Source organism: Manis pentadactyla, chromosome 16, assembly GCF_030020395.1.
Source record: "Manis pentadactyla isolate mManPen7 chromosome 16, mManPen7.hap1, whole genome shotgun sequence".
Taxonomy (NCBI): Eukaryota; Metazoa; Chordata; class Mammalia; order Pholidota; family Manidae; genus Manis; species Manis pentadactyla.
The window spans coordinates 72,179,744-72,301,639 of record NC_080034.1 but is presented as its reverse complement, the minus strand read 5'-3'; the positions used below and the strand labels follow the sequence as shown (position 1 = coordinate 72,301,639).

The window sequence follows — 121,896 nt, the reverse complement described above, 5'->3', positions numbered from 1 at the left end:
AAAGGGTTTATTACCCGGCTTGTTCTCCCAGTGGTAGATGGAGCACTAGCATCTGAGCACTGGGCCGAGCTCTCTGTATAGCACAATAATAGCTCACTGCCTAAAGGTGTGGAAGCGGTAGCCTAGCAACAGGCCAGTGACATCATCAGGTGGTTTAAGTTCAGGGAGGATCCTGGCCACAGGAACCCCAACTTCCCCACACTCCACCCCTCCAGGATTCTCGCCTTACAATCTGCACACTTTCAATCTTCCACAATGGTCCCTGTGTGAGAAAGCTGGAGCCCTGTAACCAGATTCCACAGTAGCAACAGAGGATAACAACAACTTAGAGATAATAAAAATTAAGATACAGCAAGATTTTGATACAGGTAACAAAAATTATAATAATCCTCAAGCCAGAGGAGGTTCCTAATAACAAAAATAATAATAATCCTCAAGCCAGAGGAAGTTCCCAATCCACAAAGACTTTAGGGGTGAGAAGACACATGTTTTAATGCCACCAACATAGGCAAATCTTGTCCATCAGGTAGGTTGCATGCAAGAGAGTGATCCTGTGATAGGACTGTAGCAGGAAGGGGGTCCCTTCCAGGTCTAGGATACCACACTTTTACTCCTTTCCCTGTGGGGGTTCCTGAAGAGTCTATATATAGTGCCACTGGAGCTGCATGCACTGGCCACAGTGCTAAAACAAAACTCCCTGGTAAGATGCTCCTACCTTCTGGCCATTCAGAATATACTACTGTGACCTTTGGCGACCACTCTGCTGTTATTCCAGGATACACAGGAGGCCAGCTTCCAGGCCTTGTCCCCAGGGTGCCAGGAGAGCCAGCCATCATTGGTTCATGTTTCAAAAGGTCCAAGGCCACATCCACTCAATGGAGTCTCCGGGGTTCAGTGCAGTTGGTGTTGGCAGCAAGATGTTATTCTGGTGGCTGAACCTCGGCTTCAGTGATTCTTTCTTGGTTTGTACTTGCAGTTGTATAGGGGAGGCAACCATACGTGTTAACATGTCTGTGGGGCTCAGGGCTCCCTTTCGGGGTCTCTCATTCACACGCCTTAGCACGGTCTGTAGGCGGACTGACCATCCCCACAGACTATTGGCATCTGACTTTAGTCCTGATTTTAACAAGCCATTGTGCCTCCCTATCATGCCTGCTGTGGTAGGATTGTATGGCACAGGAAACTTCTGCTTGATTCCCAGCTGTTGCACCCATTCTTGCAGTGTATGTACAGTAAAATGGGTGCCCTGATCACTCTCAATCGCCTGTGGTCAGCCATAAGCAGCAAAGAGATGCTCCAGGTCTCTTTTGGTCATCTGCTGGTCTGCACAACAGGTAGGAAAAGCAACCAGAAGTCCACTAGCTGTGTCCACACAAATCATCGCACACCGATATCCTTCTGACACAGGTAGAGGCCCAATATAGTCTATCTGCCACCTGACAAGGGGTATAGGCCCCTTAGCTATTGTCCATGTTGCTGTGGAACTCGTTGTAAGTCCCTTTTGGAGCACGCGACACACTCCTGCCGGGTTCTACTAATTTCTTCGAAGGTAAAAGGCAAGCCCCACCTCCGAGCTACAGCCCACATTGTCTTTCGCCCTGCATACAGTAAACGCTGATGTAGCCATTGGGCCACATCAGAGGCAAGCTTTCCTTCTAACCAACATATCTGGGCCAATTTCTCTGCCTCATCATTTCCTGGGGATGCCAGTGGCAAATGACCTGTCACATGGTATACTGTAATTATTTTAGTCTGACCACAGGCCCATAAGTCTTGCCACAATTCTTGCCCCCAAGGGGTTGGTGACCAACCAGCCAGTTGGTATGGTACCAGGTTGGTGGCCACAGGGTCAAGCCCCAATAGACAGCCCAGCTGTCCATGCAGACAACTCTAGGGGAGGGCTCCTGGCTGGTCACAAGCCACACAGCCCGCAACTCTGCCCACTGGCTGCTCTTCCCCTCCCCATCGTCCATCCATATCATCTCAGTCTTAGGATGGAAAGCTATGGCCCTCCAGTTTGGGCTGCCATGGCTGGAGCCATCTGTGTACCATGCATCTCAGGTATAGGGGCTCTTCCCTCCCGATAGGGACTGTCTGCTACTAATGGTTCAAAAGCAAGCTCTTCCTGCTTTTCACTAGTATATGTCACCAGCCCCAACAAGCACTGGAGTTCTTCACTCAAGGGGCTACTAGAAAGAGCACTATGCTGCTGTAGGTAAGCACCCCACTTGGCTATTGTGTGTGTTTGTGCCACACCACTCCTTGGCTTTTGGGTCCAGTCTCATGCCCACTCCAAGATGGAGTAGGTGGTTATTACCTTTGTCGGGGCCATTCCAGTGATGGGTTCTGCAGCCAGCAAGGGGTGATACACAGCAGCCAGATGTTTTTCTATCAAAGTGTATCATACCTCTGCCCCCTTCCAGAGTTGTGACCAGAATCAAAAGGGTTGGTGAGTTCATTCAAACTGCTGCCAGAGACTCCAGCCATAACCATCTTCAGTGACATGAACGTCCAGCTCACAGGGCCTTGTTGGGTCTATCACACTCTAGGCCTGCAGAGCCTTGACTGCCTGTTTTGCTGTAGTAAAGGCAGATGCACATGTCTCATCCCAGTCCCACCTGAAGCCCTTTCTTACCAACCGGTATAAGGGCTTGAGAATTTGTGCCAAGTGTGGGATAAATACCCTCCAGTAGCCTAGAAGATCCAGAAACTCCTGTAGCAATGCTGCAGTTGTGGGGGTAGGAAAGGCCTGGACTTTCTCTATAACTGCTTCTGGTATCACTGTGGTCTTACCCGACCAGACGACCCCCAAGAATTTGACAGACAAACCAGGTCCCTGAACCTTGGTGCTGTTCACAGCCCATCCTTTCTCCTGTAAATGTTGCAGCAGTCTAGGTGCTGCACCTTCTAGATCTGAAAGAGAATCAGATGTGAGCATGACATCATCAATATAATGGTGCAGCTGCACCGTTGGTGGTTTCTCCCATGCAGCCAAGTCCTGGGCTACAAGTCTATGGCAGATGATGGGGCTGTGTAGGTATCCCTGTGGGAGGTTGGTGAAAGTTCATTGCCGTCCTTCCCACATGAACGCAAACTGTTCCTGACTTTCCTGCTCAATGTCAATGGAAAAGAAGGCATTAGCAACATCAGCCACATAATGATACGTTTCTAGTTCATGGCTGAGAGTATCCATCAAGACTGCAATAGAGGGGACAGCAGCATGCATAGGGAGTGTGACTTTATTCAGTTCTCTGTAATCCACAGTCATACGCCGGGAGCCATCTGCTTTTTCACTGGTCACGCTGGGGAATTGAAGGGACTATGGGTGGGCTTTATAATACCCACTTCCTAATTTCCAGCTCCTGGAGAGTTTCTCCAATCCCTTTATGCCCTCCAGGCAGTTTGTATTGTTTGATATTAGTCACCTGCCAAGGCACAGGCAAACCTATGGGTGGGTACCTAGCATGTCCCCTCAGAACTGCCTTCACCACACGTACTCTCAGTCTGAACTCGCCTGCAGTGGTCTGCAACCATAGACTCTGCAGGATATCAATCCCCAAAATGTACTCAGGAATAGGAGATATATACACAGTATACTCTTTTGGGGGTAGACACCTTATTCCCAAAGGGATTTGTACTTTTTTCACTCTGATAGCCTTCCCCCCATATCCATCTATGATAGTGGGGGTCCCAGAGAACCACTCAGGGTTACCATGAATCAGTAAAAATTCAGCCCCAGTGTCCACCAGAGCCAGGACATGTTGTATGTTCACTGGGGACCAATGGATAGCTATTTCAACATGTGGCCTCTGGTCCCCTCCTGGTCCCTCAGGGCAGATACCTTGTCCTTCCCCTCAGTCAAACCGTGTTCCCCAGTCACCTTCCTGTGTGGGCTCAAGTGAGGTTGGCTCACTCTCCAGCAGGAAGTCTTGCAAACACACAGGCGGGACTCGTGGCTCTGTCTCTGACCTCTGCCTCTTTGGCCTTAATGGCTGGAACTGCTGCTCTGGTTTCAGCTGTTGCCATAGCTCCAGTGAGATCCTATTTGACTTCCCATCTAATTTCCTTCCATCTACTCCTGCCCGTATTAAATCAACCCACATCTGGGTCCTTGTAACCTTCATGGGCCCTGTAAATTCTTCTTGTGAGTAACAGATCGTATTTCTTTCTGATTCTTGTTGCTTCATCATCTCCTAAGTCTGCTACTGTATGTGTCACCTCGCTTATGGGCTGCCCTAAGTGAGGGGAAAGAATGGCCACTAGAGACCCAAAGAAGGATGTAGGAGCTGTTTGAACTACAGTATTTCTCATCCCAGTAGTGAAAATCTCTTTATCTGAGTTACAATTCTCTGGACTACAGATGGCATTTCTTATGCCTAGCCCTCGTAGCACCTGTTGGAGCTCAGCATATGTCTGCCATCTAACAGGAGAGGATGGCAGATCACCCGGATTGGGCCACACAGCACGAAGTGCAGCCATAAGCCAATTGAGGAGGGAGTGACTCCCTGGGGTCTGATGTGCATTTTGCAATCGCTGCCTCAAGGCGGGCTGCACTGTCAGGGAAGCCAGCTTTCCCATCTCCGATCCTGACAGAACAATCCCATCCACCTCTAAGTCGCACAGACGCAGGAGCCAAGCTGATATTGACTCCGAGGGCTTCTGCCTAAACCGGGAGCCCAAATCCACCAGCTCAGCCTGAGTACAGGGGCGGACCATAGAGTGCTCCACGACCTGGGGAGGGGGCTGCTCCTCTCCTTGGGGAACTTTCAGCTGCTGGGTCTTTATTTTCTTTAGAACCACTGGGTGTGCTTTCAATACAGGAGGGGCCAGTGCCTCTGGCACCACCCCTTCGTCCTTCCCCAGCTCCTCCATTCCTGGGGCTGATGGCACCTTTCTCTCCCCTCCCCCAAGTGCCTCCTCTGCTACAATCTTTACCTTTTCTGTGTCTCGCAGCAATGCTATCTCAGTCTTCAGAAAGTCTCTTACCTTCAGCTCAGTGCTATGCAGCTGATGTTCTCATGCCACCTCCACCTGTGCTTCCCTCAGGAGTTTGTCCTTTTCCTTGATGGCCTCTTCCTACTTCAGAGCACCTGGCAGCGCTGCCGTCTCATCTCCAATGGTACCTTGCTGCCGGCGCTCTCGGGCCACCTCCTCCCACATCAATGCCATTTCCCTCCTCAGGGCATCCACAGAAGTCTGCAGCTCACGTTCTCATGCCACCATTTCTTGGGTCTCCTCTGTAGACTTTGTTGAGAATGTGAGAAGCAGCCAACCCACAGTCCCTGCTGCCTCAGGGGCACTCTGTCTCTCAAAAGACCTATTTACTATACCAAGGGCCACCCCTACTGCCTCAGGTGTCACCTCGACTTGCCTCCAGTCCTGGGGTGGGGCCCAGTCCTCTAGGAGGCAGGCCACCTCAGACCACATACCCATTGGGGGCCGATCCACTGCCTCCCCATTCACAGGGGAAGCCCGCTGAAGCACCCCTCCCATAAGGGCAGCCTGTCTTTTTCCTTGGTCAACAATGAACCCTGCCGACTATGCCAGTTGTTTTGCTAATGGGTTTTCAGGCCTGTGCATGTACACTATGGATTCAATGTGACCAAAGAAATTGACAGCAGAACGTTCTTTGGGGTGAAAGGGCTTATTACCCGGCTTCCTCTCCTGGTGGTAGATGGAGCACTAGCGTCTCTACCTCCGCCCCGAGCACTGGGCCCATCTCTCTACATAGCGGGATAATAGCTCATTGCCTAAAGGTGTGGAAGCGGTAGCCTAGCGACAGGCCAGCTGCATCATCAGGTGGTTTAAGTTCAGTGAGGATCCTGGCCATAGGAACCCCAACCTCCCCACACTACTTGCGGGACTTAGTCCAGCACTTGGTATATAAGGAAAAACTGTAAATATTTGGCTTAAGCCAGAACTTTTAAAGGAGTAGAATCTCCTCAACTTCAAAATCGTGGTGACTGGACAACTGAGGAACTGTGGGCCGAACCGCAGACCCGTCTCTGAGAGCCCACATTTGCTCTCACCAAGGGGACCTCAGGGCTGCTTCCTTGAGGAGCGCCATGAAGATGGGCCCTGCAGTGGCACCAGGTCCCCTTGCCCGAGTCCTCCCCCAGCCGAGTCAGACACAGCTTCCAGAGCAGCCCTGCCATTTTCCAGGTGTTGCTCCTCTCCAGGCCCGTGCCTGCTGAGAACCAAGGGCCTGCCCCTCGGTCTCCTTCACCGGCACCTCCTCCACCCTTCAAGTGCAGGTGCTGTGCCCTGCACATTGCTGTGTGGACCCTTCTATCCCCTCTCTCTAATAGCCACCCTAAGCAACCCCCTGCCCTCCCACAGCCTCACTTACTAGCTATACGTGGAAACTCCGACATTTACATATGTAGCTAGACTTTCTTCCTAGCTCCAGACCAAGGTATCTGTTTATTCACTTGGATATTTACTATGCAACGCCAAACTCAGTGGGTCCAAAACAGAGTTCCCAATCTTTTCCCTGAACTCTCTTTTATTCCAGGCTTCCTTAACTCAGAACATAGCACCATAATTCACCACTTTGCTTCTCGGGGTTTTATCTTTGCCTTTTGTTATTGAATGAATTGTGTCAAAAAATTATTTTGACTCCCTAACTCCAAGTACCTCAGAATGTGACTATATGTGGAGATAGGTGTTTAAAGAGGTAATTAAGTTAAAAATGAGGCCATTTGGGGAACCCTCCTACACTGCTGATGGGAATGTAAATTAGCTCAAGCATTGTGGAAAGCAGTATGGAGGTTCCTCAAAAAACTCGAAATGGAAATACCATTTGACCCAGGAATTCTACTCCTAGGAATTTACCCTAAGAATGCAGCATCCCAGTTTAAGAAACACATATGCACCCCTATGTTTATCGCAGCACTATTTACAATAGCCAAGAAGGAAGCAACCTATGTATCCATCAGTAGATGAATGGATAAAGAAGAGGTGGTACATATACACAATGGAATATTATTCAGCCATAAGAAGGAACAAATCCTACCATTTGCAACAAAATGGATGGAGCTAGAGGGTATTACGCTCAGTGAAATAAGCCAGGCAGAGGAAGACAAGTATCAAATAATTTTACTCATCTGTGGAGTATAAGAACATATCAAAAACTGAAGGAACAAAACAGCAGCAGAATCACAGAACCCAAGAAGGGACTAACAGTTACCAAAGGGAAAGGGACTGGGGAGGATGGGTGGGAAGGGAGGGATAAGGGAGGGAAAGGGGCATTACAATTCACACACATAATTTAGGGGTTGGGGGGCACGGGGAAGGCAGTATAGCACAGAGAAGACAAGTAGTGATTCTATAGCATCTTACTGCGCTGATGGACCGTGAGTGTAATGGAGTATGTGGTGGGGACTTGAGAATAGGGGGAGTGTAGAAACCATAATGTTGCTCATGTAATTGTACATGAATAATACCAAAAAAAAAAAATGAGGCTATTCAGATGGAGCTTCACTCCACTCCAAGAGATGTCCTTATGAGAAGTTGGGGTCTATGGAGAAACACCAGGTATGTGCATGGCAGACAGAAGACCATGTGAAGGCGCAGCAAGGAGGCAGCCGTCCGCAAGCCTAGGAGAGAAACCTTGGGCCAGACCAACCCTGCCAGCCCGTGGATCTTGGTACTTAAGCTCCAGAACTCCATGAAAATAAGTTTCTGTTGACTAAGCCACCCAGTCTGCGGACTCTTGTTATAGCAGGAGTGCCTTCTCCCTCCCGCCAGTCACCAAGTCCTACCCACCCTACTTCCTAAACATTTCTGCAGTCCCTGCAGCCTAAGCTCTGCATACCCATTCAACGGCCCTCGTCCAGCACCCCATCAAATCTTTTGTGGATGCCTGTAGCATCCTCTGAGTAGTCCTTCTGCTATCGCTTTGCCCCCACGAATCCAGTCTCCAAAGAGAGGCCAGAGTGCTCACTTAAAAATGGAATCCTTTCCCCTGATCTAAAACCCTTCAATCTCTCAAAGAATAAAATCAGAACTTAATTTGGCAGGCAGGCCGAGCATGATCATGAGGGCCGTCAGTCGGGGACGGGCAGCCAATGGGCGCAGAAAGCGTAATCCGGGGGCGGAGTAGTAGCTGCAGGCTCCGCCTCCGTCTTTATTCAACCGTCAGTAGCATGTTGAGCGTTGCAGGGATACCATCGGGCGCCGCGTCCTCCGTGCTTCGAGCCGCCGTACCGTGTGCGCAGCGGGCCGACGGAGACCAGTGATGGGCCCGCGAAGTTCTGGGCCCGCTCTGTGCTTGGCTGCGCCTTCCTCCCGACGTCGGCCCCCAGCCTCGGATCGCCGCGTCGCACCCGCTGGGCTCCCGGCGCCGCACTCGCCCCTTCTCGGCTCTCCTGCGACGGGCGGAGGGCGGCGGTCGGCCTGGACTTGGAGCCGCTGCCCTGGCCGGACTTCAGAGAGCTCGGCGGAGAAGCGGCTCCCACTGCCGCGCATCTTCGTTGGAGGGTCCAGATCGTGCCCTACTAAGGGGTGAAGGCGACAGTGACAGCTCTGCGGGTTGGAAGGTACGTGGCCGCGGGGTGCAGCGGGAACCCGACGGGGCGCGGGGACCCCTGCCTCCGCGTGAAGGTGTCGGGGAGCCGGACGTGGGGGCGGCCGTGCACGTTGCTGGGCGGGCAGCTCGTGGCCCGCGGGGCTGGGAAGCGGCCGACGCGGGTGGTGGGCTCGCGGGGCCCGGCCGGGGGTCTGGAGTCCGCGCGCTCCGCCGGAGGGGCCGCCCGGAAGGGAGGGAGCGGAGCAGGTGCGCCCGGGGCAGACGTCCGAGCGGCCGGCGAAGTTCGCCGGGGCAGGGGAGAGAGGGGGCCCGCCGGAGCCGCTGCTCCTCCTTCCGGGCCCGGTTGGTGAGGGTGGGTGCTCTCCGCCCCGCGGCACGCGTCCGCCCGGCCCGGGGCCGCGCCGCCGACCTGCTCCCGCCGCCCGGGCCGGGGCCGCAGGTGGAGGGGACGGGCCGGGCCGCGCAGACGGGGAGGCCGGTGAGCGTTTTGCCGTGTGTGGATTTTCTCGGGGTCCTCGACGGCGCGGGCCGGACGGGCTGAGGTTCAAGTGTGACCCGAGGCGGGTGAGAGGCCGCCCATAAGCAGCGCTTTAGAATTAAAATTTTTCACGAGGCACCTCCCGTATGTTTTTTTTGAATGAAGTTTCTTTACTTTGGAACTGTCAGGGCATTTTCTTGTATTTAGAAATTCATATCTTTCTGTCTTTTCGGTTTGTAATCTGCAGCTGAGTAATTTATAACTCGCAACAGAGATTCTGAGACAGGGACCGTGGGTGTAGTCAGAGTAGCGTGAGGGCCTCTGGAAAAAGACCCCTACCGAAACTAGCAAATATTAAACAATTCAGCAAAGTCAGATTCACATTAATTCTCTAAAGTAAAATACCTAATTAGGAGTATAAGCATTCTTCAGTGAAGATGAGTTAAAACTAAAAAGCCAGGAGTAACCCGGACTGGAATGTATGTTTAAACATACCCCAGATAAGAAAATACCTCCACATAGGCCATGTCTTCATTGTGTCAATTAAATGAGGCTGTTGTGAAATTTACTTCAGCCTTCTAAAAGACCATTAACTTTACCCAGATGCTGCTTTTCCTCCCCCAGCCCCTAATCAATCAATGTATATTACCCCATCCACAGACATAGGAAAAGGCAGGAAGCATCCTGTCTTAAAAATAAGATCGCATTTTAACACCCTGGAAGTTAAGTAGCCCGTGACTTCATTGTGTCAATTAAATGAGGCTGTTGTGAAATTTATTTTAGCCCACTAAAAGGCCCAGTTTATCTTTGCCCAGATGCTGCTTTTCCTCCTCCAGCCCTTAATCAAGCGATATATAACCTGGGCAATTAATATGGCAAGTAAGCCCAACCACAGACAATATAGTAAAAGGCAGGAAGCATCTCATCTAAAAGATAAGATTGCATTTTAACACCCAGAAAGTTAAACCGATAAGATTCTTTTTTTTTTTTAAGGTATTATTGATGTACACTCCTATGAAGGTTTCACATAAAAAAGTGTGGTTACTACATTCACACATACTATCTAGTCCCCCCCACATCATACACCACTGCAGTCACTGTCCATCAGTGTAGTAAGATGCCACAGATTCACTATTTGCCAAGAAGTAATTAAATTGCTCTAACACCTACAGTTAATTTTGCTCCCATAGTACTATATTTATATAGATTTTTTGGCACTTACTATGTTCAATGTATTGTGTTATCTTCCCAAGGTGTTAAGTAGACTACTTTGTCCATTCATTTATATTGCCTTTGTAAAACTTAACATAATGTCACATAATTTAATTGAAAATAATATTGATTAAAACCAACCTCAGCAATTAGACTATTTTGGGAAGAGATCAATTTGAATTAGAAAAGATGCTTAATTATATAATTATGTATAGTGCTCTTTAAAACACCATAGAATAGTAGGTTTCTATAAAGAGATCTTTAGGGCTCACTTTGATCAGTAATCAACTTTACTTGTGATTAGTATAACAGTTATTCAGTTTGTTTTTTAGACTTTTAAGTAGTTCCTTTAAGGCAGAGTTTTCCAAAGTGCACTCTGAGGAATCCAATCAGTTGGTTCTGTTGAGATGCTTTGGCTACTGCTGGATGCCTTCCCTGCCCCAAAGCACAGCCCTTTATTTATATTTTACTATACTGGGCTCCTTCCTAAACAAGATTTTATTTAGGAAAGACTATTCTGATGAAATTGTTTAAAATAATCGCTAAGTATAAATACTTCAACTTTATCCATATACTTAAGGTTTTCCAAGATCTTACAAAAAGATATTCTCTCTCACTCCTTTATTACCACAAACTGCAGATCTGTAGTTTATAATGAATATGAGACTTGAAAAAGTTAAGCAAATGATATGTAATGGGCTTTGGGTATAGCAAGTAAGCTGTCTGTTCTCTGAATATTCTGTGTCTGAATTTTAATTTTTGAATTGTTAGACTATCAGAAATTACTGGAATTGGTATACAAATTATTAGGTAGGCTGAAGAATTTTCTATATTATGGCTTGTAAATTTTAATGTGTGTAAGATTCTGATTCAGGACATGTAGGCTGGGGCTTGAAATTCTGATTTTCTTAAAAAAAAAAAGAAAAGGCAGTTTCACCATTGCTGGACTGTGGGCCACATTTTGAGAGTAGCAAGGAGCTAGCTGACTTTCCAAAGCCTATCACCACGTTTTAGGACTGCAGTCTTGGCCCTAGATAGCAGGCTTTCTTTATTACAATAGACATTTGCTTAAATTGCCTGTTTCTCTACAGTCTGATTTATATTTTGCCATTTTAATAGAAATTTTTGGCTGTAGCTCCAGGAGTAAGGGGTCGGGGGTTCCCCTCCATAAACAAATTCCAGTGAAACCAAAGTCAAGGGAAAGGGCAGGTTGGGAGAAATCATTGTTGCTCACAGCTCCAGGTGTCCTCTCGGGCACTGCACACATGCGACCACTGCACACATGCGCTTAATTTTGTTTGGCTAAGGCTGTTTTAGTTGGTATTGGTATAAGTACTTTTTTTTTAAGCAATTGTTATTATCATAAATTAACAGCAATTATATGCCACAGCAGGTTAAGCTGTTAATTTTATCTGTAGCACATGTGAATTGAAAACCTAATTTGTGTAAACAACCAATGAGACAGTTATTTAGCTAAATAGCTTATACTCAAAAAGAAATAAATCAGTTTGAGGGTCATTAATTATTTTATTTAAAATACATAATATCAACCATTTTCATAGTCTTTTGGGCTTTTATAGAAAATTATAACTAAATAATAGATTTAAATAATAGTTTTTTAAGAAAACTCTCAGAATTATTTACTTTTGATAAATGGAAATTAGTAATTAACTTTGTAGACCAGGACAGCAGAGCAGTTTTGGGGGAAAAATTACAATTTTTATCTAAACACAGAATAATTTTCATACTGATAGTTATTATGTCAGCCCTACAGTATTTCACTTAATAATTGTCAGTAGTAGAAATTGCTGGAGGAATTACATTATTACAAAAGTGACTTTTAAAAATATTATATTCATATTCCTTATCAAGTAGGTACTAACATTGCTATAAAAGTTTTCATGTGGAATTTATGTCAGATGTTGCAATCCTGAATAGGAATAAACTTCCTTTGTTTCTTCTGGTAGCATCCATTTTTTTTTTGTCTCAAAGATACTTTAATAGTGCTGATAGAAGCAGAACAGTTGGAATTTACATTAAAAATAAATGTGATGAATAAAAAGCACTACACTACAACATTATAGCCTTGATTTTTCTTTACCAAATTCCAAAATCTAAAGGACAAAAATACTGACAAGGTCAAGAAAAAAATGAAAGAAAGAAAAAGAAAATGACACTGAGGTCTTGGTTTGATACATATGTATTCCATCCGTCTAGGTTGATGGTTGATTTCATTAGCAAATCTCATTGTTGTGCAGTGTCTGTTCTTCTGCAGCAAAATGAATATTGTATTCTCACAGGCTCTGTGTATCTATTTAATGTTGCATTAAATGAATACATACATATTTGTAGCTTTCTTTGGTTTATTCTTTACAGTTTGTCTTTTAAGAAAAAAAATTGAATTACATTGTTTCTCTTGTTAAATTGGTAAAAGCTTTTCAATTTATATTAGATGTTTCCTACTTTCTCTGAAGTAAACAATTTTAAGTGGTTACTGTAAAATCATTCTAATTATCCTATAACTTTCTAAATTAATAGAATATATTACTGATTTTAAGCTTATAATTAATACTGAGCTTCTTAAGCATATGCTTTCCAATATATTTTTAAATATAGGAGTGTTTTTTTAATTGCAAGAAAAATGTTAAACAAGTGTACGTATTATGCCAAATGTAAATGCCGCTACCTTTTGCAGTACTAAAGATTGTATGTTGAGATCACTAAGGTTTGAATTTTCATAAAATAGGAAATTCAGAAATAACATTTCAGTGGCTACACACCGGAAGAGTTCATTTAATAGTAGAAGAGGTTGCCTGACTCTGGGTTATGTATTGAGTTCAAGTATGGATCAGACTGTATTGAATACCACTGTCATTTAATCTAGTCATTTTGAGGTCTGACAATAGTTCACAAAATCTATTTGGTTTTTGGTAGTGTTCTTAAAAGTTGTCCTCACAACGACAATCTTGAAAGTAGAAAAGCCTAAGGTTTGATGTAATATGGGTTGATTGTATGCCATTTGAAAATTACCTTTGTGGTAAAAAATTGACCTCTGGCTTACTTGATAAAATCCTAATAAACATCTTAGTTATGTTTAACAACCATAAACTGTTATAAGTATGTAGTTGATTAATGTATCATATTAAGTTAATTTGTACTTAGAGCACTTGCATTTCATTATTCATAGTGGATGACGTAAAAACTAGGAATTCCAGTATCTAGTTAGGGAAATACTAAAATAATTAGAGAGTAATACAGAGCTAAATCAAGTAGGATGAGAAGGTTATGTGGGCCCAAATAGCCAGGCTTTTGAGAGAGGAGCATCCTGAAAGTGATAAGATTCAAACTGGTAATGAGGTAGGAAAGCAACGGGGTACAACATGACCATAAAGTGGGTGATAGGAGAGTATAAATTTGGCATCTTTGGGAGACAGAAGAAGAAACCCAACTGTAATGGAAGATACAATTTGCTACTGCCTATTTATTAAATATCAGATTGTAGCATTGCTAAATTTTAGTAGTATTAAGTCCAGATATATGATATATTGAGATGCTGCCATTGTGGATCTTATTTTTTCTTGTATGACAAAATGGGAGATTGGAAATTCTTTTGATACTAATTTTACTGCCTTTTCTCCCCCACCAGTAACATAAAAATAAAACCTGCCACAAAGTGTGTAAAGATTCATACTCTAAAATGAATCTAAATTGGTGTAAACTGAATGGGAAGATATCAATCTAGAAACTCTTAAATTAGATTTCTTTATCATTTCTTGGTTAGAAATACCAAATTGAGGAATAAAAATCATCACAGATTGGGCTCCCACTTGCTGAATTAAGCAGGATAATAGAAGGCCCCCTGGGAAAGTAAGACAGGGACTGTTTTAAGTTTTAAAAAGAGGTCTCCTTGAAGTGTTTGGACCTATGTATTAGTGTCGTCCTCATCTGACCTGGAGCCACAGTTGTCGCTTGCATGACCATTTTACTTACTCATCCATCAGAAGAACCTGAATTTAGAAAATGAAATAGGGCTTTGGAATGTGACAATGGACTATGTAACAAATATCCTGAGGATTGTTAGTATTTGTTTAAAGTCCCAGATGATTACCTTCTGGTGTAACTATTTACTAAAAGCAACACACTATAAAAAATGTTTCAAAGCCAATAAATGAATACATACAACCCCAGATTAAATTGTAGAAGGTTTACCAGCAAGATGATTCATTTTCTGGATAACTTTCCTTATGTTATGACCCTAGCTGTGTTGAGGAAATGTTAAAAGAAACTTTCATAGGAAATCTATTACTTAATTTATATAAAGATGCTGTTTAGAAAATTACAGTACTGTCCAGTGTTCCGTTACTGAAAAGTATAGAAGAAATTTCTCTTTACTTCTGAGCACTAGGGAAAGCTCTGGTGCTTGTTTGTAAATTACTTCGTATATGGAATGAAAATTTTGTAATTAGATCTTGTTTCCCAGTTCATGGGTTGCTGAGAAGCTAAGAGCTGAACCACCCACATTTTAGAGTTGTGCAAGGCCTTAGGTGTTTCTGTGGTCCAACTTTACCTTGTGTTTCATCTTTCTTGTATCCTTTTATTTTCCCTTTATTCATACTAATTTGTATTTTGAAAGCATTCTATTCTACTACTAATATTTCTGTAAGTTACATTAAATAATTTTGGAGTAAGATGGGATATAAATAACTATGTGAAGCTTATTTATTGCAAGGAGAAGTTGAGCAAATAAGAGGAGCCTTTCTTCTTCCTTGTGTTCCCTTCCTGGCATCCTCCCTCCTTTATCTTGCACGAATTTAAGTCATGGAGGACTGAACTCTTCTGTACTTTCCCAGACTTGCAAGGAGGCAGGGAAATCCTTTCTGAAGCTTTTTGCTCGTACAGAGTTATCAGGTATAGTTTGTTGGGCTAAGTGTGCCCTACACGAAAGTGCCTGACCAAGAGAACAAGTAGGGCTAAAATACATCCTGGAGAAGGAAAAGGTGACTTATTCTCATTTGTTGGCATAGAAAGGGTCTTTTTCTAACTCACAGGGTGATATTATTTGATTTTTGTTCCTGCCCTTTTGATTGAATTATAAACTAATACTAAAATTTGATGACTAATGATAAAAGTTACCTTGAATGAAGCAAAATTTCAAATTTATTTTCTTCACCCGTATGTTTCTATTCCATTACCCTCTAAACTTGACCCACTGTGTTGGACTAAGATAGTCATGATCTTTGAAATAGTTGAAATAATAATTTTCTAATTTAAAATTGTTTTGTTACATGCATTACATAATCAAAGCTACCTATTTAGTAAGAATTATATCGAATTTTCTATAAAGGAAATAAGGGTTGTGTTTGCATTCCAGGGAACAATAGGATGTTTGAAGTATTTGATTTGTTCAGCTGGAACTGTTAACCAAGGTAGTCACAGTTTTCTGAAAATTTGTTATTAATGTATCATCATAGTAAAGGTGGTGTGATTAGCAACTTGCATCAAGGTCATTCAAGACTGAATAAATACTCTTTTCAAATGACACACAGTTATGTGTTTGTAATGAAACCTGCTCTAAGATTCTGTACTCCCGCTACAGTCATATCTACTTGGGTGTTATTTTTGTTGTTACTGATTTTATTGTCATTTTGTTTTCTGTATCAGTACATTAGAATTTTATTTTGTGAACAGTAAATATAAACCTGATTAAGTATTTGATTTTTTAATGCTCACAGGTAAATATTTTAAGTTTTGTTTTTCTGAAGTACGAATTTAAAATGATGCCAGGAATAGCTTCTAGTAGTGTGACTTTTTGATTCGTGTAATTGAGATTTTTTTCTTAAAGATTGCCACAAAAAATCAAAGTATCTTATTTTTCAGGAGCTTATCTTAATAAAAAAATAGGCTTATTATGCTTTGATTTTTGGTCTCTGATTACAACTTAGAAACTTCTACTTTCATCAAGCAGTTGAAATTTACAGACTTTTTTTATATTTTGGAGGTTTTGAACAGTTGTTTTTAGTTGTTTATTTTTAAACCTTGCTTTGTCTTTACAATTTACTTGCCAGAAGTAATTAATTAATTTTTTATTTTATATTTTGTTACCATTAATCTACAATTACATGAAGAACATTGTATACTTGGCTTCCCCCTTCACCAAGTCCCCCCAACATACCCCATTAGTCACTGTCCATCAGCGTAGTAAGATGCTGTAGAATCACTACTTTGGCTTCACTGTGTTGCACAGCCCTCCCCATGCCCCCCCCCACATTATACATGCTAATCGTAATGCCCCCTTTTTCCCCTGCCCCTATCCCTCCCTTCCAACCAACCCATCCTCCCCAGTCCCTTTCTGTTTAGTAACTGTGAGTCCATTCTTGGGTTCTGTGATTCTGCTGCTGTTTTGTTCCTTCAGTTTTTCGTTGTTCTTATACTCCACATACGCATGAGGTCATTTGGTACTTGTCTTTCTCTGCCTGGCTTATTTCACTGAGCATAATACCCTCTAGCTCCATCCATGTTGTTGCAAATGGTGGTATTTGTTTTCTTCCTGTGGCTGAATAATATTCCATTGTGTATATGTTCCACATCTTTATCCATTCATCTACTGATGGACACTTAGGTTGCTTCCATGTCTTGGCTATTGTAAATGGTGCTGCGATCAACATAGCGGTGCATATGTCTCTTTCAAACTGGGCTCCTGCATTCTTAGGGTAAATTCCTAGGAGAGGAATTCCTGGGACAAATGGTATGTCTGTTTTTTGGATTTTTGGGGAACCTCCATACTGCTTTCCACAATGGTTGAACAGACTGACATTCCCACCAACAGTATAGGAGGGTTCCCTTTTCTCCACATCTTCACCAACATCTGTTGTTGTCTGTCTTTTGGATGGTGGCCATCCTCACCGGTGTGAGGTGATACCCCAGTGTGGCTTTAATGTGCAGTTCTCTGATGATTAGCAATGTGGAGCATCTTTTCATGTGCCTGTCTGCCACCTGAAATGGCTTCTTTGGAGAAGTGTCTGTTCAGATCCTCTGCCCATTTTGTAATTGGATTATTTGCTTTCTGTGTGTTGAGGTACGTGAGCTCTTAATACATATTTTGGATGGCAACCCCTTATCGGTTATGTTATCTATGAATATATTCTCCCATCCTGTAGGATGTCTTTTTGTTCTACTGATGGTGTTCAAACGGAATCTTATACCCCGTGCCATGTCATTCCAATTCTAATTTTTTTTTTCCCAGAACACCAATTGACTGAGAAAACTGTTATGAAGAGGAGAAGATGTGATACAGGAAAATTGAGCCTAAGCTGATAAGTGAGATGGTGTGGAGACTGGTAGATAGTATCTTTCCATGTGTTGCTTTCAAGGGTCATAGCGAAAAAAGGTTGCTAAGGAGATAAAGCCCTGGGTGTTTACATCACCTGGTATCGGTGGAGCCACCCAGCCACTAGCCATTAATGGGAAGGCTAGCATGCGGCACTGTTATCTTTCCTGCGGAGTTAGACGTGTGGCATCCCCCGTTTGCAGTTCTGTCAGACCCTGTGTGGGACTGTCCTGGCACTGGTGGTGGTGGACCTGAGAGCTCTGCCATTCCTGCTGGGCTGTTCCAGCATCCCTCTCAGAACAAGGCCTCAGTAGTGCTCCTGGTAGAGAGAGAGAGAGAGAGAGAGAGAGAGAGAAAGAGAGAGAGAGAAAGAGAGAGAGAGAATTGCACTCAAGAGACGGGCAGTTTTTTTCTGTAGCTCCATGAGCATGTTCCTGATGTTTATTTTGAGATCTGTTTCAGGAAGATTGATTTGAGTCCTGTTACCAGGTTCCTTTGACGGTTCATATTTGTAGGTGGCGCCCTCTAGCTCCCAGGAGATTTACTCTCTGGGGCTGCTCAGCCCTTTGGGGGGATGGCAAGGGTCACGGGAGCAGCGCTGGTGCCCTCCCCTGCCGGGAGGAAAGAGGTCTCTCCTGCTTCCCGGCCACAGTGCCTGTCTCCACTGCCAGGGCCAGTTTGCGGAGCACGCAGGGAGAAGCTGCCGTAGGTGGGGACGTCCTCTCGCTGGCCTGGTGCGATGGTGGGGGCCGCCGGGTAGCAAGCCAGTGCCGGCAGGGAGGCAGGCCGTGTATCAGTCACAGCACGGTAGGGGGGCCTCGGAGCTGCGAGGCCAGCCAGGGGGACGGAGCGACTGGAGCTCCTAAAAGTTCTCCCGCCTGCTGGGCAGAGTGCACCCGGGCAGTTTGGCGCACCTGTCCTTTCTCCTTAGTGGCAAGCTCTGGAAGCCTTGTCCCTTTAGCAGCTGTCTCGCTGTTAGGAAGTCTCTCAGACTGCCCGCCTTTCTTTTGTCCCATAGCGGCCGGATGTGGATCCCTGTGTTGTCCCACAGTGGCTGGAATCTCAAGTCTCTGGAAGTATTCTGCCTGTCTTGGCTTTCCAACCCCACCGATCCTCCAGAGCGCACCATGTATGGTAGGTTTGTGCTCCCAGAGCACATCTCCAGGGCTGGGTGTTCAGCAGTCCTAGGCCTCCACCCCCCTCCCCGGTTCCGTTTCTCTTCCTCCCTACTGTGAGCTCAGGTGTGGGAAGGGCTTTGGGTCCCTGTGGATCACGGCTTTGTACGTCACCCTTCTCCTGAGGTGACAGCCTGCCGCAGCAGCCTTCTTCCCTGCTGCTCTTCCAGGATTTGGGGTAGTTGTTCTATTTCCATATTGTACGTCTGTATGTGGTTCTGGGAGGAGGTTTCTTCCTCCCATCTCACGCCGCCTTCTTCAATCCCATCAATCCATCTTTTTTTTTTTTTTTTCAATTACACTTGTGTAGGGTTCCTTTCCCCACCCCTTCGACTTGTAGTTTGTCTGTGTCCTTGGATCTCAAGTGAGTCTCCTTAAGGGAGCACGTAGGTCATCCTGAGTTTTCATGCCTTCTTTTAATCCTGTTTCTTTTGATTGGAGCATTGAAAGTCTGTCCTTTCATTCTGATAATTGATAGCTGTGGCCTTATTGCACTTTTAAAATTTTTTATTTATTTTTTATTTTGTTATTATTAATCTACAATTAGATGAAGAAAATTATGTTTACTAGGCTCCCCCCTTCAAGTCCTCCTCAGAAACCCCATTACAGTCCCTGTCCATCAGCGTAGTAAGGTGCTGTAGAATCACTGCTTGTCGTCTCTGTGTTGCACAGCCCTCCCCATGCGCCCCCCCACATTATACATGCTAATCGTAGTACACCCTTTCTTTTCACCTGCCCTTATCCCTCCCTTCCCATCCACCCTCCCCAGTCCCAGTCCCTTTCCCTTTGGTAACTGTTGGTCCATTCTTGGATTCTGTGATTCTGCTGCTGTTTTGTTCCTTCAGTTTCTCTTTGTTCTTATACTCCACAGATGAGTGAAATCATTTGGTACTTGTCTTTCTCCACCTGGCTTATTTCACTGAGTATAATACCCTCTAGCTCCATCCATGTTGTTGCAAATGGTAGGATTTGTTTTTTCTTATGGCTGCTTATTGCACTTTTTAAACTGGATTTCTTTCTTCTTTTTTGTTTGTAGTTTCACTCTGTTCTTTCATCATTGCTCTCCTGGTCATGAGCAATAGCTTTGTTATAATTGATATGTATCTATATCTATCTATCATCTATCTGTCTAATCATATATCTGTCATCTTTCTATATCTTTCTATCTATCTATCTATCTATCTATCTATCTATCTATCTATCATCTATCTATCTATCTATCTATCTATCTATCCATCTATCTATCCATCTATCTACCTATCTTATCTATCTATCTATCTATCTGTCTATCTATCTATCATCTGTCATCATCTTTTTGTCTGCCCATCTATCCTTAAGTACAGAACAGTTAGCAACATAGCTTATATGTCACTTCCCTACATTGTGCTTCCAAAAATCTTGCAAGGTAACTAGGCTGTAGAGATAGCACTGGATTCACTGAGACACTTGCAGGTCGAGTCAGCCGCTTGTGCTTACAAAACCAGTAAATGGTGGTGCAGGGACTTCAGCCCATATCTCTGTCCTCTGTCCTCTTACCTCCTTATCACTTGCTGACTGTATTCTAGCCACATTCATTGACTAAGTGCTCCCTGAAGACCACAAGTATCCTTCCTCTGGGCCTGTTGTAGACAGAAACCTAAACTTGGTGCTTTGCTCACCACCGTGTTTGAGGGACATCGGTGTCACCGCTGATAGGAGGAGGGACAAATGAAAAGGAACACCAAGTTCTAGACAGGAGCAGTTGGGAGCAAAGAGTGTGTTGTTGAGTGACGTGTTTGAGTGTCCAAACTTCCCTCTTTATCTAGTTAAATACTTCTTTACATTTGTAAACATCATGAAATCTACTGATTTCAAAAGCCCAAACACATGTTATTACAGCAATTCAATTGTTGAGGTGAGAAAAAATGAGAAGGGCTTCACTCTACCACTTAATCTATGACTGCATACTATTAAAACCAAACAAAAAGAATCCACTGTGGCTGGAAGGGCTCTTTTGTACTCACTGTCTCTCTGGAGACTCAAACAGAATCCCCCTTTTTTTTTCAGTTTCACTTGTGTAGGGTACCTGTCCCCACCCCTTCAACTTGTAGTTTGTCTGTGTCCTTGGATCTCAAGTGAGTCTCCTGTAAGGGAGCACGTAGATGATCTTGAGTGAGCGATAGCTTTGTTTAGTATTATGATTTCCTGTCTACCTACCTACCTGTCTATTTATCTATCCATCTATCCATATCTATCTATCTACATATGTATGTATGTATGTATCTAATCTATCATCTATCTATATCTACCTACTATCGTCTATGTACCTAATTAATCTGTATGTATATCTATCTGATCTATCAATCATCTATGTATGTATCTATTTTCTCAGTTTTGTCAATGTTCTGTCACTAGGTGCACATTCATTCCTTAACCTTCCCCACTTAGAATGCAGTCTGTTTCCAGTGAGTCTCAGACTAAGACATATGGATACACATACACAGTAATGGCTTAGTGTGATGTCACATTTCTTCGTTGTATTGACCTGCTTCACTGAAAGTCAGCATTTCTCTTAGATTTTTTATAAAAGTTCACATATATGTAAATGGAAAATTCACTACCGATATGCTGTGCTTGAGTGGACAAACTACCTGACTTTTATTTCCAACTAATTTTTGTGTCTAAAAACCGTATCATTAGCCACTCAAACAAAGTAATGAATCGAGAAAATTCTTTTGCAGCAAATATTTATTTAAACGCTTAGTATGTCCTTGGCATTGAGGTAACTCTATCAATAGAAGAGTCAGCAAGTATCATATATACTAGTGCAAGTGATGTATGTAAATTATTTCCTTTGATTATCTCAACAACTCTGTGAAGTACATCGTGCACCAGATGAGTCTGAGGTTAGTGATTTTCCCCAAAGTTACCCGAAGCTGTTAAGTGAGAAATTTGGATTTGCACAGAGTGTTTGATTATAAATAGTCTACACTATTAACATCTTCAGCCTCTTGTATCTTCCTTCTTTGGAAATTGCAGCTTCAGAAGAGTGGCAGATGTTGTTATGCCAATGATTATATCAAATATACCAACAATTGATTTGGAAACAAGGGTACAAGTGAGCTGAACAGGTGTTTTAGTAATTGTATAGCAGGAAGAAGCAGTTATGTAGTGATGGTACTTAAGCTAGAAAATGAAGACTATGTAGGAGTTAAGCAGCAGAACAGGGAGTGGAAGAGTATTTCTAATAGAGGAAATCAAGTGGCTAAAGGATGTAGAGCAGGAAAGAGACTGGGACATTTGAGGAAAAGATAGAATGTGGCCAGTTCTTGCCTCAAACCTTGGAAGAGTGGGGAAAATAGGCCATAGAGTATGTCAGTTTAGATAGAGATGCTCATATGTGGGTTTCCATGTTGAAAATATTGGAAATTTTTAGCAATTACCTGTGTCATGAAACAGAAGGGTAGGTTTAGGAGTAAGACTCCCCAAATGGGAAGTTTTGTAAAAAAAAAAACAATAAGTAAATAGATACCTTGGTTACTTTGTAAGGCTCTGCTGTACCACAGTACTACACACTGGATTGTTTACACCACAGACATGTATCCTTTCACAGTTAGGGGTCTAGAAGTCTGAGAGTGGAGTGTCACCAGCTGGGTTCCTGCTGAGGGCTGTGGCCTGGGGTCTGCTCCATGCCTCTCTCCTAGGTTCTGGTGGGTTTTGGCAGTATTTGGCTTATAGAAGTGTTCCGCCAAACTCTGTCTTGTCAGTCACATGCCATTAGGCCTACGTGTATATCTGTGTTCAAACTTCTTTTTTTTTCTTGTTATTAATCTACAATTACATGAAGAACATTATGTTTACTAAGCCCCCCTGTTCACCAAGTCCCCCCCCCACACCCCATTACAGTCACTGTCCATCAGTGTAGTAAGATGCTGTAAAATCACTACTCGTCTTCTCTGTGTTGCACAGCCCTCCCCATGCTACACCCTACGTGCTAATTATACATGATAATTGTAATACCCGCTTTCATTTTCCCTGCCCTTATCCCTCCCTTTGCACCCATACTCCCTAGTCCCTTTCCCTTTGGTAACTGTTAGTCTATTCTTGGGTTCTGTGATTCTGCTGCTGTGACGTTCCTTCAGTTTTTCTTTGTTCTTATGCTACACATATGAGTGAAACCATTTGATACTTGTCTTTCTCCGCCTGGCTTATTTCACTGAGCATAATACCGTTTAGCTCCATCCATGTTTTTGGGAATGGTAGGATCTGTTTTTTTCTTATGGCTGAGTAATATTCCACTGTGTATATGTACCACATCTTCTTTATCCATTCATCTACTGATGGACATTTAGGTTGCTTTCATATCTTGGCTATTGTAAATAGTGCAGCGATAAACATAGGGGTGCATCTGTCTTTTTCAGACTGGAGTGCTGCATTCTTAGGGTAAATTCCCAGAAGTGGAATTCCTGGGTCAAATGGTATTTCTATTTTGAGAATTCTGAGCAACCTCCATGCTGCTCTCCACAATGGTTGAACTAATTTACATTCCCACCAGCAGTGTAGGAGGGCTCCCCTTTCTTCACAATGGAGAACGTTGCCAACATTTGTTGTTGTCTTTTCAATGATGGCGATCCTTACTGGTGTGAGGTGATGTCTCTTTGTGCTTTTAATTTGCATTTCTCTGATGAGAAGCGATGTGGAGCATCTTTTCATGTGCCTGTTGGCCATCTGGATTTCTTCTTTAGAGAACTGTCTATTCAGCTCCACTGCCCATTTTTTAATTGGATTATTTGCTTTCTGTGTGTTGAGGTGAATGAGATCTTTATATATTTTGGATGTCAACATGGTATGTCATTATGAATATATTCTCTCATACTGTAAGGTACCTTTTTGTTCTACTGATGGTGTCCTTTTCTGTACAGAAGCTTTTCAGCTTGATATAGTCCCACTTATTCATTTTTGCTTTTGTTTCTATTACCCGGGGAGATATGTTCATGAAGAAGTTGCTCATGTTTATGTCTAAGAGATTTCTGCCTGTGTTTTTTCCTAGGAGTTTTATGGTTTCATGACTTACATTCAGGTCTTTGATCCATTTCGAATTTCCTTTTGTGTATGGGGTTAGACAGTGATCCAGTTTCATTCTCTTACTTGTAGCTGTCCAGTTTTGCCAGCACCATCTGTTGGAGAGACTGTCATTTCCCTGTTGTTATGCCCATGGCTCCTTTATCGTATGTTAATTGATCATATATGTTTGGGTTAATGTCTGGAGTCTGTATTCTGTCCCACTGGTCTGTGGCTCTGTTCTTGTGCCAGTACCAAATTCTCTTGATTAGTGTGGCTTTGTAGTAGAGTTTGAAGTTGGGGAGAGAGATCCCCCCCACTTCATTCTTCCTTCTCAGGATTGCTCTGGCTATTTGCGGTCTTTGGTGTTTCCATATGAATTTTTGAAGTATTTGTTCCAGTTTGTTGAAGAATGTTGTTGGTAATTTGATAGGGATTGCATCAAATCTGTATATTCCTTTGGGCAGGACGGCCATTTTGACGATATTAATTTCTCCTAGCCAAGATCATGGGATGGGTTTCCATTTGCTAGTGTCCTCTTTAATTTCTCTTAAGAGTGTCTTATAGTTTTCAGGGTATAGGTCTTTCACTTCCTTGGTTAGGTTTATTCCGAGGTATTTTATTCTTTTTGATGTAATTGTGAATGGAATTGTTCTCCTGATTTCTCTTTCTATTAGTTCATTGTAGTTGTATAGGAAAGCCACAGATTTCTGTGTGTTAATTTTGTATCCTGCAACTTTGCTGTATTCTGATATCAGTTCTAGTAGGTTTGGGGTGGAGTCTTTAGGGTTTTTTATATACAATATCATGTCATCTATAAATAGTGACAGTTTAACTTCTTGTTTCCCAGTCTGGATTCCTTTTATTTCTTTTGTTTTGCCTAATTGCGGTGGCTAGGACCTCCAGTACTATGTTGAATAACAGTGGGGAGAGTGGGCATCCCTGTGTTGTTCCCGATCTCAGAGGAGAAGCTTTTAGTTTCTTGCTTTTCAATGTGATGTTAGCTGTGGGTTTGTCATATACGGCCTTTATTATGTTGAGGTACTTGCCCTCAATGCCCATTTTGTTGAGAGTTTTTAATCATGAATGGATGTTGACTTCTGTCGAATGCTTTTTCAGCATCTATGGAGATGATCATGTGGTTTTTGTCCTTCATTTTGTTGATGTGGTGGATGATGTTGATGGATTTTTGAATGTTGTACCATCCTTTCATCCCTGAGATGAATCCCACTTGGTCATGGTATATGATCCTTTTGCGGTATTTTTGAATTCGGTTTGCTAATATTTTGTTGAGTATTTTTGCATCTACGTTCATCAGGGATATTGGTCTGTAGTTTTCTTTTTTGGTGGGGTCTTTGCCTGGTTTTGGTATTAGGGTGATGTTGGCTTCATAGAATGAGTTTGCTAGCATTCCCTCCTCTTCTATTTTTGGAAAACTTTGAGGAGAATGGGTATTATGTCTTCTCTGTATGTCTGATAAAATTCTGAAGTAAATCCATCTGGCCCGGGTTTTTTTTACTTGGGTCGTTTTGTAATTACCGCTTCTGTTTCGTTGCTGGTAATTGGTTTGTTTAGATTTTCTATTTCTTTCTGGGTCAGTCTTGGAAGGTACTATTTTTCTAGGAAGTTGTCCATTTCTCCTAGGCTTTCCAGCTTGTTAGCATATAGGTTTTCATAGCTTTCTCTAATAATTGTTTGTATTTCTATGGGGTCCATCATTATTTTCTCTTTCTCGTTTCTGATTTTGTTGATGTGTGTTGATTCTCTTTTTCTCTTACTAAGTCTGGCTAGAGCCTTATCTATTTTTATTTTCTCAAAGCACGAGCTCTTGGTTTCATTGATTTTTTTTTCTGTTGTTTTATTCTTCTCAATTTTATTTGTTTCTTCTCTGATCTTTATTATGTCCTTCCTTCTGCTGACTTTAGGCCTCATTTGTTCTTCTTTTACCAATTTCGATATTTGTGACATTAGACTATTCATTTGGGATTGTTCTTCCGTCTTTAAATATGCCTGGTTTGCTATATACTTTCCTCTTACGACTGCTTTTGCTGCATCCCACAGAAGTTGGGACTTTGTGTTGCTGTCATTTGTTTCCATATGTTGCTGGATCTCCATTTTTATTTTGTTGTTGATCCATTGATTATTTAGGAGCATGTTGTTAAGCCTCCATGTGTTTGTGAGCTTTTTTGCTTTCTTTGTACAATGTATTTCTTGCTTTATACCTTTGTGGTCTGAAAATTTGGTTATTAGGATTCCAATCTTTTTGAATTTACTGTGCCTCTTTTTGTGGCCTAGCAATGTGGTCTATTCTGGACAATGTTCCATGTGCACTTCAGAAGAATGTGTATCCTGTTGCTTTTGGATGTAGAGTTCTATAGATGTCTATTAGGTCCATGTGTTCTAGTGCGTTGTTTAGTGCCTCCATGTCCTTACTTATTTTCTGTCTGGTGCATCTATCCTTTGGAATGAGTGGTGTGTTGAAGTCTGCCAAAATGAACGCATTGCATTCTATTTCCTCCTTTGGTTCTGTTAGTATTTGTTTCACATATGCTGGTGTGCTGTGTTGGGTGCATATATATTTATAATGGTTATATCCACTTGTTGGACTGACCCTTTATCATTATGTGATGTCCTTCTTTATCTCTTGTGACTTTCTTTGTTTTGATGTCTATTTTGTCTGATACCAGTAGTGCAACACCTGCTTTTTTCTCCCTGTTTGGATGGAATATGTTTTTCCATCCCTTGACTTTTAGTCTGTGCATGTCTTTGGGTTTGAGGTGCATCTCTTGTAAGTAGCATATAGAAGGGTCTTGCTCTTTTATCCATTCTATTACTCTGTCTTTTGATTGGTGCATTCAGTCCATTTGCATTTAGGGTGACTATTGAAAGATATGTACTTATTGCCATTGCAGGCTTTAGATTTGTGGTTACCAAAGGTTCAAGGTTAGGTTCTTTAGTATCTTACTGTCTCACTTAACTCGCCTATTGTGGTGTTATGAGCACTGTCTGGTGATTCTTTATTTCTCTCCCTTCTTATTCCTCCCCCTCCATTCTTTATATGTTGGGTGTTTTATTGCGTGCCCCTTTGTGTTTCCTTTGACTGCTTTTGTGGGTAGTTGATTTTATTTTTTGCCTTTAGTTTGTATTTGGTTGGTCTGCTTTCTTTGCTGTGATTTTATTTTCTCTGGTGACATCTGTTTAGCCTTAGGAGTGCTGCCATGTCGAGCAGTCCCTCTAAAATACCGTGTAGAGGTGGTTTGTGGGAGGGAAATTCCGTCAACTTTTGCTTGTCTGGGAATTGTTTACTCCCTCCTTCATATTTAAATGATAATCGTGCTGGATACAGTAATCTTGGTTCAAGGCCCTCCTGTTTCATTGCATTGAATATATTATGCCATTCTCTTCTGGCCTGTAAGGTTTCTGTTGAGAAGTCTGATGATAGCCTGTTGGGTTTTCTTTTGTAGGTGCCCTTTTTCCTCTGTCTAGCTGCCTTTGAAACTCCTTGTCCTAGATCTTTGCCATTTTATTTATTATGTGTCTTGGTGTTGTCGTCCTGGGGTCCCTTCTTTTGGGAGTTGTGTGTACTTCCGTGGTCTGATCAATTATTTCCACCCCCAGTTTGGGGAAGTTTTCAGCAATTATTTCTTGAAATACACTTTCTATCCCTTTTTCTCTCTCTTCTTCTGGTACCCCTATAATGTGGATATTGTTCCTTTTGGATTGGTAACATAGCTCTCTTAATATTGTTTCATTCCTTGAGATCCTTTTATCTCTCTCTGTGTCAGCTTCTATGCGTTCCTGTCCTCTGGTTTCTATTCCATCAATGGCTTTTTGCATCTCATCCATTCTTCATTAACATCCTTCCAGAGATTGTTTTATTTTTGTAGTCTCCCTCCCTACTTTGTCCATTAGCTCTTGCATTTTTCTCTGCAGCTCCATCAGCATGGTCATGACCTTTATTTTGAATTCTTTCTCAGGAAGATTGGTTAGGTCTGTCTCCCCAAGCTCCTTCTCAGGGGTTGTCTCTGTTAGTCTGGTCTTGATCAAATTCTTCTGACTTTTCATGGCGATAGAGGTAGTTGTGGGGAGTTGGCGCATGTGTCAGCTGGGAGAACATCCCTTCTTGCTAGTTTGTGGCCTTCGTCTCCTGTGAGAACAGCGACCCCTAGTGGCTTGTGCTGGGCAGCTGCATGCAGATGTGGCCTCTAAGTCTGGCCCGAGCGGCTGCTCTCGGTGTGGCCGGCCTCAGGTTGCTGCTCCACTGTGGCAGAGCTTTGCCGGAGGGGGAACGTGCCGGAGGCTGTTCATCGCCGTGAGGGGCCTCCAAGCTCCACTGCCGCCCAGGGGGTTAGGGCGCCCAGAGTTCCCCATGATTCCCAGCTTCTGTGCTGAGCACGCCAGGACGCTTCCGTCCAGCTGTGCGGCCCCTGTCCCTTAAAGACTTTCAAAAAAGCCCTCGCTTTTCTTTTGTCCCAGGGGCGCCAGCTGCGCTGACCCACTTGCAGGTTTTACTGTTCTGTTTCCCTAGTGTCCAGCACACCATGCACTGTGTGTCTCCGCTCCCAGTGTGGATGACTGGGGCTGGGTATTTAGCAGTCCTCGGCTCCTTCTGCCTCCCCGCTCCGACTCCTCTCCTCCCACCAAGGAGCTGGTGTGATTGGCACTCTCGGGTCCCACCGGGCCGTGGTTTGTATCTTACCCCCTTCGTGTGGCGCTAGGGTCTCGCAGATGTAGATGTAGTCTGGCTGTTGTACTGTATCTTCTGGTCTCTCTTTTAGGAGTATTTATATTTGTTGTATTTTCAAAAATATATGTGGTTTTGGGAGGAGATTTCGGCTACTCTACTCACGCCACCATCTTCGCTCCTCCTCCCTCTGTGTCTTTTGATTGGTGCATTTCCTGCATTTACATTCAGGGTAATTATCGATAGATATGTACTTATTTCCATTGCAGGCTTTGCATTCGTGGGTACCATACGTTCAAGGTTAGCTTCTTTGCCATCTAATCGTCTAACATTAACTCACTTATGCTGTTATAAACACAGTGTGATGATTCTTTATTTCCCTCCCTTCTTTTTCTACCTCCTCTACTCTCTGTGTTTTAGGTGTTTAATTCTGTACTCTCTTGTGTTTCCCTTAACTCCTTTTGTGGATAACTGATTTTATTTTTTGGCTTTAGTTAGTATTTGTTGTGCTTTCTTTGGTGTGATTTTATTTTCTCTGGTACCATCTATTCAACCTTAGGAGTACTTCCATCTAAAGCAGTTCCTTTAAAATACAGTGTAGAGGTGGTTTGTGGAAGGTAAATTCCCTCAACTTTTGCTTATCTGGAAATTGTTTAATCCCTCCTTCAAATTTAAGTGATGATCTTGCTGGATACAGTATTCTTGGTGCAAGGCCCTTCTGTTTCATGCATTATATATATCATGCCACTCTCTTCTGGCCTGTAAGGTTTCTGTTGAGAAGTGTGAAAATAGCCTGATGGGTTTTCCTTTGCAGGTGATCTTTTTTCTCTGGCTGCTTTTACTACCCTGTCCTTGACTTTGATCTTTGCCATTTTAATTATTATGTGTCTTGGTGGTGTTCTCCTGGGGTCCCTTATGTTGGGAAATCTGTGGGTTTCCATGGTCTGAGACTATTTCCTTCCCCAGCTTGGGGACGTTTTCATCAATTATTTCTTCAATGACACTTGCTATCTCATTTTCTCTCTCTTCTTTTGGTACCCCTATAATGCGAATATTATTCCATTTGCATTGGTCACACAATTCTCCTAAGTGTTCTTTCATTCCTATAGATCCTTTTGTCTCTCTCTGCCTCAGTTTCTCTGTATTCCTGTTTTCTATTCCATCAACAATCTCTTGTACCTCATCCAGTCTGCTCTTAAGTCCTTCCATTGTTTGTTTCATTTCTGTTGTCTCCCTCCAGAATTCATCCCTGAGCTCCTGCATATTTCTCTGGAACTCCATGAGCCTGGTTATGACTTTTATTTTGAATTCTTTTTTAGGAAGACTGGTTATACTTGTCTCACCAGGCTCTCTCTCTGGAATTTGAGTGATTTTGGACTGAACCAGGTTGTTCTTCCTTTTCACGGTGATAGAAGTGATCACTGGCGAGTGGTATGTGTGTCAGGTGGGAGAAGAGAGTCCCTTCCTGTTTTCTGGTAACCTTTCCCTTCTCTGCTTCCTGTGCCCGTTAACTGCACACAGGGAGCAGTCTCTGGGTTAATCCCCTGAGCTACCTTGGGTGGGGCGGCCCTCAGGATCGCCTTAGGCACTGGCAGGGGTTGCAGGCGAGCTGCATGTGTTCTCCTGCGAGAAAGGCACCCCTTTGTGACTTCTGGTCTTTGCACCGGCTTCATTAAGCTTGTGCCAGGCAGCTGCTGCGCACAGGGGGCAGTTTCTGGCTCTGACTCTGACTCGTTTAGGTGTGCGCTGGGAGAAGATTCTGTGTGGTTGCTGTGAGTGGGGCTGCTCCCCTGCTGGTCTGCAGCAATGGTGCTTCAGTGATTTGCTTGCAGTGCCCACCGGGGAGAATGAACAGGCTGCTTATCGCTATGATGGGCTTCGGAGCTGTGTTGCTACCCAGGGGTTTAGGGCACCTGACGTTCCTTCACATTCCCAGCCTGCTTTTCTGTGTGTGCCAGGACGATTTAGTCCACCTGTTAAACCCTTGTCCCCTTACGACTTTTAACGTGCCTGCTTTTCTTTTGTTCCAGGGCAGCCGGCTGTGGGGACCTGTTCATGGTCTCCTTCTCGGAATTTACTTTCCCATTTCTGTCATATCCCGTACACCGTGCTATGTGGGTCTGTGCTCCCAGTGCAGATTACAAGGGCTGGTTGTTGAGCAGTCCTCTGCTTGCACTCCCTCCCCAGGCTGATGCTTTTCCTCACCCCAGTGAGCTGTGGTGGGGGGAGTGCACGGGCCCCACCATATTGCAGTTTTGTATCTTACCCTTTTCGTGAGATGCTGAGTTCTTGCAGATGTAGGTGTAGCCTGGCTGTTGTCCTGTATCTTCTGGACTCTCTTTTAGGAGTAGTTGCATTTGGTGTATTTTCAAAATCTATATGGTTTTGGGAGGATATTTCTGTTGCCCTACTCACGTCGCCATCTTGAGTGAGTCCCCTCGTGGTTTTAATTTGCATTTGCCTGATGATTAGTGATGTGGAGCATCTTTTCATGTGACTGTAGGCCATCTGTATGCCCTCTTTGGGAAATGTCTCTTCCGGTTCTCTGCCCATATTTTAATGGGTTCTTTGTTTTGTAGTATATTTATCCAATATATATTGGATGTCAGCCCCTTATCAGATATATCACTTTCAGATATGTTCTTCCTTACAGTAAGTTGCCTTTTCATTTTGTCGATGTTGTCCTTTTCTCTACAGAAACTTTAGATCGATGAAGCCCCTCTTGTTTATTCTTTCTTTAGTTTTCCTTGCCTGGGGAGGTGTGTCGAGAAAAAATTTACTCTTGCTGATTTTCAAGAGATTCATGCCCATGTTTTCTTTAAAAAGTTTTGTGCTTTCATGCCTTTAGGTATTTAATCCATTTTGAATTAAGTTTTGTGCATGATGTTAGACAGTGATGCAATACCATTCTCCTGCATGTAGATGTCTGGTTTTCCCAGCACCATTTATTGAAGAGACTGCCTTTTCCCCATTGTATATTCTTGCCTCTTTTGTCATATTTTAATTGACCATATAAGTGTGGGTTTACTTCTTAGTTATCTGTTCAGTTCCATTGATTCATATATTCTTGTGTCAGTACCATACTGTTTAATTCACTGCAGCTTTGTAGTATAGCTGTTTACCCCCAGCATTGTTCTTCATTGTCAAGGTTTCTTTGGCTCTTCAGGGTCTTTTGAGGTTGCATATAAATTTTAGGATCTTTTCCTCTAGTTGAGTGAAAAATGCCATTGGTTTTTTTATAGGAATTGCATCGAATCTGTAGGTTGCTTTGGATAATATGGCCAATTTAACAATATTCATTCATCCTATCCAGGAGCACGGGAGAGCTTTCCATTTATTTGTGTCTTCCTCAGTTTCTTTCATCAGTGTCTTAGAGTTTTGAGAGTACAGGTCTTTATCTGCCTTGGTTGAATTTTATTCCCAGTGATTTTATCCTTTTTGAGGCAATCATAAATGGGATTCTTTCTTAAATCTCTTCCTGGTAGTTCATTTGTATGTGTAAATGTGGCAGATTTTTGTGCATTGGTTTTGTTTGCTGTGACTTTTACTGAGTTCATTTATTAATTCTAGTAGTTTTTTGATGCAGGTTTTAGGGTTTTGTCTATACAGTATCATGTCACCTGTAAGTAGGGGCAATTTGACTTCTTCCTTGCCAGCTTGGATGCCTTTTACTTGTCTGGTTGCCGTGGCTAGGACTTTCAGGACTATGTTTAATAAAAGTGACAGTGGGCATTCTGGCCTTGCTCCTGACCTTAGAGGATAAACTTTCAACTTTTTGCAATTCAGTGTGATGGCAGCTGTGAGTTTGCCATATATGGCCGTTGTCATGTTGATGTATGTTCCCTCTCTACACACTTTGTTGAGTTTTTAGCATAAAAGCATGTTGGGTTTTGTGATCCTTTTTAGTACCTATTGTGATGACAATAGTTTTTGTCCTTCCTTTTGTTAATGGGATGTGTCACATTGATTTGCAGATACTTCACCATCTTTGCATCCCTGGAATAAATCCTACTTGTTCTTGGTTAATGAGTTTTGTAATGTATTTTTTAATTCAGTTTGCTGCTAATTTTTTTGAGGATTTTCACAAATGTGTTCACCAAGGATGATGGTGTCTTAGTGTTCCTTTTTTGTTCTGTTTTTGTTGGATTTGGTATTGGGGTGATGCTGATCTAATCAAAAGGTGTGAAGTGTCCTTCCTTTTCAATGTTTAGAAGTAGTTTGAGAAAGGTAAATGTTAACTGTACTTTAAATGTTTGGTGGAAGTAATTTTTTAAAACCATCTGGTCCTTGACTTTGTAAACAGTGTTTTTTTTTTTTTTTTGATTATCAGTGCAGTTCATTACTGTTAATCTGTCAGTGGAGATGTTCTATTTCTTCTGTCTGGTTCAGTTTTGGAATATCGTGCATTTCTAGGACCTTCTTACAACAGCCTCTTGCAGTCCTTTGTGTTTCTGTTGTGTCAGTTGTAGCTTTTCTTTCATTTCTGACTTGAGCTGTCTATTCATTTACACATGGCCATCCTTTTGCCTCGTCTCCATTTGTTGATGTTGGTGAACTCTAAATAAGCAAATGGAAGAATAAAGTCTAAAGGCCCTGTTTTCTGTGTGGAAGTGCTTTCATTTCTTTGCAAGGTTCAAGATTCTGTAATCTGTTGGGTCCATTTGTGAACTGTCTGTTCTATTTCATTTATTTGTGTGTATTTATTTATTTATTTACTTTTATTTTATTAATCAGGAGAAAAGAAGTGCAATTTATAGTGTGGCTTGACATTTAAGTCATAAGTTTCATCTTAACACACCTGCCCGATAGAAGGGTGAATGACCTGTGGAAACCTCTGGTACGTGTTTGTTCTAGACATCAACATCAAGACAGCTGGGTTTTTTAAATGGAGGGTGTCAAGCACGCATTTGGTTTTGACTGGTAAAGCAGGTGGTTAGAACTAGTTGAGTTTTAGGTGTTTGAAAATATTCAGGCTAATGAAGACAGGTTTACAGATCAGGGTAATACTGTAGAATGGAAATACAATTTGTTCACTTAATCTAGTGCAGTTTTATAACTTTCTAATATGTAAGTTGCTTGCCTCCTGAAATTGGAGTTACATGCTTGGCAAGTCTGTTATCCACTTGCAGCCAGGAGGGTCCTTGTTGTTGGAGCACAGATAAGAAACAGGGCAACTAGGAAGACGTGCTGTGTTATTTTTTTTCTAGAAGTTTGGTAGTTAGTTTGAAGATTTTTAAATAGCAAGGCAAAATCTAATTTCTCAGTCATCTTCTGGATCCATTAGGATGAAATCGCTGCTTTGGACAGTTACCATGAAGTCTCAGTCAAGGGCTGTCAAGTTCTGTTTCTTCAGTGGTTTCTGTCAGGGCAGAGAAGGTGTCAGTGCTTTTGTGGTTGGGAGACTTGTTGTTTGGGGTTACTCCGATGCCGGGGTTTTTGCTCACGAAGTCGAAGAATGAGCTTCACAAACACTCAAGGTAGGAGAGCAAGGTACAGGCTTTTATTTAGAGATAAAGCGAAAGGACAGAGCTCGTGGCTCACACCTGGAGGGGACAAGAGAGGCCCTGTGTGTATTCATTTTAAATATGTTCCTTTAATTATTGCAGCTGTGCAATTAAGCTTGAAATTTTAACATTTGAGTGCAACTTCTTCTTTATCATTGTATAGATGAACAGGTATTCAAATGAATTGTCACTTCCTGCAATATAGTGTGGTAAGGTTATTGTTGGGATTACTTGGGGGCTCTAAGTCCATTTGAGGAAAATGGACATCTTCGTAATGGAATTTTGATCATTGGCAGTATATCTCTGTTGTTTTGTTTTTTCTTTCATTGCTGTCAAAAATGTTTCACATGTTTTTCCCCAGAGATCTACAAGTATTCTGTTGCATTTATATTTGAGCATTTGTGTTTTTGCATTTTTTGGTTTTGGTGGATATAAATGATACTGTTTCTAACATATTCCCATCATATGTTAATGTTTGACTGAAAATGCGAATTTTTTATGTTCACTTTGCTCTTAAGTTTATGGTATATGTGTAATATCCCATCTGGGCACAGAGCATCAGGCTCAATTTCTGTTTAAACTTAACCATATATTTTCACTGAATAATCATATATTGGATTTGAGCCCTTTACCAGGACTTCTAAGAAGGGGCCCAACCATCAGTAGTGACTATGTTTGAGCTATGGGATGCCTGAACCTGCCTTTTCTGGCACGCATTGAGCACGTGTGCTCATCCTGTGCACTCTGGTACCTTTGCTAGAGTGAAGACTTGAGCTTTTGTATCTGCAGGACGCAGGAGGCTGGGCTGCAACTTTGGGATGCCTTGGGAGCCCAGTCCACCAGGAGGAAAATGCGTCCTGTGTTGGGGTCCTGACACCTGCAGATGGGGCTTTGCCATGATTTCTTCTGGATGTTTCTGTAAGGAGTGAGTACAGAACCTGCCATTTTCTGTCATATTCCTAGATGCTTTCTTTATTAAATTCTCATATAGTATTGTAACATTTTTTTTTACGTGTGTTGCATAAAATTTCTTAGGTAAATAGGGCTGGTGTTATCTATACAATAAAACTGTTATGAAAGACCAGAATTAGATTATGTAATAGCTCCAGGGTCTGGGGCATAGTGTGTGCCCAGAAAGAATAATATTTTGTGAATTTAAAATGCTTTATGGAAGCAGATCAAGTGAGGAATGAGCCAGCTCTTAGAGCTTTGTGCCCTTGTGTGAATCATCTTTAAGGATCTGACCCCGTAATAATTAATGCGCAATGTTCCTCATTCACTGAGGGTTTCTAAGGATTAACTTTATATTATTCTGTATCGTTTTGATTCAGGATTGTTTCTGTAGAGAAATGCCACTTCAGCATCATATACACAGTCATAAAATTCATATCAAGAAATGGGACCAGCCAGTCTTACCTGGAACCTGAGGCAAAGAGGAAAAAGTCACACCCTAGTAAGTCCCTTCACTCACCTGTATTGTTACTTTTCCAACATTAAAGTAATTGAGATCCACTGAAAAGTGGAAGTTTAAGTACATTAAAATTCAGAACATTATTTTGAGTTCTACTATTTTATTGATACCAAACCAGAATTTAGTATGCTTTTATGTCCCTAGCTTTTGAAAAGCTAACTTATCAATATGTTGCTATCCCTTGTGGCTTGTCATTTTCAAATGGGATTATCATTGTGCTTGATGATTTCTCCTGAATGAGTGTTGAACATAATTTTTAAAAATTAACTTCCTTCACTAATATGTTCTTTGCCAGACCTCTGTGTGAATGTATTTGTTAAAAACATGCATAAATTAACCAAGGGAACATCTATCTATTTTGATACATGATTTGAGTGAGCAAATTTTATGAATCAGGTTTAGAACAAAATACGATGATGTCTTTTGTCTCCATGCCACCTACTGGATGCTGCTCAACACCATCTAAGGTGAAGTTGTTACCAAATGAGACACACCTGTTTCCACTCAGTCAGCATACAGCAAAGCCAAACACTGACCTGAGCAGTGAAACCAAGCCCTGACTTTGGGATGTGGTTTTTTTTAACATAGGGAAAGAAGGTGGGCGTTCCCCAAGCAAGGAGAACGGATAGCTAAAGTTTGAAGCCCTGCACTCACTATTGGCTTACAAGCAAGGGCTTATAAAGGTTATGGGAAAGGGTTGCAGGATGTGTGATGAGCTTGTGGCATTGTTCTGACGGGTCCGTGGTGAGGTGACGGGACTGTTTGAGGAGTGTTAGCTGTCAGCCTTCTGGCGCCACTGAGGCTAGAGTTCACTTGCTCATTGTCAGGAGGTGGCTCATCTGGTGGAGCCTAAATACCTGTAAAACAAGTCAAGGATACGTGAGTCAAGAGTCAGTCTGTGGCCTTGAGGGGGAAATCAGAGTCCTGGGCCATTTTAGTTTGCTTTACCTTGGTTTGCAAACCCCATTTTCTTTCATCTTAACTTACACATTCTGATTCCCATACTGTGGGTCATATTTGATGGACCCAGTCTTGTATATCATTGAGATGTCTGAGGGCCTTTATTAGACAGGGAATGCCTGTGCAGTCACAAAACACCTTTAGGACTGAAATCACCGTAACGCTTAAGAGCCAAAACATTGGATGCTTTTTCTAAATGACATGCATTTATGGAAAACAGATTTCCTTAGGTTCCAAGTAGAAATCTGAAGGTACTTTACTTTTGTGTATCTTGGTTTCTGAGATAACAGTGAGATGTTTCTAATGTCCTTCCTATTTCATGTGCTTCCTTCTTGTAATAATTGCAAATTCAAGTTTCTTTTTAGCATGCACATTCCTTTACTTTTTTGGTCTATTTTGAGCTTCAGAAAAAATGTACATAAACCTTGCTTTAGCTTTACATTCCTCTAATATACTTTCTACCTAATGTTCTTTATTGGTAAGCTAGATGACAGGCATTCTAACAAGCATGAGGAATTACATATTGTCCTGGTTTTTCACTAGAGCTGTTTTTTAACCATTTGTTTATGATTCATAGGATCATCTCATCATGATCAAGTGCATTAAGTTTGAGAGTCTGTCTGTGCCAGCGTGCTTCTGAGTTTAGCACTGTGTATTTTACGTGTTACAACTCCTGAGGGAGTTTTCTTAATTACTAAAGGAATCTAAAATTTTCTGGACTATTCACAGGGGTTTTGTTTTAGTTTCTCATAAGTATTGTATAGAATCCTTATTTTACAAGGGTTTCTATGTCTATAAAACCTATTGCTTGCTGTAGGATTTACTTCTTCTGAATTGCTTTCATGGAGGAAGCCTGACACAGATTCACACACAGGGGAAGTAGGTGTACATTCAGGGATTGCTTGAATTGTGGACAGTATCTGACCATGGAATTCAGATGCTTTCTACCAATGCTTCTATTAATTCTCATAATGGTTAATTTCCTATGACCTTGGAATAATTGAATTTCTCTTAAATATTTAAAGAGCGTATGTATTATATCTCACAATGTAATATTTCAAGTTTACATATTTGTACTAAAGCCAGAAACATTTTCAATTTACTGTTTTTAATTTTCAAATTCATAAAGTATATACGTGTGCCTTATTAAAGTTTTACATTCGTACAACATACTTCCAAATTTATATCGTCTCATTGTGTTTTTAAAAACGAGTGAACTTATAATCATGCTGCTTGGTTAAATTGTCAGTTTTCAGGAGAGTCTTAAAATTATCAGGAGACACCTAAAATTTATTTCCAGTACTCAAAATACCATTCCACAGTGCTAATTTGCATAGAATTTAGTAATATTTTGTATCAAGATTTGGATTCAGCATAGTGTATATTCTCCTTTGATATTCCATGTATTAACTTTTGAGTCATGTTAACATGTGTCAAAGTGCACCAATTCCATGTAGTCCCCTACGGCAGCACAGGGGATGTCTCTTCATCACATAGCCCACATACCTCTGCACCATGAATTCCCCTCAAGGTCACGTTGCTCCTTCCTGCCGCTTGCCCGGTAATTTGTCCTTAGAGAATCCCACCCCAACAGAGCCAGAGTGGTGATTCTCTCTCTCCAGTCCCCTCTTCATGCTGCTGGGTCATACCTGCAGGGACAGACTCAGAGCAGCACCACGCAAGAAGCAAAATGACAGCTGAGACCCCAGCTTCTGTCCTCCGTCAGCCTCGTGGAGAGGACTGGATGCAGTAGTTTGGGGGCGCCATGGGCCTTAACGGGAGGAGCGGCAGTAAGAGGGAATGCCCTTGTCCCTGTCCTGTGCCCTGTGGCAAGGGTTCGAGAGTTTTCATAGCAGCCAGGTGAGGAAAGGCGTCATGATAGAAAAAGGGGTTTAAAGTTCTCAGTGTTTCCCGAGGCTCCACAAATTATCCGTCACACTGAAGGTACAGTAACAATACAATACTCATGTACTGCCTTCTAAATGTTCAGTTTCTTACAAGGTTGATTAGGTTTAGCTTTACAACTTGGTTCATCTGGGCTAAATCAAGCTCTTCGTCTGTAACGTATTTTGTGGTCAGATTGACTTAATGGCATAGTATGAGCACAGTCATTTAGAAGAGTGTTTTCAGATAATTTCAGACTTACAGAAAACCTGCAATATCCCTGATATTCCTTCATTCAGATTTTCCAGTGGTCACTGCACCACTACATTTGCGCCATCATAGAAAATTGTCCACTGTATTTTTCCAATTAGAGGCATAATTTACCACAGAAATCCTACATGACCCACATTAGAAAATCAAAATTGTTGATAATTCTTACCTGCAGACCAGCTTTAAATATCAGTAAGTGCATCAACTATGAGAAAAATATGTCTGCATTCTGGACCATAGACTTTCTGTCATTTTCATGACCTCACTAAGAATTTTGCATCTATTTTCAATAAGAATATTGGTGTGCAGTCATGTTTTTTCATGGCATCCTAATCTGGATTGATGTCAGGGTAGTGGTGGCCTCATAGAGTGAGCTTGGAAGTGCTCTGTACTCTTCAGTTTTTTCGAAGATTTTGGGAAAGATTGACATGAATTCTTTAAGAGTTTGGTAGAATTCTCCAGCGAAGCTCTCCGACTACCAGAATCTCTTGTACAGCAAGTGTTCTCCTTTTTTTCATTCATTTATTCTTTCATCAAATATTTATTTATTTTATTTTGGTATCATTAATACACAATCACATGAGCAACATTGTGCTTACTAGATCCCCCCCATTATCACGTCCCCACCACATACCACATTACAGTCACTGTCCATCTGTGTACTAAGATGCTATAGAGTCACTACTTCTCTTCTCTGTGCTTTACTGTCTTCCTCGTTCCCCCGACTATGCTATGGGTGCTAATTGTAATGCCCATTACTCCCCTTCTCCCTACCTTCCCACCCACTCTCGCCAGTCCCTTTCCCTTTGGTAACCATTAGTCCAGTGTTGGTTCTGTGAGTCTGCTGCTGCTATGTTCCTTCAGTTTTTGCTTGGTTGTTAACACTGCACAGATGAGTGAAATCATTTGGTACTTGTCTTTCTCCACCTGGCTTATGTCACTGAGCATAATACCCTCTAGCTCCATCCATGTTTTTGCACATGGTGGGATTTGCTTCTTTCTTATGGTTGGATAGTATTCTATTGTGTATATAGAATACTCCTCTTTATCCATTCATCTACTGATGGACACTTAGGTTGCTTCCATTTCTTGGCTATTGTAAATAGTGCTGCAATAAACATGGGGGAGGGGGGTTGCATATGTCTTTTTGAACCTGAGAATTTGTTTTCTTTATGTACATTCCTAGGAGTGGAATTCCCAGGTTACATGGTATTTCTATTTTGAGTTTTTTGAGGAACCTCCATACTACTTTCCACCGTGCTTGAACTACTTTACATTCCCACCAGCAGTGTGGGACTGTTCCTCTTTCTCCCCATCCTCGCCAGCATTTGTTGTTCCTGATCTTTTGATGTTGGTCATCCTAACTGGTATGAGGTGAATATTGTGGTTTTAATTTGTATATCCCTGATAATTAGCAATGTGGAGCATCTTTTCATGTGCCTGATTGCCATCTGAATTTCTTCTTTGGCGAAGTGTCTGTTCATATCTTCCACCTATTTTTTAGAACGGTTATTTCCTTTTTGGGTGTTGAGGTGTGTGAGTCATGTATTTTGGATGATAACCCCTTGTTGGATATGTCATTTACAAATATATTCTCCCATACTCTAGGATGCATTTTTGTTCTGCTGATGGTGTCCTTTTCTGTACAGAAGCTTTTTAACATGATGCAGTCCCATTTGTTCATTTTTTATTTTGTTTCCCTTGCCTGAGGAGATGAGTTCAAGAAAAAGTTGCTCATGTTTATATTCAAGAGATTTTTGGCTATGTTTTCTTCTTAAGAGTTTTATGGTTTCACGACTTACATTCAGGTCTTTGATCCATTTTGAGTTTGCTTTTGTGTATGGGATTAGACAACAATCCAGGTTCATTCTCTTGCATGTAGCTGTCCAGTTCTGCCAACACCAGTTGTTGAAGAAGCTGTCATTTCCCCATTGTGTGTCCATGCCTCCTTAATTTTATATTAATTGGTCATATATGCTTGGGTTGATATCCGGGTTCTCTTGTCTGTTCCATTGTTGCACGGGTCTGTTCTTGTGCCCGTACCAAATTGTCTTAATTACTGTGGCTTTGTAGTAGAGCTTGAAGTCGGGGAGAATGATCCCCCCAACCCTCCACTTTTTCTTTGTTCTCAGGATTGTTTTGGCTATTTGAGTTCTCTATGGTTCCATACAAATTGTAGAAGTATTTGCTACAGTTCATTGAAGAATGCTGTTGGTATTTTGATAGAGATTGCATTGAATCTGTAGATTGCTTTAGGCAAGATGGCCGTTTTGACAGTATTATTTCTTCCTATCCTTGGGCACAGGATGTGTTTCCATTTGTTGGTATCTTCTTTAATTTCTCTCCTGAGTGTCTTGTAGTTTTCAGAGTATATGTCTTTTACTTCGTGGTTAGGTTTATTCCTCGGTATTTTACTGTTTTTGATGTAAATGTGAATGGAATTGTTTTCCTGATTTCTATTTCTGCTCGTTTATCGTTAGTGTATAGGAATGCAAGAGATTTCTGTGTATTAGTTTTGTATCCTGCAAATTCGCTGAATTCAGATATTAGATCCAGCAGTTTTGAAGTGGATTATTTAGGGCTTTTGATGTACAATATCATGTCATCTGCAAACAGTGAAAGTTTAACTTCTTCCTTACCAATCTGGATGCCCTTTATTTCTTTGTGTTGTCTAATTGCTGTGGCAAGGACCTCCATAACTATGTTGAATAAAAGTGAGAAGGGTGGGAATCCTTGTCTTGTTCCTGATCTTAAAAGGAAAGGCTTTCAGCTTCTCGCTGTTTACTATGATGGTAGCTGTCGGTTTATCATATATGGCCTTTATTATGTTGAGGGTACTTGCCCTCTATACTCATTTTGTTGAGAGTTTATATCATGAATGGATGTTGAAGTTTGTCGAATGCTTTTTCAACGTCCATGTAGATGATCATGTGGTTTTTGTCCTTCTTTCTGTTAATGGCTTTTCTCATATTGTACCTTCCTTGAACCCCTGGAATAAATGCTACTTGATCATGGTGGATGATCTTTTTGATGATAATTTTGAATTCTGTTTGCTAATATTTTGTTGAGTATTTTTGCATCTATGTTCAGGGATATTGGTGTGTAATTTTCTTCATTTTGTGGTGTCTTTGCATGGTTTTGGTATTAGAGTGATGCTGGCATCATAGAATGAGTTTGGGAGTATTCCCTCCTCCTCTACTTTTTGGCAAACTAAGGAGGATGGGTGTTAGGTCTTCTCTAAACGTTTCATTAAATTCAGTGGTTTAGGCATCTGATCTGGGGGTTTTGTTCTTTAGGTAGTTTTTTGATTACCAGTTCAGTTTTGTTGCTGGTAATTGGTCTGTTCAGATTTTCTGTTTTTCTTGAGTCAGTCTTGGAAGGTTGTATTTTTCTAGAAAGTTGTCCATTTTTTCTAGGTTATCCAGTTTGTTAGCATATGATTTTTCATAGTATTCTCTCATCATTCTTTGTATTTTTGTGGTGCCCATAGTGATTCTTCCTTTATCATTTCTGATTCTGCTTACTTGTGTAGACTCCTTTTTTTCTTGTTAAGTCTGGCTAGGGACTTACCTATTTTGTTTATTTTCTCTAAGAAACAGCTCCCACTTTCATTGATTCTTTCTGTTTTATCTTTCTCAATTTTATGTATTTGTGCTCTAATCTTATGTCCCTCCTTCTGCTGACTTTGGCCCTCATTTGTTCATCTTTTTGTAGTTTCACTGTGAGTTTAGACTGTTTATATGGGACTGTTCCTCTTTTCTGAGGTAGGCCTGTATCGCAGTATACTTCCCTCTTAGGACGGCCTTTGCTGAGTACCACAGAGAGTGTCAGAACAGACTCCTGTAAGTGTCCGGCCAGCTAGGCTGAGGGACGGCAAGAAAAAATGGCACCCCACAGCCCCTCTTCCCCTGGATACATCTCCAGCATATCCCATCCCTCTGACACACATCCCAATGTTAATCCATAACTCACATATAATTTAGGTGCTTTTCAAACTGCTGGGTCTCAGATGGATCATCAGCACACCCGTCCTCCAGGAGCAGAGGCTAGGCCTCCGAGAGTCCTCTGGCCGTCCCAGAGTTCAGCCACACTGATTCTCAAAGCCAGAGGGCACATCTTCCTGGGGCGGCCCTGGTGTAGGCTTCATCCCCTCACCCCCCATGCCTGCTCCCTCTCATTCATGGGGGGTGGGGCAGGACAGGAGATGGGGCTGACCACAGCTCTGCCTTTTTACCCTTCTCAGTGTGGCCTCTTCTTGTCATTAGCTATGGAAATTCTGTTTTGTCTTTAGGTTATTTCCAGAGTGGGGCATATTGCATGTAGTTTCCTAGGTGTGTACATGAGAAGAGGTGATCCCAGGGTTTTTCTGCCACGGTCTTCTCAGAATCCCCTCTGTAGCCTACTTTTCTAGGCCTTAATTCCCTCATCTGCAATGTGAAGAATATATATATATATAAGCAGGCCTTTAATATTAATTCTCTTTTAGGTAAGATATTCCAAAAGTCTTTTTATAAACTAATTACCAGGAAATAAAGGATTCTGGAAGTACACTTACAAATAGAAAGGTGGTTTTTTTAAAAAAGGAAGGTAACATTGTTTTATTTGAGCTATAGTTAAATTTACTGAAAATTGTTTAGCCAGAAATAATTTGGTAAATGATCAATTCACTGAATGACTAACAGACCTAAAACCGTCAGACCAGACACCTTAATCCAGGTTTAAAACATTCACCACAGGTATTTCAGGCAAGGCCTAGAATAGGTACAGTTTCCAATTGTGAAAAATGTAAGTTCATTCATTCATTTATATAACATTGATCAGTCAGGAAGTGCTAGGCATCCCAAATATTAATGTGAGAAATTGACAGTTGCCTAGGACTGCAGATCTGAGAGGAAATACTTGAAGCAAAGGTTTGGTGATACTGAAATTTAAAGAACAAAACAACAGAAAAAAAATCTCAGTAAGGGATATGGCTGGTAATTGTAGGTCTGCTTTTGTTATGTAGCTGTATTCCTATTATTGTTATGTGTGTATGCAATTTAATTAGTAGTTTGATAAAACCTGTACATGCTTATGTTACTCTACAAGAAGATATGTCAAAGAAATAATCAATCTTCCCATGTTTTCTTCTGTCTGCTACTTCTGTAGCTTTTCTTCTTCCTTCCTAATTACAACCCTTAAATAGAATTTGTGCCTCATATCAAATTTACCGAGTATCATAGTTCTTCCAAGTGGTAAAGATACCTCAAGACAAATGCTGGGCATAGAAGCCACAGGGCATAAATCTGCAAAGAAGTAAAAAGCTAACCTTGTCAAACAATATTGCTTCTCTCTCACCACCTTTACATTTCCCTGTATGGCCCCGGAAGATGACTGGTTAGCCAGAGACGGGTAAGATTCCTCAAGGGAGGAACAACCTAAGACAGGCACAGTCGCAGGGGGGCCATCAGGTGAGAAATTGGGGATCAACAGAGGTGCGGCTTAGAACTTCACCCCCCGTTTTGAGAGAAATCTTCTGCATACATGGATGTTTTGTCGCCCTTGTCTAGATTGGATTAACACACAGTCTACAGGCACAGACCTGATCATCTACATTTGCCCTCTTAGAGCACTAAATTATGTTTTCTACCTTTATCTTGCATCTACCTACCACTCCAGCATTTTATCTAAAAAAAAGATAATAATAATAAGGGAGAAATGTGGGATTCACATATAAATCAAGTATAAAAATCAAATCTGACTTGATTGTTTATAGTTCATGATGCGTGACCAAAACTGAAAGTTTCTGTTATATCACTGCCCTTGCCCTGTTCCCCATGTAAGAACTTATTCACTATGTAAGAAGTTGTTCACCATGTAAGAACTTGTTCGTTATGCTTCAGAAGATTGGAGACTGTTGAGAATTAGGCTTGGGGTGGATTAGTGATTGTGCATTGAGTCCCCTATACAGAATTTTATTGTTAACCACCATTGGATCAAGAAATATGAGAGATGCCCTCTCAAACAAACAAACAAAATGAACTCAAAATTGATCATAAGCCAACATGTGAAGTGTAAGAGTTTCAGAAGAGAACACAGAACTATTCAGGAGTAGGAGAAGGGGAAGAGTTCTTGGCACCAAAGCGCAATGCATAAATTAAAGATTGATAAATGGGATTATCTCAAAATGCAAATTAAAAGCATAAATACATACCAGTAGACTAACCCATTCAATGGCTACATTTAAAGACTAATAATAACAAACGTTGGCAAGAGTTTGAAGCATTTGGAACTCTCAACATTGCAAGTGGGAATATGAGACAATACAAGCACTTTAGAAATTCCTAAAAATAAACACTGTATCTCCTAGCAATCCCACTTCTTAGTACTTACCTAAGACAAATGGAAAAATATACCCACATGGAAATGCCTCAAATGTTCATAGTGGCTTCATTCACAATAGCCCGAAACTAGAAATAATACCCACTAACTGGAGAGTGGATTTTGAAAAGTGGTACATCTCTATAAGGAAATACCACTTTCTAATAAAAAGAAAAAGAAGTGTTGATACACACATTATCAATGAATCTTAAACTAATTAGGCTGAAAGAAAGAAGTCAGATGAAATAGTGTACATATTGCATGGTTCCCATTTTATAAATTTACAGGAAAAGAAAACTACGTTGTCAAAAAGCAAATTACTAGTTGCCTGTGGCCAGGAGTAGAGAGAAAACTGCACTGTAAAGGGGCAGAAGGAATCATTGGGAGGTAATCGAAATGCTTTTTGCTTGATTGTGATTGTAGATTCATAATTGAATAATATATGTAAATGTGATCAAATTGTACACTTTAAGTGGATGTGTTTATTATTCTGAAGTTTATTATACTTCAGAATAGGTTTTTTTGAAATCCCCAAACTTGAGGTTGGAATATATTGGCTCTTTCTCATGTGATGGCATTGTTCTTCAGTTTGATTAGTGTGTGGATTACATGCATGTATACATTTGTCTAAACCCCTCAAACTCTGTACCTAAGATTTATGCGTTTTACTATATGCAAGTATGCTTCAAAAAAAGAAAAATCTCAGTAAGTTGGCAAATCATTCAGTGAAAGCTGACTTTTGGTGGAATGGGTTCCCTCATTTACTTATTTACTGCTCCCCTCCCTATTAAACCATCCTGAAGTATATAAACTCAAACAAAAATGGGAGCAACAAAAGGAACATAAAGACAGCAACGATATAAAGGCACAAGTGAGACTTGATCACACGTCCTATTAAGACCTGAACACGGGCCGGTGGACAGGGGACTCTGGTTGTCAGTGAGACAGGAAGTCCAGTTACTTAGACAGCTCAGTGTCCACAAGGCACAGTGAACACAGACCAGTTGCTCATGAGACGTTTAGCTATACTTTGGAGTATCATTTATGAAGAGTAATGGGAATATTGAAATAGAAACTCACATTTAAATAAAATTTCATAATCTTAAAAAAATTCTGAATAATGGAAACATTCTAAAATCAATTCATTTGAGGTAATTTTTCTAATCTTGAAATACTTGAAAGTAATAAATTTATTTGCCATTTTCCTCAAGTATTTCTCCATCTTCTATGTTAACTTGGTTCTGGAAGAAAACTTTACTACTCTTTGCCTTTTCCATGTTACTTAGAGGCCACTTCAGACCTGCCTGGTCTCCAGTCGGGCTTCTTTCCCTCACATCCAGGCAGTCCTCTCTCCAAGAAAAGAGCCTCATTATTTACCTGCTTTTCTAGCTCTAGTTCTCAGGCCCTAAGTCAGACCATCTTTATTTGTTAAGTGGACATTTGAGACAACTTTCTGTCCCGACCTCTGCATCCTTTTTCAGACTCATCACCTACTCAGGGTGACGTTCTGGGATCGCCTGAGTCAGTGACCCGAGTCTGAGGTCCCAGTTAGAGATGCTTGTCCTTTGAGGAGAGGACGCTCTCCCACTTAACCTCTGTAGAGAATGTGCCTGTATAGAGTAGGTGCCTCAAGTGTCTTAAGTAGCGGAAACTGTCTTTATGATGACGCATCACAGCCTAATAGTATACTGGTATGTGTTACAGTGTAGAGTGAACTTTACTCATTTACTATGATTATTTCATTCAGTCTGAAAAAACATAAACCTTTTCTTCTCTCTCACCATAGTATTTATAGAAATGAATGTGTTACTGCTAGTGATTTAAATTAGTAACTGTAGAAAGGAGAATTATAATGGTATAAAAGGCTTGATCTGTCACCATCTCTATCTTCTTAGTCATCTTTTTTCACTTTATCCTGTTTCTTTTAGATCTTAAAGATTATTTTCAGGAACCATTTACTATCTTAGTCTTAGAAATTAAGGAAAGAATAAACTCCATTTTATGCATAATTTCTGAATGATGTAAAAGCATAGGAATCAAATGATATAAATTGTATTTGCCTTTTCTAAGGAAAAGTTTATTGACAAAAAATACTTCTTTTTTTCATCACCCACAGTTGTTTTGAGTGTTGAGTGAATTAAAGTTTTAATACAAGCTTGAGATTTTCCTAACAATCCAGTTCTCATTTTATGAAATCCCGGAGTCAGAAGATAGCCGGTTACATGAATCGCCCTTAGATAGTATTTATTTATAAATGCCAAAAGCAAAAATGTAAATGATGTCACTTGTCAGGTGAATTTTGGACATCAACATAATCTGTACCTTTTTGGACACAGGTATATTTTCCTAGCTGAATAAAATATAACTGTGTAAAAATTGTAACTGGATAAAAAAAACGATTAATTGATGGAACCCTTGAAATTCAGTCAAAAGCTCCCCATGCTGGTGAACATAAAGCTGTTCTGCTGGCTTCCTTCTTAGTGTTTCATGGTGTAAAAATGCAGTTAGTACAAGTGCTGATCCCACTGACTTCATTTGAAATCTCAGCAAAAATTCTCTCGTCAGAATTAATATTTAAAATGGGAATTACTGAACAGATTTAGTTTAGATATTTTTTTGACATGTAGACACTGAGTATATGCATTGGTTTTTTCTGTAACCCTGCCATAGCATCATCTTGACTGTGCTTTCATGCCTGAATATTGTGATGAGTAGCAAGTATAAAAATGTCTTTGTAATATCAGTGAAGTACATGTAGTGGCTAATACCCCAGGTTTTAGAGAGAGACAGTCCTGGGTTCCAATCACACATTTCTGTTCCTTATTGCCAGGGCACCTCAGGAAACGATTTAACCTCACTTGGTGTGTGATTCCCTCAATGGTAATACAGGGACAGTAAAACCCACCTTCCTAGGTAAAATGATTATGAAGATTAAAGTAAAGAGTGCATTCAAAATGCCTCGGACAAAGCACGGTGCTTGGACTGTGGGGTCTAACTGTCCTCCATGATGGGGGAAGAGCAGTGCTTGTGTCCATGGCACCCACTCTATGAGGTCATCATGTGCCATGATTCTGAGCCTGGCACCACAGCATAAAGGGCGGTCAGGACTGCTGGCTCTGGCTGCAGAAGTGCCCAGAGTGGTTCAGGTGAATCCTGCTTTGAGATTCTTTGAAGGAATAAGAAACATTTAAAAATTTTCTTAACGTTCACAGCAAAGGAATTCTCTGTCAAAAAAGAAGTATAAGGTAATTTAAAATTGTTTTAGAAAGGTTACTTAGAAAGGATGCTTTTCCTATGTCTGGAAATACTACTTTGGACTCCAAATAAGGTCATGTAACAGTGTATTTGTTTTGATTGCCTTACGGAGGACAACCAGCTCTTCTTTATTACCTATGCATTAAGCAGGCTTCTTCCTGTAATACACTAGCGTTATGCTTTTGTATGTTTCCATAAACCTTTTTTTTCTTCTCTCTCACCGTAGTATTTATAGAAATGAATGTGTTACTGAAAGATTTAAATTAGTAACTGTAGAAAGGAGAATTATAACGGTATAAAGGGCTTGATCTGTCACCATCTCTATCTTCTTAAGTCATCTTTTTTCTCTTTATCCTGTTTCTTTTAGATCTTAAAGATTATTTTCAAGAACCATTTACTATCTTAGTCTTAGAAATAAAGAAAAAAAGAATAAACGTTTTATGCATACTTTCTGAATGATGAAAAAGCATAGGAATCAAATGATATAAATTTAATTTGCTTTTTCTAAGGAAAAGCTTACTGAGAAAAAATACTACTTTTTTTCGTCACCCACAATTGTTTTGACTGTTGAGTGAATTAAAGTTTTAATACTAGGTTGAGATTTTCCTAACAATCCATTTCTCATTTTATGAAATCCTGGAGTTAGAAGATAGCCCAATACATGAAACACCTTAGAAAGTATTTATTTATAAATGCCAAAAGCAAAATGTAAATGATGTCATTTGTCAGGTGAATTTTGGACATCAACATAATCTGTACCTTTTTGGACACAGGTATATTTTCCTAGCTGAATAAAATATAACTGTGTAAAAATTATTACTGGATAAAAAAAAGATTAATTGATGGAACCCTTGAAATTCAGTCAAAAGCTCCCCATGCTGGTGAACATAAAGCTGTTCTGCTGGCTTCCTTCTTAGTGTTTCATGGTGTAAAAATGCAGTTAGTACAAGTGCTGATCCCACTGACTTCATTTGAAATCTCAGCAAAAATTCTCTCGTCAGAATTATTATTTAAAATAGGAATTACTGAACAGATTTAGTTTAGATATTTTTTTGACATGTAGACACTGAGTATATGCATTGGTTTTTTCTGTAACCCTGCCATAGCATCATCTTGACTGTGCTTTCATGCCTGAATATTGTGATGAGTATCAAGTATAAAAATGTCTTTGTAATATCAGTGAAGTACATGTAGTGGCTAATACCCCAGGTTTTAGAGAGAGACAGTCCTGGGTTCAAATCACACATTTCTGTTCCTTATTGCCAGGGCACCTCAGGAAACGATTTAACCTCACTTGGTGTGTGATTCCCTCAATGGTAATACAGGGACAGTAAAACCCACCTTCCTAGGTAAAATGATTATGAAGATTAAAGTAAAGAGTGCATTCAAAATGCCTCGGACAAAGCACGGTGCTTGGACTGTGGGGTCTAACTGTCCTCCATGATGGGGGAAGAGCAGTGCTTGTGTCCATGGCACCCACTCTATGAGGTCATCATATGCCATGATTCTGAGCCTGGCACCACAGCATAAAGGGCGGTCAGGACTGCTGGCTCTGGCTGCAGAAGTGCCCAGAGTGGTTCAGGCTGAATCCTGCTTTGAGATTCTTTGAAGGAATAAGAAACATTTAAAAATTTTCTTAACGTTCACAGCAAAGGAATTCTCTGTCAAGAAAGGAGTATAAGGTAATTTAAAATTGTTTTGGAAAGGTTATTTTGAAAGGATGCTTTTCCTATGTGTGGACATGGTACTTTGGACTCCAAATAAGGTCATGTAACAGTGTATTTGTTTTGATGCCTTACGGAGGACAGCCAGCTCTTGATTATTACCTATGCACTAAGCAGGCTTCTTCCTGTAATACACTAGCGTTATGCTGGTGTATGTGTTCCCATGAGGAGACTTAAAGTGGGAAATCTGAAATATCACAAAAGTAGACAAAAGAATGTACATCATGTACCTATCATCAGCTTTAGAAATTATCATATGAACAATATTGTTTTACATATATTCCCATCTACTCCTCCTCTTCCATAATCTGATGAAGCAAATCTTAGACATTGTACTTCATCTGCAAGTGTGTCTAAAAGATAAGAATTCTTGTTTTCTACAAAAGTATGAGAATAGCATTATCATAATTTAAAATGATAACTTCTTGATATCATCAAATATCAGACATTGTTCAAAATTTTCTTTGTTTAAATTCTTAACTGTCAGAATTTCCGGACAGTTTGTCTATTTGAATCAAAATCTAGGTAAGATCCAAACATTGGGCATGTTTGATACATGCTTTAAGGCCCCTTTAGTCTTCCCACAGTGTTTTCACTTCTTGAAATTTGTTTGTTGAATAAACTGGGTAATTTGTGGGATTTCCTTCAGACTGGATTTTGCCGTGTAGTTTAATATATACGGCAAGTAAATTTTCCCCGTTAAGTTTTAGTGATTTAATCTGGAGGCTTAATCATTTCCAGGTTTTGTTTTTTGGGAGGGGGAGGATTAGTTTATAGGTGATGAAGTGAACCTCCTTCTGTCGGTCCAGTTGTCTCCCTTTTTTGGTGATTGGCAACCATTCAAATGTAAAGCTTAGATCCATTAATCCATGAGATATTGCAAAATGGTAATAGTCTGACTCTTACATTCCTTCTTGATTTATTAGCTGTGTTTTTTCTATAAAGAGAGTCTTTTGTTTGTTATTTGGATAGCTTCATGTTTGGTTGAACTGATGCTCCTGAGAGCAATCCGTAGAGGTGTCATCACTCAACTAATCTTTTCAAATACCTGCCAACTTTACAGTCATTATGGTTCAGAAATGGTGATTAAGATGTATGTCTATATATGTTTATAGGTCCAGGTATATATCTGTCAGTGTATTTAAAGTTGAAATCATTAAAGTAAGAATACGAAATATATACCAAAAGCCATGAACAATTCTAAATGTAACTTGAATTAGAAACTAAAATTTTTAAAGGTTACAACAGCTTTATAAAAATTAATATGTGTAGGTTTCCCTAGAATTTTCTGACATATTGATCACTTGTGTTTATTTTGTTGATAATATTTTATTTCTATAAAATGTTACTTAAAAGGGAATGCAGTGGTGTCCTTTGAAAGAAGAGGATGCCATTCCCCGTGTGAGGGCAATGGAAGCTCATGGGGGACGACCACCGGATCCAGAGGGAGAGCGACCAGGAGAGGATACCAGCGTGAGACAGCGGAGCGGTCGGCCTCCTGATGTTGGCGGTGCTGAATGTGTAGATAACACAGATGGCAAATTGCTAAGACAACTGCAAGCTCAAGGTAGGGAACATGTATCCGTCACTGTAAGAACTGTACTAAAATGTGTTAAGTATTTCTACATGTATTTGACATAGGAATGATTGATAACTACTCTCAGTTTCTAAAAGGTAGGTGATTGTGTTCAAATAAAATGAGAAAATAAGGAGTCCCACTGGTAACTGGAGTTCTTTGATTTAATAAGCGCCTTTCAAGAATCATACTCGTAAACACATCATGCCCTGTGTGTTTAGAATTACAAAGGTAGGTGATGAACTTTTCAGGCTGGAAACTCATTTGAACAGCTCCCAATTCCTTGCGGTGGTACAAGGGAGTAACTCCAAAATATGTGGATCTGTGGAGTAAATTTTCAGTCAAAGAACTCCAATTAGTGGCAAGTCTTAGTTTGGGTTCTTCTGTAGCCTGGATATATAACATTTATTTTCAAAATGCCCAACTAATAAACTTAGGTCAAAAAGTATCTTAAGATCACCAGAAAGTATCATTCATCAAGTACAACGTGCTCAAAGTAACCTCAAATGTGTTCATGATTCAAAATTATCATGAATTATCAACATGAAGTTCCCATGCTGTGTGTCACACAGAGAATGCTGACTAAAATAAAATAGTTCTGCTATGAAGTTTGAATTAACTAGTTACAAGTGTGAAGCCTCTTGAGGCTGTCTCGATATCTATCAATGTGCTCATGTCTTATATTCATAAGCATATATATATAAATGTATATCAATACATGCTTGTATCATAAACATAATATCCATAAGGGTTTAATAATAAAAACTGACTTAAAAGACTGACAGGATTTTACTACTTCTCATAGTTTTTTTTTTCGGAAGGGAAAGCTTGACTGACTTCTATTTATTGTATACACCAGTATAATACTGACTTCTCTGTAGCTCTGTTGTTTTCATTATAAAACAAGTATGCATGATGAAAGCTCATAGAGCATAATGCTTTCAAATAAGACATTGACTCTCACTGACTTTAAAATAAAAGACACTCACAAGTTGGATCATAATAGGTTTTTGGTAGTCTACCTAGAAGTGTGTACATACACTCACAGACACACATTGAAGCACATACTTATGTGTACACGTACATATGTGATGTTCATATATGTATATGTTCTTTTTGATTTCTAAAATAAATGAACTTACTGGTGTATATACCATTCAGCTTTGTTTTTCTGCACTTAATTTTTCTTGAGCATCTTTCTATACAGCACTTAAAAATCAACCTTACACTTCCAGTGGCTGAATAGTAGGTGAGGCAAAGTATGGCTCTACCATACTTCACTTACTCAGTCTCCTTCAATGAGTGTTGCAGCTATTTCCTGATCTTTGCTATCGCAAACAATGCTGCAATAAAAACATTACACATATCTTCATTCTTTGACGGGTATGGCTATCCACAGTATAAAATTTTAGAGATAGAATCTCTACTCCAAGGGTATGTGCATTTTCAATTTTGGTAGAAAGCAGGCAAATATTGTCTCCAAAGAGGTTGTTCCAATTCATACTTCCACCAGTGGCATATAAGTTAACTGCCTGGCCTGTAACTTAATGTCCTGTAAGTCTTTGTCTCCTTTAGTACGTTAATTTAGTACTTTATATGTTATTTCATTGGGGTACTATTAAGACCTTAATCTCTCCTAAATAGTTAGTAGAGGAGGTTTAAAAAATGTTAATATATGAAGATATATACATACATGATGAATTTTTAAAATTAGTATTGTCAATAAACCACTGACTTTTCTGAAGAATGTATAATAGTGGGAAGTGTTCATTTTTTACATAAAATAGGAAAGCTTGAAATTAACTGATAACCAAAGCAAGGGATTTTCACGCCTGTTTTGCATGTCTATCACAAGTACCATTCATACATGGTATTCAAAATGGCAACTTCAGATTTGCAAAATTAACTAATTTTATTTTAAGAAAATAGAAGTTAATCACTCAACTTTTGCCCAGTGTTTTCTCCCGTTTTAGATTTCAAATTGGTCTGTATTCTATGACGTAGCTCTCCCTTCTATTATATTGCATTTTGTAAGTTATGTTACCTTTGACCTATGTACATGTTTTTTCTCAACATGTATATAAATATCAAATAGTTAATGTAAGTAAATGTTATTAATATTTACAAGTATATTTGGTATAATATGCATGTTCTTTCTTGGGAAGGAAAGAAAGTAGAAATGAGTCACCTTGTGACCCCTTTTATTCTGAAAGACTTCTACATTAACGCTTTGGGGTGTTGTCAGAGGAGATTCTAGAAGTTTCTGTCATATTTTGTTATCCTAGTTGGACTCATCTAGGCTTGTAAAGCGACTTAATTTGAAGGAAGGTTTAGAACAATAAAATAAAATGTGGATTTTGAATGTGAAATGAGAGCCCTCTATCTTCTCAGAATAGAGATAAGAATCTGACAGTTTGCATATAAAAGAGACTTTCAAACTATATAAACAAATTAGCTTGTTAATTGGCCAATACTGTTAATATCTCAAATGCTCTAATATATCTACTAATATACCAGTCAATTTTATTGATCATAGAATCTGAAATGCCATTGCTGTACAATGATTCATTGTTTTAAGATAGGCCACTGCAGAAGGAAAGTGCTGCCAATTGTTAGATACATTCTGGTTTAGACAAGTTTAAACACTTTATTTGAAAAGTAAACTTTTCTTTTTGATATCTAAGAAAGTAATTTCCTAAAGCATAAAAGATACTTGTCAAGTTACCATTTCAAAAGTTAGTCATCACAGATAATATATTCAACAGTCATAAACCAAATAAATGAGATGCTGGTAGTAGCTCATTCCTCAGAGCCTGGGTGAAGTTTCTGTGCCTCTTAACTTCTCGTACTTCCTCCATAGTGTGCCTGATTCTTTAACCTGTTTTTCCCATCTTCTCTAACTGCTCATAATAAAAAATTTTAAGCTATATGAATTTTTAATGACTTACCAAAATTATGTCTTCCTTGCTCAAGTGAAAAGATAGCGAGTTGAACTTTTTAGTGTTTTTCTGTCCCAAGGGTTTAAAAATAAAAGTTAAGTGTGCACTTGTGTAGAGTTTGAAATTGCTGATAAATTCACACAGAAATACATACCATATACATTACAGAGTTTCTCAGCTGTCGCAGAACACTATGGTTCAGTCCTTTTTAAAATCTCAAGGCATTTAAATTTTCTTAAAGGTTCATAGGACTAGTAGCATATATAGACCTGGAGTCAGAAAGACATGGGTTTATATCTTGGCTCTGCAATTTAACCTCTATGAGCCTTAGTTATTTCATTTGTAACCTGTGTGTAATGTTGCATATCCTGTAAGGTTGTTATGAAGATTAAACAAGATCATGTACATTTAATATGGCAGGTCAATAAATGATTATTAGTAGAGTTCAAGTGATTTGGGTTCTATTCGAGCATATTCATTACTAGTGAGAATATAATATATAGGTTTCTTAAAACTCTTCATCTGCTACAAAATTTAAAGCAATATCTAATGTTAAGTATTCTAGAGTGATTTTGTAAATGATGTTATGATAGACCACTTTTATAGTTAGAAGTATTCTGACCAAGTTTGCCAGCAGAAGAAAGCATGACATTACAAGCTTTCTGTATCAGTCACCTATTGCCACAGTAATGCTGGGAAACAAGCACCCGCAAAACTCAGTGGTGAACAATGCCACGTGGTAATCGGTCAGGCTGATAGAGTCCACCGCAGGTAAGGTAGGCAGCTCTACTGATCTTACCTGGCTTTGTTCACGTGTGTGGAGTCAGCTGACTCCCTGTGTTCCAGCCTCTGGCAGCGTAGCCTTAACATGTCCTGATGATAAAGGTCAAGACAGAAGAGTGAAACTACACTTGTACAAGTACAGAGTACACTCTGAAACATGCACTTGCAGTTACAACTGCTAACATCCTGGTGTCCAAAGATCACGTGTCTGAAGTTAGTATCAAGGGACAAGAAAGTAGATTTCACTTCTTGATGAAAGGAACTGCAAAGTCCCATTTGCAAGTAACATGGATAAAGGGAGGAATGAGGAATTGGGGCCACTAAGTATGTAGATCTCTCCCAGTTTCATACATTTGTCCTTGAAAATAATGAGAACTAGATTGTCCTTAAACCTTGTTGATATTCTGTATTGTTTTTATTTAGATTTAGTCCCTCTGTTTCATAAATGCAATTATCACTGGATTCAGAAACTACCATTTTTATAGCTGAGTGAAATACCATGTTTGGAGGGGGGGCTTTGTATTCTATTTTGAGTTCTTTTGCTTTATTGTTATTTTTAAGACTAAAGCTAAATCATTCTTTTTCCATATTAGCAGCTAGTTTCCTCCTAAACAGGGATTATGTGAAATGTGAAAAAAAATGTACTTAAATTAGCTTCTGTGATGAGGATTAAGAGAAGCATCATTTTTGTGTGCTTCTGTGTATGGGGCTGTATGTGATGAAAAAGTTGGGCAATTTCTAAAGGAAGTAAGCGTGGTATTTTCTGCCACACCATTTTTCTACCTGGTATCTAAAAAATTTTCTTAAAAAGTATGTCCTTTACATGATGCCATTCACATAGATAATTGTTTTTAGGTTAACAGGTAAAGTTGTTAAAAGTATTCCTTGAAATTTTGTGTTTTTCAGAAAAAGCCCAACAAGCAGCACAAATAAAGCTTTTGAGAAAACTCCAAAAGCAGGAACAGGCTCACATTGCCAAAGAAGCTAAAAAACAACAAGGTGAGTGAGTTAAACGAAAACATAAACTTGAAGAGTGAGTACTGGGAGTTCACAGGAGGCTTCTCTTCTTTGTTCCTTTTCTGACGATACCTGTGTTTTGGCTTTTCATCATAGCAATAATGGCTGCTGAGGAGAAGCGACAGCAAAAAGAGCAGATAAAGATTATGAAACAACAGGTATGTTCATGCACTCAACCGGTTTTATAACATAGGTGGTACTTTGGGAGTCGATTTACTTATGTATATATGTACATTATTCTTATTTTGATTTCTGAAATAACTTTCATACTTGTTATATATCTTATTTAGAGAGTTATCATCTTCCTTTATTTAAAATTCACCTCAATTTTAAACCAAGTCTCTAAAGAAATGATACCAAACAATACAATTATATAAGTACTTTTAGTATCCTGATAGCCTGAATATAAATTAACATCTTGAACAACTTTGAAGATTTGGTCCCATTGCTTCTGAATGTTTAAAAATTATCCCCGAAAATGAGAAAGCATTATTTTCGCATATCCAGTGTTTTATCCAGTGCTCTCCTCTGTGTAGTTTTTAAAATTAAGTATAAGGTAGGTGAAATAATTTTTTAACTCTTACACATAAAGCCTACATGGCAATATACTGAACTTCCTTTAAGATGGGAATGTGTAAACTGCTCTCCTATCTCCACATACTCATCGAACTATTAAAGCAAAAAGGAAATGGGGGGAAGTACTATTCTTTAAAAAATTTTAAACTGCAAGTAGTTATTTCTGAGTCAGTTTTTATATAGACAAGCTGCTAAATAATGGCTTGGTTTGTTTTTGATGTGGTTATCTCTAATAATGGAATGAATACATTTACTTAAATACTTTCAGTATTGACTAAAGCAGTATGATTAGAGTTGATGTAGAATTGAGATAGAGAATTTAGAATTTGTAGTCATGCATGTAGGTAATTTGTAGAGTTAAATATCGGCTCTCCTACTTAATAATTTATGACCATAGATGAATTAGTTAACCTCTCAGCCTTGATTTCCTCCACTGCAAAAGAAAAACAATTGTATTATGTGAAAATTGAATGAATGTAAAGTGCCTACCACAGTGACTGGCACAAAGCAAATGCTTGCTTTCTAAAAGATAGACATAAAACATCAAAATGTTTGGTCTACTCCCTAACTGTAATTTAATGTAAACTTGAATTGTTTTCTTAGTTTGTTAATTGTAACTGCTAAAGGCACTGTAAGGTTGACTTTAAAATATATAGTGTGATGAATATATTTATTAAAATACTGTAAATATTTACTGCCTACTAGAGTATATGTGAAAATAAGTTCCTTTGAAGCTGAAATACTGTTGTTTCTGTTACAGTTTTTAATAGTTTATCCAATTTCCTAATGGCTTGAGACCAGTTGTATGCCATTAGCATTTCAAATTAGGCTTTGTGTGACCTAAGCCTACATAGTGTGCTACTCATCAAAAAAAAAAAAATTGATTTTCCAACGTTCCAGGAGCAGTAATACAAGTGACCTGCTATTAGACATTGATCAAGATGCTTCTCTGAGACTAGTCTTAGATTACCATCTGACTTATTCCTAATTGCCAGCAAAGTAAATTAAAGTCGTGCAGAGTCTATTTTAAAGTTTGCAGTAGATCTAGAATAAAATAATTAAAATAATAGCATGTGTTTCTCATCCTCGAGATTATTTTTTCCACCTAGTGGGCCAAAAATACCAGCCGACAGTCCTCAAGGCAGTTTTCCGGAAGTGTCAGGGGGCATTGTTATGAAGCAGGAGCAGAGGCAGTGGGAACTGACCAGGGCTCTGCACTCACTGTGTGACTATAGGCAAAATATTTATTTTCTACGAGCTTCAATTTTCTCTTAGGTGAAAAGAAGATAATTTCAACTCCTGTATTGTTATTTTTTTAAATGATCAATTAGCTACTTTATATAAAATGCCCAGTTCATTGGATGGATACTCAGTATTACAAGGTGAACACATATCGTAATAATTTATAAATAATGTTTATTTCTGATATTCCAAATGAAAGTACTGCCAATGTACATCTATATAAATCACTCAGACTAAAACAAAGCTCTACACTGGGTGAGTTCAGTCCAAGGTTCTATACCTATTTCTGTGCTTAAGAGAATAATGAATGACTTTTGTTGACTTGATTAAAGATTAAATTCAGAGTATACTTTTGTCTAAAGTTCTAATCTAAATAAATATTTCAAATGTGGATCAAGTGCAACCTTCTGTAAGACTTGGAAATAAAAGATACACTTGTATGTTTATTTTTGGTGAGCTTATGATATTCAAAATCTAGGATCGCAATCAGCACAATCATAGAATGTGATCAGTCTTCTAGAATCACAACAGAAATTCCAGAAATCTCATTATCCTGCGCTGGATCCCTGCAGGGAATTAATAACATCACTGCAAAGAAAGAAATTTAAATGTATTAAAGTATAGTTTCAAAAGGTACAACTAGCATCTCGAAATGGGGGTGGGTATGGTAATATACAGTAGTATAAAATGTGTTGGTTCTGAAAATCCTAGGACAGCTGCAATTTACAAGTAGGGCAATTTAGGTGTATTTTTTTAAACTGTATCCTCGTCAGTGCCAATTTGTGACTTTCAAAGGGATTTACGAATGTAAAATTGTTAACGATGTGCTTATAGCATATGCAATGGTTTTTTAAAATGAAAATGTAACATCAAAATTTAGATTGCTGAATTCAAACAATAACTAGTACATTACATTTAACTAACTTGAGCACCACTTATAAGTTATTACAAATTATTTCTGTATTTGGCTTACTGTAGTTATTGAAAGTAATGTCATTTATCATGTTACAGCAGTTGTTGGTACTTCGTACAATCACGATGTTCTGTGCACTTCTTTAAGCATTTTTAATTTATTTGTGACAGTGAGAAAAAGAGCAAGTGCCTCCCCTATTTTATGCAAGAGTAGTTCTATTTGTTCAAGTTCATGCAATGAGTGACAGTAACTCAGGACTATCCTTAGGTGTCCTGATTTCCTGATAGACTGTTTTATCCTACTTGTCTGTCCAATATTTATTTCCGAATGAGAATTACTTATACTTGCAAATAATTGTAAAGTCTTGAGTTTAACCAGCTTGGTTTATGTCGTTTCTATATACTTATTTAGCATTTGTATTTTAAAATTGTTTTGAGACATTTTATAAAGTCATAGCAATTTAAGACAGGTGGCATGTATATAATGTTAAAGTAAATAATTAAAATTTATATCGAGCATGGGCAACCTTTGGTAAATCTGTACTTACATCTTTCATTATTTGATTCCACTTAAATACCTTCCACCTAGATATTTAGTTTATTATCTAAAAATGTCATAATTTTTCCTATAGGAAAGAATTAAGAGAATACAACAAATCAGAATGGAAAAAGAACTTCGAGCCCAGCAAATTCTAGAGGTAGAATTCTTAAATTTGATATGATTAAAGTAATATAGTCATGTATTTTAAAGTCTGAAAAATGAAAATTTTATCAGTCTGTTCTCTCACTCTTACAAACTTACATGTCCATCACAAATTATCTTTAGACATAATGCGTAGAGTAAGGACCTCTCTGAACCTTACTTAGCAAGTTTATCTAATCCTAATAGTAAAAATCCAGGAAATAAGTAAAGGAAAAAAAAGAAAGGGGAAACCTCTCAATGGCCAATATAGTCATAAAGATCATACGCTAAAACTCATGGTCTTTACTTTTCAAAACATCATTAAGTCTTGTAGTTAGATACCTGCTTTTCATTTAGAAATAAAACATGACAAAAGTAAAAGTAAGTGTTTAATGTGGAAATATTTTAACCAGGTTTGTTTTCTGAGTTCGGACAGAACTGGGCTGACAGAATAGGGCTCAAGGACATGCTGGCAACAGCAAAAGGAAAAGCTAAAAGACAGCAAGGGAAAATAGGATAAACAGAAACTGCAAACCCTAGCAACAGTCTGTAATCTGGTAGTAAATTAGGAAGGAATTTTCAACACCTTAATGGCCCAAAGGCATTTCTGTTATCAAACTGTGTAGTAGGGTAACTGATGTCAAGAATAACTGCCCAAGTCCTCAAGAAAAAGCCAAATTATGTTAAGTGTACTGTGTCTAAGCTGTACATCTACATGTCTCAAAATTATCCAAAGTACTTTTGTCCAAAACAAGCTTTTTAATGTTGAAAATTATTATATCCCAAACCCTTAGCTGTTCGGGAAACTGTTGCCGTAAAAATTGGCTTATTCCCTGATCAAGGCGGTTAGCTGAGGTTTTCACAGTTACAGGTTTTTTCCTTCTAAAAACATGTACACATATTCCCTTACCCATTTCAAATTAATTTTAAAACCCTACAAATTGAAAATATTAAATTACATTGGCAATTACTACTGGATAATTATGAAGCTACTAGTTAATGACTTGAAGATCATAAAGCTCAAATTTGATAGCATGAGCTTGATATTCAGGATGTGCTTCATTAAAGGTTATGTTTCTATTAGGGAAAAATACCTTGAATTTAACCACACTAGGTTAAATCGGCTTTAATGTTTCATTTAAGTTATTTAAGTAATGGACTTATCTCAAATTTTAAGTATTATAAAAGAAACTTCAAATAAAGTAGACACGTGCATTTTTAAATGTTCCTGATTTGTCCTTTAACCTTTATTGTTAAAATCTATCCCGTTTTTCTAAACTTTCTACACTGATGATGTTTTCCTTTAAAAAATCAGAGAACAAGCAACAAATGACCTAACATCACTTTTCTGTGATTAAGTTTTAAGGTAAAATAACACTCAAATTATTTCAGAATTTTTACAGAGTTTGAAGAAGAAAGCCTGACATACTGTTACGATTTAAGAATTTTTTAATATATCTTAAGTGTAATCTATACCTTAGAAGTGAAATTAGTACGTTAAACGTAACAAACTGAGGGGAAATCTGTAATTGTCTACATACATGTTACATACTGTTTTGTACCTTGCGAGGCATGGAGCCCCATTTTCAGGTCTAGGATTATATTCAGTTTGTGGTGGTGCTGTTGCATGACTTTGAGACCTATTTTATATGCACAGGCTAAGAGGATAAAGAAGGAAGAAGCTGCAAAAGCCAAATTTTTGGAGGCTGAGAAACGAAAACAGGTAAATGTTGAGGACAGTCAGAGTTCTTACTTTTTTCTATTTATTTTGTTATCCTTAATCCACAATGACATGAAGAACACTATGTTTACTAGGCTCCCTCCTTCACCAAGTCCCCCCCACAAAACCCTTTCCAGTCACTGTCTATCAGCATAGTAAGATGTTGTAGAATCACCACTTGTCTTCCCTGCACTGCACAGCCCTCCCCGGGCCCCCACCCCACATTATACATGCTAATCGTAATGCCCTCTTTATTTTTCCCCTGCCCTTATCCCTCCCTTTTCATCCATCCTTCCCAGTTACTTTCCCTTTGGTAACTGTGAGTCCATTCTTGGGTTCTGTGATTGTGCTGCTGTTTTGTTCCTTCAGTTTTTCTTTGTTCTTATTCTCCACATATGAGTGAAATCATTTTGGACTTGTCTTTCTCCGCCTGGCTTATTTCACTGAGCATAATACCCTCTAGATCCATCCATATTGTTGCAAATGGTAGGCTTTGTTTTGTTCTTATGGCTGAAGAATACTCCACTGTGTATATGTACCACCTCTTCTTTATCCATTCATCTTCTGATGGACGTTTAGGTTGCTTTCATTTCTTGGCTATTGTAAATAGTGCTGTGATGAAGATAGGGGTGGATGTGTCTTTTTCAAACTGGGCTGCTGCATTCTTAGGGTAAATTCCTAGAAGTGGAATTCCTGGGTCAAATGGTATGTCTATTTTGAGCTTTATGACGAACATCCATACTCCATTCCACAATGGCTGAACTAATTTACATTCCCACTAGCAGTGTAGGAGGCTTCCCCTCTCTCTCCAACCTCGCTAACATTTGTTGTTTGTCTTTTGGATGGTGGCGATCCTTACTGGGTGAGGTGATATCTCGTTGTGCTTTTAATTTGCATTTCTCTGATGACAAGCGATGTGGAACATCTTTTCGTATATCTGTTCGCCAACTGAATTTCTTCTTTGGAGAACTGTCTGTTCAGCTCCTCTACTAATTTTTTAATTGGATAATTCACTTTTTATTTGTTGAGGTGCGTGAGCTCTTTATATATTTTGGATGTCAACCCTTTATCGGATCTGTCATTTGTTAATATATTCTCCCATACTGCAGGATACCTTTCTGTTCTAATGATGGCGTCCTTTGATGTACAGAGGCTTTTCAGCTTGATATAGTCCCACTTGTTCATTTTTGCCTTTGTTTCCCTTGCCCTGGGAGATACATGCATGAAGAAGTTGCTCATGTTTATGTCCAAGAAAGTTTTGCCCATGTTTTCTTTAAAGAGTTTTATGGTTTCATGACTTACAATCAGATCTTTGATCCATTCTGAGATTTCCTTTGTTTATGGGGTTAGACAATAATCTGGTTTCATTCCCTTACATGTAGTTGTCCAGTTTTTGAATACTGTGGCTTTGTAGTAGAGCTTGAAGTTGGGGAGTGAGATTCCCCCCCCACCACTTTATTCTACCTTCTCAGGATTGCTTTGGCTATTCGGGGTCTTTGGTGTTTCCATATGAATTTTTGAACTATTTGTTCCAGTTCGTTGAACAATGTTGTTGGTAATTTGGTAGGGATTGCATCAAACCTGCATATTGGTGTGGGCATATTAGAGTTTTTTTTGTACAGTATCATGTCATCTGCCAATAGTGACAGTTTAACCTCTTCTTTACCAGTTTGGGTTCCTTGTATTTCTTTGTTTTGTCTAATTCCCGTGCCTAGGACCTCCAGTATTATGTTGAATAACAGTGGGGAGAATGGGGATCCCTGTCTTGTTCCCGCTCTCAGAGGAAAAGCTTTCAGCTTCTCACTATTATGTATGATGTTGGCTGTGGGCTTATCATATATTGCCTTTATTATGTTGAGGTATTTGCCCTCCATACCCATTTTGTTGAGACTTCTTGTCATGAATGAATGTTGAATTTTGTCGAATGCTTTTTCAGAATCTATGGAGATGGTCATGTGGTGTTGGTCCTTTTTATTTATGTGGTGGATGATGTTGGTTGGTTATCGAATGTTGTACCATCCTTGCATCTCTGGGATGAATCCCACTTGGTCATGGTGTATGATCTTTTTGATGTATTTTTGAATTTGGTTTGGTAGTATTTTGTTGAGTATTTTTGCGTCTACGTTCATCAGAGATATTTGTCTGTAATATTCTTTCTTGGTGGGGTCTTTGCCTGGTTTTGATATTAGGGTGATGTTGGCTTCATAGAATGAGTTTGGGAGTATTGCCTCCTCTTCTATTTTTTGGAAAACTTTAAGGAGAATGGGTATTATTTCTTCTCTGTATGTCTGATGAAATTCTGAAGTAAATCCATCTGGCCCGGGGTTTTGTTCCTGGGAAGGTTTTTGATTACCGCTTCAATTTCTTTGCTTTTAATTGGTTTGTTTAGATTTTGTGTTTCTTCCTTGGTCAGTCTTGGAAGGTTGTATTTTTCTAAGAAGTCCATTTCTTCTAGGATTTCCAGCTTATTAGCATACAGGTTTTCATAGTATCCTCTAACAATTCTTTGTATTTCTATGGGGTTCATCGTGATTTTTCCTTTCTCGTTTCTGATTCTGTTGGTGTGTGTTGATTCTCTTTTTCTCTTGATAAGTCTGGCTGGAGGCTTGTCTATTTTGTTTATTTTCTGAAAGAACCATCTCTTGGTTTCATTGATTTTTTTTTTCTATATATTGTTCTGAATTTTATTTATTTCTTCGTTGATCTTTATTATGTCCCTCCTTCTGCTGACTTTAGGCCTCATTCGTTCTTCTTTTTCCAATTTCGATAATTGTGACATTTGACTGTTCATTTGGGATTTTTCTTCCTTCTTTAAATATGGTGGATTGCTATATACTTTCTCTTAAGACTGCTTTTGCTGCATCCCACAGAACTTGGGGCATTGTGTTATTGTCATTTGTTTCCATATATTCCTTCATCTATATTTTAATCTGGTTGTTGATCCATTGATTATTTAGGAGCACGTTGCTAAGCCTCCATGTGTTTGTGGGCCTTTTTTGCTTTCTTTGTACAATTTAGTTCTAGTTTTATTCCTTTGTGGTCTGAAAAGTTGGTTGGTAGAATTTCAATTTTTTTGAATTTACTGAGGCTCTTCTTGTGGCCTAGTATTTGGTCTATTCTGGAGAATGTTCCATGTGCACTTGAGAAGAATGTGTATCGTGTTGCTTTTGGATATAGAGTTCTATAGATGTCTATTTGGTCCATCTGTTCTAGTTTGTTGTTCAGCGCCTCTGTATGCTTAGTTATTTTCTGTCTGGGAGATCTATCCTTTGGAGTGTGTGGTGTATTTAAGTCTCCCAAAAGGAATGCTTTGCATTCTATATGCTCCTTTTAGTTCTGTTGGTATTTGTTTCACATATGGTGGTGCTCCTGTGTTGGGTGCATAAATATTTTTAATGGTTATATCCTCTTGTTGCAGTGACCACTTTATCATTACGTAATGCTCTTCTTTATCTATTGTGACTTTCTTTATTTTTAAGTCTATTTTGTCTGCTTGTAGTACTGCAACTCCTGCTTTTTTCTCCCTGTTGTTTGCGTGGAATATCATTTTCCATCCCTTGACTTTTAGTCTCTGTATGTGTTTCGGTTTGAGGTGGGTCTCTTGTAAGCAGCAAATAGATGGGTCTTGCTTTTTTATCCATTGTATTACTCTGTGTCTTTTGATTGTTGCATTCAGTTTATTTACATTTACGGTGATTATTGAAAGATATGTACTTATTGCCATTGTAGGCTTTAGATTTGTAGTTACCAAAGGTTCAAGGTTCGCTTCTTTAGTATCTTACTGCCTAACTTCACTTGCTTATTGAGCAGTTACAGACACTGTGTGGTAATTCTTTATTTCTCTCCTTTCTTATTCCTGCTCCTCCATTCTTTATATTTTGCGTGTTTTATTCTGTGCTCTTTTGTGTTTCCTTTAACTGCTTTTGTGTGTAGTTTATATTATCTTTTGCCTTTAGTTAGTATTTGGTTCGTCTGCTTTCTCTGCTGTGATTTTATTTGCTCTGGTGACATCTGTTTAGCCTTAGGAATGCTCCTATCTAGAGCTGCCCCTGTACATTACCCTGTAAAAGTGGTTTCTGGGAGGTAAATTCCCTCAACTTTTGCTTGTCTGGGAATTGTTTACTCCCTCCTTCATATTTAAATAATAATCGTTCTGGATAGAGTATTGTTGGTACAAGGCCCTTCTGTTTGGTTGCATTAAATATATCATGCCATTCTGTTCTGGCCTGTAAGGTTTCTGCTGAGAAGTCTGATGATATCCTGATGGGTTTTCCTTTGTAGGTGACCTTTTCCCTCTCTCTAGCTCTCTTTAAGACTCTTCCTAGTCATTGATGTTTGCCATTTTAATTATTATGTGTCTTGGTGTTGTCCTCTTTGGAATTCTGTGTGCTTCCGTTGTCTGAGCAACTATTTCCTCCCCCATTTTGGAGAAGTTTTCAGCAATTGTTTCTTGTAGGACACTTTCTGTCCCTTTTTCTCTCTCTTCCTCTTCTGGTACCCCTATAACCTGAAGATTGTTCCGTTTGTTTGGCCACGCCACACAGTTCTCTTAATATTCTTTCATTCTTGGACATCCTTTTATCTCTCTCTGCGTCAGCTTCTCTCCGTTCCTGTTCTCTGATTTCTATTCCATCAAAGGCCTCTTGCACCTCATCCAGTCTGCTCGTAAGTCCTTCCAGAGATTGTTTTATTTCTGTAATCTCCCTCCAGACTTCATGCCTTAGCACTTGTATATTTCTCCGAAGATCCGTCAGCATTGTTATGACCTTTATTTTGAATTATTTTTCAGGTAGAGTGGTTAGGTCTATCTCCCCAGGTTCCTTCTCAGGGATGGATGTCTGGGTTAGTCCGGTCTGTATCAAATTCTTCTGTCTTTTCATGTCGATAGAAATAGTTGTGGGGAGCTGGCGTGTATGTCGTCTGGGTGAAGGTCCCTTCTTGCTGGTTTGTGGCCTTCCTCTCCTGGGTAAACGGCGACCCCTAGCGGCTTTTGCTGGGCAGCTGTGCGCAGACAGGATTTCTTATTCTTGCCCGGCGGTTGTGGAGGAAGCTCTGCTCTGCTGCCGTGGGAGTGGCCGGCCTCAGGCTGCTGTTCTGCTATGGCGGAGCCACGTCGGAGGGGAAATGGGAGGGAGGCTGTTTGTCACCGTGAGGGGCCTCCGGGTAGCGCTGCCACCCAGGGTGTTCGGGCGCCCGGAGTTCCCCAGAATTCCGAGTTACTGGGCTGATTGCGCCGGGGCGGTTCCGTCCACCTGTGAGGCTACTGTCCCTTGAACACTTTCAAAAAGCACTCACTTTACTTTGTCCCAGGGGCTCTGGCTGTGGGGACAGCTCTCAGGTTTTACTTTCCCGTTTCTCTAGTATCCAGCTCACCACACGCTGTGTGTCTGTGCTCCTGGTGCGGATGTCTTGGGCTGGGTATTTAGCAGTCCTGGGCTCCCTCTCCCTCCCCGCTCTGACTCCTCTCCTCCCGCCCGTAGTTGGTGTGAGGGGCGCTCGTGTTCCGCCGGGCTGTGGCTTCCATCTTACCCCCTACGGAGGTGCTGGGTTCTCGCAGTTGTGGATGTAGCATGGTTGTTGTCTTGTATCTTCTGGTCTCTCTTTTAGGGATAGTCGTATTTGTTGTATTTTCGAAAATATACGTGGTTTTTGGAGGAGGTTTCCCCGCTCTACTCACACCGCCATCTTGGCTCCTTTCACTGTAATGATTTATAAATAATGCTTATCTCTGCTATTGCTAATGAAAGCACTACCAAGTATATATTCGTATATCCATATAAATCACTCAGACTAATAGGAAGCTCTACACTGGGTGAGTAAAGGCCAAGATTCTATACCTATTTCTGTGCTTAAGAGAATAATGAATGCCTTTTGTTGACTTGATTAAAGATTAAATTCAGAGTATACTTAGGTCTGAAGTTCTAATCTAAATAAATATTTCAAATGTGTATCCAGTTCAACCTTCTCTAACACTTGTAAATAAAACAAAAGATACACTTGTATGTTTATTTTTGTCAAGCTATAATATTCAAAACCTAGGATCACAATCAGCAAAATCATACAATGTGATCAGTCTTCTAAAATCACAACAGAAATTCCAGAAATCTCATTATCCTGCAGGGGATCAATCACATCAATTGAAAAAAAGAAAGAAAAATGTATTAAAGTATAGCTTCAAAAGGTACAACTAGCATTGGAAATAGGGGTTAGTATTGTAGTAAACAGTAGTATAAAATGTGTTGGCTCTGAAAGTCCTAGGAAAGCTGCAATTTGCAAGTATGGTATTTAGGTGTATTCTTTTAAAAGTATCCTCATCAGTGCCAATTTGGGACTTTAAAAGGGATATATGAATTAAAAATTATTAACGATGTGCTTATAGCATATGGAATGGTTTTTTAAAATGAAAATGTCACATTATCAAAATTTAGATTGCTGAATTCAAACAATAGCTAGTACATGACATTTAGAGAATTTGAGCACCACTTATAATTTATTACAAATTATTTCTGTATTTGGCCTGCTGCATTTATTGAAAGAAATGTCATTTATCATGTTACGGCAATTGTTAATACTTCACACAATCGTGATGTACTGTGCACTTTTTAAAACTTTTTAAATATAATTGTGACAGTGAGAAAAAGAGCAAGTGCCTCCCCTATTTTATGCAAGAGTAGTTCTATTTGTTCAAGTTCATGCAATGAGTGACAGTAACTCAGGACTATCCTTAGGTGTCCTGATTTCCTGATAGACTGTTTTATCCTACTTGTCTGTCCAATATTTATTTCCGAATGAGTATTACTTGTACTTGCAAATATTTATAAAGACTTGAGTTTAACCAGCTTGGTTTATGTTGTTTCTATATACTTATTTAGCATTTGTATTTTAAAATTGTTTTGAGACATTTTATAAAGTCATAGCAATTTAAGACAGGTGGCATGTATATAATGTTAAAGTAAATAATTAAAATTTATATCGAGCATGGGCAACCTTTGGTAAATCTGTACTTACATCTTTCATTATTTGATTCCACTTAAATACCTTCCACCTAGATAGTTAATTATCTAAAATTGTCATAATTTTTCCTATAGGAAAGAATTAAGAGAATACAACGAATCAGAATGGAAAAAGAACTTCGAGCCCAGCAAATTCTAGAGGTAGAATTCTTAAATTTGATATGTTTAAAGTAATATAGCCATGTAATTTAAAGTCTGAAAAATGAAAATTTTATTAGTCTTTTCTCTTCTCTCACTCATACAAATTAACATGTCCATCACAAATTATCTGTATACATATTGCTTCGAATAAGGACCTCTCTGAACCTTACTTAGCAAGTTTATCTAATCCTAATAGTGAAAATCCACGAAATAAGAAAAAAAAAAGGGGAAACCTCTCAATAGCCAATATAGTCATAATGATCATATGCTAAAACTCATGCTCTTTACTTTTCAAAACTTCATTAAGTCTTATATTTAGATACCTGGTTTTCATTTAGAAATGAAACATGACAAAAGTAGGAGTGTTCAATGTGCCAACAGTTTAACCATCTTTGTTTTCTGAGTTCGGACAGAACTTGGCTGACAGAATAAGGCTCAAGGACATGCTGGCAACAGCAAAAGGAATAGCTAAGACAGCAAGGGAAAATAGGATAAACAGAAACTCCAAACCCTAGCAACAGTCTGTAATCTTGTAGTTAAAAAGGAAGCAATTTTCAACACCTTTATGGCCAAAAGGCATTTCTGTTCTCAAACTGTGTAGTAGAGTAACTTATGTCAAGAATAACTGCCCAAGTCCTCAAGAAAAAGTCAAATTATGTTAAGTGTACTGTGTCTAAGCTGTACATGTATATGTCTCAAAATTATTCAAAGTACTTTTGTCCAAAATAAGCTTTTTAATGTTGAAAATTATTATAACCCAAACCCTTAGCTGTTCAGGAAACTGTTGCCATAAAAATTGGCTTATTCCCTGAGCAAGGCAGTTAGCTGAGGTTTTCACAGTTACAGGTTTTTTCCTTGCAGAAACATGTACACATATTCCCTTACCCATTTCAAATGAATTTTAAAACACTCCAAATTGAAAATATTAAAGTACTTTGGCAATTACTACTAGATAATTATGAAGCTACTAGTTAATGACTTGAAGATTATAAAGCTCAAATTTGATAGCATGAGCTTGATATTCACAATGTCCTTCATTAAAGTTATGTTTCCATTATATTAGGAAAAAAAAACCTTGAATTTAACCACAGTAGGTTAAATCGGGTTTAATGTTTCATTTAAGTTATTTAAGTAATGGATTTATCTCAAATTTAAGTATTACAAAAGAAACTTCAAATAAAGTAGACACGTGCATTTTAAAATGTTACTTATTTGTCCTTTAACCTTTATTGTTAAAATCTGTTCTGTTTTTCTAAACTTTCTACACTGATAATGTCGTACTTTAAAAAATCAGAGAACAAGCAACAAATGACATAACATCACTTTTCTGTGATTAAGTTTTAAGGTAAAATAACACTCAAATTATTTCAGAATTTTTACAGAGTTTGAAGAAGAAAGCCTGGCATACTGTTACGATTTAAGAATTTTTTTGTATATTTTAAGTGTAATCTATACATTAGAAATGAAATTAGTATGTTAAACGTAACAAACTGAAGGGAAATCTGTAATTGTCTACATACATGTTACATACTGTTTTGAACCTTGCGAGGCATGGAGCCCCATTTTCAGGTCTAGGATTATATTCAGTTTGTGGTGGTGCTGTTGCATGACTTTGAGACCTATTTTATATGCACAGGCTAAGAGGATAAAGAAGGAAGAAGCTGCAAAAGCCAAATTTTTGGAGGCTGAGAAACGAAAACAGGTAAATGTAGAGGACAGTCAGAGTTTTTAGTTTTTCAAATTTATTTAGTTTTTGAAATTTATTGATTAAGTATTATTTATTTATTTTAAATGAATTTTGTTATCCTTAATCCACAATGACATGAATAGCATTATGTTTACTAGGCTCCCTCCTTCACCTAGTCCCCCCCACAAACCCTATTATAGTCACTGTCCATCAGTGTAGTAAGAAGTTGTAGAATCACTACTTGTCTTCCGTGCATTGCACAGCCCTCCCCGGGCCCCCACACCACCTTATACATGCTAATCGTAATGCCCCCTTTAATTTTACCCTGCCCTCATCCCTCCCTTCCCACCCATCCTCCCCAGTCCCTTTCCCTTTGGTAACTGTGAGTCCATTCTTGGGTTCTGTGATTGTGCTGCTGTTTTGTTCCCTCAGTTTTTCTTTGTTCTTATACTCCACATATGGGTGAAGTCATTTGGGACTTGTCTTTCTCCGCCTCGCTTATTTCACTGAGCATAATATCCTCTTGCTCCATCCATGTTGTTGCAAATGGAAGGATTTGTTTTCTTCTTTTGGGTGAATAATATTTCACTGTGCATATGTACCACCTCTTCTTTACCCATTCATCTACTGATGACACTTAGGTTGCTTCCATTTCTTGGCTATTGTAAATAGTGCTGCGATAAACATAGGGGTGCATCTGTCTTTTTCAAACAGGGCTGCTGTATTCATAGGGTAAATTCCGAGAAGTGGGATTCCTGGGTCAAATGGTATTTGTATTTTGAGCTTTCTGTGGAACCTCCATACTGCTTTCTAGAATGGTTGAACTAATTTACATTCCCACCAGCAGTGTAGGAGGGTTCCCCTTCCTTCACAACCTCACCAACATTTGTTGTTCTTTGTGTTTTGGATGGTGTCGATCCTTACTGTTGTGAGGTGATAACTCATTGTGGTTTTAATTTGCATTTCTCTGATGACTAGCGATGTGGAGCATCTTTTCATGTGCCTGTTGGCCATCTGAATTTCTTCTTTGGAGAACTGTCTGTTCAGCTCCTCTGGTCATTTTTTAATTGGATTATTTGCTTTTTGTTTCCTTAGGTGCATGGGCTCTTTATATATTTTGGATGTCCACCCTTTATCAGATATGTCATTTATGAATATATTCTCCCATACTGCAGTTTACCTTTTTGTTCTAATGAAGGTGTCCTTTGCTGTACATATGCTTTTCAGCTTGATATAGTCCCACTTGTTCATTTTTGCTTTTGTTTCCCTTACCCGGGTAAATACGTTCATGAAGAAGTTGCTCGTGTTCATGTACAAGAAAGTTTTGCCTATGTTTTCTTTTACGAGTTTTATGGTTTCATGACTTACATTCAGATCTGTGATCCATTCTGAGTTTACTTTTTTGTATGGTGGTCGACAATAATACGGTTTCTTTCTCTTACATATTGTTTTCCAATTTTTGAATATTGTGGCTTTGTAGTAGAGCTTGAAGTTGGGGAGTGAGATCCCCCCCACTTTATACTTCCTTCTCAGGATTGCCTTGGCTATTTTGGGTCTTTGGTGTTCCCATATGAAGGTTTGAACTATTCGTTGCAGTTCATTGAAGAATGTTGTTGGTAATTTGATAGGGTTTGCAACAAGTCTGCTTATTGGTGTGGACATGATGGCCATTTTGGCGATATTAATTCTTCCTAGCCAGGAGCATGGGATGAGTTTCCATTTTTTAGTGTCCTCTTTAATTTCTCTTAAGAGAGTCTTATAGTTTTCAGGGTATAGGACTTTCACTTCCTTGGTTCGGTTTATTCCTAGGTATTTTATTCTTTTTGATACAGTTGTGAATGGAATTGTTTTCCTGATTTCTCTATTAGTTCATTGTTAGTGTATAGGAAAGCCACAGATTTCTGTGTGTTAATTTTGTATCCTGCAAGTTTGCTGTATTCCGATATCTGTTCTAGTAGTTTTTGAGTGGAGTCTTTATGGTTTTTTATGTACAATATCATGTCATCTGCATATAGTGACAGATTAACCTCTTCTTTACCAGTTTGAATTTCTTGTATTTCTTTGTTTTCTCTAACTCCCGTGCCTAGGACCTCCAGTATTATGTTGAATAACAGTGGGGAGGTTGGGCATCCCTGTTTTGTTCACGGTCTCAGAGGAAAAGCTTTCAGCTTCTTGCTATTCAGTATGATGTTGGCTGTGGTCTTATCATATATGGCCATTATGTTGAAGTACTTCCCTGTATACCGATTTTACTGAGAGTTTTTATCATGAATGGATGTTGAGTTTTGTCCAATGCTTTTTCAGGATCTATGGAAATGGTCATGTGGTTTTTGTCCTTCTTGTTTATGTGTTGGATGATGTTGGTGGATTTTCGAATGTTGTACCATCCTTGCATCCCTGGGATGAGTCCCACTTGGTCATGGTGTTTGATCCTTTTGATGTATTTTTAAATTTGGTTTGCTAATATGTTTTTGAGTATTTTTGTATCTATGTTCATCAGGGATACTGGTCTGTAATTTTCTTTTTTGGTGGGGTCTTTGCCTGGTTTTGGTATTAGGGTGATGTTGGCTTCATAGAATGAGTTTGGGAGTATTCTCTCCTCTTCTATTTTTTGGAAAACTTTAAGGAGAATGGGTATTATGTCTTCTCTGTATGTGTGATAAAATTCTGAGGAAAATCCATCTCTCCCTGGGGTTTTGTTCCTGGGTAGTTGATTACCACTTCAATTTCTTTGCTGGTAATTGGTTTGTTTAGATTTAGTGTTTCTTCCTTGGTCAGTCTTGGACGGTTGTATTTTTCTAAGAAGTTGTCCATTTCTTCTAGGTTTTCCAGCTTGTTATCATATAGGTTTTCATAGTGTTCTCTAATAATTCTTTGTATTTCTGTGGGGTCTGTCGTGAGTTTTTCTTTCTCATTTCTGATTCTGTTGATGTGTGTTGATTCTGTTTTTCTCTTAATAAGTCTTGCTAGAGCCTTATCTAGTTTGTTTATTTTTTCAAAGAACCAGCTCTTGGTTTCATTGATTTTTTTTTTCTATTTTATTCTTCTCAATTTTATTTATTTGTTCATTGATCTTTATTATGTTCCTCCAGCTGACTTTAGGCCTCATTTGTTCTTTTTCCAATTTCGATAATTGTGACATTAGACTATTCATTTGGGATTGTTCTTCCTTCTTTACATATGCCTGGATTGCTATGTGCTTTTCTCTTAGGACTGCTTTTGCTGCGTCCCTCAGAAGTTGGAGCTTTGTGCTGTTGTTGTCATTTGTTTCCATATATTGCTTGATCTCTATATTAATATGGTCGTTGATCTATTGATTATTTAGGAGCATGTTGTTAAGCCTCCATGTGTTTGTGGGCCTTTTTGCTTTCTTTGTACAATTTAGTTCTAATTTTATTCCTTTGTGGTCTGAAAAGTTGGTTGGTAGAATTTCAATCTTTTGGAATTTACTGAGGCTCTTCTTGTGGCCTAATATTTGGTCTATTCTGGAGAATGTTCCACGAGCACTTGAGAAGAATGTGTATCCTGTTGCTCTTGTATGTAGAGTTCTATAGATGTCTATTAGTTCCGTCTGTTCTAGTGTGTTCTTCATTGCCTCTGTGTCCTTCCTTATTTTCTGTCTAGTGGATCTGTCCTTTGAAGTGAATGGTGTGTTGACGTCTCCCAAAATGAAAGCATTGCATTCTATTTCCTCCTTTTAGTTTTGTTGGTATTTGTTTCACATATGCTGGTGTGCTGTGTTGGGTGCATATATATTTATAATGGTTATATCCTCTTGTTGCACTGACCCCTTTATCATTATGTAATGCCCTTCTTTATCTCTTGTGACTTTCTTTGTTTTTAAGTCTATTTTGTCTGCTACTAGTACTGCCACACCGGCTTTTGTCTCCCTTTTGTTTGCATGGAATATCATTTTCCATCCCTTGACTTTTTGTCACTGCATGTCTTTGGGTTTGAAGTGGGTCTCTTTTAAGCAGCCAATAGATGGGTCTTGCTTTTTTATCCATTGTATTATTCTGCATCTTTTGATTGGTGCATTCAGTTTATTTACATTTACGGTGATTATTGAAGGATACGTACTTATTGGCATTGCAGGCTTTAGATTTGTGGTTACCAAAGGTTCAAGGTTAGGTTCTTTAGTATCTTACTGCCTAACTTGACTTGCTTATTGAGCAATTGTAGACACTGTCTGGTGATTCTTTATTTCTCTCCTTTCTTATTCTTCCTCCTCCATTCTTTATAAATTGGGTGTTTTATTCTCTGCTCTTTTGTGTTTCCTTTAACTGCCTTTGTGTGTAGTTGATTCTATTTTTTGCCTTTAGTTAGAATTTGGTCTGTCTGCTTTCTTTGCTGTGATTTTATTTTCTCCAGTGACATCTGTTTAGCCTTGGTAGTGCTGCCATCTAGAGCTGTCCGTCTACAATTCCCTGTAAAGGTGGTTTGTGGGAGTTAAATTCCCTCATCTTCTGCTTGTCTGGGAATTGTTTACTCCCTCCTTCATATTAAATGATAAACGTGCTGGATATAGTATTCCTGGTTGAAGGCCCTTCTGTTTCATTGCATTAAATATATCATGCCATTCTCTTCTGGCCTGTAAAGTTTCTGCTCAGAAGTCTGATGATAGCCTGATGGGTTTTTCCTCATAGGTGGCCTTTTTCCTCTCTCTAGCAGCCTTTAAAACTCTATCCTCATCCTTGATCTTTGCCATTTTAATTATTATGTGTCTTGGTGCTGTCCTCTTTGGAGTTCTGTGTGCTCTGTGGTCTGAGGAACTATTTCCTCCCCCATTTCTGGGAAGGTTTCAGCAATTATTTCCTCAAGGACACTTTCTATCCCTTTTTCTCTCTCTTCTTCTTCTGGTACCCCTATAATGCGAAGACTGTTCCGTTTGGTTTGGCCACGCAGTTCTCTTGATATTCTTTCATTCCTGGACATCCTTTTATCTCTCTCTGCATCAACTTCTCTGCGTTCCTGTTCTCTGATTTCTATTCCATTAAAGGCTTCTTGCACCTCATCCAGTCTGCTCTTAAGTCCTTCCAGAGATTGTTTTATTTCTGTAATCTCCCTCTGGACTTCATACCTTAGCTCTTGCATATTTCTCTGAAGATCCATAAGCATGGTTATGACCTTTATTTTGAATTATTTTTCAGGGAGATTGGTTACGTCTATCTCCCGAGGTTCCTTCTCAGGGGAGGATGTCTGGATTAGTCTGGTCTGCATCAAATTCTTCTGTCTTTTCATGGCGATAGAGGTAGTTCTGGGGAGCTGGTGTGTATGTCGCTGGGAGGTCGTCCCTTCTTGCTGGTTTGTGGCCTTCCTCTCCTGGGAGAACGGCGACCCCTAGCGGCTTGTGCTGGGCAGCTGCACGCATACTGGGTTTCTTATTCTTGCCCGGAGGTTGTGGAGGAATCTCTGCCCTGCTTCCATGGGAGAGGCCGGCCTCAGACTACTGTTCTGCTATGGCGGAGCCACGTCAGAGTTGAAATTGGAGGGACGCTGTTTGTCACCGTGAGGGGCCTCCGAGTAGTGCTGCCACCCAGGGGTTCGGGGCGCCCCGAGTTACCCGGTATTCCCAGTAACTGGGCTGATTACACCGGGGTGTTTCCTACAGTTTGAGGCTCCTGTCCCTTTAAGACTTTCAAAAAGCACTCGCTTTTCTTTGTCCCTGGGGCTCCGGCTGTGGGGGCAGCTCGCAGGTTTTACTGTCCCGTTTCTCTAGCATCCAGCTCGCCACTCGCTGTGTGTCTGCTCTCCTAGTGCTTATGGCTGGGGCTGGGAATTTAGCAGTCCTGGGCTCCCTCTCCCTCCCTGCTGTGACTCCTCTCCTCCCGCTAGGAGCTGGGGTAAGAGACGCTCGTGTCCTGCCGGGCTGCGGCTTGTATCTTACCCCCTTCGGAGGCACTGTGTTCTCACAGGTGTGGATGTTGCCTGGCTGTTGTCCTGTATCTTCTGGTCTCACTTTTAGGGATAGTTGTATTTGTTGTATTTTCAAAAATATATAGGGTTTTTGGAGGAGATTTCCACCGCTCTATTCACGCCGCCATCTTGGCTCCTTCCCCTGCACTGATTTATAAATAATGTTTATCTCTGCTATTGCTAATGAAAGCACTACCAAGTATATATATGTACATCCGTATAAATCACTCAGACTAAAACAACAGCTCTACACTGGGTGAGTTAAGCCCAAGGTTCTATACCTATTTCTGTGCTTAAGAGATTAATGAATGCCTTTTGTAGACATGATTAAAGATTAAATTCAGAGAACACTTTGGTCTCAAGTTCTAATCTAAATAAATATTTCAAATGCGGATCAAATGCAGTGTTCTCTACAACTTGGAAATAAAAGAAAATATACACTTGTATTTTTATTTTTGTGAGCTATAATCAAAACCTAGGTTCACAATGAGCAAAGTCATAGAAAGTGATCAGTCTTCTAAAATCACAGCAGAAATTCCAGAAATCTCATTATCCTACAGTGGATCCCTGCAGGAAATCAATAACATCAATGCAAAAAACGAAATAAAAATGTATTAAAGTATTGCTTCAAAAGGTACAACTAGCATCTGGAAGTAGGGGTGGGTATGGTAATATTTGGTAGTATAGAATGTGTTGGCTCTGAAAATCCTAGGACAGCTGCAATTTACAAGTAGGGCAATTTAGGTGTATTTTTTTAAAACTGTATCCTCATCAGTGCCAATTTAGGACTTTGAAAGGGATTTATGTATGTGAAATTGTTAACGATGTGCTTATAACATATGGAGTGATTTTTTAAAATGAGAATGTAAGGTTAACAAAATTTAGATTGCTGAATTCAAACAATAACTAGTACATTACATTTAGATAATTTGAGCACCACTTATAAGTTACTACAAATTATTTCTGTATTTGGCTTACTGTAGTTATTGAAAGTAATGTAATTTATCACGTTATGGCAATTGTTAATACTTCGTACAATCGTGATGTACTGTGCACTTTTTAAAACTTCTTAAATATAATTGTGACAGTGAGAAAAAGAGCAAGTGCCTCCCCTATTTTATGCAAGAGTAGTTCTATTTGTCCAAGTTCATGCAATGAGTGACAGTAACTCAGGACCAGCCTTAGGGGTCCTGATTTCCTGATAGACTGTTTTATCCTACTTGTCTGTCCAATATTTATTTCCAAATGAGTATTACTTGTACTTGCAAATATTTATAAAGACTTGAGTTTAACCAGCTTGGTTTATGTTGTTTTTATATCCTTATTTAGCATTTGTATTTTAAAATTGTTTTGAGACATTTTATAAAGTCATTCCAATTTAAGACAGGTGGCATATATATAATGTTAAAGTAAATAATTAAAATTTATATCCAGCATGGGTAAAATTTGGTAAATCTGTACTTATATCTTTAATTATTTGATTCCACTTAAATACCTTCCTCCTAGATATTTAGCTTATTATCTAAAATTGTCATAATTTTTCCTACAGGAAAGAATTAAGAGAATACAACAAATGAGAATGGAAAAAGGTCTTCGAGCCCAGCAAATTCTGGAGGTAGAATTCTTAAATTTGATATGATTAAAGTAATATAGTCATGTATTTTAAAGTCTGAAAAATGAAAATTTTATCAGTCTGTTCTCTCACTCATACAAATTAACATGTCCATCACAAATTATCTGTAAACATAATGTATAGAATAAGGACCTCTCTGAACCTTACTTAGCAAGTTTATCTAATCCTAATAGTAAAAATCCAGGAAATAAGTAAAGGAAAAAAAAGAAAGGGGAAACCTCTCAATAGCCAATATAGTCATAAAGATCATACGCTAAAATTCATGTTCTTTACTTTTCACAACGTCATTAAGTCTTATAGTCATACCTGCTTTTCATTTAGAAATGAAACATGACAAAAGTAGGAGTGTTCAATGTGTAAACAGTTTAACCAGCTTTGTTTTCTGAGTTCGGACAGAACTGGGCTGACAGAATAGGGCTCAAGGACATGCTGGCAACAGCAAAAGGAATAGCTGCAAGACAGCAAGGGAAAATAGGATAAACAGAAACTCCAAAGCCTAGCAACAGTCTGTAATCTGGTAGTTAAAAAGGAAGCAATTTTCAACACCTCAGTGGCCCAAAGGCATTTCTGTTATCAAACTGTGTATAGTAACTGATGTCAAGAATAACTGCTCAAGTCTTCAAGAAAAAGCCAAATTATGTTAAGTGTACTGTGTCTATCTGAGCTGTACGTGTATATGTCTCAAAATTATCCAAAGTACTTTTGTCCAAAACGAGCTTTTTAATGTTGAAAATTATTATAATCCAAACCCTTAGCTGTTCAGGAAACTGTTGCCATAAAAATTGGCTTATTCCCTGAGCAATACGGTTAGCTGGGGTTTTCACAGTTGCAGGTTTTTTCCTTCTAAAACCATGTACACATATTCCCTTACCCATTTCAAATTAATTTTAAAACCCTCCAAATTGAAAATATTAAAGTACATTGGCAATTACTACTAGATAATTATGAAGCTACTAGTTAATGAGTAAGATTATAAAGCTCAAATTTGATAGCATGAGCTTGATATTCATAATGTGCTTCATTAAAGGTTATGTTTCTATTATATTCGGGAAAAAACCTTGAATTTAACCACCGTACGTTAAATAGAGTTAATGTTATTTAAGTAATGGATTTATCTCAAATTTTAAGTATTACAAACGAAACTTCAAGTAAAGTAGACACGGGCATTTTTAAATGCTACTTATTTGTCCTTTAACCTTTATTGTTAAAATCGATCCCGTTTTTGTAAAGTTTCTACAGTGATCATGATTTACTTTCAAAAATCAGAAAAAGCAAAAAATGCCATAACATCATTTTTTTCTGTGATTAAGTTTTAAGGTAAAGTAACACTCAAATTATTTCAGACTTTTTACAGAGTTTGAAGAAAAAAAACCTGACATTCTCTTACGAATTTAAGAATTTTTTTGTATATCTAATTGTAATCTATACGTTACAAATGAAATCAGTATGTTAAACGTAACAAACTGAGGGGAAATCTGTAATTGTCTACATACACGTTACATACTGTTTGAACCTTGCGAGGCATGGAGCTCCGTTTCCAAGTCTAAGGTCATATTCAGGTTGTGGTGGTGCTGTTGCATGACTTTGCGACCTATTTTATATGCACAGGCTAAGAGGATAAAGAAGGAAGAAGCTGCAAAAGCCAAATTATTGGAGGCTGAGAAACGAAAACAGGTAAATGTAGAGGACAGTCAGAGTTTTTAGTTTTTTAATTTATTTTGTTATCCTTAATCCACTATGACATGAAGAACTTTGTTTACTAGGCTCCCCCCTTCACCAAGTTCCCCCCACAAACCCTATTACAGTCAGTGTCATCAGCGTAGTAAGATGTTGTAGAATCACTACGTGTCTTCTCTGCGTAGCACAGCCCTCCCCATGCCCCCACCGCACATTATACATGGTAAACGTAAGGCCCCCTTTCTGTTTGCCTGCCCTCATCCCTCCCTTCCCACCCATCCTCCCCAGTTCCTTTCCCTTTGGTAGCTGTGAGTCCATTCATGGGTTCTGTGGTTGTGCTGCTGTTTTGTTCCCTCAGTTTTTCTTTATTCTTATACTCCACATACGAGTGAAATCATTTGGGACTTGTCTTTTTCTGCCTGGCTTATTTCACTGAGCATAGTACCCTCTAGATCCATCCATGTTCTTGCAAATGATAGGATTAATTTTGTTCTTATGGCTGAATAATACTCCACTGTGTGTATGTACCACCTCTTCTTTATCCATTCATCTACTGATGGACACTTAGGTTGCTTCCATTTCTCGGCTATTGTAAATGGTGCTGCGATAAACATAGAGGTGCATCTGTCTTTTTCAAACTGGGCTGCTGCATTCTTAGGGTAAATTCCCAGAAGTGGAATTCCTGGTTCAAATGTTATGTCTATTTTGAGCTTTCTGAGAAACCTCCATACTGCTTTCCACAATGGTTGAACTAATTTACATTCCCCCTAGCAATGTAGGAGGGTTCCTCTTTCTCCACAACCTCGCCAACATTTCTTGTTGTTTGTCTTTTGGATGGTGGCGATCCTTACTGGTGTGAGGTGATATCTCATTGTGGTTTTAGTTTGCATTTCTCTGATGACTAGCGATGTGCAGCATCTTTTCATGTGTCTGTTGGCCATCTGAATTTCTTTGGAGAACTGTCTGTTCAGCTCCTCTGCACATTTTTTAATAGGATTATTCGCTTTTTGTTTGTTGAGGTGCACGAGCTCTTTATATATGTTGGATGTCAACCCTTTATCAGATCTGTCATTCATGCATATATTCCATACTGCAGGGTTCCTTTTTTTCTAACGAAGGTGTCCTTTGCTGTACATATGCTTTTCAGCTTGATATAGTCCCACTTGTTCATTTTTGCTTTTGTTTCCCTTGCCCTGAGAGATACTAGGAATTCGCTCATGTTTATGTCCAAAAGAGTTTTCCCGATGTTTTTATCCAAGAGTTTTTTGGTTTTATGACTTACATTCAGGTCTTTGATCCATTTTGAATCAGCATGTTATTTTTTTTTTAAGTAAACGCTGCGATGGTATACCAGTATCAATTATATTAAAAATAAAAACTCAAAATGACTATATGAAATAATGTTTAGCACAGATAAATGTATATAATGTGTGCTTTTATTGTATGTTTATATTTGTTTCTTTATATATGGGTTTTTTTGTGATGTCTTTAGCTCTTTAAGTAGCAGACCCCCAACTCAGAAGTGCAAACTGTTGGATAATGCTTTGTACTGTGTGGTGTTTCTCTCGATCAGAATGATCTCCCTAAAGCTACTTTGTGTTGTTTATAAGTTTCAAATGGCATCTGAAATCTGATTATGTCCTTGGATTATAACTTTCTCTTTGTTTCAATATTAAAAAGTGAAGCCTATAGAAACAAAAGCCTAACGTTATCAGTTATTTACCAATAATAAAAAGAGTTACCATTAATTACCGGGATGTTGTTTGAGGGTCTTTTGAGGGGTTAAAATTTGGTTTCATGACTGTGATTTCAGATACTTAAAAATTCCTAAATATAACTTGAGTATTATTAACAAAGGTGTTTATCTCTGCTTTTGGATACAAGGTTTGTGTATAGATGAAAATTGAAAACATCAATTATGTTTGTCCACGATATAAAATGTAAAAAGTAGAGAAAAAGACTGGCTCTTGAATATTTTCAATGACTACTAGTACAGATGTTAACGTATCTTTATTTATGTGGCATTTGTAGAATTAATCATTAATTCATGCTTAAATAAGTTTTATATGCTAAAGCACACCAAATATGTCCGTTAGAGTCAGATGATAATTACTATAGTCAGAAATAAAAACAATATTTAGATCAGTTGGTGAGGAATGTTGAAATGATACAGACATGAGAGTCAGGGAAAAGGATAAAAATCCCTCAAAACTGTGCCTGGCAAATTGTACAGCTGAGAATTGAATAGGTGCATTAAGAAATGGGTGAATAAATTAGTTCTTCTGACCACTCTAAGTTCACAGTAACGTGAGAGACATTAAACAGATAATTGTCCCAGAGTTCAATAAATGCTATGTTATGTGGGAGCCAAAAAAGAAATATTAAAGTGCCTGAAGTAGTTGTGGGAAGAGTAAAAAAAAAAAAGGCATATGTGTTGAGGAGGAGGAGCTGTGAATTCTAAGCAGGGCGGGGATGACATACACTAAGGTACAGCCTGATGACTGAGTTAGGGCCCTTGGGGTGAGGAAGACAAGGGGCAGAGGGAGTCAGTTTTAACCTTGTATGTACACCTGTCTTAGCTTTGTTGCTGCTTCTCCTCTTTCTCCTCCTCCTCCTCCATCTTCAGCAGCATCATCACATCATCATCCAAGCAGTGCCTCAAACTGTCACGCAGACTTTTCCCAACCCAGCTGTGTCAGTGTCACTAGGGCCTGGCGAATGCACTGAGAGTAAGACGTGAGACTGACCTTGTGGGGGCCTAGGTTGTGACTGTCTATATATGCCATTTGAAACTGGTTCTTTGAGTCATCTTACACGAGAACCACAGGATTTGCATTAGTCCTATACAGTTCATTAAAATTCAGTAAATAAATTAGTGACTAATTTGACTAATAAATTAAAATAGTGGATAAGTTCACTAAATTCACTGAATTTAGAGACGCCATGTTTCCCTTGAAGTATCTTTATTAGTAAACAAAAATGGATGCCTGTCACCAAGTTTTAAAGATCCTACTATTTTCAAAGATTTCTTGGAAATCTCCGTTTTATCCTAAAAATTGACCACACTCTTACCTTCTGTTCCATATTATAGCTATGGTTTTTTAATTGGAAAAAGTACTGCATATCACTAGTTAAAAATGATGCCCAAGAATACACATGCACACACACACAGAACACACAGCTGGCCTTGGAACAATGTGACATTAAGGAAACAACTCTGCATATAACACCTGACTCCCCAGAAACTTAACTACTTATAATAGCCTACCATTGACTGGGAAGCCTTACTGATAACATAAGCAGATCATCAACCATATTTTTTATGTTGTATGTGTTGTACGCTGTATTCTCACAATAAAGCTAGAGAAAAGAAAATGTTTTTTCAAATTGTTGCAGATCTCAAAAAAGTTACCAGTGTGTGTATTTTTTTTAAACCTGCATATAAGTGGACCCATGCAGTTCAAGCCTGTGCTGATTAAGGATCAACTGCACAAAAATATATACAGTCATAAGATTATTTTGAAAATCAAAGAGTGACAATACTGAAAAGCAAAATAAGTTATTTCTATGCAGTCCTAAGTCCGTCGCTTAAACCTGCTTGGACAGTTCTGTTCATGGACATAACACAGATCACTTTTTAAATTTTAACTAATGGCTTTTCAAACATAATAATGGTTAAAGAGACTATGTGGGCATGGTTTTCTTTTTAAGGAAAAAGAACGGTCGAAGCAAGAAAAACGTGATGAGAAACGATTAAAGAAAGAGCTTAAACTAGAGCAACGAAGATTAGAATTAGAAATTGCAAAAGAACTAAAGAAGCCTAATGAAGACATGTGCTTAGCAGACCAAAAGGTAAGTTATCATGTAAACCATTTCCTTAATAAGCTTAATTTTTCCTGTGTTCTCACCTCATTCGTCTGCCCGAGCTGCCAGTACGAAGGCTTTCACTTTCAGCTGAGCAGTGGATTTCCAAGTCTAGGTCAGTGTGCTTCTCCTGATGGCCACCAATAAGTCTATTGACCTCCTGCGCTGGAAATGGAAGTTCTAAATATATAAGTGGTGGAGTGCTGCCAATCTTTTTCATTGAAATAAAAACACTGTACAAATGTACAAGGGGGAATGATAAAAGTAGATAAGATTTCTGTTTCATTTGGTCCTTCCTATATGTTTAGATACAGAAAGATCTGCCTTCTCCTCAAACCCCCTTAGATATTTAAATAAATCAGGATTTATAATCTGTAACCTCCTTCAGTGCTTTAGACTTGTTAGCTAACTTCATTGAGTATGTTGACTACTTTCCAGGCACTGTGCTAAGTGTTTTTTACGTATGAATTCTCCCATTTAACCCTCACCACAATCCTGTTGAAGAGGTATTTATGCCCATTTACAAGTGAGAAACTTTGACACAAAGAGGTGAAGGAACTTGCCCAAGATGACACAACTCATAAGTGGCACCTTGGATCCAAACTCCAATTTGTTAAACTCCAGGGTCCATACTGTTTATCACCTTGAAAGCCAAGAAATGTGTCCAGTGAGAGGACCTCATGTGTTTTCTCTCCTGTTGTTTTCACAGATGTTGCTAAAATACGTAAAAGTAGAAATTTGGAAAGAGCGTGATAATCATGTTAACTGGCATAATTTATATACTTATCAGAAGAAATCAATTATGTTTGGCTATAGTTAAGATGGTATTTGTAGAAAATTGTCAATAATACATATTTCTGTAATACTGTCAACAATAGTATAATTAGTCAATAGGATCTATATTATATGCCATGTTCATCTGATAATACAAAGAGTGATTGTCTCTTTTCAGCTTTTTCTAAAGCACTTAAAGCAAAAATATCCTAGTGGGGATTTAGTTATAATAATATTCTTACTTAGCACAAATGCTTTTAACTACAAATAAAAGTATAAACACTAGTTTTAGTAAAACTGCATGTTTAAATTTTCCTATGTCCAGAGAGGGTACATAGGTTAGTTGACACATTTAGTAGGCTCACAGTGAGCAATTTTTGAAAAATCCTAAAAGATCTCTATTTTCTTGAATTTGTTATTTCTGTTTAAATCCACATGCAGTAAATCAAATATAGAAGTCCATTTTAAGCCTTTTGATAGCTTTGTTATATAAATTTTTTAAATCACATGGTATGTGTATGATATGGTTCAAGAAAAAAGATTCAGACTTAGATGGTTTTCAAATGGAACCTGTAAGGTTTGTGTGCTATCAGATATTATCCGCAGTTCTGTTTCCACACAGTATCACTAGAGAAGGTCCTTGGTTAGTTGTTTCAGTAAGTGCAGGGTGGAGGAACATTGTTTAACAAAGACCAGTGAAATAGAAATATGTAAAAGTTCATTTTTTTCTAATCAAAATTTGAAATACTATTATTAAGTCTCATTCATGGCCTTATTGCCTTATTTACTTCCTAAATATTCATGACAACTGGTACTACAGTTTTGTCATTAAAATGTTACTATGTGAGCACATTTGAGAAGTAGCAAAAGAAGCTGCTTTCTAATGGGAGTATTGAAATTCAATATTAGTGTTTTGCTACAAGCCTAGAGACTGTTAGTTGCAGTGTAACTGGGTTCTTGATAGGATCATGGGTTCTGGTCATGTGGACCAAATAGTTTATCTGCATTAATTAGCCAAAGATGGTACCATTCTCCCATCGGCCCATAGATACACGGTAGTTTCTGAGCAGCCAAAAAAGCATGAATTATTAATCAGTCTCCATCATTAGAAGAAATTAGTACACGTGCCCTACTTAGTATGTCCATGGCCAAGTACTTTTGAAATGCTTATTTCTTCTGTTGCTCCAGTTATGGAACCCATGTTCTATCAATATGTTAATTAAAATTTGTGTTCTTTTTTCAGAATTCTGAGTTCGTATTGAGTTCCACTAAAACTTATTGATGGTTGCTTGGTTTCAAAATCCCGTGCTTAGTACTATGGGGTTGCAGAAATGCCCTCAGGGAATCCACAGTCTAGACGGAAAACCACTGGCAGAATTCAAGAGCGAAGAAAGACGGCAACTTGTTCTATTTCAGAAAATCTGAAGTCATAGCCGTTTTAGTTAATTAGTTTTTTATTTTATTTTATTTTTCAGCCTTTGCCAGAGTTGCCTCGTATTCCAGGACTTGTCCTCTCTGGAAGTACATTTTCAAACTGTCTCATTGTGGTGCAGTTCTTACGAGTCTTCGGTAAAGCTTTAGGCTTTAATGGGAATACTGATGTTCCAGACCTGAGTATTCTTCAAGAGGGATTGCTGAATCTAGGGGACAGCATGGCTAAGGTACAAGACCTGCTTGTGAGGCTCCTGTCAGCTGCTGTGTGTGATCCAGGTCTAATTACAGGATACAAGGTAAAAAAACAAAATACAAAAAGTGATTTTAATTTGTACCCTCAGTGCACTGATAACTGGCTTTAGCATATTAGCAGAAGAGTGTATACACTGATCTAGTTTTTTCCGCATCTCACAAAGTTAAGTGTAGATTTGCTTTCAGTTGCAAATGGTCCACATCTAGGGAAACCTGGTTCATAAAGCCTACAGAATGTAGATATTCCCAGATTACTCTTATTTTTCTCTAGCTTTTGGCCAAAACCAAGTGACTTAAGGAAAGTGATATTCAGCAAAAGAGAATTTATAAATCATAAAGAATTAAAATTTATGTATGCCTTCTGAAATTATGCTGTGTGCTCTCAATCACTGTGAACAATTGAGGCTAGTGACAGCACCTCTAAGATCAGCATGTTAAGACTCTGTACCTCTCAGTGGATACTCAAGAAATTCAAGTGGATCATAATTCCAGCTAAGATACACATTTCAGTCAGCTTTGCTGTAGATAATATGATGGAGAGAGAAGTTTCCAGGTGCACCAGTTGCTTGTTCTTCCATTTTCCTATTTAGGATACCAGACAATAAAGTCCATGACACTCTAGAGCTGGAAAACACAACAGTAGTGCCCCTGGGCCTCCCGCAACCAGTACTGATAGAACGCCTAGATAAAGCCTTAGAAAGCTTGAGATAGTTTCTATAGTCAAAGAAGGTATGATATCTACTCATGAGTTCACATACTCTCCTTCCTGCCTGTTAACCAAGGGTCTAAAGAAGGAATAGAAAGACGCAAGTACTCAAATACCTGTCTATCATCTGTTGTCTATTTTTATCTTTACTTCATTTCAAGTGTGAATTAAGCCCTTTTCAGTAATACATAGATAATATAATAAAAACATTTAAAAATCTTAATTGTTTTTATGTTCTGTACGGTTAGGATCAATACTGACAAAAATGCCAAACTTTTATAGGCCGAAACAGCTCTTGGAGAACATTTGCTGAATGTTGGTATGAATCGAGACAATGTTTCCGAGATCTTGCAGATCTTTATGGAGGCCCGTTGTGGACAGACTGAGCTCACCGAAAGCCTGAGGACCAAGGCTTTTCAGGCCCACACTCCGGCCCAGAAAGCCTCGGCGCTGGCCTTCCTGATCAGTGAGCTGGCGTGCAGCAGGAGGGTGGTGAGGTGAGCCCGTGCCTAGACTTCTCTGGCGCTTCCTTCCTGTTCTCAATTTGTCTAATCGAAATAATTTATATGACAAAGTAACACAAATTACCCATGCAAAATCCAAAGTTTACAGAGTAGCACAAAGAAAACAAAATTACACTTAACCTCACCATTCAGAGATGACTACTACTACTACTACTATTTTAATGTATTTACTGCAGTCTGTTGAAAAGAAAATTTGGATCTTACTGCATGTTCTTTGCTACCATTTTGTTTACTTAATAATTCTGTTAATTATTCATATAAGGAAACATAAAAATAGTTTTTTCTTACCATGGCACCAGAAGGTAGCACCTTTGCAAGAATCCGGAATTTTTTCTTTCTTTGACATCTTTCAGTGATAAATAACTACGTGATTTTCCTTCATAGCCATTAATAGAATTATCCAGCTTTTTATTTTATTATGTGCTAATAACAATTTAATATTAGTTTATTGATGTATTGTACTTTTTAAAAGCTTACATTTAAGAGTCAAAGTAGATTTTGCACTCTAGTATTTCAAGTTTTGGTGAACATATCCATATTCATCTTGTTCTTTCTATTCATTATTTTACATATTTTAATTATCGTTACTTTTACTTCTTTTCCTTTCTAGGAAAAGGATCAATCTGTATATTTCAGAGCCATGCATTTCTACCATTGGTGGACATACTAAGTCTTCTGTATATCTCTTAGCTGTGATACTGTATTGATATAATTTTTCACTTGTTTTCGCTACTCATTGACATCACTTTTAGTTAGCAAGAAATGGCAACAGTTTACTCACCATGTTAACATATTGCATAATGGATTAATTTCTGTCTTCTAATAAACTTTTGCATTGACAGTGAAATTGACAAGAACACTGATTATATGTCAAACTTGAGGAGAGATAAATGGATGGTAGAAGGTAAACTCCGCAAGTAAGTCCTGTTTTATTAAAGTTAGTATACTGTTTCCCATTGTACAAATTCCCCAGTAAAACATAAATTCCAAACACAGAATTTAAAGTTTATTATGTGTAAGAAATAAAAAAAGGTAAAGCTTAATTAAGATGAATTAAGAAATTAATAAAACCTAGGATGAGAGTCTGCAATGGACAAAAGTTGTAATTAGAGTCATTGAACATCTTATGCTTCAGACTTAGAAAAAAGTCAGTTTACATTTTTGCTTCCAAAGAAGTCAAGCAATCACGTTTTCTAAGATTGTTGTTGGCTATCAAGTTAGTTTTGTCATAAGTAGAATCTGTTTAGAACTGCCACTTTTAAAAATTGCTTTCTAATTAAAGTTTGCTTTCATAGAGTCTAAAATGTCCAAATGTATTCAGAATTAAAGCTTAATTAGTTTCCCGCCAGGAAATATAATGCTGAAATTACTCAATTTCTATGTAAGAGGAGATTTCTTTGTATAATTTGAACAGAAATTTTTCAGTCTGAAAGCATGGGATCAGGAATTATCATTGGTCATTGCTAGAGTTAATTTTTGCAGCTAAGTTTTATTTTTAAAATATATTCTAATTCCAGAGAGATCCAGAATAATTCTTAAAAGTCAATATATTCTGTAATTTCTGGAAACATATTTCTTAAATTTCTTTAATTCTAATTTTATTGCCATTGACTTAATACTCACCGTAAGGCATTTTTGCTTAAAACTCACGTTATTTTCTCTAAAATGTATGAAGAGAAGGTTTTCTTGTACATCCTAATTTTGTTACATTTTAAAGGCTCCGAATCATTTATGCTAAGAAAGCAGGCAAGAGAGACACTTCAGGTGGCATCGATCTTGGAGAAGAGCAGCACGCGTCGGCCACCCCCACAGCAGGATACAAGCGAAGAAGGAAGGGCGGCGACAGTGACGCTGATGGCAACGAGGAGGAGGAGGAGGAGGAAGACAAGGAAGACAGAAAAGGAAAGAAAACTGATGTCTGTGAAGATGAGGTAATCAAGTTTAGGTAGATTTTATTACTTGACAAAGATAACATAACATACTGAAAACAGAATTTGGGGGTCAGGTGGATTTGGGTTTGAATTCCATTTTGACACTTACTTGCCTCAGTTTCTTCATCTGAAAACTGAATATTTATAACAATCACCTCGTAAAGTTTTTTGTGATGGTTTAATAATTGCCCACACATGGGATGGGCTTACACTGAATAAACAAAGGCAAGTTTTTCTTTTTATAGAACATATTGAGAGTTCTTCAAAGAACCATGTAGATTCTTAATTTCAGTTATCCTCTTTCATTCTGGTAAAATCCTAGCTTATATGTGTACAATACTTCATGCCTTGAAAGTATTGTCACATTTAGTGAAACTGATGTATTTCTCAAGCATCATCAGTTTGTTATGTGCCTCGCTCTGGGCACTTTTGATCAAAGATGAGTAAGGTACCGAAAGTCCTTTCTCAACTTGCAGTCTCATTGAGGAAGATTTGCCGTAAGAAAATGTAATGTACTACATGTTAACTGCTTTGCCGGTGGTATCTACTCTGTGCTAGGCAGGCGGAAAGGAAGGGCATTGAACCTTTATGAGGAATAGGTCCTCAACGAAGGCTTTCTGGGCCCACTGGCTGAGGCTAAAAGGTGGGCTGAATGTTAACCTGGGGAAGAACCCGTAGAGAAGTGCTCGGGCAAAAAGCACAGCATAAACGGACGTAGGAATCTGAAACCACGATGCGCCTTAAGTGACTGACAAGTGCTTCATTGTTATTAGAGAGCCTCCTAGCAACAACTGTGAACTAGGATTTACACTTTTTTGGTAGGAGGAAGCCATTGCTTCCTCTTTGTAAGTGACAGAATGACAGAGTCACACTTGCTTTTTTTAGTGGCTCCCTATGGCAGCTCCATGGAAAATAGAAGTAGATTTGGGGTAGGGCAAGATCAGAGGTGGGAAGGTCGGTCAGGAGATGTTGCAAGAGTTTAATGAGTTGTAGGGTCCCAAACGAGCCCGATGGTAGTTGGGAAGAAGGAGGAAACGATTTCAGTAAATACTTAGGGAGAAGAATGAGTAGTATTTGAACTGGTAGGTTGATGGAAGGGTAGGATTGATGCCCGACCATCTGGTTTGGGAGGCTGCGTGGTATTCTTGCCATTAACTGAGTTAGAGAAATCAGGAGGAACAGAATAAATAGATGATAGAGGAGGAGGGGAGTGCAGATCAGATAGTGGAAGACAAGAAACGATGGTGGGTTCATTTTGGACATGTTACGGTTGAGGTGCCTTTGCAGCAGTTCTGCAGTAAGTTGGATATAAGAATCTGAAGCCTAAAGATGAGTTCAGTCATGAACATATAGATCTGGAAGTTATTCACACAGACAGTAGTTTAAAATCATGAGGTGGGTGATTTCTGTACAGGGTGATTGGTTTAGGGAACATAGCAGTAGACTGAAGTTGGAACCCCAAAGGGATGTCAACATTTCAGAAGATCCCGTAGGGCTTCTTGTTGAAGAAGGAGCAGTCGTAGAGGTAGGAGGTGTCTGTAATGGTTCAAGGATCTCTGAGGCCATCACCAGAGTCAGTGACTCACTAGGAAGACTCACACATCAGAATCAGAGAGAAAAGACGTGTGAGCCACAGCCCAGAGGAAACCAGACCCACACTGTTAAGAGTCTTTTCCCAGTGGAGTCACACAGGATGAGCTTCAGTCTCCTAGGAATGAGTTATGACAAGTATAAAACTCCCAGGAGAAAGACAGGTGTTCAGTATACACCCCATTGTTAGCCCAGTTGGGTTCCAGTGAGCCAGTCTATCAGCGTGGGAGGAAACCCTGTGAAATCCAAGTTCCCAGACACCAGCCAGGGACCAGCCTTGTACGCGGGCCTTTCAAATAGAGCAGTCAGACCTGCAATGTCAGCTCTTTTCTACACATGTAGTAGTAGCAAAAATCAAGAAAACTGAACATTTCAAAGGAGGGAGTGATAAACAATGTTAACGTAGCAGGAGTCTAGTGTGATGAGGATCGAAAGTGTCTGTGGGATCGGGCAAGGCAGAGGTCACTGGGGACCAGTGGCAGCACAGTCGTTAGTCGGGTCAGAGCAGGAGCTGGGTGGCGAAGGATCGAGCACCGTAGAAGGTGAGGAGGTGAGATGACTTCTGTAAGCATTGTGCCTCAGAGGAAAAGGTGGTTCCTAAAGGGGACAGACAACCAAGGGTTACTCAGATGTGAAAGGCTAAATATGATTTCGGGTTGAAGGGAGTCAGTAAGAGAGGGGGTTGAAGATATAAAGAAAATAATCAATGGGGCAAGGTAGATAAACTCTACTAAAATTTGTTACTACTTATTTAAATATCATTAATGTCTCTTAACCACATATATCATTTAAAGTGACTTTTTAATTGAATTATAGTTAGATTATAGGGTTTCATTGAGTAAAATCCTGGCAAATGTATATGTTGTTAATGTGAGAAAACAGTTTAAAAACTTTTTAAGATAATAATTTTAGGACCTAACAAGTCAAAATAACATTTCTTTTAAGTGATTTTAGAGTTATCTGTTATGATGAAGAACTGGTAGCCACTTATCAATTGCCTTAAAAAATTTAACTATTTAATGAGCCCAATGATAGGATAGATACATTATTCCTCAAAAAGTAGGTTTAGATTCTTGATTAAAGTTTGGGGAGAGTGCCAGGAATTAAAACTCCCTAGAAGATGCATTTCAGGGAGCCTTTCCGTTGAGACCCGTGTGATCGCTCTCTGTTAGAAGGTCCTGCCCTTGACTAAGTCCATCCCCCTTTGTCTCAAAGATGATTCCCTCTTCTCCACACTCCTCATTCCTTCAGCACATGGAGTCTGTATACCTAAACCTTAGAATTGTGTTGAAACCTACGTGAGCTCTAACTTCACAAGTTGGCCTGGTAACAGGTTATGTGGATGATTGAACTTTGACACATAGGGACATACAGTGGCCTCTCTTTTGGTTGGGAAATCATGGAGAACCACGGCAGAGATGAGTTCTTTGTGCTTAGTCTCCTTGCCTTTCTCTCTGACCTTTTAAGTTCTACACATCTCTTAAAATTATAAGGACTATTAGTCAAAACTCCTTTGCTTTAAACAAACCTTAGTAGACACTTTACTTCCTTTTCATCTTAGGGAGAGTCTTAGAAACAGCACTAAGTTTATTTGACTGATACATAGTTACTTTGATGTCTTTTGCAGGTATTTTTTATTACTGTTGCTTGAATTGTATTTTTGTGTAAGCATATTATCAAACATTTGCCCTGCGAGTCAAAAGATCACTTTAGAACCATACAGACATGTAATTATGTAATTATCTATTTGAGGGTCATTGGGCCTGTTCTCTTTTAAGACTTCTTTCCTGAAGTAGAAATTGTGTTACTGTTAGCACAAACAGTATGCCTAAATGCCTCTGTAACTTGCTCCCCTAAACTGGATGAGAAGTAGATAAACGATAGCTTATACTAAAGCTTCTTTCCATTTCCTTTTGTTGGGGAGATAACTACTCATCCAGAAATACCTGCTCATGAGTGGTTGGTGGCAGTGTGGCTTTTTAAAAATGCTTCTAGAAAATGAGCACCGGAAACAAATTTTACTTTTTTAAACCTAAGAGGTACCTGCATTTTCTAGATACAATTTTCAGAAAGAGGGAAAGTAACCAGTTTGCACACTGTGTGCCTGGAAGTTTGCTGGTTACTTTCAGATCTGTTCTCCTCGGCCCTCACAGATGCCCCCATGTTACAGGAAATGTTGTTATCAATCTACAGGTAAGGAAATAGTCTTAGAAGAGTTAAGTAGTTTGCCCATAGGAAGTAGCGTGGCTACGATACAAAGAAAAGACATGTGCCTTTTACTTTATGCTTTCCCTCTAAAACATATAATTTGGTGGTTGTTTTCCTATATTCATTTTCTAGAATGAAAAATTTCATGTAATCACCAGTAAAGTACCACTTACGAAATTAGTATTATATATCGTAGGGATTATTTTTCTTATAAAAGCTCAATGTGTTCAAAATATAACTTACCTTCTTTGCCCTAAAAATGACTCCAGTGAGTCACTGGTACCAAATGAATGGTACCAGTAGTTTTGCAGTCTCCCAGATTTAAACTCTTACCATAATTTACTACTTCCTTTGTCTCCCTCACCCCTCTCTGCCTCATACCCATGAGTGGCCATGACTTAACATTTCTAATTAGGTAATACTCTCTTACGTCCATTTGCTTTTCTCCGTTTCTGTTTCTTTTACCTATGTAAGTCCCACATTCTCCGTCCCTCTTGAGTCACTGCAGTGGAATACTAACCAGATTTGACAATGTTCATCCTTTCCCTGCTCCAGGCCATCTTAGGACTATTGCCGTATTATCTTTGTAAGCGTAGTTCTCACGTTTAACCTCCCTCAAAGGATCACGTTATTGACCATGGTCAAGCATTTATAGCTCTAGATCGTTTAACCCTGAACTCATCCTTGCCTCATCTCCTGTCTTACCTCTTCGTGTACCTTTCATGTCAAGATACATCAGACTCTTTCTGGAATGCCCTGCGCTTTCTCTGATTGATCGAATCCGAACCATTCTTCGGTAGCTAATTAAGACACAACTTCTTCCATGTAGCCTCTCTCGGTAAAGATTCCCACTAAAAGTAATCTCACCCTCTCCTGAACTCCATGACTCTTAAATCTCTACCTCTTTTGGGGTCCCTATGGCTTCCTCTGTGTAGTGGTTTTTATTTCCATAGTGTGATGTGCATGTGTCTCCCTACCAGATTATTAGTTTACAAAGAACCAAGAGCTGAGGCTTACTCATTCCCATAGGGCCTATCCTAGTGCTTTGCATAAAGGAGGCCTTCATTAAATACCCACAGATTGATTGAATAAATCTTAAAACTTTAAATGATACTGTATTTTGTCATGTATAGGATGAAGGTGACCAAGCAGCAAGTGTTGAAGAGCTAGAAAGACAGATTGAAAAGCTGAGTAAAGTAAGCAGTTTTCAGATTATAGCTTACATCATTTTTGCAGTGTTTTAAAAATCCACCTTGTATGGGATTCCTTTTTTGTGACTGCTAAATAAAAGCAAGCTTCTTGTAAGTAATTAAAATGGAGAGCTCCAGAAACATTCTCACAATTAAACCGTAAAAGTTTCTTGCCAATGTTAAAGTCCTCCCTCTTAAGACATGGTACTAACTTAATCAAGAGCTATATTCTTTAGCTCTTTATTTAAATACAAAATATCAATAAATGCATGGTTTTATTTCTTGGAATTCATAACTTTTAAAATTCAGTCAGATTTCATGTTAATAGTTTCAGCATCCTGTGTTTTATTTATTTTATTTATTTATTTATTTATTTTTTTCTAGATAATTATTTTTTATTGAAGGGTAGTTGACACACAGTATTACATTACATTAGTTTCAGGTGTACAACATAGTGATTCCACATTTATATACATGACAATTCTAGGTACCAGCTATCACCATACCAAGCTGTTACAATATCTTGACTATATTCATTATATCCCGGTTACTTCTTATTTTACCATTGGAAGTGTGTACTTTTTTTTTTTTTTTTTTGTGAGGGCATCTCTCATATTTATTGATCAAATGGTTGTTAACAACAATAAAATTCTGTATAGGGGAGTCAATGCTCAATGCACAATCATTAATCCACTCCAAGCCTAATTTTCGTCAGTCTCCAATCTTCTGAGGCATAACAAACAAGTTCTTACATGGAGAACAAATTCTTACATTGTGAATTAAGTTCTTACATGGTGAACAGTACAAGGGCAGCCATCACAGAAACCTTCAGTTTTGCTCATGCATTATGAACTATGAACAGTCAGTTCAAATAGGAATACTCATTTGATTTTTATACTTGATTTATATGTGGATACCACATTTCTCTCTTTATTATTATTATTTTTAATAAAATGCTGAAGTGGTAGGTAGATACAAGATAAAGGTAGAAAACATAGTTTAGTGTTGTAAGAGAGCAAATGTGGATGATCAGGTGTGTGCCTGTAGACTATGTGTTAATCCAAGGTAGACGAGGGCAATAAAACATCCACGTATGCAGAAGATTTCTCTCAGAACAGGGGGGGTGAGGTTCTAAGCCTCACCTCTGTTGATCCCCAATTTCTCACCTGTCCTGTGTTTTATTTTACATTAGTGTACTTGTGGGTTTTCTTTGCACTGGATCTATAGACTGTATATGTATGTACTTCTCATGTAAAACTGAATTTCAGTAGCATTAGTGAAGTATTTCAGGATTAGTATTATGAGATATCTGCATTTTATGTCATTAGATTCATCACACAGTTATTCCAAAATTTAGTCATATGCTGCCTAAGGTCTGCAGCATGAGTATAAAAATAGGCAAATACAGGTATATGTGAGTATTATTTGTTACACACTGTAATCATTAGAATTGAGTCAATTGTCTTTGGCTCAGTGAAACACTTGATCACATTGTTTATTACCAAATATAAGACATGCTTTACGATAAGATATCTAATAAAACAAAACGTTTTTTAATCCTTGGCAACAAAAATATTCTAATTACCCTCAAAGTAATTTCTGTCTTTACAACTGTTACTGGAACTGAAGTCAGACGTGTGATATCAGTTCTTTTGCTGCCTTTCTTCAATAGTGAAATCTAGCTGCTCTAAAGCCATGATAAGTATAAAGTCACTTAAATATCAATTTTGAAAGCACTTAACACCCATAGCATAATTGTATGCATCATTTTTTAACAGCAACAGAGTCAGTACAGAAGGGAGCTCTTCGATGCGTCTCACTCTTTACGTTCAGTGATGTTTGGCCAGGATCGTTACAGACGTCGGTATTGGATTTTTCCCCAGTGTGGGGGGATTTTTGTAGAAGGCATGGAGAGCGCTGCAGGTAGGAGCCATTAATCTGTTACAAAGTAATATAACAAACCATACGTTTAAAAACCCTGTTACTCCTTCGATATATTGTGTGCTTCCAGAATCAAATGTGCATTGTGGATAAACATTGTAAAACCTTGTTTTTCATTTCTTTTGAACTCATAATGCCCCTTTCACTGATAAATATTCCTTTCCAGTCCATGATTTTTCTTCTTCTGCACTTTCTGACATCCACCCATTTAGTGGACACAGATCTTTACCTGTATTGTACTGTGTAGCTGCTGCTCCATTTCTCTTCCTTCGCACTGTCAAATTTTCCAACATGTGCTTTACTCTTTAACCTTTGCAGCAACCATCCATCCTGACGGTAGCCCTGGAGGTAAACTGCTTAAATCTAAGACCCTTAGCATAAGACTCATTCATCTTGAAGTCTTGTATGTGTTTGAAATTTGTGATTACCTTCTTCTCCATTAAACTTCTTACTTTCTTAAGTATTATCACACATCCTTCATATTCTACCTTTAGACTCTGCTTTTCTGGCTCCGTTTCTGTTAAATTAACTAGCGCAGTACACAGTGCATTTATAGGCCCGGTAAACTGTCTTGAATTGAATGTTTCAGAATACTATGTCTGGGCATTTTCAAATGCTTAGATTCTGATGGGGCCACAGCGTCAAGTCAGTGCTTACATGTAGCCATTGCCCGAGGGTGGTGTAGGGAGGCGAAAACTTCTTTCAGCTCGTTTTTTTTGAATACGCAGTATGTGTCGGGCATTTCTGGGCACTGGATGTTCAAAGATAAACAAAACATTAGTCCATGCCATCCATGTAGATGTTTAACAGTCCAATGTAAAGAAGGGACTGATTAATCACATAGGTGTCTAGAACAGGTACTATACAACAATGTAAGTACCCTTGGGGCACAAAGGACGGTTAATAATAATTGAAAATGGTTTAGAATAGTGGCTGGCATGTAAATATTGTTGGCCTATAACAAGCAGAGTTACTCTTCTGCACAGTCATTTATTTCTTGTGAGTCAAAGAATATGAAGAATGGGTATAAAATCGTATATTGGAATGATGCGTGAAAGTCATGGTCTGCCTTCCCAGGGTAAAAGTTGCTGATAGAGATAGAATCAGGGAGGGCACTTAGAGGCTTCAGTTGTGTTTATTTTTAAAGATTGATATGAATGGGTCAGAATGTTAGTTAAACAGGAGAGTGTAGTGAGTTCTTTTTTTAACTGATTGCTTAAAATATTTAAACATAAAAATATTTTAAAGCATGGAAAACATAAACTAAGTAACTAATAAGTCAATAAGTAAGTGGGACTGTCATACTAATAAGCCCCTGAACAGCAACAGAAAACATGAACAGAATGAAAAGGCAATCTACTAAATGGGAAAAAATATATGCAAATCTTATATCTGATAAAGGCCTGTTATCCAAAGTATATAAAGAACTCAAAAGCAAATATGACTCAATAGCAAAATAAACAATCTAAAGATCTCAGTGGACATTTTCCCAAAGAAGACACACAGATGGCCACAAGTACCTGAAAAGAGGCTCGACATCATTAACTGTCAGGGAAATGCAAACTACATTAGATATCGCCTCATCCTGTTAGAGTGGTTCTTATCAAAAAGACAAGAAATAAATGTTGGTGAGGATGTGGAGAGAAGGGAGCTCTTGGGTACTGTTGCAGGGAATGTAAATTGTTGCGGCCACTATTGGAAACAGTATAGAGGTTCCTCAGAAAAGTTAGAACTAGCATATGACCCAGCACTTTCACTTGTGGGTACTTATCCAAACAAATGAAAATGGAAACTCAAATCAGTATCTGCATCCCCGTGTTCATTGCAGCACTATTTGCAATAGCCAAGATAGGGGACCAATCTAAGTGTCTGTTGAAGCATAGTAAGGGCTGGAAAGAACAGGGGATTGTGTGAAATTGGTGAAAGAAAAACTATCTAAAAAATCTCTGTGTACTTAACATCCTTATAAACTTCCAAGATTTTAAAAATAATTTTTACATTTTAATGAGAGGTTTAACTGTCTATAAGTAAGAATTTGGATATTAAAGTTAACGACCCCATGAATAGGCTATTAAAATGTATCACCTCTGAAATCCCCTACTAGTCTCAGACCTAGTGTGGTTAGTTGATCTGTTTGTTTTTGGATATATGAAAGTGATTTTTGAGATAATAGTTCTCAGAATAAATCAAGCACAAATATTAGTACTTCCTTGCTAGCTAGTAACTTGTACAAAATTAAGGAAATTTGCAAGCTTTGGATATATGAAATAAATTATGATAATCCATATAAGAATATTATGCAGCTGATTGAAGGAAAATGTGATACAGTTCTATGTATCATCATGGAAAGCAATCTAAGGTATATAGTGAAAATAGTAAAGTCATCCTTTTATTTCATCATCCAAAAAGTATTTATTGAGCCCCAGTTTCATAGCAGCCACCATGTTAGGTAGCTGGGATCCTGTTAAAGCAATATAAACATTGCTCTGCCTTTAAGTAACGTTTGTTGAGTTAAATTGTAGTGTGTGGGGTGGGGTATGGAATGAAATATTTTAAAATTAGCAGGTTAATGTGTATAATGGTAAATTCTGCAAAAGAAGCATATAGGATGATGATATTCTAAGGTGAATAATAAGATGGGGACCCTACTTGAAATAGAGTAGTCAGGGAAAACCTTTGTGAATAGGTGATACTTAATCTGAAACATTGAAGGGTAAGGAGCCAGTCAACAAAACAGGATTTCAGGCAGAGGAACACCCAGTGCAAAGGCCCCAAGAAAGGACATAACTTACCATGTTTGAGAAGCTGAAAAAAGGGAGAAAGGTGAGCAAGGTTAGCAAGGACAAGAGTGGTTTTCAGGAACCAGATCATACAGTGTTGGAGGCCTTGCTTAGGCATTTGAATTTTATCCAAATAAAAATGGTGCAGAAAACAGTAGCATCCCATTTATGTAACAGCACAAACTAATAGTCATATGCATGCATGTAAGATTTCCCAAAGGATGTATGGACACGATTGATTAAGCAGTTACATCTGAAGATTAGAAATAGGAACTGAGGGAGTAGGGCAGGAAAGGGTTACATTAGCCTCTTATTACTGAATATTTTACTGTGAACATACATCGTTTTTCAAATTAAATAAAGTAGGTTTATATTTTTCTAACACTTCTTATCAATTATTATTAAAACACTGGTAAAAAATATGGACAAGAAGTTCACTAAGGAGAAATACCTATTATCCTACAGAAAAATATCCAGTCTTATTAATGATCAGAAAAAAATAGAGTTTAGATTCTCACCTCCCGGATATTTCCAAAGACAAAAGTTATTGATAGTCTTCAGTTTCATTGAGGGTGTAGGCAAACAGATGCCCTCGTGTAAGTATGATTGTATATTGATCTAGACTTTCTGGAGGGCAATTTGACAATATGTTTCAAAAACTCTGAAAAGTAATATCTTAGGACTCAGTTTTTTTCTGGAAATGTATCCTAAGGAAGTAAATCAGGAGAAAAAAAATCCAAACACAGATCTAAGATCATTCATCATTTCTAGCATTGTTTCTACTAATGAATAATCGGACCCTATTAATAACTATCAATAGAAGGTTGATTTTTTATGATATATTCCACTGAATATAGTAATTACAATTTAAGGCGTAGGTATATATTTATTGACACATCAGAATAATTAAAGAGTATTATTCAGTAAAACGTACAGGTTGGAAATCTGTAAAATAGGATTTCATGTGTGCATAGAGAATTCCTGGAAAAATTAATACAAAAATGTTAGCAGTAATTTGTATATTATGGCTTTTAATATTTTTTATTATTGTAATTTTTTGTGGTTAGTTACAAAATTACAAAATTTTTTCCAATGAGCGTAACAAGCTAGTGTATAAAAGAAAAAAATGAAGAGTATTAAGTAAGCTAGAGAAATTTGTTAAAGTATTTATGCATATGATTTGATAAATAGCAGTAAATATAGTATGGTTTGATCTAGAGGAACTGATCTTCGTAATGCTTTTGGATTTTGTAGGGCTGAAAGAAATTGCAAAAGAAAGAAAAAAACGAAAAAAAGCAGAAAGCATCCAGACCAAAGAAATATTTGATACTTCTGACGACACTTTAAATTGTTCAAATCCGGATCATTGTGAGCAAAAGGAAGATCCTAACGAAAAAGATAACACAAATCTAATTCTTCAGAATCCTGGCTCTTTTTCCAAATTAAGCAAGCTTTTAGAAGTAGCTAAGGTGCCTCCTGAGTCAGATGTAACGACCCCCAAACCAAAGAGCGGTGCAGATGGGTGCGCACTGCCTCACCAGAACCGTGGGAGACACTCACCGGGCAGCATGCAGCCAACGGTGACACAGAACAGCGTGGAAGGGACAGACTCGAATCTGGTCAGTACCGGTTCAGGTGGTGCAGGCAAGGTCTACAGTCCTCCCCCCAGGGACCAGTTGTTACTGCCAAGAACACCTTGGGAGGACGCTTCCCTTACCCAAGCCGATGCGCCAGCTGCTTCTTCACCAACTCCTCGGGCCCAGCCGCCCTCTAAGTCACCTGCAGCTCTTGAAGTAGCCAAACCAGTAGATTATCCTAGTCCAAAGCCTATTCCAGAAGGTGGGTACCTTGAGAGGGTTTGCTGTAGCCACTTACTGTATTGTATTGTTACAGATCTCTATATTATAGCTGAATCTTTGATGTTTTTATATAGTTATAAATTTTTTCATTTGTAGCATGCCATTAATTCATATTCTGAATATCTGTAAATGCCCTACATGTTTATCTTGGCTTAGAAATGCAGTTTGGCTGGTGGAGAATTACTGACCCAGAGCATTTAAAAGCTTTGCTCAAAGTGCTACATCCCAGAGGCATAAGAGAAAAGGCATTACAAAAACAAATTCAGAAACACCTGGATTACATCACTCAAGCCTGCATCGAGAATAAGGATGGTGGGCACCTAAAAGAGATTTATTTCTGCTCTCTTGCTTAGTTATGAGAATTAATTCTTTCATCTTAAAGCATATTTTAGTATGTCTTAATCTTAATTTATTACTAATAGGCTTTTTCTTTCCTATCTTGCCCAAAAACAACTTACATTTTCTTAAATTGGTACTACTTTTGATAGTTTGTTACAACCTGCAGACATACTGTTCTGTTTCTAAAGAAGAGTACTTACTGCTCCTTTTGCAAGAGTCAGCTGCCTTGCTTATTCACAAGTGAATTTGTGTGTGTTAAATGTACTTGTACGTGGTACCCCTGGAGTTTCATTCACATTCTGGAAGAAATCATTGAGAGATAAAGTGGATTTTAAAATAAATTTCCTTTCAAATATAGTTACCATTATTGAATTAAATGAAAATGAAGAAAACCCGGTAACTCGAGATATTGTGGAGAAGTGGTCAGTAGAAGAACAAGCAATGGAAGTGGATTTGAGGATTCTTCAACAGGTAGAAGATCTGGAAAGGAGAGTCGCATCAGCAAGTTTGCAAGTAAAGGTAAAATTGACTTGGAATAAAATCTGTTTTTAGAATAATGGAAGGTAACTGACATTTATTGTATGCCTGATACATGCCAGTTACTGTGCTAAATGTTCTCACTTTGATTAATTTCCCCCATCTTACAGGTAAGGAACAAGGCTCAGAGTAAGTAACCTGTCAGTGGTCATAATATAGTAAGTGGCTAAATGTGGGATCAAACCAGCTCTGTCCTCCCGAGTTCTTCTTACGAAATCCTGCCCACCTCCTCAGTGGCATGAAAAATACCATTTCTGGTCTGCAGTTCTTCACCACAAGCAGGATTTCATAGTTTCAGCCACGATAAATGTAATGGCAAACTATTTCTGCAATGTTTCATATGTGCCTGGTAATTGTCTAGTATGCAAGCCACGTTATATAGCCATGTTATATGTTGAACTTTCACTCTATATGATTTAAAATTGCTAATTTAAAAACATTATGTTGTGATACACATACTCACATCCTATGTATATATGTAAAGTTTTAATTATTTATTGACTGGGCATTACCATGTCACAGCCATGATTGAAACTGAAAGGACAACAAAAGAAAAGCTTCACCTTTGTGCAAAAATTTTTGGTTTTAAAAAGAATATAAATGTCTCTTCTCAATTGATAATGTGATGTCTCTGAGAATAAATGGATGGATGATGAATAAGCATGAGAGAGACACTTGAAAAGGCTTAGAAAATGTCGTTTCTGTGTAATTTGATTGAATATTTCATATTTCTCTCAGAATGTGAGACTTACGCCATGGTACTGTCCTACCAATGATTACAAATTAGCTGCATTAATTACTTTACTACTGGCATTCAGAAACTTTGGAGGATCTCATCTCAAAAAATGTCATTTTTCCAGAGCTAACAAAAAAATGTCCCTTTTTTCACCACAGACATAGTTACCCACTTAGGGAAACAAAAATTTATCATTTACTGAAATTGTGCTAGCCAACTATATGTATCCTCCTCCTGGTATTATAATACAATATAAAAATGCCTCACTTATCTGGCATCTTCAACAAATGAACTCTTTCTTCTACACAAGTTAATTTTCTGGAGAAATGAAAATTATTCTATTTAGTGCCATCATTTTTTAACATGTGTGTTGGATCGCTTAGGTTACCGTTCCCTTCCTTTTTAAATTGAGAATAGTGAGTTTGATTTAAATTCTCTTGGTGACACCGGATCATCAGTATGAAGACCAATTATTGGGTAATGATTCCCTCAGGGACTGTGAAGAGGTTTTGCCCCTACAGTAATTTAAAAGGCCCTAGTGTGCTTTACCTTTTAAATGACTACATCTGCTTTCCATAGTCTGTCTTCGTCATCTCTCATGGTTGGTTGTTACTACTTGCTGGTTTGAGTTTGGTTGGTTCTACTCTCCCTGTTTTCCTCCCATGACCATCCCCCTCTGGTTTTAATTCACCGGTTCTAGATGGCCGTTGGTTGGGAAAGCATATCATCAGCATTTTGAAATTGTATGTAAAGTCAGAGCGTGGGCCTAACGTTTTCCTGGCGACATACTGAGATCTTGGTTTATTGACCTTATCACATTACCGACTGCTTAGATGTTCTTGCCCATGTTCTCACCAGCTAAGATAAATGAAATTGGTTTTTTAAGTGAGATGCTCTAACATCCTATTAATACAGTATTATGGGGTTATTATGGACTTTTTAAAGAAATGAATGGTAATTATATTAGTCTTGAGGAATCTTAAACAACAAGTGATGGAAATAATCACAAAACATTTTACCATCTATAAAAGATTTAATGATTTTTTTTCCTGAAAACAAAATATTTATGTGGTCAGCCCTGGGAACTAGCCATTGTGAAGACACATTAAGCAGGTGGCCGTGGTACTACTTAGATGCATTCATTTCTATTTTCAATATTGCTGATAATACGGAAATTCTGTTTTATATTGTAGGAAAATCTGCAAGAATCTAGTCCTGATTCTGTAGAAAGCCGAATTACTCTACTAGCTCCTGTAAACACAGTTCCTGTGTCTCTCTTTCAGTTTTCTCTTTTGTAAGCTGATTACTTCCTTCAGCCATCGGTCCAGTGAAATGGTTTCCAGGCGCACGATTCTCTTCTGATTAAACGGCAGTGTCTATATTCTTAAAATGTACCACTCACTATACACAGAGATGCCTAATGTGTTCATGGGACTTTTACTTCCCTTAAACTGGCACTATACTTCTCTTCATGCCAATTTGTACTAGCTTTTTAACATCCAAACCATACCGTTGCTAAACTGAGTATGCATTATTAGAAAAAAAATCCTTCTGCGTCTTTCATTGTGCTTTTAAGTGTGTTGTATCACATCCAATATTTCTTTGATTGGTTGCTTAAACTTCAAAGCTGAAATTTACATTTATCATTGCTCTATTTTTATTAATTTCATTTGGGTATATTTTTCAGCATATGAAACTATTTTTATCACAGTCCTGTCATACAGAATATTAAACTTCCTTCCTAGTTTAAGTCACCTGCATATTTAATAGTTGAACCGAGCTGTTCACAAGTATATTAACATGACAAGCCAAATAAGAGAGAGCCCTTTGACAGTGGCAGTGAGGACCTTTTCTGAGGTGGCAAGCTGTGTCTGTCACAGGGCTTTGCAGACAATTTTCAACCATCCACCTTCTCAAAATCTAATCCAGTCCTCATTTTCTTGTCTTTTGCTTGCAAAAGTCAAGATGTGTTACATTTATAGGATTCCCTTGATTTAGCAATTTCAGATCCCTTTCAAAATACGGGACTGAGGTTCATTTGTTATGGCATATACGATGCAGTAATGTTTTGTATGTACCTTTTATAAATTCATCCATACTTTCTAATAATGAATATTCTCTTGAGGTAAAGAGGAAGAATTCTGATATATAAGAAAAATAATTCTCTCTAAAGAGATTTAATAAAAAGGATCATGTTCATTCTACTTTTTACTTAATATGCTTTTACAAAGTACCTATTGTACATCAGAGTGGACACCACAAAATTGAATAAAATGTGGTTTCTGCCCTCAGAAAGCATTCCGTACAATAGGGCAACAATACGTGTATACAGCCCTGCAGAATCTAGTAACGGATTGTGAAGATGTAGAAAGTGATTCATGAATTTAGGACAGGAATACACTGATTGTGGTGAACATAGGGGAAAGATCAAGGAAGATTGCCTGTAGAAGTCCAGATGGAACTTGAGAAGATGGAGAAGCTTTTGACAGAGAACAAGGAGTGCTACTAGGAAGAGTTAATAACTGGGCAGAGCACCAGGATCAGGAAGCTCAGGACATGTTTGGGGTGTGTGGCAAGTCATGGAATTTGATTGCAGTGTTGGATGCCTGAATGGGAAGATGAGCGAAAGAGGGAGATTGAGGTACTTGAATGTCATGGTAAAACTGGACTTTACTGAACATTAGGAACTCTGAAGGGTTTGAGCTAAAGGATCATTGTAAGCAAGCTGAATTATAAGACATTCATTTATTCAATCAGCGTATATTTTGAGTGTCTAATATTTGCCTTCCCACTGCTGGAGATGAAATGAGTAAAAGTAGACATGGTCCGTGCCCTCAGGGAATTTAGAAGTAGAAAGATATTAATTAAATAATCACAGCAGTATCAGATTGTGACTGCCACAGGTATGGAATATCACATGGTTCTGTGAGAGTCTGTAAGAGGGAGGCTTCCCTCCTAAAAGCGGTCAGGGAAGGGTTCCCTGAAGAAATAAATTCTCACGTGAGGGCCACAGGATGAGTGGAGTCAGTAACTAGGGGCAGAGGAGAGGGGAAAAGCTCTGCGGGCAAATGTAGCAGCTTCTGCAGAGCTCCTGAGGCCAGGATGGGCAGTGCAAGGGCCTGCGCAGGAGGAGTGGCGGAAGGAATGAAAATGAACAGGAGGCACAAAGTCCCTGCTGTCGAGAGATTCCCATTTAAAGTGGGCCCGTGAGAGAACCAGCAGTTGGTGTGAAGTCCCTCGGAATACTTGGCTGATCTCCACTCTACCTCTCATAACACCAAAAGTTGTTAAATTTTCTTCTTCAAACTTCTCTTACAACTTTCTAATAATTTTCTTCCTTATTTTTACCTAGCATTAGGAAACACAAGGTAAAAACTTGTAGTAATGATCCTTGAGCTCTGTTGGCGTCGGCTGCTGTATTCTAAGTAAAGGTAACTCACCCGTCAGGCATTTTAAGAGGAAACCATGCTAACATTACTCTCTTGATATATAGGGTTGGATGTGTCCAGAACCGGCATCAGAAAGGGAGGACTTGGTCTATTTTGAACATAAGTCATTTTCTAACTTGTGCAAGGAGCACGATGGAGAATTTACTGACGCAGAAGAAAGCAGTGCGCATGCACTAGAGCGGAAGAGCGACAACCCCCTAGATATAGCTGTAAGCAGGCTGTCTGAGTTGGAGCGAAACATTGAAAGGAGGTATCTGAAGAGCCCCTTAAGTACCACCATTCAGATCAAACTGGATAATGTGGGCACAGTTACTGGCCCTGCTCCTGCACCATCCACTAGTGGTGATGATGACGGGTAGGTTATTGAAATTAACTTGAAAAATTATTGTGCTTCTTTGCTAATTGGAGCCTATTTTCTATTGCCTGTTATCTATGTATCTTCTTGTATATCTGTGATCCACATGGATCATGCTATTTGCATGGTGCTTTGTAAAAAATGTTTTTTCTCTTGTTATGTGTGTTGATAATCCTGCGAAGTGATCTTACATTTACCTGATTGTGACTAAGCTTTGAGGCACGTAGCCACAGTCTGTGCACTACATCAAATTTAGTTGCTTAAACCTTATACTTATCGGCTGTTACATGTTTCATCATCACTTGGCTATCAGTGTGATGACTGTTTCAGATTTGGTAACCGTAAGTGTGGACATGGCCTACTTAATTTTTCTGTATTTCAATGCAGAATTGAAGAGGATATTGTTCCCGGTCTCAGGGTGTGGCGATGGGCATTATCAGAAGCTCGCAGTGCTGCCCAGGTGGCTCTGTGCATTCAGCAGTTACAGAAATCCATAGCATGGGAAAAATCCATTATGAAAGCTGTAAGTGTTTTTATTTAAGAAATACTGCAACTAATTTACACTGGCCTGTTTTTTTCCCAACCTCCAGATTTTTCTTAATTCTACATTTCTTACTGTCAGAATAATGTATGCTGTACCTGAGTTTTCTTAGTTCCTAAATGCTGTACGGTTTGATACTTTCCTCCTTGTTGTGAGCTTTTTGAAGTACTCTATCAAATGTGTTTATCTTTAATCGCGATTCTCCCTCCTTTAGATATTGTTTATAATTTACTGAAGTTGTCTTCTGTGTTCAGTCAGCATAATAGTTAATTATGTTGTTAATCTAATCATAATAGTTTTTAATGTAAATATTCTGAAGTTGTTAATCCAAATATTCTTTTGCTTCTGTAAACATGGCAGTTGCTAGCATTACCTGTAGTATACATTCATTGCATCCCTAAAATGTTCCTTATGTTTTTATCAATTTTAATTTTTTTAATGCTAAGAAATTCTTAGATAATAAACAAAATAAGCAGAGAGCTCTTACTTTAACCAATATCATGTATTTGACATCAGATGCAGTTCACATGAAAAGTAGATCTTCTAAGTCTTTTCTCTAATAATTCAAAAATTTTTTTCATCTTCTGTGTTTGAGCCCAGTTAGTCACTGTCATGTAGTGACCCCTGTTTTGTACCAGACACCAAATATATGTGTTAAATCATGTCTGTGTCCCTTTTGTCTCTTATCACATAGAGAAATATTTATTATTCGTAGACTTTTGTGAATTGCTTTACCATTTGCTTTTAAATTATAGATTAGCTTTAACATTCAAACATTTGACATTTGTCTGCATGAATGACTGGAAGTAAGATTACTCAACAATAGTCATTCCCCAAAGAAAAGAAGTGAGCCTTAAATAATTTAGCACTCTTTCCTTCATTCTCATCTCTGTGCTTATATTACGGAAGGCCTTATTCATTCTATAGAAATAAATTCGGTTTCTTCTGTATTTTTTCAGTTCTTCCTAAAATGTCCACAGAATAGTGAATCTGCAGTTTTCACAATGTCCTCAAATTTTGGTCTTTCCCCATGTAGACTAGAATTCACCATGAGTTTTAAGACAGTGTCCAGTTTATCTGGTAGCATTTTTTACCAGGTAAAATTTTTTCTTGTAAAAACTATTAAAATCAGTTTTAAAGTCACTTTAGACAAATGTGTTTGGTGGAGTCTAGGCTATAATGATCCAAAAATATTGAATTCCTACAACACAATTAAATTTAAATGGTTGTTTTACTCATCCACCAAGAGAATCATCACAATGTGGTCAGTTTTGTTATAACCTTTACACAAAAAACAAAACTGGTACCAAAAGCTGCCTATTTGTAGTAGACTTTCTTCCTACAATTTACAGAATTTTTTCTGTTTTTGGAAATTCATAACCTTTTCCAGATTATTAATATGCATTTCTCATTAACACCATCTCTCATAATTCTCTTTTTAATGTTCAATAATACAGTATTTGCTGTGAAACTACCTTAAAAAGAAGGCAGAGTTTCATGGTCAGGATGAATGAGTGCATTGTAACCTTTAGTTAGATGTAACAGTGCCCGTAATAATCCTCGTAAGTCCTAGCAGAATGTTTAAGTGCTCAATGCCTTTAGAAGTACCCATTTGCCAGACACCAGCCTTACCAAGAAGGAGCTGGCATAATTTGCCTCTAGATAATTTTCTGTCCAGGGTGTTCTTCATATTGTTGCTAATAATAAACAGTAGGCAACATCTACTATTTTTTACTGTAGCAGCAAAGGAATTAAAACCAATATTAATACGTTTGCTCTAACATATTGTGAGCTCTTTACTGTGATTTTTCAAAAGTGATATGAGCTTGCTATCTGTCACCCTTTCCTAATAAGTGTCAGAAAATAATTTTATTTTTAAATGAAAAATGTGCGAAGTAAAACAGACTTCATGGTATTTTTAGTATATTTAGAAAACAATTAACTTAATATTCATGAATTAAATCTGTTGTTAGAGGGGTTGAAATATAATCTTCCAAATGTTTTGCAGTGAGTATTTTTACAATAGAACGTGTAATGATGTAACTCAGTTTTGGAGAAATAATACCATATTTAGTGGTATGGTATTAGGAAGTGTCATAAAATAAAACTGTTGGAACATTAAACTGCAGCTTTTGCTCTTAGTACACATGCCAATTTTAGTATGACACATGTATCTCATATAGTTGGTAGGTATTTACTAAATTGAATAGTTTTCTATTTGCCATTTTGGTAAGATTCTTAAGCTATCATTAGTGTACATACTGTGTTATATAAGACTATTTAGACTTTGTGGATTAAGACTTAGTGTATTGAAGTTAAGTTTGAATAGTTAAGCTATTTTGCTTATAAGAATCTATGAACACGTAACTTTCAATTCGTATAAATAACTTATAGTTTAAGTCTTTTCATTATTTGAAAATACTGGTTGCAGGATATTCTCTACTGTGACGGAGTATAAACGAAGTGTCAAAATATATAATGTTAGTATTTACCATTTTTTTAAAGGCATCTTGAAAGTTTTGACTGTCCAACTTCCCTCCTTTCCCTTTGTGAAACTTGTTATACAGGATATGTATGCATGGGAAAAAGCATTGCCTTTACAGATTTTAAAGTTCTTAATGGTATTAGAAATTTGTCAAGAGAGAAAATTTATTTTTATTTCTGGAAAATCTATGACTTCTTAAATTATTTGGTTTAATTTTTATATAAGTTTTTTTCCCTTAGAAATCATTTTGTAGGGTCCATTTTCTGCATTTGTGTCATCTGTTTGATTTGGGTTGATTTTCCCAAGTTTCCTGGGTTGGACATGTTTGATTTTTTAATCAATCACAAATGGGTGGACAATTTTAGTCAAAATATAGGAATATCCTTTTATTACACATACTTCTGATACTAATACAAGTTTCCTAATTTTGATCTTGAAAATTACTCTAACTCATTTCTTTCTCAGGAGATCATGAGGATGCTAAGATAAGGAAAAAATGAAATGTATTAAAAAATTACATACCCTGTATTTAAAGCCATTCATTGCTTTATGGGCTCTAATGTCATGTTAATTACTTCCTATGTTAATGTGTACATGCTTTGAAAGTGTGTACAGGCATTCAGCCTCTAGCTTTGTTCTTTGCAGTGTACCTGAAATGTGCACTTACCCCAACTAAACTGCTCACCCCGTCATGTGGTCCCTATCTGTGTAACGAGAGATACATAGATGTGTATGGCTACTGTATATTTGTTAGCAAGCAGAATGTTGATTACTAATATGAATTAGGAATTGTGGTGTGTTTAATATCCCAATAACTGTTCTTCATAATAGTATTGATTTTAAATGATTTTTCATGTTTTATAGTACTGCCAGGTCTGTTGAAAGGGCGATAATGAAGAACTGCTCCTCCTTTGTGATGGCTGTGACAAGGGCTGTCATACGTACTGCCATAGACCTGAGATTACAGCTATACCAGGATATACAGATATACAGGACACTGGCAGTATCCATGTGGTATAGCTGTAATCTTAGGTCTATGGCAGTACATATGACGGCCCTTGTCACACATAAGAGGGATCGGAAACTGAACCTTTTAATGGCCAGATCAAAGTAGAGTTACAGAGTTTTGTGAGGATTTTTTTGAGATAGAATTCACATAAAATTCACTTTTTAGGTGTGCAATTCAGTGGTTTTTAATATATTCAGTTATATATGATCACCACTATTTAACTCCAGAACATTTTCATGACCGTAAAAAAGTTTCCTTGTACCCATTAGTTGTCACTCTCCCCTTCTCCCTCAGCCTTTGGCAACCACTACTCTACCTTCTAGCTCCACGGATTTCCCTCTGCTGGTCATTATATATAAACGGAATCATAAAATAGTTTGCCTTTTGTATCTGCCTTCCCTTAGCACAGTAGTTTCAAGTGCTAAAGGGAATGGTCTGGAAAGGAAAAGAGGCAATGGGCAGGTGGGTGTTTGGGACTGAGTTTATGGAAAGGTAGTTGCCAGTAGTGATGAGGTCAGGCGAGTAAACAGGGAGAAGAGTGCCTGACGGAGGGGACATCTAGTAAAGAGTCTGGCCCTCAGTTCATGCTGCCCCTTACACCTCTTACTCCTTACTTTATAACTCGGCCAACTCATTTTTTGCTATATTATCATATTGCTTTAACCAATAGGTATGAGCCTTCACACTTCTAATTTAAATGTGACTGGCAAGAGACTTAAAATGTATATGCTTATTATCAGACTGCGTTCATACAAAAACCCCTCTCTCGGTGCCATGCTCAGTCCCCCACCCTAAGCCAGTTCCCGTGTTGTGCCTCAGATCCCGCCCCCTTGTTCTCTTCACCTGCATCAGCATCTCGTCCTCCCCTGGGTTCTTCTCCTTAGCTTCACTTCTCCTGCATCCACTTCCCGCATTTCTCTCCTTTCCTTTACAGAATAACTCCTGCTGGACAGCTTTGTTCTGATTCTCTCGGACTTCTCTTCTCCAAGTCGCTCTGGGACTCTTTCTAGTCAGATTCTCACCTTCACAGCTTCTCTGAAAGTGCTCCTATCGTGGCCATTCGTCAGTCTGGGGATCAGTGCTTAGGCCTCACCTGACCCACCCATCAGTTCCAGAGCACACCCTCCTTGCAACCCTGTGTTCACTTGGCTTCTAGTACCATACTTGGTTTTCTTTCTGCCTTTGCTCCTTTTCAGTTTCCTGTGCTGGTTTTCTTACCTTCTTGATCGATAAGCATTGGAGTGCTTTCTTAGCTTCAGGGTTATCATCTGTAAAGTGGGATAGCATCTGCCTGGCGGGGTTTGTAAAGATCAAATAAGTTCACGAGTGTAAATATTTTTATGAATTTAAAGTTCTGTGACACATTTATATTAATGTGTATGGTATTTTAGACTGTTTTACAGAATAGCAGAGGGTCTCACGTGGCATCATATTTACTAAGTTGCTTTCTTATTACGTGATCATCTTTGTCATCTATAGTCAACTATAGTTTAATAATAACCTTTATTGGTTGTACATGAATTATCTTTTAGTTTAGTCACAGTGAAGCTATAGAAAGTTTCTCTAATACTTTATGAATTACTAACAAATTAGGGTTTTAAGTCCTGGGGTATCATCTGGTAGGCTATAGGAGATTTCTGTTCCGATAAATTTGGTTAAATAATATTCTGGCTCTCTCTCATTCAGGGTATAGACCAGGAGATGTAAAGATCTATAACCTCATTCCAGCCCTTCTATGTAAATACAGCTTTCTGAGCCTCTTCCCTCTTCTTAGTTTTTTAAATGTAGTGAATTAGATGTTATATTTCTTGTAGCAATGAAAAATAAACATTCTATTTTGATTTATAAGGATTTTTAAAGTTAAATTTTAGAAATATCTTCCTAGTTAATTCATGGTTATTTACAAATTTTTATGCTGTATACCTTGTACTCCAATGGCTATTTCTATACACATTATTGTGGTTAAGTATTTTTATCCTGTGTGTATGTGCATATTAATGCCAAGATATATACATAGAATCAAAAAGCCTTATGTGTGTATGTATACGTATTTATACACACTCACAGAGACACACACACACAAGAAGTTTCAAAGTCCAGTGCCTATGAAAGCCACACAAATAACACAGAAGAGTTGAGACTATGGCAGACAGGGAAGTCATGCCCCCATTTAAGTGTCAGTCATCACTCAACTCCTGCCAATTGTTGTCATGTAGACATGTAGGTCCAGTGTTCTAGGATCTGCCAATATTTCAAGATTATGGATCTTTATGCATGTCCTCACAAATGTTAAATGTTGGCAACAAATTCAGAACTTTTACAAGCATTATGAGCCAAACATAGTAACAACACATGCTGTGGGCTGTTTACGGTCTGTGAGCCACCGCTTTACAACTTCTGATACATAAATGTACAAAAACAAATATGCGATGGTATGTACAATCTGATAGGTCCTGCTCAAGACATACTGAAGGTCCTCTGTGCATTCTAACAAGGTAGAAAGGGTGCAAGGGAAATATCTCTGTCTAATAAAGTAATCAGGTAACTGAATAAAAGCTTGTTTTTAAAAGTGTATGTGCACAATCTAATGAAGTAGTCTGACAAGTATCAATAATTAAAGAAACAAAAAGAGACTTTATTACCATTTTGTAACAAAAGTCTTTGGATTCTGTGGTTTAAATTTCACATTTTCTTACTGTGAGTATTGTTAGAAAATGATCTCAAGTAACATCTTAGTTCAAATAGGAACTAGAAGCGTTAGCCCATTGTTCATGAAATGTTCTTTTTATGTAAGACAACTATTCAGTCTTACTTAATCTTAATTAAATGGACATTTTCCTCATTATATATTCAGCATTCTCTTCTCTTTTTTTTATGATTTGGGGGTTCTAAAAGCTCAGTATAATATGAAAACTCAATCGGATTTTATTGAGTAAAGATTAATAAACTAAATGGAGAAGAGACTTAGTAAAACATTTTAATTATTTCCATCAGTGCAAGAGGTAGTGATTCTTTGATATGATATGGGAAAGGTGTTAGATTTATAGTTTGCCTTATTTTAATCCATTAAAATAACTCCTTAATTATGCATTTAACATCCCAATAGCGTACCAAATAATTGTAATTGCTTAAAAGCAGTTTTTTAAAAATGTTGCTAAGAGAATCATGAAATCCTCAAGGAAATTGTTACGAAATACTCTAAAGTAATGTTTTCCGCCAAGTTCAGTTCAAGAATATAGGCAACATTTAATTAGGGCTAGACTGAATATCTAACTCCACATTCTAAGATTTTTATTTCAAGATTTCTTAACAGTCTGAGTAAGGAGTAAATAATTTTCTAGAAGAGGATAAACGCTGTTGTAGAGAATCAAAACACAAACCATATATTACCAGTGACCTTGCATATTTCTCTTCTTTGATCTATTATATTCATTGTAACTTTAATTCTCAAAATAGATGCTTATTTCCCAATTTCTGAATTGGGGGATGTTGGGAGGAGGCTGGGTACTCATTGTTACATCGATGTGCTGCCTACAAATTGTTAGACTGCATAAGGGCCACATTGGGATTCGTTTGTTTTTTTCCATATACTTTCAGAGCTAGAATGACCTTACCAACTGAGTGACTTATCTTCTTCTACAGATAAGCAAACAGAGCCTCACAGATATTTTTTTACAAAGTTCCATAGCTAATTACTGACAGAGCATAGCTGGCATTCATACACTTAAATTCCAAATATGATCTATTTTATGCTATTTCTTTACTGTTTTCCCCAAAAACATCTTTTTTTTTCTTCTCCTCATCTTTAATAACACTGCTTTGTTCACACCTGGGAACCACAAGTTTCTGGAACTCTCTTCTTAACATCAAATGCTTTTCTGAGAAAAATAACAGTTTCCGGAAGATATGACCGCTTATAAAAGACTTTTTCTCCTATTTGACACTTCATGAGCCTTATTTCATGTTTCGGGTACCTTTTTAATAACCTCCTCAACTTTCTTATTAGTATTCTCTATATTTCTATGTATATTCACCTTTGTTCTTAATTATATTGTGCTCTAAAGGATAGTCTTTATATTCCTTCCATTAGTGACATTCAGTTCATTCAAAAGAATAGTATCTTTGATTCGTTCAAAGTCTAAAGGAAAACTGCTAAGTTCTGTAGCACCAAACATGGTGCCGTGAGATCAACATCTTCGAGTTTTAAGAATTCTTTAGTGTTTTCATGCATCATTAGATTTTAGCCTAGTATTATCGGAGATCAAATTCATAGATCTCTTGAAAATAATAAAACTATCAACTTTTTGGGTGAGAAAGAGTATTCTTTTTGTTTATTCTGTCAGATTTTCATAATTTAAAATAATAGAAGGGCTATAGAAAGTTATTTTCTTATACCTCATATATTATTTTTTTAATTAAAGGCAAGTTCACTGAAAAGGGGCCGCAAAAACAGAAAAAGGAAAATAGAGGAAAACACCTGCGGTACTGGAGTAAAACAAGAACGCTGTACTCGTGGAAAGAAACTGAAACAGGACAACTCTGACCCGACTCTTGGCAGGTATTCTTTCTGTTCCCCTGTCCTATATGTTCATAACACCCCACTGTATTTGTTTAAAGACCGTCCACCATATTAAAGGTGACTTTTTGACTGTGTAAATAGGAACTTTCCTATGTAATGTAAACTCTGTACTATAAGTAAACGTATCCTTTCATCTTTTTTTATGAATTAATTTGTATTGTCTTTGAAAGAGAATGAAAGCTAAACTTTTACTAAAGGTAGATAACTCTAAAGCATGGATATTGATTTCAAACATTATTTTCTCTCGTACAAGCCTTACTAAAATGCAAACTCGTCTCAATAAAGACATGAAAAAAAGAAAAATAGAAGAAAACACCTTCACTAACTTACCAAACCAGGAAAGCTTTCATTCTGTAAAGAAAAGGAAGCAAGACCACTCTGACCTGACTCTTTCCAGGTATAATTTTTGTTCCCCTGTCCTATATATTCATAACATCCCATTGTATTTGTTTAGAAACCTTCCACCATACTAAAAGTGACTTTATGACCGTTTGTGTAAATAGGAATTTTCCTATGTAATGTCCACTCTGTATTATAAGTGTATTCTTCCATGTGTTTTTATGAATTAATTTGCATTGTCTTTACTTGGAAGAGAATGAAAGCTCAACTTTTCCTAAAGGTAGATAACTAAAGCATGGATAGTGATTTCAAACATTACTTTCTCTAGTACCCTTACTGAAATGGACAGTCATGAAGATGCACGGCCTTTTGTAGAACTGCCGGAGTGCAGCACACGGAGTCGTCTGCGTTTCCGCCTCAGGGATGGAAGACACGTTTTTATTAAAAGTGCGTAAGCAGCTTTATAATAACATGTCTGGTATCTGGGGGTCTCGTCAACAAGAAATAAAGTGGTTAAACACACACACAGAGCAGTCTTTCAAGAATGATCATTTTCTTTTAAACAAATACAATATCCCTGAATAAAGGAAAGCTTGGTGTGCATATTGGCTACTTTGGGCTGGTGTTTTCATCACTGGTGGTACATACTCAGCAGGAGCAGCTGGGCAGGAAGTAGTGGGCATGGTATGAAAATGGCAGTTGGTCCAGTACTAATTGTCACTGTACGTGTGGGTATCATTTGTTCTGTGACTGACTTGCACTCGAGGTGCCCTAGGGTGAGTGTATCCTCAAGCCCCTGGCACGGTTCTCCTCAAATAACCAAAGTCCTCCTAAGCCTGTGCTGCCACCCAACTACAGGTATCCACAGCATACTTTCATTCGGATGCACGAGGCCTTCGCCGTAACCGTCATCATTTCAGTCCTGGTTGCTCTGTAGATTATAGATCCTGGGCCTACCCGCAAGTTTGTATTTCGATTGCCATTCAAGTGGTAATCAATGAATGATGACCAATGAGTGCTCTACTGTTAAACCCAGGATATCATCCATTGGAAATAATATGTAGAGAATAAAGTAATATTTATTTAGTTGTTAACCATAGTGCAAATCAAGTGAAAGTTATGTGTGGGTATGGGGATATCTTGAACTCAGAAGAATTAAGTTATCATAAATGCACAGTGATCTCTTTTCCTTGTTTCAACCTCAAAATGAAATTTGGTTAAAGCACTAATTTTAAAATGAGGGTATCTAATCTGCCTTTGGTACCTTATGCACCCCCTCTGTGCTCCTTTTTCCATTTCTTCCACCCCCAATACCTTTTCAAAGTATTTAAAATCCTATTCATTTAGCCTCTCATTAAACACATCCTCAACAAGGAAATCTGATATCAATCATTTACTCCTTATTGTAAGTTTTCTTTGTGGGCTTCTTTCAACGTTATTTTTATCTTAAGTATTTCCATTTAAGAAATGAAAGAAGTTTGTGTTGTTAAAATAATTCAATTTCAACTGGAAGTTAAGGGAGGTATTTTAAGAGAATCAAAATTTTCCTTCCAGAGAAATATGACTGTCATACAACACAGGGAAACTAGTAGAGCCTTATCTACTAGGAATTTCACTTCAATAAGATCTCTTAGGCTTGCTTGGGCCATTTTATAACTCTACCTTTAAAAAAAGACTTTTTTTTTTTTGGTATCACTAATCTACAGTTACATGAAGAACATTATGTTCACTAGGCTCCCCCCTTCACCAAGTCTTCCCCACACACCCCTTCACAGTCACTGTCCATCAGCATAGTAAGATGCTGTAAAATCACTACTTGTCTTCTCTGTTGTACATCCCTCCCCTAGCCCCCCCCCCCCACTGCACATGCTTATTATAAGTCCCCCTTTCTGTTTCACCACCCATCCTCCCCAGTCCCTTTCCCTTTGGTTTCTGTTAGTCTGTTCGTGGGTTTTGTGATTCTATTGCTGTTTTGTTCCTTCAGTTTTTCTTTGCTCTTATACTCCACATATGAGTGAAATCGTTTGGTTCTTGTCTTCCTCTGCCTGGCTTATTTCTCTAAGCATAATACCCTCTAGCTCCATCCATGTTACTGCAAATGGTAGGATTTGTTTTCTTCTTATGGCTGAATAATATTCCTTGGTGTATATGTACCACATCATCTTTATCCATTCATCTTCTGATGGACATTTAGGTTGCTTCCAATTCTTGGCTATTGTAAATAGTGCAATAAACATAGGGGTGCATCTGTCTTAAAAAAAAAGACATTTTTTTTAAAACTTCAACTATATACAATTGAGGTAATTCCCCTAATTTCCTTGAGCCCTTCAATTTCCTTCCCCCATATATAGATAACTTTAATGTCTTCCCAGTCAACCTTTTATATATTTGTTTAGCCACATGTATCTTTAAAAATATGTAGTGTGAAATGCTGGGCATAGAAGTCACAGGGCATAAATCTGTAAAGAAGTAAAAAGCTAATCTTTTCAAGGAATATTGCTTCTCTCTCACTTACCAACTTTACATTTCCCTGTATGGCCCCGGAAGATGACTGGTTAGCCAGAGACGGGTAAGATTCCTCAAGGGAGGAACAACCTAAGACAGGCACAGTCGCCGGGGGGCCATCAGGTGAGAAATTGGGGATCAACAGAGGTGAGGCTAAGAACCTCACCCCCCGTTTTGAGAGAAATCTGCATCCGTGGATGTTTTGTTGCCCTTGTCTAGCTTGGATTAATATTTAGTCTATAGGCACAGACCTGATCATCTACATTTGCCCTCTTACAGCACTGAACTGTGTTTTCCACCTTTATCTTGCATCTACCTACCACTTCAGCATTTTATTAAAAAAAGAAGAAGGGAGAAATGTGGGATTCACATATAAATGAAGTATAAAAATCAATCGAATAATCATATCTGACTTGATTGTTTATAGTTCATGATGCGTGATGAAAACTGAAAGTTTGTGTGATATGACTGCCCTTGCACACTGTTCACCATGTAAGAACTTATTCACTATGTAAGAACTTGTTCACCATGTAAGAACTTGTTCGTTATGCTTCAGAAGATTGGAGACGTTTGAGAATTAGGCTTGGGGTTAATCAATGATTGTGCATTGAGTCCCCTATACAGAATTTTATTGTTAACAACCATTTGATCAATAAATGAGAGATGCCCTCTCAAAAAAAAAAAAAAATAGTTTCAGTACCAAATGATTTCCCTCATTGGTGGAGTATAACAACGAAGCAAAACTGAAGGAACAAAAGACCAGCAGACTCCAAGAAGGAACTAGTGGTTACCAGAGGGGGAAGGGGTGGGGGCGGGGTGGTGGGGAGAGAGAGAGAAGGGGGATCGAGCGGGTATTATGTTTAGTACACATAGTGTGGGGTGTCACAGGGAAAATAGTGTAGCACAGAAGGCATATAGTGAATCTGTGGCATCTTACTACCCTAATGGACGGTGACTGTATTTGGGTATGGGTGGGGACTTGATATGAGTGAATGTAGTAACCACATTGTGTTTTCATTTGAAACCTTTATGAGTATATCAATAACCTTAAAATTAAAAAAAAAATAGTGTGAAGGATATATGTACATGCAATGTTTTTAGACTTATCAGTTGCATTATACTATAAACCTCGTTCTTTGTTTCAAGTTGAATAAAATATATAAATCTAGTTAATGACTTTGATGCTGCAAGGTACTCCATCACAGGGATATATCACATGTAACATCCAGATTTCTCTAGGAATGCAAACTTAAGTTTTCTGCAGCTCCTTGTCACTGCAATGACTTCTCATACATGTCATATGTGGACTCATGGGTAGAAGCCAGTTATCAAAATGGTCCCAAATGATTCTCACCTTCTGGTATTCATGCCCTGGTGTAATCCTTTTCCACACTGTATCACGGTTAGCCAGGATGACCGGCATAATATGGCAGAGTGATGGCAGGTAAATTCCCAGACTAGGTTATAAAATATGCTGTTGCCTCTACCTTGTTCTCTTGGATCACTTGGCTCTCAGTGAAACCAACTACGGAAAACGAAGAACTGCACCAACTTGGAAGCCATGTCACTGTGGCATTTTAGAAGTGGATCCTTCAGCCCAAGACATGCGTTCGTTCAGATAACTGGAGCCCAAGACAACATCTGGACTGCAACTTGCTGAGAGATCCTAAGCCACACAACCCAGAAAAGCTCCTTGTAAGGTTTATTTTCTGTTTTTCCGTATAATTGGCATGCAGTATCCAATGACACGCATCTCTCAGAGACAATGCCGGTTCAGTTCCACACCACAATAAAGCATCTCAAGCAAGAAAGTGAAATGGATTTTTTGGTTTCCCAGTGCATATAAAAGTTACCTTCACACTATAGTCTCTTAAGTGTGCAATAGCATTATGTCTAAAAGCCTGTGTACATAACTTAAAAATACATTGTTGCTGAAAAATGCTAGCCATCATCTGACCTTTCAGTCACTTGTGATCCAAGGTCACCATAACAAATACAATAATAATTTAAAAGTGAAATACGATGAGAATTACCAAAATGTGACACAAACATCAAGTGAGCAAATGCTGCTGGAAAAATGCCAATAGACTTGCTCAACTCAGGATTGCCCCAAAACGTCCATGTGTGAAAACCACAGTATCTGCAAAGTGCAATAAAACAAGGTGTGCCCATAGTTTAGGGTGTATATCATAATGTTTCAATGTTTTTATATATTGCAAAGTGACCTCCAAATGTCTAGTTACCGTCTGTCACCATACAATTATTAGAATATTAGTATATTCCCTCTGTTGAACCTTACATCCTCATGACATGTATATTTTGTAACTGGAAGTTACCTCTTAATCCCTGTCACCTGTTTCACCCACTACCCACTGCTCCCTGCACTGGTAACCAACAGTTTGTTCCTTATCTATGAGTCTGTTTTGTTTTACGTTTGTATTGTTTTTTTAGTTTCCACATACAAGTGAAATATGGTATTTGTCTGTGTCTGATTTATTTCACTTACCATATTACCCTTCAGGTCCACCCATGTTGTCACAAATGGCAAGGTTCCATTCGTTTCTATTGGTGAGTAATCCTCCTTTGTGTAAATTTATCTTCTTTATCCAATTATCTACTGATGGATAATTAGGTGGCTTCCATATCTTGGCTATTGTAAATAACGCTGCAGTAAACATGGGGTTGCATATCTCTTTGAATTGGTATTTTGGATTTTCTTTTTTTAAGTTTTTGAGGGACTTCCATAATGTTTTCCTTAGTGGCTGCACCAACTTACATTCCCACCCACAGTGTACGAGGGTCAGGTGGTATCTCATTGTGGTTTGGATTTGCATGCTCCTGATGATTAGTGATGTGGAGCATCTTTCCATGTGCCTGGTGGCCATCTGAATTTCTTCTTTGGAGAATTGTCTCTTCATATCCTCGGCCCACTTTTTAGTCTGGTTATTTGCTCTTTGGGTGTTGAGGCTGTAACATTTCCAGAACATCTCGCCTGGCTTTAGTATATCTGCATATCAATAGGGGTCTGAGGTGGAAAGAAGTATGGCTTTAGTGCATTTGCATCTTTCCTGGGGTGGAAAAGTTCATCTCCATATCAATGGGTGATTACCTGGGCAACAGAGGGCTTATCTGTACCTGAGAGGTGAGAGGGAAGGGGGGTGTTGTGGCTGCTTGAGCAGAGAAGAGAGACGGCCAGGGACTGCAGTTTGTGAGCAATAAACGGGTTTTAAACTTTATTTCTCCATTTAACTGATTTTGGTTTTTAGGCGTATTTTGCCCGGGGATTTCCTTTGCCCAGACTTACAAAAGGTCAATATAGTCTTTTGCTATTTAAGCTAATACATTAGAGATCAGCAAGGTGAGAATCAGCAGGCAAGTCATTACATGATTAGGGAATTAGACCAAACCTCTGTGGCAAACAGATTACAGCTTGACCTGAACATCATAATTTTCTACCACAAGCAATCTAACAAATACCATTTCCAATGATAAACCTCCATGTCTTGAGGTGGACACAATAAGAAAACCGAAACCTTTCAATATTACCTAGAAATTTTTGTCCTAACCAAACAGACTTATAAACACATTTTAAAAAATGAAAACATACAAAATAAGTATAGATTCAATTTAAAATACTTAGTACCAGGGTATGTACGTGTTTGCTAAATCTCTCTTGTCTTTCTAAGTGAAGGCTAATGGTTATTAAGTACTTAACAGTCTCAAAAGCAATAGCTTCCTCAGAGGCCCCTGCTATTGACATCAAGTCTCATCTTAACTTTCAAGGCTAAGTTCAAGATATCTGATGCTTGTAATTTTCTTAATCCACTTAATGACATAGAAGTTTATTTGGATGTGAACATTACATTAGACAGTTTTTGGTTATTCAGCTAAATATCAGGTAACATTTCCTCACAGCGGTAATAAAAAGGAGAGTGGAGAGGAAACTTGGAGTGATGGCTACATTATGGCATAGACTATGGTGATGGTCATGGATGTAGATTTACAACTCATCAGGCTGTACACATGAAATATGTACAGCTTTTTGTGTATCAATCATACCTTCGTAATGTTTTTGTTTTTTATTAAAGAGCCATTTTTAAAAAGCAGGTGCTTGGAAAGTAACAAGGTTTGCTTCACTGAATGGACAATTGGCCTTGCTGGAGTGCTGGAGAGAGGATGTCTAAAACTGCATCCACTTGCAAGGGTCAGAATGCACCAGCCCAAGGCTGCATGGCACCAACAAGGGACCTTGGCCTTACTTCTGGATGCTGGTGACTTAAGAGTCCTTCTTGTTTCTCCCCACCCCTATATACCTGTTGTCACTGGGACCACCGAAATTGGATTTAGGGAGAATAACAGTCCTGTTTTCTTCTTATGGCTGAATAATATTCCATTGAGTATACATGCCACCTCTTCTTTATCCGTTCATCTACTGATGGACACTTAAGTTGCTTCCATATCTTGGCTATTGTAAAAAGTGCTGCGATAAACATAGGGGTGCATATATCTTTTTGAATCTGAGAAGTTGTATTCTTTGTGTAAACTCCAAGGAGTGGGATTCCGAGGTCAAATGGTATTTCT

At 38.5% G+C, this 121,896-nt stretch overlaps 1 protein-coding gene across 1 annotated transcript; it reads left to right on the top strand.

The window, feature by feature from the left end:
• The first annotated feature begins 8,411 nt into the window (after nucleotides 1-8,411).
• On the top strand, nucleotides 8,412-115,642 carry LOC130681280 (bromodomain adjacent to zinc finger domain protein 2B-like). The gene is made up of 24 exons (XM_057493919.1): nucleotides 8,412-8,540; nucleotides 34,740-34,875; nucleotides 35,282-35,403; nucleotides 51,231-51,441; nucleotides 56,079-56,171; nucleotides 56,286-56,347; nucleotides 75,560-75,772; nucleotides 77,631-77,693; nucleotides 79,320-79,385; nucleotides 83,100-83,240; nucleotides 85,502-85,756; nucleotides 86,701-86,915; nucleotides 87,785-87,859; nucleotides 88,660-88,873; nucleotides 95,640-95,784; nucleotides 99,837-100,533; nucleotides 100,671-100,753; nucleotides 101,139-101,299; nucleotides 103,247-103,306; nucleotides 105,547-105,857; nucleotides 106,245-106,380; nucleotides 114,314-114,450; nucleotides 114,725-114,868; nucleotides 115,139-115,642. Exons 3-24 carry the CDS (start codon nucleotides 35,347-35,349, stop codon nucleotides 115,263-115,265), a joined length of 3,666 nt encoding a protein of 1,221 aa, XP_057349902.1. The 5' UTR covers nucleotides 8,412-8,540; nucleotides 34,740-34,875; nucleotides 35,282-35,346; the 3' UTR covers nucleotides 115,266-115,642.
• The last annotated feature ends 6,254 nt before the right edge of the window (nucleotides 115,643-121,896 follow it).

What these genes read in the sequence shown, in the direction of transcription:
- LOC130681280 (XM_057493919.1), top strand. Translation starts at nt 35,347, where the DNA reads ATGGGACCAGCCAGTCTTACCTGGAACCTGAGGCAAAGAGGAAAAAGT. An exon ending in AGAAGCTAAAAAACAACAAG is followed by an intron (nt 56,172 to 56,285) that starts GTGAGTGAGTTA and finishes TTTTCATCATAG; the next exon opens with CAATAATGGCTGCTGAGGAG. An exon ending in GTCTAATTACAGGATACAAG is followed by an intron (nt 85,757 to 86,700) that starts GTAAAAAAACAA and finishes AAACTTTTATAG; the next exon opens with GCCGAAACAGCTCTTGGAGA.